Raw genomic sequence first — 144179 nt, 5'->3', positions numbered from 1 at the left:
CTGTCTTGCTTTATTCTACTGCCGTGGAGTAGATAATCGGAGGTTCGGGAGACTTCTCAGTTTTGAAAAGAACTGTCCTGCTTTTTAACTATTACCAGGGCGGATGGTATAGAAATTAGACTGGACTACTACTTTAGCTTATAGGATCGTAATTAACTGTACTGCCGCGGAGTCAGTTCTGAAATTGGTCTCAACGTTTCGACTAGCTTGCTCGGTCTCCTGACGATGACTAGAGCAAGCTAGTCGAAATTGCCACACTGAAGAAAAACAAAGTTTCTAGACTAATATAAATTTGGTTTTATAGACAATTGAGTTATGATAAAAAACAGCTATTTTATATGTCGTGTTTTGACAGTTTTAGCCTACTCTTCCGATTTCATCTAAACTTTGGCTTCGGCATGTTGTGTCTGATTTTTTTTTTTTTAAGTTCAATGTTTCCTTATCAGAATAAAAACATAAGCTCATCAAAAAATGTGTACTTATCCGAAACACTTTCTACAAGCATATTCTCAAAAATATTTTTAACCGTTGTTTTTATTTATTAATTGTGTATCACCACTAGGCAGTATCCAAACATGCACGTGATACTTGAGCTTACGGAGTACGCATTAAAAAGCAGTGTCACTTTGCACAATGAACATCCGGGCCCTCTTTCATGGCTCTGCTTACGGCTAAATTTCGCGCTTACGATTACCATTCTCCGCTTGCACTGCAAGCACCGAATTTTATGCACAGGATTTCATGTATTAAACGTGGAGCACGCACACACACAAGCCGAAATTCCCCGCTAACCTTTGAAATACGCTTGAACTTAGTGCACAATTCGCTGCTTCCACAAGCACCGATTATTTGACAAGCGGTAATAAAGCAATGCGTCACTTTACAACTTGATGACCAAAGTTCTTTAAACACAAGACTAGCTACAAATAATTTCAGTGTTTACAATAAGAAAAATATAACCTATTTAATACTAGCTCAGTGGAGATTCAGAAAATCAACATGCAGAATTTATTTTCAGGTTACAGTTACAATTGATAGCATTTAGAGCACATCATTCCATTGAACAATGTAAACAATATTATTATTATTAATTATTGAAATTATCAAACAAAGGCAATATGCATCTTGTATCTCAGTGCAGTCGCTGTTTCATTTTTGCCAACGTGTTTGTAAAACTCGTGACAAACACACTTGACCCTAAAACATTCGATGCTACTAAAGAAATAAAGAAATAAGAATTACAGACCCATCTCAAAAGATATTGCGAAGTATGCATTGTAACGCCCCTTATCATAGAAACAAACCACAAGCATTTGGTTAAAGGAACACGTTGGTTAAAGGAACGAGTTGGTCTTTAAAGACAAATATTTTATAAAATACATATTGTTGGAAAGATGTCTTAAAAGTAGAATACAATGATCTACACAAGTTTGCCTCGAAATTGCGTGGTTTTCCTTTACTCTGCGAAATAACACGGTCGGCCATTTATGGGAGTCACAACTTTGACTCCCATAAATGGCCGAGCGTGTAAGTGTGGGGATAATTATATTCTACTTTTACAACATCTTTTCACCCATATGCATTTTATAAAAAAAAACGGTTACAACCACTTTTCAAAGACCAACTCGGCCGATCTAAGGCAACGTGTTCCTTTAACGTACTCTTCATTTATGGCTTTTGGCAAGTTTCGAGCTTTAAAGGAACGTTATAGAATTGGTAAGAAACAAAAATCGTCAAGATCAGAGATTTACATAAAACCTACACGGTCTAATGATGATGATGATGATAGTTGAAAATATCCATTGAAATTTTCTGTCTGAAATGTCATATTTAATGAGCATAATCTAACTTCGCGTTTAGAGTTTATCGCTCAGTGAGCGTTTTATTCCTTTTAATTTTGGCATTGATGCAATGCAAAATTTGTAATCGGTTTTACACTATTCTCTCGTGACCCAGATGGCCGATCAATCTCAAACTTCTACAGGTTTGTCAGTTTATGTATATGGTGGATTACATAAAGTGCTTACATTGCCATCAACTGTTTTGTCAGCAAAAAACAGTTCTGTAATGTTCCTTTAAGATGGACAATAGACCGATTGCGCTCTGTCTGTCACGTGACCTATAGTTGGTATTAGATGTAAACAAACACGGCGTACTGCATGTAAATGTGCGTTAGGATGACATGATTACTGTAACAATTGTGTGTTCAATAAACCCTAAATTCTCGAAATCACTGGAGAGTATTTAGGAGTTTGTAACATGAGACCTTACCCGTGGCTGAACAAGGTCATTAATGGGTTGAACCAACAGTCCAACAACTAGGAAATTCCACGAGAATGTTCACAAGATGTAGTCTGTATGTGCACGGCGCAAAGTCCACGGCGCATAAGCTTACTCAAACCTCAGTAACGTTCGTAGTCTAACAATACTCTCAAAATAATCATTTTTATGTAGTAGAAAACTCAGTGAAATATCAAACAGCAAAATATGATTTAAATCAATATCACAACATTCAACTTTTGAACAAGGGCTTCGTTTTCAGTTAAAATGGTTATTTATGTCTTTATTGTGTAGATTTAACTTTCTATAACCACTATAGATCACATTTTGAACATTGATATAGCGCAATCGGTCTATTCCACATACTAAAGCGGCGCGGCAATGTAAATGGGGAGAAAACGTTTAAAGACACTGGACACTATAAGTTATTACTAAAAATAGTTGTTAGCACAAAAACTTACTTGGTAACGAACTGTTGGTATAGTATAACAAAATGTGAGAAACGGTTCCATCTGAAGTAAATTTCGTTTTTCAGCAATCACTGTGTGTTTTCGTCATCGTCAAAACTTTGTATTTGTTGTCGACATGAAATTGTCCCTTTGTACACAGACAGACAAGAGTGATGTTTTTTTTTATCAATATTCCTAAAACTAACCATTGTGAATTTTAATATCAATGGCCCCCTTTTTGATCTTTAAACAAGAAGTATACTATTCTATACACAAAGAAGACCTACCTACAAGATTTACTACAAAAACTGACCAGCCTTCGTATTGCGGGGTTGCTCATGCTCAACCTTCAAAAATCCACCACTACCGGATTGCCATATTCAAGGGCTTTCCTCGGTGTTGCTCAGAAACGATTTCAACAACCTCAACATGGGCGTTTTGTGCACAGAGCTGTCGGAGAGAAAAACAAAATGTACAACGGGTAATTTCAATCCCAGTATCATGCTCAATCTTCAACATTTTACCACCACATGATTGCCATGTTCAAGGGCTTACCTCTCGTACAAAACTTAATGCTCTGACGATTTTTAAGGCGGGGCCAGATGCGACGGCGCGAGCAGGCACCCATTAGAAATTGACGTACACTGTGCGGATATACAACGTATACAAAGACACGGCGCAGTCAGGATTCCAACCAACAATAAGGGGGTCATTCAAAAAATAGGCCCGGACAATTAAAAGCTTTCAGCAATGCTCTGGAATAACTCTGGAACAAAAAATGCTAGGGAGATGCAGTTTGTACCTTAGTCATCCTGGCATGTTCCTGCGTCCATTTATTAAAGGTTTAGGGCGACTTGCACACTTCTTGATAGAAAAAAGCTCAAGTAGGCGGGGTTGCTCAGAAACGATTTCAACAACCTCCACTATGGGAGTTTTGTGCACAGAGCTGTCGGAGAGAAAAACAAAATGTACAACGGGTAATTTCGATCCCAGCATCATGCTCAATCTCCAAAATTTTACCACCACAGGATTGCCCTGTTCAAGGGCTTTCCTCTTGTACAAAACTTAATGCTCTGACGATTTTTAAGGCGGGGCCAGATGCGACGGCGCGAGCAGGCACCCATTAGAAATTGACGTAAGGGGGGTCATTCAAAAAATAGGCCCGGACAATTAAAAACTTTCAGCAATGCTCTGGAATAACTCTGGAACTAAAAATGCTTGGGAAATGCAGCTTGTACCTTAGTCATCATGGTATGTACCTGCGTCCATTTTTTAAAGGTTTAGGGCGACTTGCACACTTCTTGATAGAAAAAAGCTCAAGTAAGCGGGACTCAGAAACGATTTCAACAACCTCCACTATGGGAGTTTTGTGCACAGAGCTATCGGAGAGAAAAACAAAGTGTACAACGGGTAATTTCGATCCCAGTATCATGCAAAATCTTCGGCGCGAGCAGGCACCCATTAGAAATTGACGTACACAGTGCTTGTATTCAACGTATACAAAGACACGGCGCAGTCAGGATTCCAACCAACAGTAAGGGGGGTCATTCAAAAAACAGGCCCGGACAATTAAAAACTTTCAGCAAAGCTCTGGAATAACTCTGGAACAAAAAATGCTAGGGAGATGCAGTTTGTACCTTAGTCATACTGGCATGTCCCTGCATCCATTTTTTTAAAGGTTTAGGTCGACTTGCACACTTCTTGATAGCAAAAAGCTAGTTAGTGTTACTCGACATATGCATAAAAATAACAAACCTGTGAAAATTTGAGCTCAATCGGTCGTCGTATTTGCGAGATAATCATGAAAGAAAATAACACTCTTGTCACACGAAGTTGTGTGCCTTCTGATGCTTGATTTCGAGACCTCAAATTCTAAACTTGAGGTCTTGAAATCAAATTAGTGGAAAATTACTTCTTTCTCAAAAACCATGTCACTTCAGAGGGGGCTGTTTTTCACAATGTTTTATACCATCCATCTCTCCCCATTACTTGTAATCAAGAAAGGTTTTATGATGACAAATATTTTGAGTAGTTACCAATAGTGTCCAGTGCCTTTAAAGCACACCGTGCAGGAAATACCTTATTTTCATCATAATAATTATGTGTTTCTGTTAATATAATGGGGCAATAAAAGGTTTCAAAATAATATGACAAACAGGCTCCTTGTATTTTACCGTCATGGGAAACGTGCACCGTACGCGCTGCGCACAACTCGCAGCCAATGGTTATTGGCCCAATTTCATAAGGCCTGTTTTAAAACCGATGATAACTCATCTACCGTATAGTGCGAAAAACTCCTACTTTAAAATAGCGGGTCACATAAGAGAGTAAAACAAAATCTCGAAAAGAATATTATTAATCTCCCCAGGGATAGCCAATTCCAATTAAATAAAACAATGACATTCAGACCTTACAATGCATCAAATCCCAAATTATTCTTTGTATTTAGTGTCGCAAGCCGTTTGTAATGTCATTGTTCGTTTTGTCTGTCTTGTCCTTGTTTCTTCTTCTCCGTTTGTTTGTTTGTCTGTAAGACTGTTGTCTACAAGATTCGGCTTACTCCAATAGCCTCATGCGAGTCGCTCTCTCTTGCACATTATTTATTTAGTAATTATTTGCTTTCAGTATAACTGTTTTTGTTGATGCGCTTTCGATAGTGTTACAATTCGTGGGCACGTTTGGGCGTGTTCAGTTAACCAAAACCTTCACGGGCGGTCACTGAAAGCAAAACTGCAAAATAATGGCCACTTTTCGGCCGCCTAAGTAAAATTTGACTTTCTGGGATCTTAAATGGGAAAATGAGAAGGCGACTTCTCGGCCGCCAGAGTAACATCTGCTTTAAGTGGGCAGAAAAGTGGGCTTTTCTACTATTCCGGTAGCAGAAAAGCAAATGGCAACTTTTTTCCTCCATAGTAAAATATGCTATTCAGGTGGCATAAAAGCAAAGAAATAGAAATGCACTTTTCACGAAACCTTAAACACAGTGTACACTATTGGTAATTGTCAAAGACCAGTCTTCTCACTTGGTGTATCTCAACATAATATGCACAAAATAACAAACCTGTGAAAATTTGAGCTCGATCGGTCGTCGGAGTTGCGAGATAACTATGAAAGAAAAAACACCCTTGTCACACGAAGTTGTGTGCTTTCAGGTGCTTGATTTCGGGACCTCAAGTTCTAAACTTGAGGTCTCGAAATCAAATTTGTGGAAAATTACTTATTTTTCGAAAACTACTCCATTTCAGAGGGAGCCGTTTCTCACAATGTTTTATACTATAGCAACCTCTCCCCATTTACTTGATACCAAGTAAGGTTTTGTGCTAAGAATTATTAAGAATAATACCAATTTTATTGTCCACTGCCCCTTTAATCCACTTTCTGTATTTATTTTATCAAGAGGTGGCCGAAAAGAACGGAAATTTAAAAACAAAACAAACGAAACCACGGGGTGAAAAGTGTTTTGTATTTTTGTCCTTTGTTTTGTTACGTAAAATACCGTTGTTCTGTATGTAGCTTAGATTTGGTCTCTAGTTTGTGATCGTGGTTTTCATTGCCTGAAATAGCGCCCTCTATTGAAGTATGATGCTGCCCATGAAATACTGTTTGGACGAACAAAATTTATCGGGTGCTCCCCACGGAGGTGTGCGAGCAAGGACCAAACGAAACCATGGAGCAAACCATGGAGGAAATATTATAGACCAAGCTGCTCAAAACAACCGTTTATCCCTTGAAATTTAAACACGACAAAATTATACTTTTATGCAACAGTGGTCAATTTTTCACTAGAAAACTTTGATTCGTACAATCATATACAGCATGTTTTTCACGATTATTTAGAGGAGACAAAAGGGGAAAACACAAATTTGTTGCTTTAAAATGCTGTTTCGAGAGCAATTTCAGACCGTAATGACAATTTTAAGCTGTAAATTTGGAGAAGAAAAAAAAATAACCCCAACTCATTTAGAACTCTTTCGCTGTTGAATTTTAGAGGCATCCGGCGCTCCATAATTAATTATATCCGTTCGTACATAATATCATGCCCAAAAATTGGGAACGATCGTGATTGTACGATCGTGATTGTGTTCTGTGCAGCCGGCCGCAGCCACACATCGATTGTCCATTGTTAATCTCTGTTCTTGTTTTCGTCCCCGCCTATTGCAACAACGTTGAGTGGAGTGGACTGCGAGAACGAGGTTGACTTATTGTCAACAAAGTGACGGTTGCCTTAGCGACGGATAAGATCCATCATGGCGATGCCTGCTGGTGTGAAACTTGATGACGGAAAAGGTGGATTTTTTACGAATTGCTTCCCTGCAAGGAACGGTTTCAGGCAGTCTGAGGATGGTAAATGATTATTTATTATTTAGAAAGAAATAAAGGAGTATTTTGGGGAGTATTTCCACAAGATGAATGGGTTTGCCGTTTGTCTTATTAACTGTCAAAATCAGTTTTCGAAACAAATCGGGAACAACATTCCAACACTACACAGGCATGACAGGACAAGCTGCCAGACATGCCAGACTGCTGAAAAACATTTATTTAAAATGATAAACCATGGATAAACACAGGGCAATTGGGTGTTGGGTTCCTAGATAGGAGCTGTTTTAACTTAAAACAGCTCCTTTCTAGGAACTTAAAATTTAAGTTATTCCAGGAAGATCAATCAAGCAACCACTCCGGCCTGCCTGCGGTCCAGCGTGAATTTCAAGCCATAGGCCTAAGTGGCGAAGGCCCCCTAAGTGATGTATAAATTATTAATAATATAAATACAAGTATTTTAGTTTACATTTAGTTGAGGGTTGACTTGACGTTCAAATGTTCTTTTAAAGTGCAGTTGAGTAAGTTGCAGCGCGGAGTCAATGCACTCTGCAATAACTGGTGTCAGGTGTCAGAAGAAGAAGTGGTAGAGTTGAATGTTGAACAACTCGTCCGTTGGACAACTCCACTGTCATTTTCCAAGACGGTTTGGGACAACTCAACAGATGGCCAACATGTCCAATACACAAGTTGAACGGTCGACCTCCAATCTGACGGGTCGCACTAAATACCGACAACTCACGACAACTCTCGACAACAATTTTTAAATGCACTTTAACAGAGCATTTGAACATAAGTCAACCGTTGAATATATGCACAAGAGTCATATACACCCAAATGAAACTGTTGAAAAAATTGAATTTTTAATTGTAAAAAAAAGTGTTTTTTACCCGAATTTAGTAACGAACGGTAATATCCGCCATGTTGTCTTTCGACGCACTTGGACGATTCTATTATACCGCAGGGGTGACACAATATGCAAGATGATTATTTACCATTTTTAAAAATGTATTTCATGGAGTTTAAAACAATAGTATATTTTATATTTAAGTTTCCCCTTTTAACTTTGAATTCCAGAGTGGCGGCTTAGTTACTAACAAGAAAGAACAAATCAGCAGCTATAACCAAAACGAAAAAATAAAACTCAGACCTCAGAAATTACCTCGCCCCCTGCGGTGTAATAGAATCGTCCAAGTACGTTGAAAGACAACATGGCGAATATTTCTGTTCGTTACTAAATTCGGGGTAAAAAACACCTTTTTAAAAGTAAAAAATACAATTTTTTCAACAGTTTGAAAGTGATTTAGATGCACATGACTCTTGTGCACATGTTTAACGGTTGAATTGCGTTCAAATGTTCTGTTAAAGTGCATTTAAAAAATTTTGTCGTGAGGGGTCGTGAGTTGTCGGTATTTAGTGCGACCGAATCTGTCTAGCAATCAGTGACATGTGTACACAAATTCCCTGTATAAATCCATTTCTAGAGTTAAAAAACTTTCTATCTACCATCATTATCTTTAAACCGTGTAAGTTTGTAAATGTGTGGAGGCTTGTGTTTAGTGGATAGTGTCGTAAAAAAAGTTGTTTTCATCACCAAATAGGGAAAGTTATCAACAGCTAATTTATTGATCTTACAGCTGGAGCCTGGCTGGTGGCCCAAAAGGCAGAGCAGCGTCGCCACTTTAAGGCTGTCCTGTGTGCGAAACCCAAGACCTATGCACAGATTAAACATGAGCGTAAAGAAAAGGAAAAAGAAGAAAGGAGAAAGAAAAATCCGCCATCGACACTGGACGATTTCAGAGCCGACAACTCTACTTCAGGAATGCTGGACGGCTTCTTCCTGGTAAGATGTCGACTGTCGTTGATTGTTAAAAAACTAAACACAACAAGGGCAATTAAAGTTATAAATTAATCACCAACTAAATTTCATTTTACACTTATTTTTTATTTGGGTCTGAACCATAGAGGTATTTATAAGAGGTAGAGGGCGCACTGGTGATGCTGCTTGCACAAACACGACAGAACCGCAAGGAAAGACATGCGCGCCATTCTGTACGTGCGTTGTATATAAAACACACAGTGGAGATTGTGTTTATTGAACGCTACGCGATGCTGTTTTGTCAACTTACAAAATGGCCGCACAAACACACGCTGTGCGATGCTGTTTTGTCAACTAAGATAATGGCCGTACAAACACAGGCTGTGCGATGCTGTTTTTGTCAACCTAGAAAATGGCCGCATGCGCGCGAACGGGCGCGTATATAGGCCAGTGCGCCCTCTAGTTCTTATATATAACTCAATGGTTTGAACATAGTAAAAATTACTAGAGCAGGATTTGAACCCAATGACCTCTTGTTACAAGAGGTCTTCTAAATCATTATCTTAGATTCCTGTATACTGTTATCATTCGTTTTCTCTTTGGAAACGAATGTGCTCTATTAGAGAGATTTTGTTTTTGATGTCGGATATGGTTCTGCAACGGTTACGATGACATTTGGCGTCATCTGCGCAAGCGTCGGCTTTGAGGATGGTCGTCCCTCAATCTACGACAGTACTTGGGATAAATCTGCGTTGTGTCGAAAACTACTAACCGTGCAGAACCATCCATCTTTGAAAATGAAAAAACTCTCTACAAACAGATGTGTGCGGTATAAATATGATTATTATTTTTTTTTTTCACACTTTTGGCTGCCTACAGATAAAGCACTGTTGTGTCGACGACCCCACCGATGTGTGCTCGATTAACATCACCGACAAAGAGCTCACGGATGTGAAGGAGGAAGACTTCCAGCTGTTCGATAATGTTGCGTACATCAACGCTGGGGAAAACCTTTTACCATTTGGTAAGTTTCTCTTAAAAACTTCTAAGTTACACAGCCTGGTTAATAATTCCAGCGAATGCAAAACAAATTTGTGTTGTTTAGTTTTTTTTAAGCCAACACTTTGCAAATATTCTTTAAAATTGAATCTGTTTTGTTTTCCCTTTCTTTTTCAGAGGCATTTACCAATTTTCCAATAGTTCGAGAGTTGGAGATGCCATTAAATGCACTACGAGGAATAAGAGTGGAGTTTGACGATTTTCCTTGTTTAGAAGTGAGTAAATTTCTTGTGGCTTATTCCATACTATTGTCTAGTTCCAGAGAATTTTGTCAGAGAAAAGGTGGGTCTGTCCACTCTAATAACTCAGGCCTGTTTGCTTCGTTTTTCATCGAAGTTGCAAGAGAACAATGAAGAAAAAAAAACCCTTGTTGCACAAATTTTTGTGCTTTCAGATATTACAAAAAAGGCCTGAGTGATAAAATACATTTTTCTTCAAAAGTATATTACTTCAAAGCGAGCCATTGTTCACAATGTTTATACTATCAACAGCTCTTCAATCGCAAGTAAGCTTTTATGCTAAAAATTATTTTGAGTAATTAACAATAGTGTCCAGTGCCTTTAAGCAGCTCTATGAGTCTGGTCCCTGGTGAATCTCATCTTGTTGGAAATTATCTCACTTTCTTGACTTTGATAATTTAAAATTTTGTTTGTTGATTTGTTTCTTTCAGGTTCTTGATCTTTCCTACAACAACCTTTCCAAAGATGATATTTTAACGCTGGGTATCCTCCCGAAACTGAAAGTGCTCTTCCTCACCGGTAACCAGCTGCGATCCCTCCCACCCGAACTAGCCAAGCCTATCAAGACTACACTGCTGTAAGAACTTTCATAAATCAATCACAAACTCACAACTGTCCCTAGAACTTTTAATAATAATAATAATAATGTTGAACATTTCTAGTGCGTCATGTCTGTAAATGATGACAACCAGAAAATTGAAGGCTATTGTTTCCCAAATAGATATGTTTTGAGATAATTTTTGAATTTGGAACAAGTATCTGCTTTTCTGAGTTGAAGTGGGACGCTGTTCTAAAGAGATGGCCTGGCATGGGAAAAACAGCGATCACCCCAGGAGTGCAGGCAACGTGCATACGCCAAGCCGGGAATTTCACCAAGACCACAGTATGGTCTCTATTGCTCTGGTATTTGCCTTGTTGCCCCTTAAAAATTTCCTTGGGCTTTATGATTTCCAGATGGAAGTGCCTTTTACAAAACAAAAATGGTCTTGCCCTCTCGAAGATGAAGTTCCAGTCTTGAGTTGCCTTAAAATGACAAATCATTGCATACTTACAGGCTGGCAATTTCAATATTTACACTATGAAACTGTATTTACACATGGGCATATCCACAAATTTACTTCATTAAAGACAATAGCAAGAAAGAACAATAGGAAAAAGTTAATGGCTGCCGTTAAAAGTATGAAGAAAATGTTGTAGAAAAGAGTTTGAACATCTAGACCAGACCTCATCTCCTCAAAGAACTTCTGTAATTGGTATTATGGATGTGTGTCATTCATTAAAATGGACTTAGCCTTCATTAAAATTAATATCTACATACAGGATCATCAAACCAACCAGGACTTGGTGCAACAGCTGAGGGTTAACATGACCAGTAATTTGTTCATCTCAGTCGAATTACTGTTGATGTCAGCCCCTCAGCTGGGCACCCCACACACCAGGAACGCTTGGAGATAGAGGCCAAATTATCTCAGTTGCTTCCGTATCGATTACACAGTTTAAGCTACTAAACAACGTTTAAGTGACATAGCGACGTAAAATCGTGTGTCAGGTTTGTAGGGAACTACCGTCAAAGTTTCCTATGCTAGCTGTAAATCGTCTATTAAATTTTTGCAGCAACTGTGTTTTCTGCCAGTGTTTCCAACGAAAGTTTCATCGCCCGCTTCCAAAGCCTGGAGCTTCTGTCCGTAGATGACAACCGCAGGATCAATCTTGCCACCTTCGCCAGCCTGGCAGGCCTGAAAGACTCAAACGTCTTAACATAGACAAGAATCTTCCTATGCTGTAGTGTAATCTAATTTGTGTATCACATGTTTGTTATCCTGCCAGTGATTCCAAAGAAACTTCCGTTGCCCGCTTCCCAAGCCTGGAGCTTCTGTCCCTAGATGACAACCACCTGACCGATCTTGCCACCTTCGCCAGCCTGGCAGGCCTGAAGAGACTCAAACGTCTCAACCTGGAGAAGAACGAGATCCACTGCGTACCTCACCTCAGGGCCCTAAGCGGGAAACACATCGCTGTGGAGAGTGAAATTCCGTCCAGAACCTCTACGCCAGGACGCCGGTCAAGGAGGAAAGAATCCAAGAGTCGCAGTAGTAGCAGGAGTGGGATGGCATCACCTGGGGTGACGCCAGTTGAGCCTGACGGTAAGAAACACTCAATTAAATTGATTAATTTGGTTTGTTCGGAGGGAGGGGTTAGCCATTGATGTCTTTGATGTATCCCCAATTTTGAGCTTTGACTTTTTGATTTAAAATCACCAGAGTAATTAAAATGTTAAGTTTTGTAAGCTTTAGTATGACAATTTCAATTTTTTTTTATACTTTTTTCCCGATTACACACATGTCAGAAAATGAATTTTTTCTTACACTCACGTCAGATTATCTTGCAGAAAAATAGTGAATGGCGTAACGAGAGTGCTGAAAAGGGGCTTGTTTATAGAAATGCAAAAAGCTGTACAGTTGAAACTTGCCAGAAGTTCCCCTCCCCTCGATGATAATAGCTAACACTCCTTCATGATTTAACTGAATTAGTGTCATGCCTTCACTTGTCTTAAGATGGTAGCAACACACCTGATGCCTTACAGCAATATCTGACGGAGATCAAGGAGGAATCCGGAGAGGGTAGCTTGAACGATGACACCCCCTCACAAGATCTCCCGCCTCCATTTCCTGAGTTGGAACACCTCAGCCTAGCCTTCAATAGGGTATGTAAGAGTTACGTTTAATAAGCTGAGTGGTTTAGAGCTTCAAGTTCAGGGCCCAATTTCATAGTGTGCTTAGCAGCCAATTTTGTGTGATTTCCATTTCATAGCACTGCTAACTGTAAGCACACGAAAAGGCATACTAACCTTCAGGTGCTTACTGGATGAAAATAAATGACGTCACAATGCAAATCCATGGTAACACAGGCAATATGGCGGCCCAATTTTTCTGCTTAACAGTGAAAATACGCTTGCAGCCCTATGAAATTGGGCCCTAAGTCATCAGAGGATGGGTTCGAATCCCGGTCATGACACTTGTGTTTTTGAGCAAGATACTTTACTATAACTGCTTCTCTTTACCCAGGGGTATAATTAGGTACCTGCGAGGGTAGATGTTGATATTTTGTATTAAAAAGCCTTTAGGAGTGCTAAGGTAGGCCAGGTTGTATACTTCTCAGGGAGCTGAGAAAGATTGACAGAATGTTATTGGCCCAATTACCATGGGGCCATTTCACAAAGAGTTAAGTTAGGACTAGTCCTAGGAGATATTAAAAAAAGCTAGTCCTAACTCAAGATAAGACTAGTCTTAAGAATCCACCCCAGGGCACAAATGTAAAGCTCATTGAGACAATTATTGTAAGATGCCCTCTATAAGAACATGTTATTTTTATTATTTATTCGGAGATTGGGTTTTACTTTGAATTCAGATCGAAGACGAGGAATCCCTCTTAGCGGTCGCCGCCTGGCCGATGCTGAAGGAGCTGATCATTCATGACAATCCCCTGACCACCAACAGCAGCGGAGACCCACCCTTACTCAAGAGGTACCTCAGAGACAGGCTTGGCATCAATATGATCAGAAAGAAACCTGACAAGCAGCCCAAGCCTGTTATACAGGTCCCTACGAAACCACACAGGAAGGTAAGTTCCATTTCATTTCATCTATCCTCAGAAAAAGCGAACTAAATCACTATAATTTTAAGTTTGAAAATGTGGGAGGAAAACCCAAGAGTTATTCAAGGACCCAAGCAGTCAGGCACGGACTGAAAACCGTATCCATAGTGCCCGTGGTGGGATTCGAACCGAGGTCTCAGAGATGAAAGGCAAGGCAAGAAACCACTAGTAGGGTAAGCCGAAAGTAATGGGGGTTAATTTAATAATTCAGGTTGTTGTTAACTAGCTGTGAGCTGTGCATAATTTCTCACTTATTTGTTTTCTTTTCAGGTTGCTGAAGTTGTACCCCCAATCCCAAAGAAGCCACTTCAGTTAATGCTCGAGTCAGCACCAGCTGCAAGAGCAGCCCTCCCACCCTCGACCATGCAACCGACCCCTCCGCGCACCATTGGTACGTCCCAACATCCTGTCTCTGAACCACTCCCACCAATCCCAGGGACCCCAGTGGACAGACCAAAGACAGATCCACTTCATAATAGGAGGCGACATGAGGAGGGGCCAGAGGAGGAGAAGATGTCAAGGACAAAATCTTGGACGGAAGAGAACTTCAAGAGGCCCACTCCGCCTGGTGATCTGAAGGAAGCAGCTCAACAAGCCGATGAGCCAGTCTTCCTTACACAGGTAAGAGGTGCATGTGATAGTCTGTTCCCCTGTCTTCATCCACAAGGATGAAGACAGGCACTGATCTTACAGGCCCAACGATTTCATTGGATAAAATGATTTTATTGGATAAACGTGCTGTGGCGTAAAAGCTTTCCATACTGGTACTCATCATCATCATCATCATCATCATTATGTCGAGTGCCATCGAGTCGAGCGCCAAAGCTCGACCAATGATGTCTGATATTGGTGTCATTTGTCAGCTTGCATTTTCAATCGTCACTTCATGCAGCATTTGAATATTGTGAGGTCAATGATACATCTGGCAGCGTCCGGCCAAGTCGGTATCTGGCTTTATTCACGAGCCTCGAAGTGTGACTTCAGATGATCACCAGGCTACATACATATATGTGTCTACCTTTGATGCATGCTGGCCCAAAGGTACTTGCCCCTCAATCACAAGGAGGGTACTATTTTGGGAAAGACTTTTTTTAGCAAAACTATGAACTGATTTTTCTTCCAGGTGGACGATCAAACTGAAGAGCCAATAGGTACCGACCAAGTTCCGCCCTCCTCAGACGACGCCCCTGCTAAACAAAAACAGACTAAGAAAGAACGGCGGAAGAAGGAGCGGGTAGACAGTGCTGCATACTCCATCTCTGTACCAGATAAGTTCAAAGGTTACGAGATTTTCTACGATGCTCCGGACGATCCGGATTTTGAACCAGTTGTTACAGGTAAAGTTAACTCTTTCATGCACCATTTATTTTAGTGATTTTTTGATCATATCGACCTTTCTTTTGTTGATAAACAAACCGCCTTGGTTTGCATGGAAGGCCGAGCATAAAACATTGTGAGAAACGGCTCCTTCTGAAGAAATATAGTTTTCGAGAAAGAAGTTATTTTCTTCTAAATTATTTGAATTTGATTTTGAGACCTCATAATAAGTCTAGCATCTGAAAGCACAAAACTTTGTGTGATTCTTTCCATTATTATCTCGCAACCTCGACAAGCAATTGAGTTCAATGTTTCACGGGGTTGTTACTTTATGCATGTTGAGATACACCAAGTGAGAAGACTGGTCTTTGACAATTAGGGCCTACCAAAGGTGTCCAGTGTCTTTAACTCATCATTTCAGCATACGTTTTTTAATTAAAGATGAGTGGCCTCGGGGGCTGTGGTCCAGTGTAAATTTCAAGACTTGCCAAACTTCAAAAATAATTTTTTTTTAACTGATGAATTGTTTTCACTAATTATTTGTACTAATGATTGTCTTTATGCAGATATCCAAGGGAACCTGCGCTCACTGCGGCTCGCTTTGAAGCAATCTACGCTGTATCAGAACGCGGTTGATCTAGAACGACCTCAGAAACCATTTGAACCGTATCAGAGAGTAAGTCTGAAGATTATTACCACCCCAAACCAAACTTCAGAAAAAAGAAAAAAAAAGTTTATTCATTTTGTTAATAGCCAAAGACCAGATTTATATATTCTGAAGGAATGAAACCAAAATTATTCAATATGGGATATGAGGCATTGAATGGGAGTGAGTTTTGAAAGCTCAAAAGGACTGCGCAACCTAATTTTCATTCCCTTTACAAAAGTGAGCACCGCTCACCCAATAATTAATCATTTTCAGATTATTTGGTGTCATGTGAAAGTTGAGTCCATAAGCTATCCATACACCTAAACCTTTTTCCCCAGAATTATATACTTTTTATTCGGCAGCCATTTCAAAAAGTGTATATTTTGTTTTGAGACACGTGGCATATATTAGTAGGCGTGGAATATACACGATGGCCATGGACGTCGATGCCCTCGAAAAAATACCATTTTCACGTCCAAAACTGCCGTGCCCTTTCTCCCCGTTGGCCATTGGCCATCCTTGCTCCATAACCAAAGTGGCCTTGCCCTTAAAAATATGTAAATTCAGGCCTGTATTAGGCTTGCGGTATGTGTGCATCTACGGCTGTGTAGATTATGTTCTTTTGAGGGAAAGTTTTACATGAAAGTGTTATTTTAATTGTTTTACGCAGAGCACACTTCAACCCAGACCACCGCATAAAAACAAGGCAGAGAAGCTGGAAGACATCTTGGAGACGATGAAGAAAAGATTGGTCATCGATGAGATCAACTTGGGCAAGATCTTAGAAGACAAGACGAAACTCAAGAAGGAGTACCCGGAGGTTGTCAAACTACTCCAGGAGGTAGGTTTATCTTTCTCAGTTTTCTTCAGAAGACGATCAGAGCATACTGACCGATATCGAGTTGAAACCAACGTTTTTTTTCCAGAACCACCCCCAACTCTTTAGAGATGGTCATTACATAATAATAATAACAAATGCTTATATAGCGCATTTCACAACCACCGTATCAATGCGCTTTACATTAGTGCCTTGGTCATAGGGCCAATAACATCCCTTTTTAATGTTTCTAAGGTCCCTATACAGCCCTGAGCTGCCTAAGGCGCTTGTGCCTTTTTCATACACAATATCAACCTCTACCCTTGCCCATTTACCCCTGGGTGAAGAGAAGCTATTATAGTAAAGTACCTTGCTCAAGGACACAAGTGTCACGACCGGGATTCAAACCCACACTCCGGTGACTGCACCAGAACTTGAATTCGATGCTCTCAACCACTCAGCCAGGACACTCTACACTGTGTTACTGCAAACCTTTCCATATCGTATTTCCACCTTGCAAAGTTTCAAATCTTACTTAGATCTATCTTGTCATCGATGTGTCTCACTTTTCACACTTTAGAGACCATAGCAGCCACAAGCGACCAAATTGTTTGATATTCCCATTCACTTAAAGAGAGGTCAAACTACTATCTTATGTCAAGATGTTCCAAGTTGCTAACATAGTCTCCCACTTTCTAAACACAAAACCGTTCTCTGTTTAAAGCCATTATACACTTTCGGTAAACAGTAATGTCCAAGTCCCACACTTCGTGTATCACAGCTTCTATATAAAATAACAAACCTGTGAAAATTTAGGCTCAATCGGTCATCGGAGTCAGGAGAAAATAACGGGAAAACCCACTCTTGTTTCTGAGCATTTCGCCGTGTCATGACATGTGTTTAAAAAAAATCTGTAATTCTCGCTAGCGAGAATTTAAATTGTTTTACTGTTTTCTCAAAAAGTAAAGCATTTCATGGACTAATATTTCAAGAGAAGTCTTTCACCATTACCTTCTGTAAACCCTGTAAATTATTTGTAAATCTGTGAATTTTTTTTTTTTTCTGTACTGAAAGTGTATAATGGCTTTAAATTATCTTTGTTAATTTTTACTATTAAAGACTAGAACTTAACAATAATAGCACTGCTGGGCATTTCGTGATATATAAACACATTTTTTTTTAAATGTTTAAACCCTGGTGTTTTTTCATTAGATAAATTAAGCTAACAAAATTATTATTATTTTTTTTTTGGTGTCTTTAGATTCAGACCAAGTACAGCACCGTCCGCGCCACCTCGATGCACAGCAAAGAAAGCCAACAAGAAGCTGTCTCAGAAACCTTAAAGGCCATGCAAAGCATCAGCGACAGATTCAAGGAACAGGAGTCGACACATGGGGGCGCCAGATCTAAGTCTAGCAGAGGGACGACAAGAGTCAAATCTGCGTCCGTCATTAAGTCTTGAGATGGATGAGATCAGTGTAGCAAAAGACCATTTCATAAAGCTGTCAAGGCACTGGACACTATTGGTAATTACTCAAAATAATTGTTTGCATATAAAAACTAACTTGGTATTGAGCAATGGAGAGCTGTTGATAGTAGGCCTTTATAAAACGTTGTGAGAAACGGCTCCCACTGAAGTAAAATAGTTTTTGAAAAAGAAAAAAAAAATTCCACTAAAATATTTGAATTTGATTTTGAGACCTCATCAGAATTAGATGTTGATGAGGTCCCTAAATCAAGTATCTGAAAGCACACACATTCGTGTGACGGGTTTTTTTTTCTTCAAATTTTCACAGGTTTGTTATTTTGTGCATATGTTGAGATACACCAAGTAGGAAGACTGGTCTTTGACAATTACAAATAGTCTCCGTGTCTTTAAGCCCCCTTTATTACTTTTATTCTGAGCAAAGAGATTTGCCAAGGTTCAATGTTTCTTATGCTTAGTATTTTTTGTCAAATAGGCCCCACTCATTACTTGTACAGATGTAAATAATAAATTTGGAAATTTAACTGTTTTCTAAACCCTGAAAATATGAATCTGTAATTAACTTTATCAATTTATATAATTTATATATTTACAATAAATTTGAAATATATTTCAAAGAAAGAATTTGTTTTGCTGTTTTGATTTTCTGTAAAATGGTGATGCAGTATTAAGTGACGCATTGCCTTTGGTTTGAGCGTTTGGATCCTGCAGGCATTTGGTCATGAAATTAGTATGGTTGGAAAGATGTTTGAAAAGATGTTTGAAAAGAATTATAATGATCCACACAAATAACTTGAAAAACTGTGTTGTTTTCCTTTCATTTTATTTAGTGACACAATCTGCCATTTTGTAGAACCAAATTTGTGATAAAAAAATAATTACGGGCCATGTTAGTCATGTAAGTTCACAAAGTAAAAACGAAAACCACACAATTTGGAGGAATTACATGTATTCAATGAGTGAATCATTGGATCATAAATGGATAACAAATTGTGGCCCAAATCGGATAAAAATGCTACCAACTAATCAGTAGCCTCCAATTTACCTCTTAATTAACTGATAGGGCTGTTTGTGGACCTTGCTAATTATTTTAATTTGAGGCTTTCCCCTTACCGCCCTTGTAATTTTACCGCCCTTGCCAAGCTAGGCTAACAAATTTAATCAAAGTGCTGGACTTGCCCCTTGTGATTTTTTTCAATTTTTTCCCCACTTTTTGTGCCCAAATTGAATCAAAATGCTAGACGTACCCCTTGTGATCTTTTTCATTTTTTGACCAAATTGAATAAAGATGTTGGACTTACCCAATTTTTCCCCACATTTTGGGCCAAAATTGAATCAAAATGCTAGACGTACCCCTCGGGATCTTTTTCATTTTTGACCGGTTGAATCAAAATGCTGGACTTACCCCTTGTGATTTTTTACATTTTTTTGTGCAAAATGAGTAAAATTACTGGACTAACCCCCTTGTGAATTTTTTTTTATTTTGGGCACAAATTGAATAAAAATGCTGGACTTAACCCTTTTGAATTTTTCTTTGCCCCAATTGAATGGAAATTCTGGACTTACCCCTTGTGATTTTTTATGCCCAAACTTAATACAAATTGCCAGACTAAGCCCTTGTGATTTTTTTGCCCAAATTGAATACAAATGTTGGACTTACCCCTTGTGATTTTTTTTTTTGCCAAACTGAATACAAATGCTGGACTTGTCCCTTTTGATTTTTTTTTTTGGCCATACTGAATAAAAATGCTGGACTTACCTCTTTTGATTTTGCCAAATTGAATTAAAATGCTGGACTCACCCCTTGTGATCGTCTCCTTTTTGTGCCAAAATTGTATCAAAATGCTGGTACCCCCTTGTGATTTTTTTGGCCCCCCCAAAAAAAGGATGCTGGACTTGTGATTTTGTTTTCTATTTTGGCCCTGAATTTAATAAAAATCTATATTTTTTCAATAATTGTGTGGCCCAATAAGGGTAAAAATTCTGGACTCGCCTCTTCATTCCCCCCTCCTTCCCCCTTCGACCATTCTTCTAGAAAAAAAAAACACAAAATTAATAAAACACTTCCACCAACATATGAAGTATAAAGAATTTTGTTTTATTCATACGTACTTTACAACTGGAACTTAAACAAGAACACAATAAAACCTGGGTAAATGTATTTATAATTAAATAATCATAGAAGTCAACAGAACAAAAAAGAAAGAAAATACACTTAAAATTAAATAAAAAGGAAAAAAAAAGGAAAAGAAATTACGCTTTGGGATTCCATTGTCCCACTGTCTCTCGATTTTTACAAGAAAGCCTCAAATCTACAGATAAAATTTACAAAGTAGCTATTTCTTTAACTCCCATTTATTATTATATCCCAAATACCTACTATATAAACACTTACAAAAAACAAACCACTAACTTGGATTAGTAATAAATTTACACAAAATTTTTCCCGATAATAATTATGTATACCCTTGAATTTCAAATCTCTGACTTGCTTTTACTCACTTCGCGACGACGGTTATAAATCAATTGGTTACAAAAATTCAACAAGCCTAAAGAATAATAACTTTGTTCACCCAATCGTACGACTATCCACACATGGTCTCTAAAATAATCTCATAATAATTAATGGGAAAACAACTTGTATACCAGCAAGTCAATGATAAAGAACACAGCATGCTGCATGTTTTACATCATTATAGTACAGCAACAAAAGAAATACTGTAAATTGCCAAACTGGAACAGCAATTCTACATCAAATGTGTCAAATTAGGTACCCCTAAATTTTTCACAAATTGTAACACATTTACTAACTAGGTATACAGGGGGGAAAGAAAGCGAGGGGTTTGGGGGTTGTTATAAAGCCCGGTTCATACTTTCCTGCAAATGCGAATAGGAAGCAAATTTTGAAATCACATAGCTGTCTTAGCACTGATTGTTTCGCTAGTCTTGTTTCGCTAGTCTTGTGAAGTCAAGACAGTAATTGTTAAGCGCGGTGTGTAGTTACAGCGCGGTGTAGCTACGGGGACGATACACACACCCTCGATCCCAGTATGTGTGTGTGAGTCAGTCAGTAGCTGCCTCGCGCTACATACGACTGTTGCATGTGTAACATCGCACTGTGACTGTTGCATGAACGGCAGACAAAAAGGCAGCGCCTAACGACTTGTCATCAAGTCTAATGTTTCGCAGGAGTTGAACACAGCTCAACTGTTGCTAATTACTTGTTGCTAATTTGTTCATCAAAATTTTATTTTATTCGCCTTCGCAAGAAGGATGAACAGGGGTTCACAAAGAGTTAAGACTAGTGTTATCTCGACTTAAACCGAGTTACTTGTCCTTACTTAGGACAACCCAAATGTTTTTAATATCTCCTAGGACTAGTCCTAAGTTAGGACTAGTCCTAACTCTTTGTGAAAACGTCCCCTGGGCTTTTAGGCTCGGGTGACAGTCCTAGCCCTCTATAATTGGTTAAATTGAACACCAAAAACAAACAGATTTTTTTCTTTCTAAAAAGCTAACAGCATCCTCTTTCACAGCTGCTCTGAAGTCAGTCAGTGTCACATGACCACATTGAAGGCCATGTGTCCACCTGATGTGTCACATGACCGAAGTCATGTGACCTGCCCTCGGGCAAAATAAGAAAAGCTGCCCTTGGTTTCAAACACTTGTCCTCTTTATAAACCAAAAAAAAATAGAAATAACAAACAAAAATAAAAGTACAATCACAAAACAAATTATTACACAATTTATGGTAAAATCATAGGGGAAAATCAAGAAAAAAAATCACCTTTTAAGAAAAGTAACCAAATAAAAGCAAACAAAAGCTTTTCCTAAAATTCACTTAATACATTGTATTGCTACCAAAAGAAACTTATTAACATTTACACACATAAAACTACATGTAGTATTTTTCTAACAAAACCCAAACTATTTTATGACATAATGTTGGACGCCTACTCTCAAATACAAATATTCCTTACATACATGTACAGCCGACTCATGTTAGGCCAAGTTCCCCGGGAGTGAAAATGACCTCTTTTCAACATTGGAACAGTTTTGTTAGAGGAGAGCAAAAGAAAGGACACCAAAGCATAACAAGCAGTACCTCTGTATAACATGCTCTTTGCAGAGTTATTGACTTTAGTCATGTGACTTCGACTGGCATAGCACTTGCAGGCCCGATACTTCACGGAGGCAGTGAAGGCGATTGCCTCCATGCCCCCTGGTCATTGCCTTGGTGCCCTTGAAATGTAGAAATTTACAATTTTCTCATAGGGTGCCCTTTACCAAGGAGAAAATGCCTTGGTACCCTTTTCATTTTGAAAACAACAAAGCATACAGGCCTGCACTTGAGTCGCAATTTGGTTGACTCATTTTGACTTGACTTGTAACTTCCAGCATTGACTTGTGACTTGACTTCTTCTTGCATAAAGTGACTACAGGCCTAATGTGGAGTTGCTACCAACTCTGGCTCCTTGGGTTGACTGTATATGGCATACAAGCTATGTCTACAGTAGTTTAAGCTATATTCCGACAGTGAACAGGACAAGGTTATTACAACAAGAAAGAAAGAAACATAATAACTTGGGACAAATAAAAGACTGCCCTCATCTGTTGTAGTCTTACCTAGAGTTGTACTAGTACTGTGTCCTCTTTCCAACCACTTTGCTCAAATACACTGTAGATGTGGATTTTTGCATCAGGGATGAAGAATATTCAATTTGGTTTCACCCTTACACTGATCTGTGTTAGCACTGTGGACGACGGTACTTTTCCCCCCGAGTTGTGTGGACAAAAATCACAGGCATATTACTCAAGTAGGATTTGAACCCACAACCTTTGCAATTCTAGAGCAGTGTCTTACCAACAAGATTGCCCGGTAACTAGATGTAATTTGCTCTACTTCTTATCTTCATAGTCATCAGTCAGGACTTATTTACTTCCGCAAACAAGTTTGAGTTTTAGTTGAAATTTTAGACAACGGCTCCAAGATATTTTTAAGAGGATTAAGTTTTTTTTTTTCATCAGGTTGACTCGGTGGATTACCTCAGGAACAAAGGATGCCCAGGGGGTCGTTATCAACAGAGCTTTGTTAGATAATGAGCTATGAGCGGCTTGGTAGAGGACAGGAAAGCACCTAAAATTAGGCTCTTACTTATTACAATCCTAGAAAATCAACAAATCTACTTTTAAAATGAAATACAGCATGTGACAAATTAAAGAAACAATACATTGCAAAAAAAGGAACGCTACTTTGACCAAAATGGTTATTACTACGATAGCTATCAACACTCTACATAATGTTGTCCTTATACCGAAAAATAACCTCCATAAATGTCTACGTGATAAACTCATCCACAACGTCAGTGCAAATTGACAGAGCAGCAAGGCGGGAAAATAGCAAATTCATCTGCAACCCAAAAGAGAAAATTTAGCAGTGAACCAACCACAAGCAATGCAAATAACATAGGGTTTTAGTTGGTAACCTGACTTTGCAGGGCCAGATTCAGATCTGTCATCGGCCAATTTGCGTGCCTAAGGCACCTCCATGAAATTACCTCCCAACAACCTCCTTTACACGTTACCAAGGTAACTGATATGTATATTGGGTTTTAGTCAAGCACATGTTCACTAAGAAACATGTGTATAGACCAATAGATACGTACTTACTCCTATAAAAAAAGTGCATACAATAATACAAAACACTTTCCATAGCTTAACCTCCTCTCTCCACCCCTCAAAACGCACCCCCCCCCCCCCCCCCCATCCTTAAATAAATAATTTTAAAAACCTCAGACCGGCGAAAAACTCAAAAGGAGAATTCTGCGCCTAAAAATTAAAAGTAATCCAGAAAACGTTAAATGTAAATTATGCAAAACAGAAGAACCCTTTTTACATCTCATTTCTGAAACGAATATTATCTGGAAATCTCAACAACAAAATACGTTTCCCCACAATCAAGGTTATAAAAGAAAAGTCACTTTGACTGGGTTTCCAGCAGTTTCCTCGATAAATAGAAATACTCCGTCACAAACTAAGCAGGTCCAGAAAAACAAACAACTCGACCATTAGTTTATAGATAATCATTTTACAAATTAACAAAATAGTTTTTTTCTAAAAAAAAAACCAATATATTAGTGTATACAAACATTTACAAGTGCGCTCGTACTACAACTAGAGATACAGTAAGCACACATAATGAACTGGTACAAGTTAATGGTGAGTCTACGCCATTGAGAAAAAGAATGAAAAAGAAAAACCATTTACATCTGGACCCAATTGTCAAACTATAAACTATTATTGACAAAATAGGGGACCGTGAACATAGGGCTATATATAGCTCAGTTAGTAGTGAGCCGGCATGTTAAGCCGAAGGTTGTTGGTTCGAGTCCCGCTCTAGTCAATTTTTCTTTGTTCAACCTCAAATCAAACTATATAAATATAATGGATCAGTTCACATCATTATGAGATTTTGTGATTGTTCCTCAAGAAGATGATTCAAATTTGACATAAAGGTGAGCGGGGAAAAAACATTATACATCACACAATTTTAAAGACAGTGGACAGTATTGGTAACTGTCAAAGAGCAGTCTTCTTACATGGTGTATCTCAACATGCATAAAAACACAAACCTGTGAAAATTTGAGCTCAATTGGTCGTCGAAGTTGCGAGATAATAATGAAAGAAAGAAAAAACGCCCTTGTCACACGAAGTTGTGTGCTTTCAGATGCTTGATTTCGTGACCTCAAATTCTAAATCTGAGGTCTCGAAATCAAATTTGCGGAAAATTACTACGTCACTTCAGAGGGAGCCGTTTCTCACAATGTTTTATACTACCAACCTCTCCCCATTACTAGTAATCAAGAAAGGTTTAATGCTAATAATTATTTTGAGTAATTGCCAATAGTGTCCACTGCCTTTAAAAAGTGAGGACAATTTGCATTGCATCTGATGTCTCTGCTACTAAGATCTGTTCTTGGTTCCTCCTGCATTCCATTCCTTGTGTGAAGACGACACCAGGGCCCAATTTCATAAAGCTGCTTAATAAAGCACAAACAGAAAACTAAGCCTAATAAAATTACGCTTACCAGAACAGGGTTTACCACTAGCCAAGTAAAACTTGTGACTGGTATCCTGCTCGTTTCTGCTTAGCAGAAATTGCTTAGCAGAAAATTGTTAAGCAAAACATTCTGCTTGAAAAAAAAAACAGCTCTGGAATTGGGCCCAGCATTGTAATGACGTATCTCTGTCTCATAACCAATGTATTGTAAAGTCCAGGAATATCATATTTTGCAGGCTACAAAACAAAAAAGGATCAAATAATTAACCCTCTCCTTAAAGGAAACCGCCCTTTCTTGCCTTAACCCGCTTGCACTCGTAACTACATAAAACTCGACACTTCAATGATGTTTTACCCAATTTTTTTTTTCGGATATCAAACTATTATAAACCACAAACAATGATTTTTTTTCAGCCTTATCAATTTCTGAAGATTTTTTCCCCGACATTTTGGAAAAACAAACCTACCCCTTACACTGTGTTGAAGGGAGTTGACAATCATTTTGTTTTGGTAGAGAAACCTAATTCCCTTCCTGTAGTTTGGAACAGACCCACCATGTAGACCTTTATCACAGTGTGGCCATCTTGATTTTACTCCATTCCAACAACCAAACTGAGGCTCGACGAAATAATAGTCTGGTGCCATGCTTGCGCAATGACTGTTTGCATTCTTTACTGATATGGAAACAGGGAACCTGACCAAGATGGTGACAGCGTGATAAAAGTCTATTGACAACCAACCAGTGAAAACAAAATTTTAAACTCAGAGGTCGAATTAAAACAATTTCTGTTTTCACCATGTGCGTAACTGAACTCTTAAAACTTCTTAACTTTACAAATGGTTTCCTTTCTTAGGGTCTTGTCATATGAGGCAACTTTTACAGGCAACTTGGAGGCAATCGACTGCAGTGCATACTACGGGAACACTTTGATAGCACAGGAGTCACTTTACGATCATGATCTTTAACATTCCGCTACAAAATGTTTGCACATTGAAATGTGAATGCCCTCCCCCCCTGCATGGAGATTGCCTGGAACTGGTTGCCTGTAAGTTGCCTCATGTGACATGGCCCTTGAGGGTTAAACCGACAAAATAAACTGAATCCTGTTTTTCCGACCTCCAAAACAAAAATCCTGCGTGTAGTTCCAGGTGATCTCCATAATCTCTACCGGAAAGTGTTCACTTGGACAGAATCCATTCGGGACGATGTGCCAGCCCTTCTAGATTCCAGGAGCTGGTGTGGCAGGAGAAGCGCCCCCACCCCCCCCCCCCATATGGCAAACTGTGTACAAACTTCTTCTGATAGCGCCCTCTTTTAAATCCTCCTCTTCTAGCCCATGTTAATTTCCTGTATGATGGGGGACAGACTCTCTGGCAGACCGAGTTCCCTGGGACACCAACCTTCCAAGATTCCAGGAGTCGGTTTTAAGTTCAGGCTTCTTGAGAAGGCAACAGTTGTTCTCCATCCCGACTTTAGGATATGCTTTACACATCTACTGAGGTGATAACAAAACTTCTTTACTTTTCAAGTGGATGCTGTCGGTTCACTGTCAACTCCTGTTGTGGTTCTCTGCATGATCTGGCCTCTGTTTGATCTCATTATGCCAATCAAACACACACATCCCGACCTCAGGATACGCTTCTACTTCTAACGAGGTGATGAAAAACTTCTTTACTTTACAAGTGGATGCTTTTGGTTCACTGTCAATTCCTTTTGAGGTTCTCTGCATGAGGTCGCCCTCTGTTGGTCTCATTATGCCAATCATACACACACCAACAAGTGGTTCACACCATTAGAGATCAGAAGCAATGGGCCAAGATTTTTCCTGAGAAACCTCTGCTGTAGTAAACGTTCGCAGGAACCTTTTCATGGACGTTGGTTCACTGTCAATTTCTTGGGGTTCTACGCATAATGTCGCCCTCTGTTGGTCTCATCATGCCAATCAGACACACGCTATTGAATTTTCCTTGAGATACCTCCACTGTAGTAACGTTGGCAGGAACCCTTCACTGACATTTCCTCCTCCAAAAAAATTTAAAAAATCCAGAGCACACGAATGATGCATTTGTTTTTTATCTATGACACTGTCACAGTCAATTAGGCCCTCCAATAGTCCAGACGTATGGAGGACCAAGTGTGTCAAAACACTCACTTCATATATATATATAAATATATACATTATTAGTTTTTCTTGATTGTCTAGACTGCTGTTATGTATGGAGAGCCAAGTCTCTCAAACAGTCAGATGGCACCCGTTTGCTGGGCGCTGATTTTGCAGTACTCTTTTATTTGGCGTTAGCGGTCGTTGACGATGACGACAAGGAGCTACTGCAGAGTAAAAAATAGCACAGAAATGTTGTAAATAATAATAATTTTGCAAGTCGCCAGACACACAAGGCCTGAATGCCACTTTTTTTTTTTTCCAGCCTGGCCCGTTGCCACCTACTCCTGGGGCTGAAACAGTGAACTACTCTGATGCTTAAGCAAAATTTTGGGCTATAGTTAGCAGAAATGCTTACCGATAAGCAATTTGTTTAATGTTTTTTTTTATGCAAGTCACCAGACACAAAAGGCCCGATTTTTTTTTCCAGAGGCCGTTGCCACCTACTCCTGTAGGACTGAAACAGGGTTACCCCTTTCACAGTCCATATGGATGTAGGCTTGGGTATCATCAATTCGAAGCCTGGCTGTTGCAGCAGAAAGCACTACCTCTCCAATTTTACGTAGCAAGTGTCACGACCGGGATTTGAACCCACACCCTGCTGATCAAACACCTTGAATTCGGTGCTCTTAACCGCTCGGCCATGACCATGATGACACGCCACAAAGCAACGCTATGAAACTGGCCTCTGTTCTTAAAAAAAAAACACCAATAACACAGACACTTACTCTCGTACTCTTGTGACGACCTTTTGGACTAGCCGGTCGCAGATTCCTGGGTACGACTCCTCTGATAAGTCAAACGCTATTTTCAACTGGTCTATCGCCGTCGACGCCCCGGGGGCTTCCGTCCCTTGGTATTTTGTTTTGAGCTGCAAAAATAAATCACAGTAAAAGAAATGTAAACACAATGGTCATTGGTAAACTTTTAAGCTGGATTTATACTGCGAATGCGAATGCGAATGGGATTCGAATTTAGACGACACAAATTCACCACGAATAATTCGCAACAGTTGAACTCCTGCAAAATATTCACTGCAAAAACAGACCAGTGACCTCAAAATTGCTTCCCTTGAGCGATCGCAGGAAGTATGAACCAGGCTTCTCTCTTTCAGTGTCAAGGTCGTATTTGTACGATCTAATTTATGTATTCCGAAAGTCTTTTTTATGTGCTCAAAAAGTGTCATCAATCACACATGTACGACTCGTAGTATGTTATCATGTTATCATAGAGCTATTCAGCACATGCTCAGTCTGGTGTCTGGACTCCACTTACTTTTGTTAGTAAAGGCACCAGCAGGGAATTGAGGGATTCCGACTTGGGTTGTCGCTGGACGGGTACTTCGCGTTCTTCAACGCTCATTTCGTTCGGATGATTGCTGACGTGTTGAGAAACGTTGGGTACGTTTGGATTCCCCCGAACGGTATCGAACCTCCATCCAGAGTCTGTGTCGTTATCGCCGCCTAACCTCTCATCACCACTGAAAATAAATAGAGATGTTTAGTAAATGATTTTTATTTATTTATTGAAAGAGTATTAACTTAAAAGGAATTATAAAGAATTGTTGAAGACACTGGACACTATTGTGTATGGCACAATGGTGCCAGGGTCTGCTCATCTGGAGGTTGCTATGCAAAAGCTTGCCTCGAACCCTTTGACATAGCAACTGTCTTTATAGTCTGAGGAATTCAGTAAGCAGTAACTTGTGCTAAGCACGTCATTGTACTAGATTTTATTCAAATCGGACTCGCAAATGGCTTATTTATTATTTAAAGAAGCTTGTAAAAGAAAAAAAAAAAACTTACTGATCTGAATCCGAGTCAGAATCCGACTCATTCCCTTCAGCCTTCCACCTCTTGTACTTGTCGATAAGTTCCGTCAAGTGAGACGTCTTCTTTGCATTCTTCAGGAATTTATGCTTGAGCAATTCTTTGGCTGTGGGTCTCTGAAATAGGGAAATAAATACATCACATGTTATTGTTGTCAAACAAAATAATCTTTTAAAAAAACCATCACAGGGGTTTGTTTTTCCTGGCTGTAACCATTGGCCATATTAACCGTAAATATTATTGGCCACGCCCACGAAACGCACCCTAAGTCGCAAAAACTGAGACAATTTATTTTTTACACATTGTTTTACTCATTTCATTTCTTGAAAACTACAGCACCAGTGACCTCATGAAGTAATATTTTAAGGGAAGCTTTCTACTATCTTTATCTTGTAAGTTTAATGTAAATCTGTGGACATTGTATTTTGTTTTACAAAAAGTACCCAGAACCTTTAACAGCAGTGTTTACCAACCAAAAATTCCTTAAAATTTATTATTATTGAAAATCGTGCCCAACTCGGTTTATGCTTAGCAAAACAAATTTGCTCAGTATTTTCTGACACAGCTTCATGGCATTGGGCCCCGGGGTCGATTTCACAAAGCATTCAAATGTATCATAGAGAAATTGTAAGTATCACTATAGTGATTTGTATTGTGGCATCTTACTTCACTTAGCAACTACAATACACCGATCCATTAGGCTACGCCCACGGCGCAAGAACACGTGAGCCTCTCCAATGCCATTCTGCACAACTTTGCTGCGCGCGCCAAGCAACCGCGCACACATGTCGGACTTTATAGTGTCGGACTTTTGGTTGTGCAATGGGTTGTGATTGGTTAAAACGAAATGGGGCGGAGCTTAATGGATCGGTCTACTGATTTGCAGTTATGCTCAATCTTAGCTCTTTCTGAAACCAGCCCCAGGGCGTCCAGTCAAAGAGAACTGTTTTGTCCGGTCAGGTTTGTCTGCACTTACAAAGGCAGGATCTTTGTTGAGACAGGCATCTACAAAATCCTTGAAGGCTTTGCTGTAGTTCCCCTCCAGTGTAGGCGGATTGTTCTTAGGGATGAGGAACAGCACCCTCATTGGGTGAAGATCAGAGTGTGGAGGCTCCCCCTTGGCCAGCTCGATCGCTGTGATGCCGAGCGACCATATATCAGCCTGCAAGTAGAAAAAAGAAAAGTCTTGTTTAAAAACACATGCCCTGCAAGCCAGTCCGTTTCTTGACATTCGACACATGTAGAACAGCGTTATTGTTTTTTTTCACAAAACACCACGCACACACACACACACATACGTTTACGGTGCAGACCGAGGACTTCATTCAGTCCCCTGACTGCGATTGGATAAAGACCTTGCCTCAACCCTGTATTGCACTTGATTGTTCTCTAGCACTTCCCTAATCTTAACCAATCAAATTAACTCCTAATTTGTCGGATGTATCCGACGTCTTCATCAAACTTCTTAACAATCACCCGCCTGGGTGCTTGCCAACTTTCTGACTACATGTCCTTGCACGGTCATACTTGCACGGTCGACTACATGTACACTAAAGTAAATGTCATACCCATTGTTTGTCATGACTGGATGACAATGCCAATAAAAAAGTGTTATTGTGTTATCGCTGAGTTATTCACCGACTTAATCCCAGGGCTGACAGACGAGATTGGGTACGGCTTGGGATCGGAAGGGCGTGTTCCGAAATCCAAAGAGGAATCCTTGACAGTATTCACCATGTCATGAGTCCAGACGGGCTTTATACAAAATGTAGCAAGAATATTTCTATCAAGTAGACCCTACTAAATTGGCTAAAGATTTTTCCATTGGTGTACTTTGGGTAATTACTCAAAAACATTGTTCTAAAGCATAAAACCTTACTTGGTTACGAGTAATGGGGAGAGGTCGGTAGTATAAAACATTGTGAGAAACGGCTCCCTCTGAAGTAGAGTAGGTTTCGAGAAAGAAGTAACTTTCCACGAATTTGTATTTCGAGACCTCAGATTTGAAAGCACACAACTCCGTGTGAAAAAGGGTGTTTTTCTTTCGATGACCGATGCGATTGAGTTCAAATTTTTGCAGGTTTGACTGGTCTTTGACAATTACCAAGTGTGTCCAGTGTCTTTAAAGGGAAAGAATCTTTTTTTTTTTTTTAACCATTCGATTGTTATTACTCCTGTACAAATGTAGATTTATACAATAAAAGTAACCTGTGAAAATTTTAAAGGTGGTTGGGATTTTGAGATATTGCACAAAAATCAGGAGTGATTACGCAGGAACAATAATCCGTAATTGGAATACACAATCTGAGTGACGTTACTGTCAGGAACGATCCTCACTTTCTGAAACTAAATCTACTGTATTTTTCCATAATGGCATAAAACTTAGTATCGAAAGCTGCTTTCCAAGGAAGTTTTTATTGGAATTAATTTTAAGAGTGATAACCAAATGCATACGAACTACAGTATACTTCAGTGTAGTGCATAATGTCTATTGGAGGAAAACAAAATATCACCTTGGGTGAGAAATATATGATGCTCTCGCATGTACCACAAACAATTTGTTTTATTCCCCTGGCCTCATCATTATACAACAGCTGCTTGATTGGGGGAAATGTCAGGGGAACCTCTTCTTCTCTCTGCAGACTGAGTATCTGTTTTTCGTCAGATATATTTAGTACATTGCCAATACTAACAAGCTTATTGAATTAAGACAAGAAAGTGCAATTGCTTGGTTGATAGGGATGAGTGTGGGGCGTGGGGTTTTATCTGGAAGTGCATTCTTCACTTTCCAGGAACAAATGACGAGGACGCCACAAGTAGAGGAGGGAAAAGGTTGTTGCCCAACATGCATTGTACATGTTCATGGGATTGTAAAATACATCAGGCCTGATACGTCCACGGAGGCAACAAAGGTGATTGCCTCCATGCCCCCTGATCTTGCCGAGTGCCCTTGAAATGACGAGGACGCCACAAGTAGAGGAGGGAAAAGGTTGTTGCCCAACATGCATTGTACATGTTCATGGGATCGTATAATACATCAGGCCTGATACTTCACTAAGGCAACGAAGGTGATTGCCTCCATGCCCCCTGGTTTTTTGCCTTGGTGCCCTTGAAATGATGAGGATGCCACAAGCAGGGAAGGGAAAAGGTCGTTGCCCAACATGTATTGTACATGTTCATGAGATTGTATAACACATCAGGTCTGATACTTCACTAAGGCAACGAAGGTGATTGCCTCCATGCCCCCTGGTCATTGTATTGGTGCCCTTGAAATGCTACAGTAGAAATTTACAATTTCCTCATACATTAGGGTGCCCTTTACCAAGGAGAAAATGCCTTGGTGCCCCTTGCCCTTTCAATTGTACGCATGATGTAGTGTATCGATCAAAGTGGGCCCATATCTCATTAAGGCTAATGAAATTGAGCTCATTGTAACTTGACACAGAGGACAGGGGTTGCAAAAAATCTTACGAAAAAAATTCTGTACAAGCAATCAACGTGTGAACAAGCTGGCCATTATTCCTCAGGAGCAACCCTGAGGAAGGGAGTAGTGTGAAAAGGGCAACGGCATGCCATGTACATGTATGTACAGTCTTGTTCCTCACCTTAGCATCATAGGCAGACTGTTTTATCACCTCGGGTGCCATCCAAAATGGCGTTCCTACAAACGTATTCCTCTTCATTTGTGTGTCCGTTAATTGCCCCGCGACACCAAAATCTGCTAGCTTCACGTCACCGCTCTCCGACAGTAATACATTCGCAGCTGGTGGTGAGAGAAGAGAAGAAGAAACAAAATAGCCATTAACAATTTTTTATTTTTTTTAAGGCAGTGGACACCATTGGTAATTACTGAAAGTAATTATTAGCATAAAAACCTTACTTTGTAACGAGTAATGGGGAGAGGTTGATAGTACATAAAACATTGTGAGAAACAGCTTTCTTTGAAGTGACGTAGTTTTCAAGAAAGAAGTTTTTTTCCGCGAATTAGATTGTGAGACCTCAGATTTAGGTGTTTTTTTCTTTTATTAATATCTCGTAACTTCGACGACCGATTGAGCTCAAATTTTCACAGGTTTGTTATTTTAGATACACCAACTGTGAAGACTAGTCTTTGACAATAACCAATAGTGTCCAGTGTCTTTAAAGAGGAAAATGGTATTTCATTTTTTGTGTGAAAAATAATAATAAACTCTGTCTATGGTATAACAAGATTGTGATGAGATACAAAACTAAACAATTTTGGACCGAATAAATATTTTGTTGAGATGAACAAGGGAAATTTGACTAGAGAGGGACTTGAACCCGGGACCTCCAGATTCACATGTTGGCACTCTACTCCTTAATAACTCTGGACACTATTGGTAATTGTCAAAGACCAGTAATCTCACTTGGTGTATCTCAACATATGCATGAAATAACAAACCTGTGAAAATTTGAGCTCAATTCGTCGTCGAAGTTGCGAGATAACTATGAGAGAAAAAACACCCTTGTCACACGAAGTTGTGTGCTTTCAGATGCTTGATTTCGAGACCTCAAGTTTTAAATCTGAGGTCTCAAAATCAAATTTGTGGAAAATGACTTCTTTCTTGAAAACTACGTCACTTCAGAGGGAGCTGTTTCTCACAATGTTTTACACTGCCAACCTCTCCCCATTACTCGTAATAAAGAAAGGTTTTAAGATAATAATTATTTTGAGTAATAACCAATAATGTACACTGCCCTTAAGTTTATGGTCTCCCTATTTTGTCAGTATCTTTGTTAGGTGAAATCCCTGTTCATTATTCCAGCTGTGAATGTGAATGCGCATGCGATACATACTTTGTGTCACCAATTCGCAATAAAAAATAATAAGAAACAGTAGGTATGTGCTCAACTCCTCTGAGACATTCACAAGCCATGTGACGTCAAAATTCGCTTCACAATAGCAGGAAGTATGAACCAAGCTTAAGTCAACATTCCAGTGAGACGGTGGTCTTGCAAACCACTGTACATTCATGCCTCCAACTGCACAGTCCCCCCGTGTATTCCTTTTGATAATAATCCCAATGATCAAGGGTGTGGCCCGAGTTGCTTCATCCCTTGGAGCCCCTAAATGTTCTGATAAGCCCAGGGCTTGATTCCCCTAGTCACCAAGCCTGACACAGAAAAAAAACCTAGTCATAAACGCCGCAGGCTATTCGCATTCGTCTCTAAGGTAAGGTATCCAGGCAAGGCTAGTCAGAATGAGCAACATGACTGTTCGTTTACTGGATGTGGCACGGCCGATCTGTCCAGTCATGGTCCAGTGCACCAAGCTCTGATTGCTTAATCATCAGAGTGTAGGTTCGAATCCCGGTCATGACACTCAACACTCAATGTTCTTGGGCAAGGCACTTAACCATAAGTTGCTTCTCTTAAGGTACCCAGGCAAGGCTAGTCAGAATGAGGAATATGAATGTTCGTTTACAACATGTGATGTGGCACGGCCGATCTGTCCAGTCATGGTCCAGTGCACCAAGCTCTGATTGCTTAATCATCAGAGTGTAGGTTCGAATCCCGGTCATGACACTCAACACTCAATGTTCTTGGGCAAGGCACAAAAATGCATGTGCGCAGCAATATATGTAAAAACCAGAAAGGTGGCACACAAACACTCAAGGTCAGTTTACGCAGACTCATTAAATGTAGGAGTACAAAAGATCAATCCAACTACAGACATGGACTCGAGACAAGTTACTTTAAAATCATTTAGCCATTTACATATGCTGTTTTATTTATATTTCTGTTACTTTTCTGTGACAGCGCACAATTGACTGAGAGCGATAGAATGTTATTCCTGGTATTAAAACAAAATATAATAATAATAATATGGAAAGGTTTGCGGTAACAGTGTTATGACTATCTCTAAAATGAGTTGCGGTGGTTCTGAAAAAGAACCGTTGGTTTCAACTCAACGTTTTGCTCTGATCGTCTTCTTGAGAAAGCAACTCGGCATTTAACATGCATTAAAAATTTAGTATTTTGAAAAAATTCTGTACAAATTTCTCTTGTGTAATTTAGGTATTTCATATGGATAAACAGCTTGAACATCTTATTTATCTAACAAGTCTGTTAAGACAAGGGGAAGTGAGATCACTCCCCTAATTGTCCGCTAATTTCTTAGTTACATTCGGTAAGTCGCTGATGATGGATATGCTGGAAATCTGTATCTCTTCCGCGAAAAAGTATGGCTTCATCATAGTGTTGACATACTTGTAACTTTTTGTGTGTTTTTTTTGTTTATGTTTTAGCTAGTCAATTCAATAGACCTTCATCATGGTGTGTTAATCTTGATTTTACTCCATTCCAACTGATTGTAACCAAACTGAGGCTGGACAAAAAAATAGTCTGGTACCATCCGCAATGAATGTTAGCATTGGAAACAGGGAACATGACCAAGATGGTGACAGCATGATAAAGGTCTATACACCAGCATCGTCAAAGACTAGCAGGGCACTCATACAGAAACATAAAAAGAACCTGTCCTACAGGTGCAGCTTATCACCAGGGGCCTTTCACAAATTTCGGCCTGGGCTCAAGCTCAGGATAGATTCGAGCCAATGCTGGGGTTTGTTTTTGATGTCTCTCGTCGGGGAAAGTAATAATAATAATAACTTTTTGTGTGTTTTTTTTGTTTATGTTTTAGCTAGTCAATTCAATAGACCTTCATCATGGTGTGTTAATCTTGATTTTACTCCATTCCAACTGATTGTAACCAAACTGAGGCTGGACAAAAAAATAGTCTGGTACCATCCGCAATGAATGTTAGCATTGGAAACAGGGAACATGACCAAGATGGTGACAGCATGATAAAGGTCTATACACCAGCATCGTCAAAGACTAGCAGGGCACTCATACAGAAACATAAAAAGAACCTGTCCTACAGGTGCAGCTTATCACCAGGGGCCTTTCACAAATTTCGGCCTGGGCTCAAGCTCAGGATAGATTCGAGCCAATGCTGGGGTTTGTTTTTGATGTCTCTCGTCGGGGAAAGTAATAATAATAATAACTTTTTGTGTGTTTTTTTTGTTTATGTTTTAGCTAGTCAATTCAATAGACCTTCATCATGGTGTGTTAATCTTGATTTTACTCCATTCCAACTGATTGTAACCAAACTGAGGCTGGACAAAAAAATAGTCTGGTACCATCCGCAATGAATGTTAGCATTGGAAACAGAAAACATGACCAAGATGGTGACAGCATGATAAAGGTCTATACACCAGCGTCGTCCAAGACTAGCAGGGCACTCATACAGAAACATAAAAAGAACCTGTCCTACAGGTGCAGCTTATCACCAGGGGCCTTTCACAAATTTCGGCCTGGGGTCAAGCTCAGGATAGCTTCGAGCCAATGCTGGGGTTTGTTTTTGATGTCTCTCGTCGGGGAAAGTAATAATAATAATAACACACACTCTGCTAAAAAATGCATGTTAAATGCCGAGCTGTGTTTTCACTGTGCGCACCGCGCATAGCCCAAGCCAGAAGCCCAAGCTAGAAGCCCAAGCCAAAGATTGAACCCAAGCCCAGGTTGGAAGACAAAACATGGAAGAAGAAATAGGGGAAGACAAAAGCTGAGCTGTTGACCCAATTCACCTAACGTCATCATCAGAATAATCTGGATGGGCCACATTGGTGGACAATGTCACTGTGGGTTATTTAGTGAAGTGCGCATTTTAGGCGACGCAGCCTTTACACGTAAACCTATCGACCACCAAAATGGTGAGCATGGCACAGTCGCTATGTGTAACCTGTGTGCAAGGGCAGGTCAATACAGTACATGTACTTGCCAGGGACATTGATGTGCTTCAAACTGATCTTCCCAATGAGAGATAGACAAGAATGGGCAAATCTCAACAAGATTCCGACCTCGGTCGACGAGAGAAAGCGAGAGAGCAAATCAAGTGTGAAAAGGTCGACCAAATTTTCCCTGAGAACTTGGTGTGAAGGGGGATTAAAGCCATTTGACACTTTCTGAACAGAACAAAAATGTTCACAGATTTACAAATAACTTACAGGGTTTACAGAAGGTAATTGGTGAAAGACTTCCCATTTAAATATTATTCCATGAAATGCTTTACTTTTTGAGAAAACATTGAGAAAACAATTATCAATTCTTGATATCGAGAATAACGTATTTATTTTTAACATGTCAAACGTGCGGAATATAGGGTGGGTTTTCCCGGTTATTTTCTCCCGACTCCGATGACCTAATGAGCCTAAATTTTCACAGCTTTGTTGCTTGTATAATATAAGTTGTGATACACGAAGTGTGGGCCTTTGGACAACTGTTTACCGATGTTGTACGATTGCTTTAAAGAGTAGAGTTGAAGTAATTACTCTACCAACGCATTCAAGGGTACTTTAATACCATGTCTGTTTTCCTCATGTTAACTGTAATTCTTATTAACCGATGCAGCACTCTGATGAAAATCCTTTGCCCTTCCTAGAATGTTTGCCCGTTAATTGACTAATACAGGGAATGTATATGTAATGGGATGAAATTGCAGCCCCCCTTTTTTTGTTACCCCTAGTTTACCTATGTCCTGCTCGGACTAGGGCGAGTCTAGGGGTGGGTGGTTGCCTGGTGGTGTGTGATGAGTGGGTGATTGGTAGCAGGCTTTGCAACCAATCACGGCTATTGAGGAAGGGATGTCTCAGGGGTCAGTGCCCAAACCCAAGGAAGTGGTTTGACACTTGGCCACTGGACACCGACAGAGGACGGATAGTGTTAGAATTAACCCTCCAAGTTCCTTCAATAATTACACTTTGCCTCTGTCGGACATCTACGTTGGATTGCGCCAGCCCAGCTTTATCACCACAATAATTGTATATATTCATCCCCTGTCCTGCTCTAGGTGAGTTTGATTTTACTTTTATCTTTCTTGTGAGCCTAGCTAGGTTTAAAAGTTAAAGTAAAGATCGGCGTGTCGCGTAACATTTAATTTGAACAGTCACTGCATACTTTCAATTGTGTAAGGATAGTGTTTTAGATTTTGATGACTGAAGTTCTAGAAAAGAAGTTCCTTTTTACATGCTCTTATTTTGAATTGATAATTGTTGACTTGTTGTTTTCCATGCTCTTTTGACTTTTGATGCTTACAAAATGTGAATTGTCATATTACATTTTGTCTCAGTATTATTAAGCTTTTAACTTGATTTATTTAATGTTGGTTTAGTTTCTGCATTATTCAGTACTTATTTGTTTCATGGTTCAATTTCATTGTCTACTTTGCCCAAGACCAGATACTTTTATTAGCGTCTGTTTTATTGAGTGGTTGATTTGTTTGATTCCACCTGTGGATTATTAGAACAACTTATTTCTAATAGTACTTTTTGATATGAGTTTGGCAAGAGACAAAGACTAGTTTTGTATTTGAAGTTTCTTTGATTTAGTTTTATGCATCTTTCTTTCTTGTATTTACTGAAACTATACTTTTCAGCCAGTGATTACTTTTATCATAGTTTTGCTCTATGGTTTCATACATATATCTTTGCTTTTTAACTTCTTGTTTGGTTTTTAATGTTTTGCATTTACGTTTATTCAGACTTCTTTAAAGTTTATCATTGTATATAATACATTGCAGTCAAAACCAATTCCCACGGTTTTTCATTGTTTATTGTAAACATCCTGATTTCATGGCACCAAGGAGTCATTGTTCCATGAAATGTCTTAAATACCACAAACTATGCAAGGGGTGTAGTTTCCTTAATTGGTTTAAATACCCTGTCCATCATTTTGCCTCAGGCATGCACTGGTCTGGGGAATAGTGTGACCTTTTAGCACCCATACTGCACTGGCTAGTGTAACAGTCTCACACAGCTGTTATTGTTTCACACTTAATTTACTTTCAAGATTAGTGATTTCTGTTAAAGGATTATAAGGTTTATTATTAGGTATTTAATTTTAGTGTAGTTTATATTTTTGAATGGCATAGTATTAATTTTAAACTTGGCCACTGGACACCGACAGAGGACGGATAGTGTTAGAATTAACCCTCCAAGTTCCTTCAATAATTACACTTTGCCTCTGTCGGACATCTACGTTGGATTGCGCCAGCCCAGCTTTATCACCACAATAATTGTATATATTCATCCCCTGTCCTGCTCTAGGCCGAATCCAAATCAAGAGAGCCAGCAGGACAGCGTGTCATCAACTGTAGCCTATTTATCTTCACTGCATTTTCGTCATACCCACTTGTACCAGAACAGTAATCCTGTCCCCTGATCAAGGACAAGGAACTGGTTCTGAAGTCTTCAAGTTTGTCATCATAATCTTCACAGCCCCAATATCTTCAACTTTGCTGGAAGAACTTTTTCATTGTCACACCATCTTCAATTCAAGTATCTTCAATTCAAGTTATCGTCAGCGTCCGTACAAGTCCAACACCAACAGATAGGCCATTCATTTATTTTTGTTTTATATTTCCATTGTATAAAGTTTCATTGTTATTTTCGTTGCATTTTAATTGTCGAGACCCGCCGGGTTCGTTTTCGCCTCTTTTGTATTTGAGAGTTTCTTCAATCTTTTATGAGTACCTTCAGTTTAGAGAAAAGTAAGGATGCATGCATTACTGCAATGTTAGGCATTATTACTGCAAAATAGAGCGATTTTTTTTTTAAATTTTATTTCTTAGTCATTTTTTTCCCTAGGCATTTTACTTGCGCGAATGGACATGCGTAGCGATTGTTTAAACTTATGTCGGGACGACATTCAGAAAGCAGGCGCGCGTGTAATGGGATGAAATTGCAGCCCCCCTTTTTTTGTTACCCCTAGTTTACCTATGTCCTGCTCGGACTAGGGCGAGTCTAGGGGTGGGTGGTTGCCTGGTGGTGTGTGATGAGTGGGTGATTGGTAGCAGGCTTTGCAACCAATCACGGCTATTGAGGAAGGGATGTCTCAGGGGTCAGTGCCCAAACCCAAGGAAGTGGTTTGACACTTGGCCACTGGACACCGACAGAGGACGGATAGTGTTAGAATTAACCCTCCAAGTTCCTTCAATAATTACACTTTGCCTCTGTCGGACATCTACGTTGGATTGCGCCAGCCCAGCTTTATCACCACAATAATTGTATATATTCATCCCCTGTCCTGCTCTAGGTGAGTTTGATTTTACTTTTATCTTTCTTGTGAGCCTAGCTAGGTTTAAAAGTTAAAGTAAAGATCGGCGTGTCGCGTAACATTTAATTTGAACAGTCACTGCATACTTTCAATTGTGTAAGGATAGTGTTTTAGATTTTGATGACTGAAGTTCTAGAAAAGAAGTTCCTTTTTACATGCTCTTATTTTGAATTGATAATTGTTGACTTGTTGTTTTCCATGCTCTTTTGACTTTTGATGCTTACAAAATGTGAATTGTCATATTACATTTTGTCTCAGTATTATTAAGCTTTTAACTTGATTTATTTAATGTTGGTTTAGTTTCTGCATTATTCAGTACTTATTTGTTTCATGGTTCAATTTCATTGTCTACTTTGCCCAAGACCAGATACTTTTATTAGCGTCTGTTTTATTGAGTGGTTGATTTGTTTGATTCCACCTGTGGATTATTAGAACAACTTATTTCTAATAGTACTTTTTGATATGAGTTTGGCAAGAGACAAAGACTAGTTTTGTATTTGAAGTTTCTTTGATTTAGTTTTATGCATCTTTCTTTCTTGTATTTACTGAAACTATACTTTTCAGCCAGTGATTACTTTTATCATAGTTTTGCTCTATGGTTTCATACATATATCTTTGCTTTTTAACTTCTTGTTTGGTTTTTAATGTTTTGCATTTACGTTTATTTAGACTTCTTTAAAGTTTATCATTGTATATAATACATTGCAGTCAAAACCAATTCCCACGGTTTTTCATTGTTTATTGTAAACATCCTGATTTCATGGCACCAAGGAGTCATTGTTCCATGAAATGTCTTAAATACCACAAACTATGCAAGGGGTGTAGTTTCCTTAATTGGTTTAAATACCCTGTCCATCATTTTGCCTCAGGCATGCACTGGTCTGGGGAATAGTGTGACCTTTTAGCACCCATACTGCACTGGCTAGTGTAACAGTCTCACACAGCTGTTATTGTTTCACACTTAATTTACTTTCAAGATTAGTGATTTCTGTTAAAGGATTATAAGGTTTATTATTAGGTATTTAATTTTAGTGTAGTTTATATTTTTGAATGGCATAGTATTAATTTTAAACTTGGCCACTGGACACCGACAGAGGACGGATAGTGTTAGAATTAACCCTCCAAGTTCCTTCAATAATTACACTTTGCCTCTGTCGGACATCTACGTTGGATTGCGCCAGCCCAGCTTTATCACCACAATAATTGTATATATTCATCCCCTGTCCTGCTCTAGGCCGAATCCAAATCAAGAGAGCCAGCAGGACAGCGTGTCATCAACTGTAGCCTATTTATCTTCACTGCATTTTCGTCATACCCACTTGTACCAGAACAGTAATCCTGTCCCCTGATCAAGGACAAGGAACTGGTTCTGAAGTCTTCAAGTTTGTCATCATAATCTTCACAGCCCCAATATCTTCAACTTTGCTGGAAGAACTTTTTCATTGTCACACCATCTTCAATTCAAGTATCTTCAATTCAAGTTATCGTCAGCGTCCGTACAAGTCCAACACCAACAGATAGGCCATTCATTTATTTTTGTTTTATATTTCCATTGTATAAAGTTTCATTGTTATTTTCGTTGCATTTTAATTGTCGAGACCCGCCGGGTTCGTTTTCGCCTCTTTTGTATTTGAGATTTTATTATTATCTCACTTGCACTGTATAAATACAGCGTTTTAAATTCGCCTCTCCCTTTATAGTAGTCGGGATTTGAATAAAACTTTCTTCATATTTTACAACACCACTAAAACAGCGTGTCCCTTGTAAAATTTATTATGTTTCAGCACAGAGTGCGCTAGCCGCACTCAAACCTGTTACATATACCTCTGGTAATTACTCAAAAAAACTTAACCATAAAAACTTTCTTGCTAAGAAGTGCTGCAGCTGTTGTTAATGTAATACCATTTTGAGAAACGATCCGCTTCAAAGGAGGGAGAGGAGCTTTCAAAACATTTCAATCTGAGTAAAAGTTTCTGCGAGAAATGTTTCTCAGATTGTGTTTTCCATTTACGAATTATTCTTCCCGCATATAGACATAACCTTTAGATTACCAGCAATATCTCAAATCTTGCTACCACCTCTTGAAATGAATTGTTCAGAGGTTAGTTTTATTGTATAGGATTAAAACAATGAAATGGTTCAAAAACCAACCTTTGGTTTTTGGAAAAGTTTGATTGTTTTAATCCTATTGTATGTAAATGAAGATGTAATGTACAATAAAATTTCATTTGAAAAGGTTTTCTTTTTTTAGGATATTGCAAAAATCTGGAGCGTAATTTGGTTGGTAATCCTGTTTTTTATCCAGGTCTTTTTTTATTTGTGCTTAGCTGAGCAGCTCTATGAAATTAGGCTCAGGGGACATGGAGGCAATCGCCTTCATTGCCTCCTTGAAGTATTGTGACCTGCATTACCTTTAATATCTCTATGTAGCGTTCTCTCAGTGTGTAGATAGTGGAGCCCATACAGGATCTCTCTTAGAATAGTGGCAATGAACACCTCCTCCATCCTGCCCGGCTTGAGGAGATCCAGCGCCGACCCCCCTCCCAGATACTCCATGATGATCCATAGCTTGCTACCCTGTGGTAAAGAAACAGCAGAAAACACATGCATGGTTAGCCTTCTGGTATTGAAACAGCAATATATGTTTTAGCTGCTACCCTGTGATAAAGAAAAAGCAGGAAACACATGCAGTGCTTAGGACTCTGGCATTGGAACAGCTCTATATCCTAGTATAAAATGTTTTAGCTTGCTACCCCATGGTAAAGTAACAGCAGAAACACCTGCATGGTTAGCCCTCTGGCATTGGAACAGCAATAGTTAAAAATGTTTTAGCTGCTACCCTGTGGTAACGAAACAGCAGAAAACACAAACAGTGGTTGGTTCTCTGGTATTGGAACATCAATATCATAATTATAAAATCAAGCTTGCTACCCTGTGGTGACGAAACAGCCGAAACATGTTAACCCTCTGGCATTGGAACAGCAATCTCATAATATTATAAAATATTGTAAGAGGTCACAGGAAGTACATCACACTTGAAATGAAAGAGGGCAGGACCCCTTAAATGTACAATACAAAGGATTAGTCACAAACACAAGATCAATAGTTAAAGTCAGAATTTGGGTTGGAGTTTGACCTTCATAACACTTTACCACGCAATTTCATTTTGATATTAATTATGGAGTTATGCGTACGCAGTGGACACGATTAATGAACTTTTAATGTCAACACAGACAGTTGATACACATGTAATGCACGTGCAGTAACAAGATAATGATAGTAGAAAGAAGCATACCTTAAAATAATAGTTGCTGAGGTGCTGTAGTTTTTGATAACTTAGTAAAACAATGTCATGAAATATACGTGTTTACATGCTAAAATAATTTTTCGTCTCATGATCACCGAGACCAAATTTTTTTTTCATGACATTGTGTTACTCATTTCTCAAAAACTACAGCACCTCAGCAAGTAGTATTTTCAGAGAAGCTTTCTACTATCATTATCTTCAAACTGTAAAGTTTAGCGTAAATCTGTAGACATTGTGTTGTTTGTCCTACAAAAAGTACACATGTAGTAGAGACCCTTTTGTACAACCTTTGAGGAGGGCAGGGTCATTCTCAGTTTGAAAGATCACTTCCACTTAGCAAACAATTTACAAAGTCTTTGAGAAACTTATGGAGGGGTCATTAAGACCAAGACCAGGTTAGCAGAGGCCATGGCCTTTGCAGGGTTTGCCTTTCACTTGTTCAGCGATTGGGCAGCTCGTCATTTCACTAGTCCATCTCCTCTTTCACTAGTCCCTAATGTATGCAATACATGTATGCAATACCCCATAGGAATGTTTTTCCCGACACTGAACTAGCCAGCAGGACCACTTGGAGTGCATTCTGACTTGGTCCTCAAGTGCTTTCAGTGGCATTTGGCCTATGGACCACTGTTAACGGAAAGGTGTACACGTTTGGTAATTGTCAAAGAAATGCATAAAACAAGCCTGTGAAAATTTGGGCTCAATCGGTCATCAAAGTTACAAGAAAATGATGAAAGAAAAAACACTCTTGTTTGACGAATTTGTGTGCTTTCAGATAGGAATATAAGACTTCTAGCTAGAAGTCTTTTGTTATTTTAGTGAGAAATTACCTCTTTCTCAAAAACGATATACCTTCAGAAGGAGTCGTTTCCCACAATGTTTTATACTATCAACAGCTCTCCAATGCTCGTTACCAGGTAAGTTTTTAAGTGAATATTTATTTTGAGTAGTTACCAAACGTGTACCTTCCCTTTAAGGGAGAATGCTGCTTAGTGTCCATATTATGGTTTTACCCCCCCCCTAGTCACCAGGTAAATGCAACTTTTTATACATTGTAATGTATTGTACACATGTACATGTACATAGGCACAGTGCTACTACACAACTTCCCCAAATGAGTAATTCAACTCTGTCAGTCTTTAACAAGTTTACAAACAATTCCCACATGTTTACATCCACATGGTTCGTCTGATTCATGAGCTTTGATTTCAGATTTCAATGCAGGACCAGACAGTCCCCTCGTAACCCATGGGGGAATATCACAACAGCCCTAGCTCTGTGGGATACAGGTTCATTTCAGGTCAATGTTAGTTGGCATGATCAGCATGCAGTCAGCAGCCAGGTTTAAAGGCACTGGACACCTTTGGTAATTGTCGATGACCAGTCTTCTCACTTGGTGTATCTCAACATAATTGTGCACAAAATAACAAACCTGTGAAAATTTGAACTCAATAGGTCGTAGAAATTGCCAAAACACCCTTGTCGCTCAATTCAAATATTTTAGTGATAAATTGAAGCCTCTTTCTCAAAAAACTACGCTACATCAGAAGCCTTAAATTCTGTGTTACATCGATCAACAGCTCCCCGTTGCTCATTACCAAGTAAGTTTTTATGCTAACATTCATTTTGAGTAATTTACCAATAGTGTCCAGTGCCTTTCAATGACTACAGGTTAAAGGGAAAAAGAGGCACACTATCAGCGCACAGCCTACTGACAATAGCTTCCTTTTACTTGCTACATAATGCATGGCTGTTGAAATCGTATGCATACTAATGAGTTATGATGTTCATTTAAAAAAATCATTTAAAATACAAGTTTGTGTAAAATAATTAAGTACAGATGAATATCAATGATGATTCAAATTTACATTCCGATTCATAAAATGAATATTTTATTGAAACGAGACATTTATTAACTAAAATGAAGACTTCAAGAATTCCATTTTGAGCAGTGTACATGTATGTCATTTGGTTGTTGTTCTTGTTGTTTTTGGTTTGTTTGGGTTTTGGGGGGGGTGGGGAGGATGGGCATGATAGGGGTAGGGAAGAATATCAAACTAAATCCATCAACCTGTGAAAACAATTCATGAATCTGCAGGCACGCTTAAAGGGAAGCTACACTAATTGGTACCTGTCAAAGACCAGTGTTCTCACTTGGTGTATCTCAAGGCATAAAATAACAAGCCTGTGAAAATTTGAGCTCAATTGGTCATCAGAGTTGGGAAAAAATGATGAAAGAAAAAACACCCTTGTTGGACGAATTTGTGTGCTTTCAGATAGGAATAAAAGACTTCTCTAAAGCTTGAAGTCTTTTATTATTTTAGTGAGAAATTACATGTACATCTATTTCAAAATCTATGCTACTTCAGAGGGAGCCGTTTCGTACAATGTTTTATGCAATCAACAGCTCTCCAATGCTTGTTACCAAGTAAGTTTTTAAGTTAATGTTTGTTTTGAGTAATTACCAAATGTGTACCTTCCCTTTAATACATGTATGTGGTGTGCTAGCAAGTTTCATCAAAGCACAAGACTTGTCAGCTCTTTTCAAAACGATAAGTCAAGTTCAAGTCTAACTGTAAACAGTAGAACAAACTAATATGTCCTTATATGCTCAAATTGTTAGCCACAAAACTACAAGCTGAATAACATGGGTAAGAAAAAGCTCAAGATAATTTCCAAGTGTACTTTTTTGTAATAAGTGACTTGCTGTGTTTGGTAGTTGAGAACCAACCAACATAACTGAGGACAGCACCAACCCATGCTGGGGGAATACCTAACCCCTGCTGGGTGACTCTGCCAGCCAAATGGCTATATTAAAAAACTGACTCATTCAATTTAAAACAACACATGGGAATGCCCTTAATTTATTTGATCGTAAGCCAGCCAGACCAGCAATCTTCATTTACTCAATCTGCTGCAATTTTTGGTCGTGCATAGCCTATGTACATATAAGCCCCCCCCCAAAAAAAAAAAAAAAAAAACAATAAAAAAAACAGTTAATTGTTCCCTCCCTCATCCTCTTTTGAACTTAAAAATCTTTGAAGAACTTGTTTAAATAAAGTAAGTGGTGTATTTAAACTGAAGAATAGGTGGCCAGTTTGAATTAAAATGCCTATGTAAGATATCAAAATTAAAATTAAAAAGGCCAGGGTCATTCTCCTCTTTTGGGAAAAACCCACAGATTAACTGTGCTTTTTTTTTGTGGGGGGGGGGGGTCCAAAATGTGTGTGGAGATTTCCTTTTTTACACTGAGACTGGCATCTACCAGTATTTTACATTCAAAACAATTTGTACACTATAGTGTTGAGCATCAAGCTTGGTGGAGGACACAGGGCCCTTTTCGAACCTACATGGCGTAGGCTCGGGCTCCAGTTCTGACTTGGGCTCTCTTCATCAATTTTGGAGCTGTGTGCAATTTAACACAGAAGCCAGTAGGGACCTATTCTAAGCCTACGCTTCGGCTACAATTCCAACTTGGGCTACATGTACGTGATAAATTGTTGAACAGTATGCAAGGTGTTTCAACGTCAACAAAACCTTGAGCCTTGATGTGGAAAAAATTAAGGGATCTTAGAACTTTGTTATAATTTTACGTGTACATTAATGCTACCGTACACTTCCAATAATGAACTAACATTCGGGGGAATATCTATAATTTGAAAATTATCAAACTCCTCTAAATATAACAACAGCGACTTTCCTAAAAACCCAAAGTCACCACAACAGCCTCAACCATAATAAACACAGGTCGGCCACCATAAAATACAAACGCATTGTTGTTAATGGGAGGCAACGTTCAACATATGCCGATACGTATTATTCTACTCTGCATACTTCTAAAGGTCAACTTTGGAAAGCCTTCATAAAAATCACTCAACCTTCGCTGTACAAAATGTATTGTGTGGAAACTTGGCACTGGGTGCACAATACACCTACACTATGAATTGTCAAGATTACAACAAAGCGTTTCCTTTCCCCCGGAAAAAAAAAAAAATAACAAAGCAGTGGGTGGATTGTTATATCTTCATATGGAGCACAATAGGGTTCCCGATTGTGTAAAGTATTCTAATAAATTTAATTGAAGAGGCCGAATCGAGAGCATGTATGATGTAACTCCCAGTTACAGTGCATATTGTGCACAGAGACCAAGGGTGGATTCCACAAAGAGTTAAGACTTGTCTTTATCTATAGTTAGGACGAGTTACCCGTCCTAACTTAGGACTAGTCCTAAGATGTACAAAAGTTGTACTAGTCCTTACTCTTTGTAAAATCGCCCCCCCCCCCGCCCCCCAGGATTACATGTACATGTAGGTCTAGAATTACATGCAGACCATGGCCTCCAATGCCCCTGATCTTGGCCTTGGTGCCCCTTCATAAGCTTCCCATTGGCTTCCCTATGGAAGTTCCCCCTTGCAAAATGACAAATGACCTTGACCTTGAAGATGAAAATCCAGGTTTGCGGGATGGAAATATGGAGTCATAATAATGTGTGACGTAGAGTTTCATAAAAACTAGAATACATGTTGATGAAAAGCTGGTTAATAAACCTGTGTAGAGAAATGACTTGGCAGATTCGTGTGGTGTGGGCCGTATCGATGAATAAATATGAGTTTTGAGATTTGTGTGATAAGGGCGAGTGAGGAGCGGTGTGTTGCTTATCTTTATTGATACAGGGAAATGGGTTGACATTTGGATTGTTAATACAAACATTTCATTTCCATTAACTGTACAATGCTGAATAGCTGAATGAACCCATTTAATTATTTATTTAAAATGGGTTGTCAAGATGAGATAACTAAATTATCACATGGTTATCCCACCATGGTTATCCCCTATAATTTAACAACTTACATTACAACAAACAGTATCAAACCACAATGTTCCTGTGCTCAAACTCAACCTCATCGCCCGTAACCCCAATCCAGCAACATACGTGTACATGTATCCAAACGTTTCCATAAACCTAGAAATCCACGTGCTCAACCCTCCCCCACCCCCACCTAAAACACTACCCATCCCACCCACATACTGTACAATAAACATGAACTCTATGTCCCCTACCTCTAAATGTATGTAGGTGTACCCACCCACACAACCAGGGGTTCCCCACCTCCCTTCCTTAACCCTGGGGATCCATGCTCGAACTCCCCCAACCCAACCCTATTGTAGGCGTACACATACATTGTACACTGAATACACATCCCATCCACATACCCCAGGGCATGCAGGGGTTCCCCACCTCCCTTCCTTAACCCTGGGGATCCATGCTCGAACTCCCCCAACCCAACATAGCACAACTCAGCTCTACTCGTGTATATATGTATGTCACACCCACATTCATGAACTACATGTACTGTAGTACCCCAGGAATCACCCACCTATACATCAGTACACGTACTTTCCATATACCTGGGGACCAATGCTCAATCTTCCCCCACCCACCCAAAGCAGCCAGTGCAATCGAGGGTTATTATTAGTGGCTCAGGATATGTAGGTTGACATTGCCACATCATGGCTAGTCTGGATTCAAACATTGTAGATCAAACATAGTCTGTGAGCTGTCTCCAAGCATCAATTATCGGTGCAACCTGTCAGCCAAACAGGGCCACCATCTTACACCCTGAACTTGTGCCTTGACATTAAAGGAAAAGTAGGGCGTTGGCCATAGAGTAACTTTCCACTAAATTTCTCAAGACGGTAGGGCATTCTGGACCTAAAATATGTAAGTTTGTCTAAAGTACTCTGAACTGAAATGACGTCCTCGGAATGCTTATTATTTTATTTTTCAGTTTAGGTTTGGTTAAAAAAACAAATTGCTTTATTTTATGATTTTGGGAAAAGAATATCAGTATTGACATAACCTGTATAATTAAAATCACCACGCAAGGAAACCAGCCTTGCCCTCTCAACAAGGATTTTGTTTAAATTAATTTTTAACTTGTTCACGATAATTTGCATTATTTCCAAAACCATTGAACCCAATCAAGAAATGCAATCATACCAGTTATTTCATACCAAGTTCAGACACACCCCTATTTTGTTTCATTTAGGGAAATGAAACGCAACCCTATACACCTTGGCTCAAATAACGACAATTACAGTACATAGTACGTTTCATTTCTGATTGCCCCCACAAAAAAGGGCCTGTACATGTATCTTCGTTTATGAAATGGCAAAGGCACCAAGGCATTTTCTCCTTGCTAAAGGGCACCCTAGGAAATTGTAAATTTCTACTGGAGCGTTTTAGGGGCGCCAAGGCAGTGAGGGGGCACATGGAGGCAATCGCCTCTGTTGCCTCTGTGAAGTATCGAGCCTGAAAAGGTGTTGTAAAATGTAAGTTGTGGTTAAAGCCATTACACACTTTCGGAACAGAAAAAAAAAAAACTCAAAGATTTACAAATAACTTACAGGGTTTACAGAAGGTAATGGTAAAAGACTTCTCTTGAAATTATTATTCCATGAAATGCTTTACTTTTTGAGAAAACATTAAAACAATTATCAATTCTCGACTACGAGAATTACGGATTTATAGTAAACACATGTCATGACACGGCGAAACGTGCAAAAACAAGGTAATGTTTTTCTCAGATGACCGATTAAGCCTGAATTTTCACAGGTTTGTTATTTTATATATAAGTTGTGATACACCAAGTGTAGGCCTTTGGACAATACTGTTTACCGAAAGTGTCCAATGGCTTTAATGGAAGAATTCCTTAGTAAGGTGACTAAGCTACAAAGATGTTGAAATCAAAGGAAACAATCAAAGTGAAAGAAAAGATTTTATACTGCGACAGTGACACAAAATGAAAACAAAACTGTCATAACCATTTATTCCAGCTGATGACTTGATCAGAGCATTGAACTCAGGATTCAACGGAGAGGCGTGAGAAAGTTGACTTTGTAACCAACTTGTTTTATTATTTTTGGAACAAACAAGGTATGCGTGTCAAGGAAGTTACGCATGTAAATTATGCAAATTGTAGTTAACACATGTTTTTAAAATACACATGTGGTAGTTTCACTTTCCTTGAATGAAACTGATATCAGTGTAAAGAGGTGGGTCCAATTCACTGGTACAGTATTATCATTTAAAACAAATTAAAATTTAGGGGCCGTTAAGAATAGTCATGGTTAAAGCCATTATACACTTTCGGTACAGGGAAAAAAATTAAAGTTCACAGATTTACAAATAACTTACAGGGTTTACAGAAGGTAATGGTGAAAGACTTATCTTGAAATACTATTCCATGAAATGCTTTACTTTTTGAGAAAACGTTAAAACAATATCAATTCTCGATAGCGAGAATTACGGATTTATTTTAAACACATGTCATGACACGGTGAAACGTGGGGAAACAAGGGTGGGTTTCCCGTTATTTTCTCCAGACTTCGATGACCGATTGAGCCTAAATTTTCACAGGTTTGTTATTTTATAAATAAGTTAAAGTACACGAAGTGTGGGCCTTGGACATTACTGTTTACCAAAAGTGTCCAATGGCTTTAAAAATATTATTTTTTCCCTCTGGAAATCGTGGATGGGTGGGTCAAAAGAAATAATAACTGACAATCCAAATTAAATTTTTACTTGAAAAGAAACTAATTTGTAAAAGAAGAAGAAAAAATACCCAGCTGGCCAAGATCGTCAATTTCATTTATGATTAAGCTACAAAGTTGTTTATTAAGCCAGGAAAAGCCGTCGGTTGGAGACCATTGATTTTGATCTAAATTTATGTATCTGGTTCGTTTGATGCATTACTTTGTTCTTCAGTACAGAAAATAATATGAAGCCATTCAATGTTTGAAAAACTAAATTTGGGGTGGATACATTGTGTAGGTGGGCCAACAATTTGTACCACTGACTATTCTGAATCTGGCCCCTAACTCTTATTTTAAGTTCCGGTACAGCCATCTAGTTTTTCTCATAGAAGCTGTGGCATCTCCTAGTTGGTTGCTCGGAGATCTTGTTCATCAGAACCATAGAAAGATTGGTTTCTTTTCATTGAAACGTCTGCAGAATAAGGGCGAGTCACAGCTCCACAGATGTATCTTTAAGTTCATCACTTGAAGGTGCTTCATCATCGGCCCCAAAGAGACGAGACTTTAGCAGGATTACCTCTCCAACCACAAGACGTCTCCCTCCCTGATGCTATCCCCATCACCTGCTTCTCAAAGTGACTTCTTATTAGGGGTTAACGGATCTAGGCGTGGCCCTCATATATCTTGTGAGAGGACGGCTCCGGGTGCTGGACTGACATCAAGAACCAAGAGAGATCATGACCTCCCTGCAGGAGTCCAAAAGGTTGAGAACAAGGCCTAGTGTTTTCAGTGCAGCGGTTCACTGACCTGCTGATCGTGTACAGTCGGCTCTTGTTATTAAAGAACACTGTTAAGGAGAGTCTCTGCTTACAGACCTTTATCACAGTGTAGCCATCTTGATACTCCATTCCAACTCATTGTAACCAAACTGAAGCTGGACAAAATTATAGTCTGGTGCCATGTTTGCCTAATGAATGTTATCATTCATTACTGTTAGTTATGGAAACAGGGAACATGACCAAGATGGTGACAGGGAGATAAAGGTATATAAAAGCATACTATGAAGTTCTGAATCTTATTTCTGCTTATGTGTTTCTTTGTTTTGCTGTCTTTTTAAACAGTTATAAAGAGGTAATTTGGCCAGTCCCAGCGACCTTGTGAAAAGGAGGGTTGAGTGTACATCCAATCAAACTCAATCAGCTACAGTCAAAGCTGCAGTGTTGAGGAAAAACCCTGTTTTGTGTAAAGCTATCAATTTGTACAATGTTCAAAAACATTGTATCTCCTACAATTGACAATAGCATCACGTATCTTACATTGTACAACATATACAGTAGTACTCAATACAATGACCCGGAGTAGGCAGCTCTGATAGGGGAGAACGCTGACAGTAACAATGTACAACATGCGTGTACATAGTTCTCTGTGAAATCTGATCCTGAACTACACGAACACAGTTCATTACATTGTAAACACTGTTCACTACATTGTAATGTACTTTATACATGAAGTGTACAATGGGATACTTTGGAGCGCTACATGTAGGTGGCAGCAGACTTACCAGGTACATAGACCTTATCGCAAATAACAATGCGCAAGCGCAGACTGTTGAATGAGGTGCATTGTGGGATATATATGGATTAAATTTGGAAACCAGCTAGACCACAATGCACCTAATTCCAAGCTTTACGCGCACGCCCCGGTATTTGCGAAAAGGTCTATGTCCATTGTTTACGTAGTTCTGAGCATGCGCAGATAACCAAGAGCAATGGTTTTTACCTGGTGAGTATGCTGCCACGTAGCGTCCCCCCCCCCAAAAAAAAAAAAAAAAACATTGTAGGACTCTGTGGATTAGCTGAGATGTATACTACTTTAATAGAGACTCCAGAATGATAAATCAACTTCAATAAGTCATATCTGTATTGCGCACATCACTTCTAAGTCCCTAATGCACAATCTCCTAATATCAACAAGATGCAAATGTACAATGTATAAGGCCGTGTCCGAAACGGCGACTTCGGCTACAGCTACGGCTAGATCGCGCGCGTCTGCTATTCTTCAACACTGGTAGACGCGCTGATCTAGACGTAGCTGTAGCCGAAGTCGTCGTTTCGGACACGGCCTAACTACCCAATCACCACACCCTGCATTGTAACATCCTGGCAACTCCCACCAGGAAATGGCCTCAGTCCTCATTTAATAAAACCAAGGTGTGCTTGTTGCGTGCCCACTGCCCCACTCCTCAAAACGCACCCGAGGACACAATGGAAGAGGCTTGGGAAGAGTATTGGGGCTTGCACTATCAGTGCCAAACAAGGCAGGGCCAGCCAAGCCCCCCCCCCAAAAAAAAAAACATGTTTAGTGTCTTGCCTTTCTGAAAATAGAAAGGAGGAGTGCCTTTTCTTTTCTTTTTCAAAATGTTTTCTTTTCCAAAAATGGCCGCTCAATACATTAGAGACAACCAGCTGGGCAATTTTTCAGGGTTTTTTCCTTTTTCGACTGAGACCAATAAAATGTATACTTCTTTTTAATTTAAAAAAAGAAAAAAGAAAAAAAGAAAAAAAGGAGGCAGCCTCTAAAAAGGAAACGGGCGGGGTCGCTAAACATGTTTTTATTTTTATCGGGCCTATAAAATTAAAAGGGGCTTGACACTAGCCAGCCCCCACAATGTATAATGGCCATCTGATGGCATCTTAAAGATGCGCCGCGTTGATGAGTTGTTGAGGCGTATGGTTAATCCGCTCTCTAAGATCCACCCTTACCCATGGGACGGTGATTAAAAGCACTCCGGGAAGTGCTTGGTTAGCGACGACCGCGGAGGAATGGTCCTAGACCTATGATCAGTGACCGCGAGGGGAGCTCCTGGGGCTTTGTCTCCGCGATGCACAATCCCGTTTTCTCATGTGGGCCGTTTCCTACATTATTGTCGGCAGCGAAAATTTAATGCATGAATAGAATTGGGATGTTGATAATGTTTTGGAGTGGGTAACATGGGAGTTTAAAAAGATTAGCAACTGAAAACATTGGTTGAGGTTTTGTAGGATGTTAAATTACCGGCACTAACGTTTAATGCTGTTGATTTTTTAACATGGTGACAAAGTTGACATAGACAACACTTTCAAAATGTATGAGTAATAATTTTTTTATGAACAGACATGCCTTATTAAGTACCCGTAGGCGACAAAGTCATTTATCAAAGACCAGTGGCAGCACTGTATGACCCGACATACATTCGTTAAACAACCAACCCGTGAAAAGATAACTAAGTCCCAAGAAAATTTAAATAGAAAAACAGTTTTGGACAAGCAAGATCAGAAGTACATGTATTACTCATTTCTCCCAAAAACTATTTACATGTAAGCATTTCAGGCGAAAAAAAATTTCAATGGACGTTTTCCACCATGGACCCTCTAACATTGTAAGTTATGTTTACATTTTCAACCTAAAACACTGTTAAATGCATACCCTTTTATGCAAATAGACTGGTCCCCTCCCCTGTTTATCTTAAAATGGCCTCAACATCAGACTTCAACAGTTTCCTTGAGTAAGTTGTGACAGGCCTCTAATTGCATTGTAACTCACGGCACCCATAGCATTTTCGTTAACTTGCGCTTTTGCGTTGGTACTCTTTTCAGAGTCCCAATAAAAATTCACTTTTTTCCTACTTGTGCCCCTTTCTTGGAGAACAATTGCTATGCCCTTCGAGAGCCAAGTGCAAGGCCTGTTATATTATACTGCACACGAACATCATTAGGGCCTGAACATCTCTTGCATGACCATGTGCTGTGGCATATTACACGTACATGTACATGTAGGCAAGGAGGAAGAAAAATACTGATGTAATAACAATAATAATAAAACAGTATTTATAGGTAGGCCAATATGCAGTGCACCGATAACGGTAACTATTATACTATACGGTAACTATTGTACGCGAAGTTATTTTCTTGAAAGATGTGTGCACGCAATTTGTGTCTAACCATCAAAAAGTCCGTATTGAATATGACGTCACCACTCAAGTCAAATACCTGCGTGTGCGTGATCGTGTGCCATACAAATAAACCGGGAATGCTACAATGTACATGCTGCGAGCTTCGATGATGTACCCGTTTAGACGCGCATACGGTCTGCCCTACAGTATGGCCTCTTTCATAGCAACGACGGGGTTATTCAATACGGTCTATTGGTCAAAAGGACTGTCCGACCATCGATTACTGTGAAGCCTGATGATGAAGGAAGATCCAATCCAAAGGCATGCAATACAGTCGTACACTGTGCTGGATAAGAAATGTGCCAATATAACCTTTTAAAATAAAAATGACATTGAGGAGATACAAAATACTTGTTACAAGGCTGCATTGATTGTGTGATAACAATTGATGCTGCATTTATTGTCAAGTAATTTATACCGAGTGACACCTGTCACCTTGATAATAAAACATCTCTTGTCCAGTACATTGGACATATATATGTACATTGTACAACTGTGTTCTGTTTACTGTACCTGTGTACAAGATCAGGAAGGAGTAAAATCTGAATATATCTAAATACAGTAGAGTTTGATACGTTGTCTATTTTAGGCCTAATTAATGGTGTAACAATTTAACTTGTGTACAACATGTAGAAGTGTATCGTACCCAACTGGAGAAAAAAAAACTGCCTGCTGAAGCTGCCAACATTTGGCAGCATTTGCAACATCTGCCAACATTTGCCAATATTTTACATCTCGTTGCTATGCAAGATTAAGCATCTTGCAACCAGAGAAAATTTGTACGAACAATCAGGGAGATATGAATAGATTTAGACTTGCACTAAAGTTCAACATACAAAAACAAAGGGGGGAAAGTTTCCAATCAGGACATGATAAGATTGGTTTATTCTCAGGTTTATTTTCTGCAGCATCACAGAGAATTGGCAGCTCTAGCTTGTGCTTACAACAATTGACAATTTACCGCACCCATTTTCAGATTGAAAAGTGTTTTGGGTGGGGTTTTTTAAGAATTGGAAAAGCAATTTTCTGCCTGCCAATCGAGCAGTTTGTCTTTTAAACACAACCAGCCTGTTTCCATTCCCATAGCACCAACCAACTAGGTCAAAATAAATGGAGTTGACAATCACTTGGGAGGGGTGGGGGCTGTTGAGCTACCAGAACATGGGAAGATTGGTTTATTTTGAGGGAACTTTCTGCAGCATCATATAGAGTTGGAAGCTCTAGCCTGCCAAAAGAGAACTGACAAATTATCGCACCTGTAATTCAGATTGAAAAGTGTTTTGGGGTGGGGCATTTAAAAGGCAATTTTCTTTACCAATCCATCAGATTGGTCTTTAAACACAACCAGCCTGTTTCCATTCCCATAGCACCAACAAACTAGGTCAAAATAAACTGAGTTGACAATCACTGGGGAGGGGGTTTGTTAATGCGATCAGGTAGTGACGATGCACAATTAAAGAAAGAGAAAAAACCTGCAGCGTCAGAACGCCAGGCTGCAGACACAAAGCAGGTGCCTGTTTCTCTCAAGAGCCACCTGTAGACAATCAATTAGGCCAGCATGTCAGCAGAAAATGCTGTTTAGCAAACTTCTGGTGAGCCATCATTCCATTAAGTTTACACTGTTGCGACTGGTGTCCCACTTGTTCTTTACTTAGCAAAGAAATTTGTCAATCTGCATTTTCTGCCTAATTTAAGCATACAGGCTTTATGAAGTTTGAATTAGACTAGTAAGCAGAAAAATACTACTTAGCAAAAATTGTTGAAATGAGTGGGGTTGCTACAGTGTTAACGCTATGGAAAGTCGATTGGTAACATGTTTTTGCTAAGCAAGATTTGTCTGTGCTTACCGGTAGTCAGTTTCTGTGCTGAAAGGGCTTATGATATTGGGCCATGCAGACAATTGCATTTAGGCGGGTAAAGCAGAATAGCTAAAGACAGGTACATGTTCACCTCCAAGTTTGCTCACACTTTACTATCCCTACTTGTGTATGGGTCCAATTGAATAAAACTGCTTACGGATACAGTGTAAGCAAACCTTTCTGCTTACTTCATGTATTAACTTATATAAAATATGTATACAACTACAGCAAAAGTGTTATGATTGGCCAGAGGTGGTCAGCTGACAAAGTCAGCTAGGGCCAATCATAATGGAAAGCTTAACATGTACATGAAGGACATTGCATTCTTGTCAAATGAAAATTGTTTTTTCCAATGAAATCACGGGGCCTGTAAGACCAGTGCTCAATGTCTTTCCGATAAAGACCGGGGACCAGTCTGATGGTCTGACACCCAGTAAGCAGCACCAATAACAACTGTCATCATTGTCAGAAACTGATTTAGTGGTCAACCAGTAATAATTAAGTTACCCATCTGTATTGAATTTTACTTATCTAAATCACATATCTCAAGGGACACCCATTCCAATACTAACAACTTAATTAAGGAAGGACAACCTACAATGTACATGTAGTTGACCTTATTATAAATACCCTGCTGTGAATTACTTGGACCATTGCTATCTCCACCTGGGACACTAAAGTGGATTCAGGTTCCATAATTCCAGCCTGAGTTTGATGATTAACAAAGAACTTGGCCCATCAACATAAAATTGTTAAAGGAGGAGAGGGGGAGGGTAACACTGGAACAGACCAGCCGTCAATTCACCAAACTCTTCCTAACTTAGGATTAATCTTAGGACTTAGGACGGGTTCAGTTCAATATCCAAATACGTAGGACGCATTGAACCCATCCTAAGTTAGGACGGGTTACTCGTCCTAACTCGAGTTAGGATTAATCCTAGTGTTCATGAAATCGGCCGCTGCATCCTCACTTCAGTGACCTATGTACGTAAATGTACATGTACAATGTACATCAGGATTCTTCTCATTTTTTTGACACAAAACTGTGGGGCATTCTGGACCCAAACAGGCATGTATGCTTCGTTTTTGAAAGAGCAAGGGCACTAAGGCATTTCCGCTGCCTCCGTGTTCTTGTTAGACCTGTTATTCCGAGAGCTACATGTAGCTTGACCCATCAAAACAAAGCCATTATGGGGGACTGGGGTGGAAGACCAGCATCCGCACTTCATGTGACCTACGACTGTCCCAAGTTTTTTTTTTTTTTAAACTGTTGGGCATTCAGGACCCAAATTTGATTATGTTTAGCCTAAAGTACGCTAAAATGAAAACAAAGTATTCAAGACGATTTCTATTTGGTGTTTTATCCTGGTTATAAAAGACCTACAATGTACTGTGCAATCTTGAACAATTTTTATTTTCTTCAAAAAAATTATATTTATTTTGTGTTTATTTTCTACTACATGTTACTGGTTATTGTTATTATCTTAGAATTGTGCAAAATTTGTGAGCATTGATGGTGAGCACACAATGATGAGCTCACCATTCAAACTTATAAAAATCCTAATTGGGTACACGTGTAGCCATGTTGTAGCCATGCAAACTTTTGATTTAGGCGCCATAGGGCCTACAATTTGTTTATATGATTGACTGATTAATTTATTGTTTTCTGTTTTATAAAACTCTTAAGGCCTAACATGAAAATTTGTATAACATTCAGTGAATTATGAACACGATATCTCAAAAAGTAGAGGAGTCATGTAAATTATGTTTACTTTCCCCATGATCAATTTTGTATTGAAATGAAGTCTCAAAGCCATGAATCATTGACAATAAACAACATGTACTCCGGAAGGCATTACACATTTGTTATGTCGTTACTACACAATTGACAATAACCAGGGTAATACATAAGCCGTTAAGGTCATGTATCCAAAGTACAAGGTTCAATATTCCAAACACACCCAATCTAATCTAACCTCACGCTCACTGTAGTAGTGTATAACCAGTACATTGTTTGCCCTACATGTTTCTTAGTCAGCCCACGGACCCAAATCAATCAGAGAACGATTTTGTCCAGCATATTTGCATAGCAAAATATTTAGACTGAAAAGTTCTGTGCACACTGAAAGCTAATATTTTAAGTAGCAAATGATGATGTTTGAGGAGCAACTGATACATTTTGTCTAACATTTCCTCTACTTTACAAGGAAAATCATTCCCTGTCTATAGTCTGGCCAGTATAATGACGACTGTAAATATACATGTTTCTCAATCGGGCCACCGACTCAAATCAATAGTCTGGCCAACTGTGACCTGTAAAATGACGACATGTGCTCTGTGTTTCTCAGTCAGGCCACGGACCCAAATCAATAGTCTGGCCAACTGTGACCTGTATAATGACGACGTATGCCCTACCATGTTTCTCAGTCAGGCCACGGACCCTATTAGTATGTAGTCTTGCTCAGGAATGAACGTGCCTACTGTCAGGCCCCACCCAGAAGTATAAAATAGATCCCTAATCAGGTCAAGGTACTTTTTGATTAACAATACAAAATCTCCAAATATGATGAAATGGTTTATGATCCAGCGAGATGAAATTACAGTCAGCAGGCAATCAGGAAGCCCCCAATGGGCAGCCCTGGGGTCGATTTCATCTAAAGATGAGTTGTCAGTATTGCCAAAGTTATTTGTGCTGTGACATCACACTTTGCTAAGCAATGGGTAGACTGGTCCCTAAGACAGGTATTGGCTTTATGTGTATACGTGTATATTGTACACACTAATGTAAGATTTAACTGTGAATCTCCAGGACCATGAAGCCATGTGAAATGAATGGGAGGTCAAAGGTGATTATGAATATGGGCTTTAATAAAGAGATCTTTAATGACATAATTCACAAGCCTCTAAGTGTGACGTCAGATTGTCATGCTAAGCAAAAGTAGCCTTTTGGTAACACTGGGTAGCAGCAGATTTTGGAGTTTCTGTAACCGTTTTTTTCCGCGTCTTCCTTAAAGGGGGTGGCGAGGGGTAAGGGGGCAGCATATGTTCCTTACCTTGAGATATGAACCATGGTACTTTGTGATAAACGACGATTCACACTGACTGAGGACTGTTATCTCTTGCTGTATGTCCTCGATCTCGTCCTCGGCCTCTTCCAGGTCGATGATCTTGATGGCGACGATGCGCTTCGTCCGGTTGTCGATCCCCTTGAAGACCTCACCGAAAGAGCCCTTGCCGATGCGGTCAAGCTTGGCAAACAGTTGCTCCGGATCTGCCTTCATGTTCTGCAAGAAGACATAAAGTAAGATTGGTTTAATATTTGGTTTTACCAGGTCCGTACGCTTCGTTTTTGAAAGGCAAGGGCACCAAGGCATTTTTTCCTAAAGGGCACCCTATGATGAGTGACATTGTATCGAAGTTGGTAACTTTACTCTGTTGGAAGCATAATTTTGTTGTGCTTTTAGCTACATGTACCTTCTAAAGCAGCTCTGTATGAAAAGAGCTGCTGATGCGGCAGAAGTAGCTAAACATAATATATTGTGCTCACCCTTCTACCATGCACCAATTGAGACAGGTACCCTGCATATTTTTGCTTAGCAGAAAATTGCTTGGCAAATTATTGCCGACTGTTTTTTTTTTATTGCAGCCCTCATCATACATAGAGTGTAGTCAGCCACAACATAAAAACAAGTTCACTTTCACTTTAAATAATTACAAGCTTAAATGCATCAATTGGATACAATATTAAAAGTACATTTTCCCTTGAAATACAACCAGACATCAGGTTGACTGCATGTCCACAAGGTTGTGGGACACATTCAGCTGTTCATTAGTCAGTAATCTCTAACTACACAGCCTTTACTCCCAACTCATCAATCACACAGTTAGGGGTGTGTGTCCCCCCCCCCCCCCCTTCCCAAGAGTACACCATCTCCACGCAAAATGTCCCCCAACAAAACTGTAACCCCCTCATAACAGTGTTACATTTAACAGGCTCATTGATCGATGGATTTGCTACCAATATTTGGCTTGCAGCTCCTTGAGTGCGCCATGAGTGCACCACCTGACTCCCTCAACTGGTTATGAGATGTAGACACTGGTAACCACAACTGGCAAGGTCTCTTCCTATCGGCTTGGGAAGGGGGTAGACTATATCAAAAGTTGGTCAACTGAAAACAGCATATGGGTCCCCTGGGGGTTCCCACTTAGAGGCGTGACCCTGGGGTGACCTTTGAGGGGCTAGGACCCTGGTTTTTTTACCTTTTTGTGGTTTAGTAGCACGGGTAGCCTTGGGAGAGAGCCATTGTGGATCCATCATTGATTTTTTAAATATGTAATGTAATAAGCAGGCTCTGTTAAGGTTTTACAGGCATGGTCCTTAAGACTTGCTGTTAATTTAAAAAACACATCCCAAAATTTGTACATTATGTACAACGTCTGCACTGGGCCTCGAAATAACCCATGGCACTTGGAATTGCAACTGTTCCAATACAAATTTACATTTTCCTTTATGGCACGCTCCTTACCAGAGGAAAATTGCTGTGCCCCTGATACAAATGCGCACACAATCCCTTGAACAAAACATCAACCTTTTTTCACTGCTTTTTCCTGAACAAGGCTTGACCAACAAATCTGATGAAACTTTCACACAGTGGATGTACAATGTTACACTGTACGATGCATTTATTGAGACAAGACAATGGGATATAATTTTCCTCAATTCCTAGAAATATTACAACTTTCAAACTCAGAGATGACCCCTGACTAACCCGTACAAGAAATGTTCATTTTCAGCCGGCCCAAAAGACAACAGACACGGATTCATCACAAGACATAATAAGAAGACAAAACTGTGGTTGTGCAGTCAGTAGACTTCCTTTTCAGACAGAACTTGTCCTTCCTCCCAATCCTCCAGTCATCTCAATAATAAATCCATGACTGGTACCACTCCGATTAAACCCTCGAGGGACTGGGGGGAATTAAGGCAAGTCTAACCGCTGTTTCACTCAGACCTGTCCACAGACCATACAAAGTTTAGCCCCTTTGTAAAAAAAAAAAAAAAAAGAGAGAGAAATGTTTCCCTTAGACAAGGGCGGTCTAGGTGGGGTCTGGGGAAGGGTAGGGGAAAAATTGGGCAGAGTTTCCGGCTCACTTTGCCAGTAGAATGGGCGATTAGGCTCGTTTCCTCCAATTGGGCTGATAAGAGTTTGTCAAGCGAGGGCAGGCTTGATGTGATTATAGTTTGGTGCTCAAAATTGGTCTCGTTTATAACTAAATCAGGGCGTGTGTTGTTAGTAGTTGGTGAGGTCTTGGCTTTAACCGATACGAGGCCAAACAGATTGTTTGAAAAATTGAGTTAATCCATTGATTAACCCGTAAAGTGAAAATAATTGTAATTGGCAACTTTTATACTGAGGTCTCTAAATCAAATTCGTGGAAAATTACTTCTTTCCTCGAAAACTACATTACTTCAGAGGGAGCCGTTTCTCACAATGTTTTAAACTATCCACAGCTCTCCATTGCTTGTTACCAAGTAAGGTTACATGTATGCTAATTATTACTATGAGTAATTATGAACAGTGTCCACTGACTTTCAATACAAAGGATGATAAAAACATTAACAATGTACAGTAAGCTGTCTGCACACTTGATGCAAATTTGATATGATCAGTTTCAGAACTGAAAATTCATTTTCGAGTAGGCAAGGCCAATTTCCATTTTGCAAAGGACACTTTGCTTGGAAAACAAGATCTTGAAGTCTATGGGGAACTTTCAAATGGGCATCAAGGCCATGACCAGGGGCAACGCAGCCTCCATATAATTACAGGCCCTGATTTCATAGCTATTTAAGCACAAACTATTGCTTTAAAACAATTTTCTGCTAAGCAGAAATGGGCAGGATACCAGTTACAAATTGTACTAATGACATGTAAGTTTGGCTGGTAACCTTATTCTGGTAAGCATAATTTTGTTATAGCCTACATGTAGCTACTCTAATTTCTTTTAACAGCTCTATGATATTGGGCCCTGCCCCATTTTTTCCTCTTCTAATCTTGGATATTGCCCAAACCGTCTGCCCCTCCTGCCACCTGTAGCGGTTTTGTCCGCACTTGCACTTCCTCTTCCAAGTACAAGACGCTGTACATTAAGGAACCGTCACTAATTGAGGGTTCTGGTTTCAATGAAGTAATGACTAAGTGTTAACATATGACTGATTAACAGTCAATACCATCCAAGTCACGTTTAGAGAACAATACGCCTCAAACATGTGTGCGTATCATGTACGTCAGCAGGATCTGGGCCCAACTAAGCAGAAAATACTGCTTGACAATATTTCTTTGAAACTTTTTCTATTAAGTAATCCTTTTCTGTGCTTAGCAAGTTTGTGCGCTTACAGGTTTTAAGAAATTGGGCCTTTATTGAAGAGGAGGGGAGTCAAGAATGGAAAGAGGGTCAGGCGTTAGGAAGGGGTCCGGGGGAAGGGGAAGGGCACTGGGGAAGGGGGACTAGGGACAGGGGGGGCTAGGGACAGGGGGCTGAGGTGAGGAAGGAGGACTGGGGACAGGGGCTGTGGAAGGGGGCTGAGGAAGGGGACTGAGGGGTTGGGCAAGCTGGGAAGCTCAGGTCAAGGTAAAGGGAGAAACAGGAACAGTGATCGGAAAAAGAACTAACTCAACTATTACAACACAACTGTTTCATGGCATGCTGTGTCACCATTGAAAAATTCAAGTACATAATTTAAACAAAAGAAGTCAAAAGCTAAAGAAATTTAACTGCCTTAAATCATTTGAGGTACACAGAGGTGGCTTAAATGTACAGTAAAGGTACAATGATAAAACGTGTGCAGGAACTTTTGATAACCTTCATGTTCTAGGTACATGAAAATAATGCAGTCCAAGACCACAAAGACAAGGCACTGGTCAAGTTGTTGGTTGCTAACTAACTGTACTGTACATATAATGTCAGTCACATACAATGTACAAAAAGTACCTATTAAACAAATTACAGACATGATGAACAATTACAATTTATGTACTAACTTTATGAAGAACTGTTCAGTATCAGAGACAATATATTGAAAATTACCGTAAACAAAACAATTGTGTCCTTAGCAGAATCAATCATGCAAACAACAAGTACCTGATAGCTGTCCACACCTTCATCCAGCGGTTGCCCCTTCCCCGGGCTATCACAGATCCTCTCAAGCCCTCTAAGAAGGCTGTTCCACGAGTCAAGATGGCTACGAATCCCCTCTATGAAAGAGCTACGTAAACCTGGCCCTCCGACAACTATCTTCTGCCACATTTCCATGATGGCAAAGGGGGGTTCAGATCTCGCAGATACTTTCCACGGATCTAGTTCTTGGTTTAAACAAGACAGATGTTCTCAAGACAACGTTTTATGACTCCAAGTCCAAGTGGTGGGAAGGGTGATTATAGTGCTCAGAGCTGATCACGATTGCGCAGAATACTTCAGTTCGATCGAAGATGTAGTCGTCAGCCTCAACGACAAACAGACAGACAGGGCGTAATGTTCGTCACATTAATTTTTCTTACAAGAACACATCTAAAGAAGATGTCTCTTCTCATCTTAATCTACTCGCCAAGTAATTTTCCAGATCAATAGTCTCCGCGGTTCACTGCCCCTGGCAACAAGAGTTCCTCCGGATCATATTTAACGAGGAATGTGCTGCTGAAAAAAATTAACTGGCGCCGAAGATCTTACCATTTTTCCAGTGGTTGGTAAATCAGCTAATGAAAAGATACTAGGAATTGTGGCTTTAAAAAAAATTATTTGTCTTCTCTTTTGCTAAGGTGTTTTGTGTTTGTTGCTAGCTCACCCTGATCGTCACAAAGGTTTCGTGTTTACCGATGACTTAAGGCAAAAAAGAGCAAAACGTGAACACTTAAAAACTCTGTACCCAAACACAAATTGCTGCGACGATGCCAAATGGAAACTTGTCCTAGTCATCACCTCGCTGACAATGCCAAGACTGTAAGTGTCAATGATGAGCTAACACAAAAGTAAGTCACTCTCTCTCTCTCTCTGAAGTCAGCCTCAAGAGCTCGGCAGAATTATGACGATGGTCTCCGTTCCTCTCCCAAGGAGGGGGGCAACAGGAAGCACTGAATAATGAAATCCTTTTGACCAGGGCCTACTGGCTTAAGAGGAAGCAGTGACTCGCACATGGGCGGTGTTTTTTTTTTTTTCCCGCTGAAAAAAATAAAGCTGTCCCTGGGCTGCGCCGACTTGTGACGCGCTTTGCACAGGGCAACCGCTGCGGTTGGTGGACATGGGACATACACACTGGGGAGAGTTGGCAGTTAAAGAGCAGCAGCGGGGACAATGATGATTAGGGCGATGGCAATAGGTAAGCTTCCTTTATCGCCCGTAGTTGGAGTGACAGGCTGGGGTAATGATGTGGACAGTGACAGGGGACAGCAACTGTTGGTGTTTGTATTTATATCTTGGTATTTGTGTAGGCCTACACTGTATATAAACCATTATTGTGCCAGGAACATGTGCATCAGGGGATTGTACAGTTAGCATTTCAAAACTGAGTTCAAAAGAAGTAGAGTTCAAACTTAAGGCTAAATACAGAGAATGAGAGTAACTTGCTCTGTCAGTGTGGATTTCATTTGAAAAATTGAGTTATGTACTCCTAAAATCCATGTACTCCTAAAGTGAAAATACTTAAGTACCAAGCACAAGGCAGTGGACACTATTGGTAATTACTCAAAAACATTATTAGCACTAAACCTTTCTTGGTAACGAGTAATGGGGATAGGTTGATAGTATAAAACATTGTGAGAAACTGCTCCCTCTAAAGTAATGTAGTTTTCGAGAAAGAAGTAATTTGATTTCGAGACCTCAGATTTAGAATTTGAGGTCTCAAAATCAAGCATCTGAAAGAACACAATTCCGTGTGACAAGGGTGTTTTTCTTTCATTATTATCTTGCAACGTCGATGACCGATTTAGCTCATATCTTCACAGGTTTGTTATTTTATGCATATGTTGAGAAACAGCAAGTGAGAAGACTGGTCTTTGACAATTACCAATAGTGTCTAATGTGTTGAGTTATAATGTAAGCTACAGAAACTAAGTAATTTTTTTTCTGTAAGTGTGGATTTCGTTGACAATCACCATTGTCCCCGCTGTTGCTCTTTAACCGCACGACATGACAAGTGGTATGAAACGAGACCAAGTGAACGTTCTGTACCCATGCACAGGCCTATAAATATTGCATTGTAGAGACATTGGAGGCCATGCCCTCTGTTGCCCTGATCTTGGCCTTGATGCCCCTTCAAAAGTATTCCATGAGTGGTTTTTACAGTGGAATTCCCCTTTGCAGTATGAGACTGGTATCGACCTCTTAAGGATAGAATCCTAGGCTTGTATGTATTGGCCTACTTAAGAACTGCACATCAGCACATTTCTGTATAGCGCCTAAAGGGCACAAAAGCTATGTAGGACATTACAAGAGCCGTCTTACTGTACTGAACAAAATTATGCAGACATGTTGTTGCATACTATGGAGATAAATTTTACTACTGTTCTAATGGGTTTCAACTAAAATTTTGCAGACCACTTAAAACGCAAATACTAAACAAGGTCTTCTAATTACTGTGCATGTACATGTGTGTAACATTCTAAGATGCATAATTAATTACACACAACATACATTTTTACACACAGTGTACACATACACGTATGTACTTGGCACCAGTGGCAATTGTACTGGACGATATGACTTGACTGCGGAACTACAACACAATGTATGGCTACACATTGCACCTTTCAACTAAATTAAATTATCTATCTTAGAACCATAATTTGCATTTCACAGCAAACGGTTTATAATGCTTTCCAAAGACCAACTCGACCAATCCAAGGCAACATGTTCCTTTAACCCTACGCAAGCATAATAAGTCTACACTTTCATGACTGATGCCCACACAGTATCAGTGTACTTCAGTTTCTGTACATGAAGTGGTCCTTACACATTAAACATGAATGTACGTTGTATAGCTGTGAATAATTAACACTTTGTACACCCTTAAAGGCAATGGAAACTATTGGTAATTGTCAAAGACTAGCCTTCACAGTTGGTGTTTCTCAACATATGAATAAAATAACAAACCTGTGAAAATTTGAGCTCAATCGGTCATCGAAGTTGCGAGAAAATAATGAAAGAAAAAACACCCTTGTCACACGAAGTTGTGTGCGTTTAGATGGTTGATTTCGAGACCTCGAAGTTCTAAATCTGAGGTCTCAAAACCAAATTCGTGGAAAATTACTTCTTTCTCGAAAACTATGGCACTTCAGAGGGAGCCGTTTCTCACAAAGTTTTATACCATCAACCTCTTCCCATTACTCGTCACCAAGAAAGGTTTTATGCTAATAATTATTTTGAGTAATTACCAATAGTGTCCACTGCCTTTAAAACAAGATCCATCCCTTGGCAAACACTCAACCAGTGATAGCATAAACGGAACTAATGCGTTTGTATGGTATCAGTTTGTAATAAGGAAGTTGTAAGGCTCTGAAATAATCCAATAAGAACTTTAGACCGCATACCAGAGCTATAGTGCGTATGTTTGGGCGTCAACAAAATGTGTGTTTGGGCGTCAACAAAATAAAGACCTACTTTATCTTCATAAATTTTGACCTCAGGGGGTAAGGGGGACACTGTGGTTGCGAGTTTTAAATTTATGTAAAATCACATCATTACAAAATGTTTTGTATACATACATACAGGGCCTACTACGAATAAAATATTCACTATTTTGAGCACTGATGCTAGTAAACTCTGATAAGTTCAGAGTAGTCATTTTTGATGTGATGCCCTTTTGACCATTTTTAGTATGGAAAATGCGCAGTATAACTATATTACTAGATTTGTTTAGGTTTTGGGGTTACTCCGACTGAATGTTAAAATTACTGGACTCTTGCTCACGGACCGAGGACACCAAAACCAACTTGATTAATAAATTTTGATCACAGCAATTTATACAAAGAACAAGCAAACAAATCTCTCAACAAACCTCAGGCCTCAAATTTCCCGATTTTTAGGGCAAGGCCACTTTGGCCTTGAATTTGTCAAATTTTGAAAGGGCACCAAGGCCATGGGGTAGGGCACCAAGGCCAACTTAAAATTTCAAAAAGGGCATCAAGGCCATAAAAAATAAAGATCATGAAACAATTTCTGTTCAGGTCCATGAAGGCTATTTTAATGAACCATTTCATTACTTTTGCTTTCCTTTAACAAAAAAACATCAAGTATTTTTAAATGTATTTAATTTTATTGATTAATGGGAAGTAAAAGTATGCATCCATTTTTTGTTGCGATGGCCAGACGTAAACAATGAACTGTCACTTAACTGTGTGCAGCGGAGATTTTGTTGCGACGGCCGGACGTAAACAATAAGCTGTCACTTGACTGTGTGCAGAGCGGAGATTTATTCAACGGACATACATGTACATGTACCATACATGTACATGTACCTTTCATGTACATGTACATGATGCGTGGTTTACGTAACATGGCCCACGTGCACAAACATGTACGACTACCAGTGAACAAGCACAATACCAGTGGAATAGGCGGACGCCCAACCTCGAATGGAACCGAAATTGTGATTAGCTGGTACCCATCATGGACAACCTTGCGTGGGTACGCGTGTTGCAAGATGAGTACCAGTGCGATTGTTCTCAAATGGTCGTTGCAAGTACATCCGGCCCGTGTATAAACTTCGAGTACACAATGTCTATCGTTCGTTCTGCATCGTGCACACACACATGCACTGCATGGATATGCTGCCGTCCGTTTAAATTCCGTGTGATGAGCATTCAACCGACCGCGCTCTGTGTGCGTGTATTAATATAGAATGTACATGTAAGTGTTTGATTTTATGTGCACGCAGACGGATGGTGGTGTATCAAAACATAAATTTGATCTCAAAAAGGGCACGGCGGCCATCGGAGAAAAAGGGCACGGCCGCGAAAATGTCCGATTTTCTCGGGGCACCACGGCCAGTAAGCAGGGCACCGGCGGCCATGGCCGTCGTGGCCGCCGGGAAATTTGAGGCCTGAAACCTGAAACTTTTGTCAATGTTTTAGTAAAATGCCACTACTGAATCTGATGAAACTTTCACAGGTTGGTTGTGTGACCCCTTTCCGAAAACCTGAGTCGCTGATGGAAATTGACTTTTCCATAAATCAGCGATGTCAAATTTATCCTAAATGACAATGTACTTACCAAGCTGCCATATACTGTTGGACCTGGTAGGATATGCAATATCAGCTTCTTCTTTTTAAAGAGTCGCATAATTAAATTCCCGTCTGAATGTTTCCGCTGTCAAATGTTTTTACTTGAGAGGAAAAAAACTGTCGCTTCCTTTGGAGAAGACCATCATGAATAACATTTTCGACTGACACAAGAGTCGGTGGTTGTCTCTGTAAATTCCCTCCAGCCAAACAAAAATAACTGGTGTGGTAGATGTGAGCTTAACAAGTGTTGAATAGTTCACTGGATTTAATTTAAAATTCACGGACGAGTCAGATTATCAAAATTGTCAGAGAGACATTCTTAGAATGTACTTGTAATGCAAACAAGAATGCTGGGTTGCTTTTACAGTCACTGTAGTCAGTGTACATCTTGTTTACACTCCACAAAAACCACAACAATTTTGAGGATTTTTAGCTGCATTTATTTTTACAGAGGAGGTTGGACCAAAAACACAGTCCTCAAAATTAATATTTTCCAAACATTTCTTTTAAAGTCACACAAAAACAAAAACAAAATTTCTTTAAACAAAATTATCAACGCTGTAGAGTAGCTACATGTAGCTCCAGCTGTTCATCAAAAATTATTCCAGAACCAAAGGTGTGTAGACCGGACTGCTAAGAACATTTCAGTCTTTCTGTGAAATTTCCGAAAGATGCTCTGACACACCCGCAAAAGATGAACAACGTTTAAACGAGAATAGCTTGTTCCATCAGAAGCCATTGCTTAGCAACACACACACAGCGCGACCTTGACGAGAGCAGGCAAACCAGCCAACACCCAAACACGGATGTTTTCAAAAGGCCGACATGGTGTACCAAAGTTCATCACGTACAATGGAGGTCAACAAATGAGTTTATAATTAGTGCACTGGTAGTCATACTAGAGGCATCATCTACTATAAGCAGCCCACTATATATGTACTTATGTAGGCAATCACAATTGAATAAACTGTTGAAAGCTGTAGAAATCCATCGGATGATCGTTTTAACTTCTTGGGTTATTTTTTAATCATTTTGGCAACCAATTTTTTAAAATTAGCAGAAGACAAGATACTATAATGAAGAAAACAAATTACAATTATTTTGAAACAAAAAAACAGTACAGGGATAAGATTGGACAGATGTGAAAATTCCTAATATAGGGATACTTCTAGACCCAGGACCTTAAAGGATTTGGGTACTTTTTCAACATGTCCATAGATTTACATTAAACTTACAGGGTTTGAAGATAATGATAGTGGAAAGCTTCCCTTAAAATATTACTTTACTGAGGTGCTGTAGTTTTTGAGAAATGAGTAGTACAATGTCATGAAAATACGTTTGTAAATGATTAAAATAAATTTCATGACATTGTTTTACTCATTTCTCAAAAACTACAGCACCTCAGCACGTAATATTTTAAGGGAAGTTTTCTACTATCATTATCTTCAAGCTGTGTAAGTTTAATGTAAATCTGTGGACATTGTGTTTTTAGTCAGAATACAAAAGTTACATAGACCCTTTAACAGATGCTACATTTCAGGCGGTTTAAATGTGCAACACCTGCACCAGAAATACAAAACTGTACATGTCAGGTTTGGACACATTGGGTACTATTTCTTTTTTTTTTTTTCTGGATTGCAAGCTACTGAAATAAAAGGAGGTTTTGGGATAATACTGAGGAGAAAAAAACATGACAAATCACACAACTGACAGTCATTATCATTGTTGTTTAGTTTTTAATTGAATTTCAGTGAATGCAACTTCCACAGCTAGAACGTTTTACCAAAAATATCTAAAGAATTTTTCAGAACTGTGAGACCAGGATTCAAACGAGAGATTACGTATGCTGGATAAATAAAGCTTGACTAATCATGTGTTGACATTTCCTTGAAAACCTCCTAACAAATATACCAGTAGAGGTATAAAGTCCATTAATCAGGACAATACCACTCATAACAGGAACTTACGTACAACCTCAATTTGATTAAAATGAGGGGTGTTTGGATTTCTTTCGCCCACTTTGGTCAAGTTGTTGTTTCTGAATGAAAGATTTAAATATTTTTAAGTTACATAACCGATACTCGGTATAACGTATGGAAATGCACTGTAGATGTAGGTGCACATGTACCTAGTACACTGTACATGCTCATGTACTAGAATTAATGTTAACAAACTTGCACATTTGGACAGTGACACATAATTCACAATTTCAATAAATTATAAATAACGATTCCAGCCATTTCACAAGCTTTCAAATCAATAGAGTAACTTTGTACCCGAATATTCCCAGCAGCCTGGCCCCTAAAAGCCAAACAGGTGCATTTACTTTATCTGCAAACGATATCTACAATGTACACATTAAAAGGGTGTATGAAAGTCAACATGTATGAACGTTCTACCCATGTAAAATGTACATACATGTAGGTACACCTCTCACTGCACTCTATTACAAACAACAGGTACACACCTAGCCCGGGTGACTCATCTAACCCACACCCCGCCCAGAGTTATACCCTGGACCCAATGGGCTCAATTCAGAAGAGGAAATCACATTGGCGATTTGCTTTCAACGAACCCCCAATTGTTACCCACCTGTATACTTAATATGATACTAATAATGTAGTAATACTGGTAGACAAAATCTAATGTCTGGCTGGTTCAATAAAACTATGGACGTCTGTCAAATTTAAACAGTAATATTGCATGCCAGGGTTCAGCACTGGTTACATTGACTGTCACATGGCACATTAGTAATGGTTGAATGTTAAAGGTATAATGGGCATCTACATGTACGTCATTGGTTTGTTGGGAGAGAAAAATCACACCGTTTAAATGTAGTTTCCACAAAACTCACCATCCGAACAACGTGTGAAGTTCTGGGTGATCACAATAGATGATCAAGTACATGTATTAGTGGGGAAAATAAGAAACAAGACCTATTTTTGTGTAAATTGTTCGAGGATGCAGTGGAATACAGGCCTTTATGTTTTCGTTTTTGAAAGGGCAAGGGCACCAAGGCATTTTCTCCTTGCAAAAGGGCACCCACAATATGTACATCATTGGTTTGTTGGGACAGAAAACTCCTACTGTTTAATTTTACAAAACTCACCATCCGACCATGGAGGAATAAATTAATCCATGATCTGACCAAACAGGTGATTGGGTGATCAAGTTTTAGTGTGAAAAAATAAGATAAAAATTACTTTTTGTCGGAGGCCTTATCCATAATCCTTCATGGATGCAATTGCCCCCCCCCCCCCAATGCCCCTTGCATTTTCCTAAGAAATGTGTACTTAGAAATGGACACGACACGTCCCTCATACAGACATGTATTAGAGGTGCACTTTACCAGTGTTTATGGCGGAAAAACTGCCTTGCCCTTACACATAATAAAGTACAAATGTAACAGGGCTACGGCAGGTTTGTGTTTTAACTTATTGTGGTTGCTGCAATCAAAACAAGTCATGTCTTCACATGCAAATATCACAAAATACAACGTTTCGGTGAATGATCTGTGAGCACTGGTATGGAATTAAATGTCTAAAAGCAACAAGACCTGCAGTGGGTTTATTTCCACAGTGTCCTTGAGAATCAGTGGTATTGTAAGCTTCCCTCCCCCCCCCACCCAATTTGTATGAACTATTATTTATGACTTGTAACAGACTCCAGAAAGGGAAAGGCCAGTTGTGCACCCATTGTTCACCCAAGTAAAGTGCTATACAAAAGTACTTGTAGGTGAAGTACAAGGTCAGAATAGGTTTTAATTTACAGTTGAGCCAAGCCTCAAAATAAACTTTCAATGCACTTAGACAGTGCATGTAGGTCCTACACAAACTTGTAGGTCCTACCATAGAGCAATAAACTAGTTTATTGCTCCATGGTCCTACACAAACTCTTAGGCCTACATGTTTATGTGTGTAGGCAGCTGTGTGTAGGCCTTCTAAATGTAGAGTACTTGGTACGTAGGGTACAGCGTACATGATGTATATGTACGCCAATTGTTATCATTATCAATAGAGTTTTACTTGCATTTGAAATTCTGAAGTACAGATAACAGAGTTTAGGAAATGCACTATGTTTATAGTGTCTTTATCAGTTATAACTCATTTCACTTTAAAACAAGGAGGAAGTGTGATTATAAATGTATATTTGACTTGCAGCTTAAACTTGACATGGAAATCGCATAAAACAGTTTATTGTTTTTTTATGTTATATGGATGAGCACTGCCAGCAACTATCACAAAATTAAAGGTACACTGCTAAATGATAGTTAAGGTCAAAAAGCATCACTGTGTGAAAGATTACTGGCTTTACAAAGTTAATATTAAGAAACATTTTTTTGCTGTGAAATTTCTCTCTGAAATAAAGCCAATTTTTTTTAAATGCAATCGGTTGATTTTGGTTTGGTACTACAGAAATAAAGGACAATGACGATAAGTAAATATGCATAAATTGTTTTCAGTCTCTTGACGACTCACACAAGGAGTTGAGCCCAAATTATTAGTACAATGTAAGACCCCTTCGTAATTTATATAAATTAAGAAAATGTTAAACAATTATGTGCAGGCTGAACCAACAGCAATTACATATTCAAACAATACACCTGGAAAACTAGTGGCCGAAGCGACGATCATATGCATAAATTATTTTCAGTCTCTTGACGACTCACACAATAATTGAGCCCCAATTATTGGTACAATGTAAGACCCCTTCGTAATTCATTATACATGTAGAATAAGAAAATGTTAAACAATTATGTGCAGGCTGAACCAACAGCAATTACATGTACTTCAAACAATACACCTGGAAAACTAGTGGCCGAAGCTTTAAACCCAAGTGTCATGCCGGTGGTATGGCAGGAGATCCCCCCCCCTCCCCCCAAGAGATTGTATCCCCTCAAGATTGTATCCCCCATACAGCGAATTATGTAAAAATGTCTTCCTCTTTTGAAACGACACTGTTACTTGGCCCATGAAGGAAGGCCTTTAGCCCGTGTTAATTAACCAAATGGTGGGAACATACCCCACCCAGTCACTGAGTCCAACCAGGGAGGTAGACCTCCATGGTCCAACTGACTGCGCTTAGGGTTTCCAAAATGCACCCCTTCTTCATATCTCAAAACAAGCACAAGTGTGTACGCATAATTTTGTTCCAAGATGAATAAAAAACCGGTATCAATCATGACGATTTCTTGTCAATTACCTGTGATGAAACGGTAGAAGCCGGACGTCCCATGGCGGAATGTTTTGACGGCTTCCCCATGGCCTCTCTCCCAACACCGAAAAGCGTTGACAAAAAATACTCCGATGACTGACTTCGCTTATTGTTTTCATGTATTTTCCATTATTGATAACACCTGGAGCATCCCCGCACAGCACACACTCACTCTACTATGTCATGTACAGGTATCTAGTCGTTCACAAATGGCTGCTACAACAAACCTGTGTGTACATGTAATGTACGTACGTGGATGTCAAATTTAATTGGAACACACTCCCTACATTATGTGCATCTCCGCTAGGGTAGGATCCCTCAAGTTAAGTGATTGCTGGCATTGTTGACTGGATCCGAAGAGCGGGTGGTTAAACCTTCCTCTATGGTTAAACAACTGATTGTCAAATCCACCTTAAATAAAAGTCCAACAAACCTGTCATAATCCAAAGAATGCTATTCCAACGATTGCAAACCACAGTATTTCTACACTCAGTTGTGTATAAATATAATCACAGGGTCACAGTGGTACACAAATGAACTATACTCTTCAAATAGCATGCATAGGCCACCACATGGATGTGACGACTAAATACGTGGTCTCACTGCATCACTGGTGGTAGAAAAAACCCAACACAACGCTTCCGAGAGTCACACCACTGCAAAAAAGTACAGTGTATAATACCTTGTACTAATACAGGCCCAGTGCATCACTGATAAGGCATGCACTGTGTTGAGAGTGTACAATACACCCCACTCGGTCCGGTTATACAGTTATACTTGCATGACAATAAAATTGGTTGGATAAGTACAATGCAATCCTCAGGGTCAGCAAACTGTCAGTGCATATTATACCCTCCCATAATACAATTCAGGCTACCATTGTGCAAGGTTTGCACTGTTAGCACTGGGAAATTCTACAAATATTACTGGGGGTGGATTACTTTTCAGTTTGTTGTTATTGTTAAAACACAACAGTGCACAGAGCTTTTACTAAAAGGCACTTGACACTTTTTTGGGGCATTTATTCAAACTAACTTACTCGGTAATGAGCAATGGAGAGCAGTTGATTGTGAGAAACATTGTGAGAAACTGCTCCCTCTGAAGTAAAGTAGTTTTTAGGGTAGGGGTCAATTTTCACTCATTGTTTAGGGTTCAGGCCTGAAGCCTTTTTAGGAATCTGAAAGCAAACATGTTGTGCAACATAAGTGTTTCAAAAACCTAACCTACATTGTATACCTAGTTTTCAATATGTTTGAGGATGGGTGATTAACTTTACGTACCAAATGAGCATAGTTTGGTGAGTTGAGTTCATATGAAAAGGGGTTCTGCTCTTTTTGTTAAAATGGCTGTGACAAAAAGCTGCAGTTGCGTAAAAAATTGTATAAATTTGTGTGAGAGGTGACTTCAAGTAAAAATGGGATAAATTTAAGTACAAAATGTACTTTAATATAGAGGGGCCTAAAACAAATGTTTAGGCCCTGTCAATCAAAAATTGAACAAAGATTGACAAAATACAGGGCTAGATGTCAGTTGGTAGAGCGCCGACACGTTCAACCTGAGGTCATGGTTTGAATCTCACTCTAGTAAATTTGTTGTTAAACCCCCCAAATCAATCATAAATTGATTACATGCAAATCCTGACTGAAGTCGACAGGCACTACCCAGGCAGAGAAACCTCAGCACCAGCACTTTATTACTGTCCCCTGTGTAGACTAGGCCCCTGTCTTTATCTACAAGGATAAAGACATCTTTATCCGCAAGGATAAAGACAGGTCCCTGCCGCTAGATCCAGTGATTCCATTGGATACAATGATATCATTTGACACGTGCAGTGACATAGATGCCCAAATAGTCACTGCTCTCAAGTCCGCAATGGAATTTGACTGCGTATCTATGTGAAATGACCGAGGTCAGAGGTCAAACTACACGCCAGTTTTGCAATTTTTTTAGGCCGGTCTCTGGTGTTATTCACGAGCCTCGAAGAATGACGTCCAGGCTATCGGCATAATCCCCTGTGTTGCAATGTACCAGTACTGTCTGTGTCCTCTCCGATCTGTGCCACAAGAGGGGGCTATTTAGTGTCCATGACAGGTGATTTTAGGAGTGCGCTACTGTCGTCAGAATATACTAACCCGGTACTAATTACGTCAATGACTGAGTACACAATAAATGTTTACACTCCATGTACATGAGGTCATCAATATACGTTGTGATTTCATATGCAGTATGTTTGTCATCATGCTAAAAATGTCATTATCAATTATTGGGGAACTATTTGTCCAGCAACTGTGCATTATTATATCAAACAATTTAGACTGAACTTACATTATTTTGTTCACACTAAATGTTAAACAAATTAGTAAAAAAAAATTATTTAGTAGCAATTTGATAAATCTTGTGCTCAATTTGCTCTGTAGCAATTTTTGCAAAGCAGAAACTTGTTTGTAAATCAAAGTTGTCTGTTTTTCCAGATATTGTAGGGAACCTAGTTTGATGTTTTTTTAGGGGGGTTTTATAAGTACTGTCACCACGGTCAAACGATTAGACAGGACTTACAATCACAAACAAGGTTGTGTGGTTTGAATCATACCATGCTACATGTTTCTACATTGTATAATGTTTTCTGCTGATATCAAGACGACTAGAATAAGTATTCTCGTCTAGTGACTGAGTCAAAATTTCTTGATTTGTTTTAATTCATAAGAATGAAAGAGATCGACTGTTATCCTTTGTTGGACATGTTGGAGTTTGCCGATTTCCATTGACGGGAAAATCATCAAAACATTAGAAGCGGGCACCAAGGCAATTATCCAGGGATTGCTGGCAATTGCCTCTGTTATGTACACAAAAACTTTAATCAGGCATGAAACTCCACATATTACACTCTAACCAATGCTCATAAACAGCAAATTACTGAGCTCTAAAAACATTAGAGGGAATTTCCCTTGAAGAACTATTAAAAGTAAACAATTGGTTGTTTTTTTACATAATACACAGGCCCTAACCATGGAGGCCTTTTCCAAGTTTTGTATAGACGATGTGACCTCTGACGTCACACGAAAACCATAACATGATTCCCGCGTTTACCGCCGGGCAAAACCTTTGTGTTTTGGCAGCCAGCTAGAAAGTGTACGCAATCTTACTATGACTATGCAACTCAGTGCCTGGCGAAACATGACATATACACATGTATAGTGTTTTGTCAACAGAGGGCGGTTTGAATGTAAGCATACATGTAGGTCACATCATCTATAGTGATCTCCTGGATATGAGGGTCGTTTCTGGGGTGGGGAGATTTTAGAATTCCAATTAAAATTTTATCAGACAGAAAAAAAGAGTTACTATTAAATCTCTCCAGCTGAAACATTGCATCGCATTGACGCTGCACAATACATATTTTGACAATGGGTTTAGGGAGTCAATGTCCTTCACAACAAAAATTGGTTTCCATGTTATTTACAAATTTGAAAATAAGCTTGACCCTGGAGGGCGCTGTTCGTGATGTCAATCGAGGCGCGATGAATCGCATGCAGTGCCAACACAAGATTATAGTGACGCTTGGCGCAAGCTAAAAATATGCCCTAAAAGTTTATACAAGCCCTGATTTGTTTCACGTTAAACAAATGCTCCTTTAGGTTTGTTACATCTTTCATGTACCTTCTTTGACTTCCCATTAACTGGAAACATTGTTGGGATGGCGTCATGTTTTAGAAAAGAACTTTTCTCTTCATTCCGGATTCTCGAAGCACGACGGCTCAAAGTGTTTGCTGCACAGCGCTGGAAAATACGTCGGACCAGACCATTTTGCAAACTGACCCTATCTTTAGTTGTTTTGCTGCATCCAGCAGCAATACACCTGGTCGACATTGCCGGAAAAATGCAAGAAAAAAACTTTTTTGAAAGTGTACAAACTCACGACTAGGACTTGAATGTCCTTGCACCTACGTGTGTTCGATTTTCGATCAAGGCAAACTCTTCCTCGATTGACGTCACAAAAGGGGTAGGCGATTGACATCACAAAAGGGGTAGGCGGAGTCAACCCCACACAACTTTTTTCTTTTCTTTTTTTACATAATTATCGTTAAAAACAATTACTCAAAAAAATATTTTTTTGTTCAGAAACATATAGCCTACTCTAATGTTCGAAGAAGAAAATTATATTTCCAGGTGACTTAAACATTTAATAGTTTTCAAATTCTGTTTTTTTTTTCAAATTGTTGTCGTGAGCACTGTACACAAGGGATCTAACGTAATGACATGCACATCTTACAGTACAGTATACAAGAGTTTTGATTATCTTCAAATTGTTGACAACTTACATGTATGGCCCCCTTGGCATAAACCTGTCAAACCCTGATCAAGTTATCCTTTTGGTTACCCAGTGGGTACCAGTGCTGTACTTAGACGGCTTCCCCAAGGCCTACTGTACCCAGTGGGTACCAGTGCCACTTAGAAAGCTTCCTCGAGCACTGGCCGTTTCTCCCCATGTGAATCAATTCCAAATCTCTGAGCTGTGAATGACCTACTTAGGGTTCCTTGGATGGAAACAACTGATGTACATGTACTTGCCTCCTGGATTTCTTTTTCAAATGCATCAACAACACAGTTTTAAAAGGTGGAACCTATGTAATTGTCTAATTAAGATTTCTTTCATTGAAATTTTCCTATTTCAAAAAGGGTTTGAAAAAAAACATGTTTCCCGAGAACTGGAGAACCTACATTGTGACTCCCTGACTTTAAAAGTTAATTCTCATCACCATAGTTGTTTCCAATCATGTTTATTAATGCTACAGTGTTTACAGTTACCTATTGTACAGCCGAACACAACACTACTCATTAATTACTTAAGAAAAGACAAACATGACAAAGAAGTTCTAAAGTTCTACTTCTAGACACGACCATGACACAAATTAGTTATAACATAGAAAATTTTTACTAATAATAGTAGTTGCTAAAATGTAACCCTCCTGAGTCCTGCCAACACGTTATCGCAGTTATAATAATACTAGCCTACAACAAGTAGGGCCTACAACTCGTTTGTTTGTTTTGCAGTTTTGGGGTTGGCAGGTTTATTTAGAAAAAACCGTCACGGTCAAGCCATAGACCTTATATGCACATGACGTCATTTCAGTACGGCGCCCCTGCCTTGAGGTCAAAAGGAGGTTGTTCATTGGCCAATCTATGTGAGTTCCGATTGTTTCGTCACCGTTTGACCTCAAAGATGGCGGCTGGATGATGTCAATGCATAAGTTCTATAAATTATTCAATAGGCTAAAGATAAGTTAATAATCGTTTTAGAATGTTTATTAATATTATTTTTAAGTAATTACAATGTCATCACTGACAGACTGATGACTGAATGACTCGTCATGATCATGATGGGTCAAGCAGGATCAGGCAGGGAGGGGCAGAGGGGGGGGGCAGGATTACAAAATAATTGATCAATTTCTTACCCGCTGACCAATCCCACCAACACTTGAAGAATTCATCTTCATTCTTTCTCCATTCTGGTTTCCCCTCTGCATATTTTGTGCTACCTGACGTCTCTCTTCATTGTCTGCAGTTGACGAATCTTTAGATTAAACCCCAGCTCCGGTTTCCTCGAATTCTTCCCGAATTAGATTAAACACAAGCCTGCAAAGTCCAATGTCCAACTCCACACAAAAAATGGCTTTCTCACGCAGTTGAGTATAACAAAATGTTTCACGCACGACACTACCGGCCGGCTGTCAGTGTCAACTTAATTTTGCAGAGAAAACATTCGCAATAACTGTACAACTCCCGTTTTCAAGTCAACCAAGTGATGCCGTAAAGATTACTTAACATGTACGACTGGTGTTTACTGGCGTTTTGAAGCTATAACTTGAAGTATTCCGCTGTAACTCATAGAGAATTGCAACAATTTTTTGCCACTCGGTGTTGCTCTTCCGCGTTCGGCAGTTGCCCGGTCGCCATGCTTGAAAACACGTAGTAACCTCGTACCCACAATGGTCGCATTGTCAGTAATTGTATTACGAAAGAGAAACCGGTATCGTTCCCAGGGGCACTTTTACTGTGTATTCGTATGGTACGTGGTGTGCAGTGGTCGTTATTATAGCGGGCATTGATCCACTTGTTTACTTTAAAAAAATAAAGTTGTGGCCTTTCCTAACATAAGAGTAGCTCAAAACATGGAGGTAGAAACAGTTCAAAAGTAAACGCCATCGTTCAACAACTTTCTAACTGTTGATAAACCAATAAATTGCCCCCTGCACAAAAAATATAAGTGAAAATTTTAGCCGAATCTAGGAAAAATTACCATTTTACCGACCAACTCGTATACGCATCCTCCGTTGTGTATAAGGCCACGGTGTGCCGTTTTTTATGTGAGTAAATAAGTGCATTAAAAATTGTCTTCCCCGAAAACTATTGTTTAGCTTCGAGTCCGTTTCTGAAATGTCAAAGCTATATGATGAACAATTTAAGATAACGGACCGGACATTTTCGCTGTAAAATGAATTCAAGCTTCGTAAGTTTTTGAAATGTCTAAGCTTATCATTTGAAGTTGTTTTCTTAAGTTTATTTGAAAATTAAATTAGTGGATCGGACATTTTTTGACGTAAATTTCCAAATACAAAAATCTCGTCCAGTTTTTGAATCGTCGAAGCTCATTGCTTATCTTTTGAATTAAATGTAACACACCGGAACATAATTATGAAAAAGATGAATATTTGCCCAGAACTAAACTAAATTAACTGCTGGTTAAAAGACTAGCTTGACGAAAGGCTTATCATCAATAATCATTATTTCGTCACACAAATACGGGGATGTCATTGGATAAAAACGTGCAGTGCGCATGCGCGAGTTGAGCAGCGCCATTTTATGCGTGGGAAAGGACCTCCGCTTGTTACCATGTTGTTACGCAGTTCTAAATTCATCAGAAAAGGTAAATCTATTTTGTTGTATTATTTCCTCCTGGCGAAATGCATTTCTGTAAATCCCGCTGTACTTTGTGAACGGTATACTTTGGTTATTCGCACGTAAAATATATATAAGCAACCCAAGTTCTTCAAACTCCGTGCTCAAAAACTGTCATGACACTTCACGTGCGTGCCACCAGTGACCATGGTGCCAGTGGTCCACTACAGGAGGACCTGCTTACACTTTTTACAGGCGCATGTTATTCAGTAAAGAGCCACGACTCTAGTGGGAGCTAATATGAAAATATTTTATGACCTCGCTACCAAACTGACCTTTTTTATTAATATTATTATTTTTGTTTACACCAGCTGCAGAGGATGTATTTTTAGTCGATTCGGCTAGGTTCAAAAAGTGTACAAAAGGGGTTTAAACCGAAATCATCCTTCATGATTAATAATTTTAAAATTAAAGACATCAGGAAAGAAATAACGGGATTTAAAAACAAAAGTATTTGTAAAAAACAAATGTATCCCACCTACAAACACATGTACATGGAAGAACCCATTTTGTCAAGTGCAGATTTTATCTTATTGTGGTTGATATACTGCCTCTTTTGTTCATAACAGAAAACTTTAAAAATCACAAATGGCCCGCTTAAAGTCTTATATAAATAAGGGAATACGAGGGTAGAGACGAGTTCTTAAATGGCTGTTAACAGTTTCCGAATCCGTTCGTGCGCAGATAGTTTTGGTGCAAGATGTTCTTGTTTTCCTTTCACACACAGTGCAGCCAACTCACTGACAGTGCCCGCATCGCCCGTAACAAGAAACGTCTTGCACCAAGACTAGCGTGCAGTATCCAAAAACAATCGGTTATAAACAGAGCTCTAGCTGGTTATTATCAACCGTTTAACCACCCCCATGTGACGCGCTCTCCACCAATAGGGAATAGCGAAACTGTCAGAGGTATTTTAGAAAAGGTATTTGTAAATATCCTTGTCTGAACAAATGTTCTTTATTCGGTCTCTGGCTTTATGCTGAGATGACATTTTATCCATAAACCAATTAAATTTAACTAAATTCACTAATGGAAGTTTTTATATTTTATTTGCAGATGTACCAAGATGCTTACAAGATATTTTCATGTGCTTCTTGTGTTTGGTGGGAAATCAAGCATTATAGTTGTGTCAAGGTCGGATCTGCACTCAAGCTTGCAAGAAGAAGATTGGAATCAGGTCAGTGTAGAACACATCCAGACATGGATCCAATTGTATCAATAAACATTAATTCTGTTAATCTATGCAAAGGTACTCTTTAGTCAACAATCAAAAGTGCCAACTGTTGCTTCGGTAAAAATCAGTAATGATTGTTGTAAAAATACCATTCCAATGTAAACACAATCAGGGTTAAAATTCTGTTAATGGTTCTGCAGAAGTCAAGCAGCATCAACTTGTAAGTTCACTCAAGATCAATGGCCTATATTAATTGTTTACGTATAATCCACATGATGTTTTTCGAATGGACCATTTAATACTACAGATAACGTAGTATTAAAAATCATTGAGGTCTTTAAGTGTGTGTAAGAAAGATCATTATGAAGCCTACTGAAACTTATATCATAGAACTAGTCCCTTCATCGGAAGCTTGATGAAGATACGCAGAATGAAACGATCAATGACTTGTTGAAGAGTGAGGGTTGTGCATTCTGTCATTTTGGGATTAGCTTGTAGGTGTTGTCTGGTGATAAGGCATGCTTCTTTCTTGGGTATATTGGTGGACAGACAGACTTTGTCAAAACTCTCAAGAATGTTGAATTGACCGAGGTGAATGTCATTTATGATGTTGATGCACTGGCTTAAGGTGGTGGTGTGGTGCTGTATGAGGCCAAGTAGTAGGTGGAGTATCTTGGTGAGATGTCTGGTCTAGTTGTAGGTTGTTGAAACCCTGGATGCCACGATTGGACAGAGGGGAACAATGGGCTTGTGTATCTTGGGTTGAACTAAGAAATGAGGGCAGGAAGATGCAGAGGTCTTTTGATGGCAGTACATAAATGTGATGATGGTTTAAGACAGATGGAGAGACCAGAGTTTGTTGGTGATCCTGCATTCAATGGCCAGTATGGGGTTTCTCGGTAGGCGTCTGTGTCAGTTGACAGAATTTTAGTCACCTTGTGGTCATACTCAGAGGTGCATATGACCGCAGTGGTATTGTCCCTTGTCGGCTGACATGAAGTGGATGGATTGGTCTTGAGGTAGGGCTAAATTGGAGGCATTCTTTAGCTTACTTTGGCTGGTTCTTGGTAGCTTAGGGTTCTTGAGGATTGATTGGATCTGGAAATGGACTTAGGGTTATGGTTATAGGGTTAGGTTTGAGTTAAAGTTAGGGTTAGGGTTTGTGGTTCTGGTTGTCTGTGGTCAAAACATCTAACTTGACCTTAAGGAGACTGCGATTCTGTCGACCATCATTTACAAACGTTTACTAAGAAATCCAATCCCGGCCATCGAACACAAGATCAGCAACTAGCCCGATTTCTCCATCAGTCTCAAGCCATTAGCGCACCCATGTCCTGCCATCACAAGACCTCAGCATCTCCCTGCCCTCTTTTCTGTGGTCAACCCAAGATACACAAGCCCGATGTTCCCCTCCGTCCAATTGTGGCATCCAGGGTTTCAACAACCTACAACCAGGCCAGACATCTCACCAAGATCCCCCACCTACTACTCGGCCTCACACAGCACCACATCACCAATTGAAGCCAGTGCATCAACATCATAAACGAAATTCACCTCGGTCAATTTGATATTCTTGTCAGTTTTGACAAAGTGTCTCTCTTCACCAACATACCCAGGAAAGAAGCATGCTTTATTGCCAAACAACACATTATAAGCTAATCCCACAATGACAGACCGCACAACCCTCACTCTTCAATAAGTCATCGATCTTCTCATTACCTGCATATCTTCATCAAGCTTGCGACGAAAGGACTAGTTTTATGATATACAAGTTTCAGTAGGCTTCATAATGGTCTTCCTTGCACACACTTACAGACCTCAATGATTTTGGATACTATTTTATCTGTAGTCATTGCATTGTTCATTCTAAAAACATCATGAGTTATTTGTAACAAAAAAAAAAGCATTCATCTTGAGTTGACTTTTCACAGGACTCAGGAAAGTGCTAGCTGAGTACTAGCTGAGTAGGCTATACAGTGTTAACACACTTAGTGTAAGGGTAACAAAAATTATCATTCTTTATCCCGGATTCAAATTTAACTAAAGTAGGAATGATAGTTTTACACCAATCATTACTGATTTTTACTGGAGCAACAGTTGTCACTGTGCTCAGAACTATACAGTCCATGTTGCAATTTGTATGGGTCTCATTAAAATGCTTAACTTGCATATTTTAGAGCTCCTGGTAAAATGGGGTTATTGATCAAGAGTGGTCTTTGAATTTGCTTGGCAAAAAGAAACTTTCATTTCAAAGTAAAAACAAATCAAAATTGTAATGTATTTTTCATTCTCTGATCTTTTGATAATTAGAAATATGAAATTGCTACGCATGACCTTATAGTTCTGATTTTCTGAGCAGCAGCTAACTGAGAAAGTGAGAAAGTGTGTTATGGATCGAATGTACGGGCCAAAGGCAAAGTACATTTTGTAGTTAAATGAATCTACACTTCAGAGTCTATTTTCTGACTTAAACTATTTCCACAAAAGCCATTGTATATAAAATAAATTAAATGATTTTGATATCTCAATAATATGTGTAGATTCCTAAGATTACCCCTGCACGCATATTGTAAGCAATATTGTAAGTGCCGAAAAGTCCCCGGCCCCAAAAATTGTATGTTTGGTGAAAACCCAATTAGAAGTTGAGCAAGTTTGGAAATTACTGGTTGGTAGGCTAGTCACTGTTTAATCTTTGAAATTTTACATGACCAGTGAGGTAGGGATCTGAAACAATTCAAATCCATTTTCAATTCTGTCTAAAACGGTTAATAAATGAGTATTTATTAAATTAACAAAATTGTCTCTTTGTGAAAACTGCACAAACCATGTCGGTTTTTTGGTGTTTGTGGAAAACGCAAAAGCTGGATCCGCCACAATTTTTCATGTTTTTGGCTCTTTATGAAATTGCTGATAGTCAAATGCTAAACTATCTTCATCATTTATTTGGTGTCTGATCTTCTAAGAGAACAATAAGCTGACCAAGCAAAGCCTTAACTTTTACAGATTGTACACTATTTGTTTAGTGTGATGAACTGGTTAAAGGCCTAATTATTAAGATGTTTGCTTGTGAGACAGTAGTCACTCAAACTGTACATTCTGTTTAAATTGGTCACTGTGTAAATTTCCTGAGATAAATATATCTAGAGTTTTAATGAAAGGTGTTTAAACGATTTGTATACATTACAGTGCAGGCCTGGAATTTAATCTCTGAAAGGGCAAGGTAATTTTCATTCTGCAAAGGGCACTTCCATTGGAAAATCTTTAAGTCAATTGGAAACTTTTGAAGGGGCATAAATGCAAAGACCAGGGGCAATGGAGGACATGGCCTCGGTGGTCTGCGTTTAATTCCAGGCCTGACATTGTAAGATTCTTTAAAGGCACTGGACACTGTTGGTAATTACTCAAAACAGTTGTTAGCATGAAAACTTACTTGGTAATGAGCAATGGATAGCTGTTGATACATGTAGTATAAAACATTGTGAGAAATGGCTCCCTCTAAAGTAACATTGTTTTTGAGGGAAAAGGGGAATTTCACCAAAAGTGTCCACTGTCCAGTGCCTTTAAGTTTATCGTGTAATTTTGTGTACTTTATAAAACGATGTTCACATATTTTTCAAAACTTTGATCTTGCTGTGCATCTCTATTGGTGTTCGCTATTTTTAAACTAAAATTTAAGTTTTACTTTTAATTGTTTATGTTTTATTTTATCATTTATATTGTGTTGCAAAAAACAAATCACATTTAAGTTTGGTATTAATTGGGCAAACTCCTTTTTAAGTCTGGGCGATAAGTGCGACTAGTGTCGAAGTCACGACTATTGATTGCTTAGTCGAGTTGCGACTACAGCTGTTCAACTTCTCGGTTAATTGTGCCGCCATGAACACTTCATATAGTCTTCCTGCATGATGAACCAATTGTGTCGTTCACAACTATTCACGACCACCGAAACGTCAGTGAGACCTTTAAGCCTTTCAGCACCAATTTTACCATATTTGCCGCAATGTATCTTGGGAATTAAAAATTACCCTCGACTAGTGTCAAATTCGCACTTTTTTAGGTGCAACTAGTTTAGTAGTAAATTTCAGTAGTCGCCCAGGCTTACTCATGTTGTTGATAACATAATACTGTGTTAATGTTTTAAAGTTTATTTTCTATATATACATGATCAGTTATGCTTTTAGATACAATTAAAGGCACTGGACACTATTGGCTATTACTAAAAATAATTGTTGGCACAAAAACTTACTTGGTTATATGAGCAATGGAGAGCTATTGAAAGTATAAAACATTGTAAAAAGTGGATCCCTTTGAAGAAACATTGTTTTTAAGAAAGAGGTAATTTTTAATGAAATTATAAAAGGCTTCAACTTGTGCATTTGTATTGTGCATCTGAAAGCACACAAAGTTGTTCAACATGGGTGTTTTTTCTTTTATTATTGTCTTGCAACTTAGTTAAACAATTGAGTCAAATTTCACAGGTTTGTTATTTTTTGCATACATGTTGGGATACACCAAGTGAGAATACTGTTCTTCAACAATTACCAAAGGTTCCCAGTGCATTTAAAAGCCCTCTAGAAATTGTATTTCTTATGAGTAGGAAAGGATATCACACAAATATGTCTGTTTGAAATTTTGGTTCTCAGTCGCACTTGAGCCATCACGCACAAACAAATAAATTAATCTGTTGTTATGATTAATAAAGTAAATAGTGTCTGACATATAGGCCTATTTAACAAATAATCTGCTGTCAGACTTTAAAAAAAGAAATAGGGTAGACATGTATACATTTTTCAATATTTGCTAGTGATTTCTATACCTTGATGTATCGTAGTTGTAATGAGGGACAGAAAGGCTTGGGGAACCATCGTGATTCGAGGACATCACTCGACTTAAGCAGTAAGCAATTCAACTTTTATGCTGTTAGGACTATTGTAAATAAACCTTTTATCTATCTATCATTCCATCTATCTATCTATCTATCTTTGAACCTGTTGATTAATGGAGCGTAACAGCCAGCCGCAGCGCTTTTCTCGTTACAGATAATAATTGTATGTTTAAACTATAATTTTGGCTTTAAAGCCAGATTTTAACCGGAAGTAAAGGTGAAATGGGTCACACTCTGCGTAGCGTTTGTTCAAAGCCCATCCACTGATGTATAGATTGTAGTTTTTTTAAATTTTAAACCTTTATTTAATGTATTTTGATACATAATGTAGGATTTACAATTGTAAATTGTAGGGTCAATGAACACAAATATATGGGCCAAACAGTAAAAATGAAAGACAACACATGCAAAAGATGAAGTATCAGCCAGGATTAAGGCAGGATGGAGCTCCTTTGGTACAGAGGAATACTTGGTGATAAGAACATACCTACATGTATATTAGCACTTAAGAGAAAATAAATTGATCAGTGTGTGCTACGAACAATATAACTTATGGAGCAGAGACATTACATGGACAACAACAAAACTGATAGAACATAAACTCTGCATAGCACAAAGAGCAATGGAGAGAAAAATTCTACATTATATTAGAGACAGGATTAAATGCAGAGAAATACAAAAGAAAACTAGAGTAAGAGAATATCATTAGGACAACAAAACAAGCTAAATGGAGATGGGTTGGACACAGTGCCCGAAGAAGTATGATGGACACCAAGAATAGTGGATTGGCAACTAAAAAGGACCGGGAAAATGGAAAAAGAGGTAGACAGAGAACAAGATGGAGAGATGACATCAGGGTTTATGCAGGAACAACATGGACCAGAACTGCAAGAAACAGAAAGGAATAGCGTCTACATGAGGAGGGACATACATCACCGGATGAACACAGCCTTAATGATGATGATGAATACATAGTGACACCACTATGAGTTAACTGAAGAGTTTTCATCTCTGAATATCAAACTAAATGTAAAGTTTCAAGTTTATATGAGAGTTGTCTCCTGGCTGGATGTGTGTTTTGGAATGTGTCAGTGCTGTGCTGAGCTTCTGCTGAAAGAGTTGGTGACCGGAAGTCGTTGATTTTTGAAGAATTCGATGCTGTATGGCTTGATCTTGATCTTGTGTTGATCGATTGCTTTCCTGAATCTGCACTGGTGCCAGAACTGGACAGGGGCGATAAGCTTGGCTTGCTTCCAGTTGATAAGATCATCTTTTTCTTGTAACATCGGATGATTGATGATTTGTCCATATGTCCTAGGCCTGTCGTGTGCTTGATGTTCCTTGATTCTTGTAGGATGTAGCAGCCAACTTAAGTTAGTGATGGAGGATCTTGGTGAGACGCCATCTGGCTGTGTTTTAGGTTGGTAGCCTAAACCATTGGACAACACTTGGTTGTGGAAGGGAACATCAAGATTGTGTATCTTGGGTTGAGTGAGGAAACGGGGGCAGTGGGATTCAGAGAGCTTGAGAATGCAGAGGGCTAAGGATGCTAAAAAATTGGTTTGAAACAAATGGAGAGACCGGAGCTGCTATGTGGTCTTGCATTCAATATCTGGGATGGGGTTTCTTGTAGGTGTCTGTCCCTAACACACCTCTAACCCTTATAACCCTAACCCTCACCAACCCTCATCCTAACCCTAACACTAGTTCTACCCGGGAGTTCTATAACCCAAAACCCTTACGCAACCCTATAATCCCGCACTCATGTCCAACACTTACAGACACCAACCGACTATAGGCCTACAACCGACCCTTAACCGTCACCAACTGACAACCAACACCAACTGACACTTACAGATACCTACCAAGAAACCCCATTCCAGATATTGAATGCAAGATCACATACCAGTTCCGGTCTCACAAGCCCTAGATGTAGCCTACTACGCGCAGCGCCATGTGGCAGCTTTCGCTATTGCTTTTCTTAAAATGTGTCGGTTTTCTCTGTTTTCGTACTATACTAGTTGTCTACGTGTCTACTTCTGACGATGTTCCTGATCAGTTTTCTAGAGCACCATGAGCTTTTGACCAGCAGCTACCAATTCAAAGAACCCTTTGGTTATTTTTGGTTTTACCCAAAGCATACACAATTGATCTTTGTGTAGAGCAGTTCTCTAGGACGCTTGTCCTTTTGTCTTGACACCTGTCATTCCATTGGGGTATGTGGATCTTCCTTTTCCGAGTCAACCTGGCCCAGTGCCTAACAACCTTGATGAACAACCATTCCTTATTCGAAAGAACCAGTCCATCCACAGACATCAACACATCTTATTCAATATGCAACCATCTTTTTGTATGCGCCGAGTCGCATCAAGTCTATCGGGCCGTAGTAGCTGGAGAGGCATGGCTGGAGCCTGCTCAGTGATCTTTGTCCAGATGTTTCAACACATCATGCAGGAGGGACATGTAGTTCCTCAGCGCGAAGCCAATGCCTTTATGATGAGTGGGCTCGTAGAGGATTGGGCAAGCAACAAGCTTAAAATGGCACACAGCAAACTTGAGGCGGCATTCACAGATATTTTCTGTTACTAGCCTTTGGCCAGCTAGCAAACACAGGTTGCAGTTTCTCGTGGTCCTGCCAGGAGGTTTAGGGCCGTAAGCAGCATCCAGGTGTAGCAATAACCATCCAGAGACTTCTCCATCTAGGTGGTGAGGGTCCAGGTCTCAGCCCCAGATCTTTTTCACTGGACTTTCTTAATAACTCTCGTTATTTATAGACACTTAGCCTATACATGTAGTCAGATCCGATATCAATCATATTTTCACAAGCTAACATTAAGTTTTAGGTAAATGTAATTAGCTTAAATTAATTAATTAATTAACTATTCAAGGTACCCTGATTTTCAAGATAACAAACAAATCTGACCCCATGGCTGGTTTGTTTGATGCTGTCACAACAGTAAATAAACATTTATTGTTTCAAATAATTATATATGGAGAACCATAATTTCTACTAATTAGCATACAAGGTAATTTCATTTCAAAGTAATTGATGTATATATACATGTATTTTAGAAATTTTGTTGGAATTGTGACCCCATGTGACCTTAACTTCTGTTCAAAACCGGAAGTTAAAACCTCATAATTCAAAAGTTAATATCACATGAACCAAAATATGTTTACGCATGAAACTAAGTTCATCTGATAATGTGGATGACCTAGCATTTTTGGGGGGATGATGATGTCATCAATGACGTCACAACATTAAAGCAACGCAAGCGCATCACCGTATGCTAAATGAGAACTATCATCGCCTTTACAAGATGCAAGTCGCATATGGAATAACACAGAAAGTGCCATATAAAAAATTATTGAAAACATGTAGTGTAGGTCCACTGCACTCCTTTTCCACTTCCTTTTCTACTTCCGTTTCTCTCTTTTCAAGGAACACCTTACCAGTTTAGTTTTAGCTTTTGTTTAGTGTACAAGTAGGTAGGATTGTGAGGCGCCTGAACCCCCGGAATGGTCGCCACTTCATTGATGTCAGTGGGAGTAGATAGGCCTAACACACAGATCTCCTGCTGGCGGGAAAGGCGTATCCCCACTCTGCGGTATGGGTATACTGGCCTGGTATTCTACTGTCCTGCTCCTCAACCCTCTTGGGTTATATATTTTTTTAATCCAGACTATTCCATTGTTCATATTAAATACATAATTTTTTGTAAGTTAAGATAAAGGTTAGTGAATTTTAACATATAAATTTGCAATGAGGCACAGAGTGTTCACAATAGCCAGTTAATTAGAAATTACTGGAACTACACGTTTCTGGAAAGTAAACAAATTCTTGTCAAAATTGAGTCATTTAAATACGGTAAAATAAAAGAGTTATACTGGTTTTGTTGTAATATGCTACTTGGAAGAAAATATTTTAGAAGGTTCATTAAAATCGCTGTTATATTGTCATCATGTTTCTTCCCAGTTAAATTCTCGTCAATATGGATTTCTGAAAGTTCAGGAGAATGGATGAGAAAGTGTAGTTTCATAATGTACGAGCCAAAGAATTACATTTAAGATTCTATTCTCTGATTTAAACTTTTTCCCTAGTAATTCTTTCTGCTATTGTTTTTGTGCTTTATAAATTTCTCTTTATTATTATGTAACAGTTTCAATGAATTGGATTTCTCAATAATTAGTGTAGATTCATAAGATTACTCTGGCATAATATATTCATAGTCTGTGCTAGACTACGTACTAAGAGAACAAGATATGGATCAAGGGAGGAGGTCATCAGGAAAGCTCTCAGTTGCGGAGTCGTCGCACATTCAATTATCGTCTCGATCAACTCAGGAGAACTTGCTTCGTCTTCATCAAAAGACAGCCATCATCTCGTATTTTTGAAACTGGTGGTGTCAGTGTTGTAGCCAGAACAATTTTAGCGGTGAGCTCTAAATCAGTTGTTAAGTCCACTATAATGGCAAGCGGTTCAACAAAATTATTGAAGTTTAGCTACAATAGATATGGGGCCATCATTTCTGAAGTGCAACCTGGGGGAAATCTGTGCTGGGCAGCACAGTGAAATTTGCTCAAAGTACTGGATGAAATTCGTCAGGGCAAGCCCGCTTGACACCTCCCACCGTGGCTCAACACTAACTGGTGTTATTTTTACTGTTGTTATTCCAAAGTGGCTCCATCTTGTTATTGATTAGTTTGTTTAATATTGCTTTTCACGGCCTTATGATTTGTTAAGCTTTTTGTTTGTGAATCTGTTGCTACAGTTTACTCTGTTTAACATTGACTGTAATTTTGTTTTTAAAATCAAGGGAGGTGCACAGATAAAAAAAAATTAGGCAAAAAAAAAGAACATGTTCAACCATGTTTTGCTCAAATGTTACAATGGCGCCCCCTGTTGAACATCACACCAAATGAAAGCTAAACACTCGAATCGAATGAAAAATCAAATGAGGGCGGTACATTTGGGGGCTGTAGTTTTTAAGTTATGACTGTTTATAAAAGTCTAATTTTACATGTTTTTGGTGGTCGCTAGCGACCGCCTTGTGCACCAAAGGGTTAAAATATTAAGAAACATTTCAGGCCGGATACTTCACGGAGGCAACAAAGTCAACTGTCTCCATGCCCCCTGATGCCCCCTGATGCCCTTCAAATGCTTAAGTATAAATGTACAATTTCCCCATAGGTTGCCCTTTACCGAGAAAAAAAATGCCTTGGCGCCCCTGCCCTTTCAAAAACAAAGCATACAGGCCTGAAATGTTCATATCCTGCCACAACTTTTTCATTCCTTTAGTATCTAGTTTAATTTAATTTTATCTAATATTTCTTTCAGTTAAAATTATTGAAAAAGTGGTTGCAGGCGGGATATGGAAATCTTTTGATAGATTATAGTGTACAGTGTAAGATCAGTTCCTTAATTTTATCAAATTGTGTGTACTTTGTCAAACATTTGTGGAGTAACTCATAACTGGTGTGTTAATTTACTCTGTTTTCTATTATTGATTTTATATTTATCAGCTTTTGTAACTTTTCTGGTCAGGTTTTGAAATAATTCAAGTACTGTGTTATTAATGTGGTTGTTACTTTTGATGCCAGGTTTTCTTCAGAAAGTTTTTTTTTACAACTGATTCTGTTTTTTTTGTCTAGTATCTTTGTAAATAATGTAGCCCTTTCAAATTGTAAAGTGCATTCTGGAATCTGTGATTCAGAATGAGCTATATGCCGTTTTATTATTACCATAAGTATTATGTTATAAATGTAGATTTAAAGTTAACAACGTACAAAATACATTTCAAGGGATTTTCATTGCTGTATTGATTACACGTTGGCCCAACATTGTACCGACACTGGGTCAGCATCCTGCCACTTTTAGTCAAAAGTTAGATGTGCAGACGTCGGTGGTGTTGAGCCAAGGTTCCCAATGAAAAACAATTTCAGCGCAATGTCACTAATGCCAACGGTTGCCCAACCAAAAATGTGTATGATTTACAACGTTGGGACGACATACAATGTATACATGTTAGCTGGATATGTGGCACATTATCCATTGGACCAACACTGAAAGAAAGTGTATACTCCGGACGGTCCTTGCCCTCCTTTTTGGCACCTAAGACCTAAATTTAGTCTCATCCTCTACTTGGGTTATTCTGAAAGCCTCCATGGGTATACTTGGTTGGGCTGCTTTGCCCTTGACCAACAACTTTTTCTCTTGTGTATGTTTTCTCTCAAGTGTCTCTGCAGACGTTTTTTTTTTTCGTCCGTTCTACCAGTTGTCCTTGCCACAGTGCTTGCAAGGTCTTCTTGACAACCAGTGTTACATCATACTCGGAAATTACTTTGAGCAAACATGCCATCTGCTCCTCTTAAGGCGCTGTGGTCATGTTCTGACTTTGCTCCTCGGCCATTGATGTACTGACGTTTGAAATACTTCAAATACTCTACAACAGCCAGCAACTCTCTGTGGGTTACACAGTTATTTCTCTCTGGCTTGCTAAGCTTGTGGCTAGCATAAGCCAAAATTCTCTCTTCACCTTCCTGAACTTGACTGAACATTGCCGCAATGCCATCTCTAGCATCCGTATCTAGGATGAAGTCTCTCTCCCGCATGTGGTACAAGAAGATCAGGGATGTAAGTCTACCCTTGCGGTCGACAAATGCACTATGGCATAACTTATACTCTACTCATCAAACACTCTTGTCTTCTATGTCAGGGCATGCAAAAGGCTAGCTGTCTTTTCAAAACCCTGTATGGACTTGTTGTTATAGGGCACAAGGCCAAGAATCCTTCAAACTTTTTGGGGCAGGCCAATCTCTGGTTTGTTGACTGCCTTACATGTGTGTACACATAAACGCCTAGTCTCATCTTTGTTGTTTACAAGTACCACATTGTCGGCCCACGAACTATCCGAGGGTTCTATCGCTCATCTCAGTTTCTCTATGCCAACGACCTGTCTTTGTATCTCTCCATGGGCACAGTCATAGTGCCTTCTTGGCCTCTCTTTTACAGGCCTTGCATCTCCAGTGGTTATTATGTGATGTTTCATAACATCCATCCTATACCCATATCTTGATCACCACTGGAGAAAACGTAGTGGAACTCGATACCAAACACCCCTGACTGGACAATGGTACTCGTTTTCTACATTGTCTGTACTTCTGGTAAATGAGTCTAGTAGCCTAAATCAAAGGCAAACCCTGCTTCGGATCACTAGACTTGCTACCTCATTTATAATTGCCTCAGGTTCCATGGTGGACATTAATCCCATGGATACCCCTTATGAGCCACTCTTTGCTCTTTGCCTAGGTTAGATACATGCAATGGAATTATCTCGTTCCCTGCTCTAAAAATGACCTGGCGAATACTACTCTCTTCCTATATCTAACACTCTAGCCTACTCTCTGATGATATCTGTCTGTCCTCAGTAGGTTTCCATACTGAGCCACTCTGTCCTAGTGCTTGTTTTGCTCGCTCTGTGAACAATCCAATCAACAAGACTCTTCGTGTCTTCCTTTATTGAATAAAACCTTTGTTTCATTCCTGTATCACACTCTGATGATATCTGTCTGTCCCAGTAGCTCTCTCTACTGAGCCACTCTGTCCTGTGCTTGTTTTGTTAACTCTGTAAACAATCCAAGCAGCAACACTTTCTTTCTCTATTTCTCTTAGAATAGAGGAGATCCAATCATCATTAAGGACATTCGCCTCAGTCAATCGAACATTGTTGTGTGTTTTGATGTTGTCTCTCTCTTCACCAACATACCCATGAAAGAAGCATGCCTCATCGCCAAACAACGCCTACAAGCTGATCCCACCATGACAGACAACACAAGCCTCACTCTTCAAGAAGTCAACAATTTACAGAAATTACAAACTCTTTGGTTGAGCTGTCAACCACACAAATGTCTCGCTCTTTGGTTGCACTGCCAACCACAGAAATGTCTTGCTCTTTGGTTGCGCCGTCAACCACAGAAATGTCTCGCTCTTTGGTTGAGCCGTCAACCACAGAAATGTCTCGCTCTTTGGTTGCACCGTCAACCACAGAAATGTCTCGCTCTTTGGTTGAGCCGTCAACCACAAATATAACTCACTCTCTGGTTGCACCTTCAACCACAGAAATGTCTCGCTCTTTGGTTGAGCTATCAACCAAAGAAATGTCTCGCTCTTTGGTTGCGGCATCAACCAAAGAAATGTCTCACTCTTTGGTTGAGCCAACAACCACAAATAAAACTCGCTCTTTGGTTGAGCAGTCAGCCACAGAAATGTCTCGCTCTTTGGTTGAGCAGTCAGCCACAGAAATGTCTCGCTCTTTGGTTAAGCTGCCAACCGCAGAAATAAATCACTCTTTGGCCGAGCCTTCAACCACAGATATATCTCGCTCTTTTGTTGAACCGTCAACCACAGAAATGTCTTACACTTTGATTAACTGCCAACTACAGATATGTCTCGCTCTTTGGTTGAGCTGTCAACCACAGACATGTCTTTCTCTTTGGTTGCACCGTCAACTACAGAAATGTCTCGCTCTTGGGTTGCGCCATCAACCACAGAAATAACTCGCTCTTTGGTTGCACTGTCAACCACAAATATGTCTCGCTCTTTGGTTGAGCCTTCAACCACAGAAATGTCTGGTCTTTGGTTGCGCTGTCAACCACAGAATTGTCTCACTCTTTGGTTGCACTGTCAACCACAGAAATGTCTCCCTCTTTGGTTGCGCCGTCAACCACAGAAATGTCTTGCTCTTTGGTTGCACCGTCAACCACAGAAATGTCTCGCTCTTGGGTTGCGCCATCAACCACAGAAATAACTCGCTCTTTGGTTGCACTGTCAACCACAAATATGTCTCGCTCTTTGGTTGAGCCTTCAACCACAGAAATGTCTGGTCTTTGGTTGCGCTGTCAACCACAGAATTGTCTCACTCTTTGGTTGTGCCGTCAACCACAGAAATGTCTCACTCTTTGGTTGAGCTGTCAACCAGAGAAATGTCTCGCTCTTTGGTTGAGCCGTCAACCACAGAAATGTCTCACTCTTTGGTTGAGCTGCCAACCGCAAAAATTAAACGCTCTTTGGTTGAGGCATCAACCACTGAAATGTCTCACTCTTTGGTTGCACCGTCAATCACATAAATGTCTCACTCTTTGGTTGCACCGTCAACCACAAATGTGCTGCTCTTTGGTTGCGACATTAACCTACAGAAATGTCTCACTCTTTAGTTGCACCGTCAACCACAGAAATGTATCACTCTTTGGTTGCACCATCAATCACAGAAATGTCTCACTCTTTGGTTGAGCCGTCAACCACAGCTATGTCTCACTCTTTGGTTGCACTGTCATTCACAGAAATGTCTCGCTATTTGGTTGTGCCGTCAACCAAAGAAGATTCTCACTCCTTGGTTGCGCCAACAACAACAAATGTGTCTCGCTCTTTGGTTGAGCAGTCAGCCACAGAACTGCTCGCTTTTTGGTAGCCCAGCTCACCACAGATATGTCTCACTCTTTGGTTACAGATATGTCTCACTCTTTGGTTAAGCTGCCAACCGCAGAAATAAATTGCTCTTTGGTTGAGCCGTAAACCACAGATATGTCTCGATCTTTGGTTGAGCCGTCAACCACAGAAATGTCTTGCTCTTTGGCTGCGCCGTCAACCACAGAAATGTCTTGCTCTTTGGCTGCGCCGTCAACCACAGAAATGTCTTGCTCTTTGGCTGCGCCGTCAACCACAAAAATGTCTTGCTCTTTGGTTGAGCCGTCAACCACAGAAATGTCTCGCTCTTTGGTTGAGCCGTCAACCACAAATATAACTCACTCTCTGGTTGCACCTTCAACCACAGAAATGTCTCGCTCTTTGGTTGAGCTATCAACCAAAGAAATGTCTCGCTCTTTGGTTGCGGCATCAACCAAAGAAATGTCTCACTCTTTGGTTGAGCCAACAACCACAAATAAAACTCGCTCTCCGGTTGCACAGTCAACCACAGAAATGTCTCGCTCTTTGGTTGAGCAGTCAGCCACAGAAATGTCTCGCTCTTTGGTTAAGCTGCCAACCGCAGAAATAAATCACTCTTTGGCCGAGCCTTCAACCACAGATATATCTCGCTCTTTTGTTGAACCGTCAACCACAGAAATGTCTTACACTTTGATTAACTGCCAACTACAGATATGTCTCGCTCTTTGGTTGAGCTGTCAACCACAGACATGTCTTTCTCTTTGGTTGCACCGTCAACTACAGAAATGTCTCGCTCTTGGGTTGCGCCATCAACCACAGAAATAACTCGCTCTTTGGTTGCACTGTCAACCACAAATATGTCTCGCTCTTTGGTTGAGCCTTCAACCACAGAAATGTCTGGTCTTTGGTTGCGCTGTCAACCACAGAATTGTCTCACTCTTTGGTTGCACTGTCAACCACAGAAATGTCTCCCTCTTTGGTTGCGCCGTCAACCACAGAAATGTCTTGCTCTTTGGTTGCACCGTCAACCACAGAAATGTCTCGCTCTTGGGTTGCGCCATCAACCACAGAAATAACTCGCTCTTTGGTTGCACTGTCAACCACAAATATGTCTCGCTCTTTGGTTGAGCCTTCAACCACAGAAATGTCTGGTCTTTGGTTGCGCTGTCAACCACAGAATTGTCTCACTCTTTGGTTGTGCCGTCAACCACAGAAATGTCTCACTCTTTGGTTGAGCTGTCAACCAGAGAAATGTCTCGCTCTTTGGTTGAGCTGCCAACCGCAAAAGTTAAACGCTCTTTGGTTGACTCGACAACCACTGAAATGTCTCACTCTTTGGTTGCACTGTCAACCACAGAAATGTCTCACTCTTTGGTTGTGCCGTCAACCACAGAAATGTCTCACTCTTTGGTTGAGCTGCCAACCGCAAAAATTAAACGCTCTTTGGTTGAGGCATCAACCACTGAAATGTCTCACTCTTTGGTTGCACCGTCAATCACATAAATGTCTCACTCTTTGGTTGCACCGTCAACCACAAATGTGCTGCTCTTTGGTTGCGACATTAACCTACAGAAATGTCTCACTCTTTAGTTGCACCGTCAACCACAGAAATGTATCACTCTTTGGTTGCACCATCAATCACAGAAATGTCTCACTCTTTGGTTGAGCCGTCAACCACAGCTATGTCTCACTCTTTGGTTGCACTGTCATTCACAGAAATGTCTCGCTATTTGGTTGTGCCGTCAACCAAAGAAGATTCTCACTCCTTGGTTGCGCCAACAACAACAAATGTGTCTCGCTCTTTGGTTGAGCAGTCAGCCACAGAACTGCTCGCTTTTTGGTAGCCCAGCTCACCACAGATATGTCTCACTCTTTGGTTAAGCTGCCAACCGCAGAAATAAATTGCTCTTTGGTTGAGCCGTAAACCACAGATATGTCTCGCTCTTTGGTTGAGCCGTCAACCACAGATATGTCTCGCTCTTTGGTTGAGCCGTCAACCACAGATATTTCTGGCTATTTGGTTGCAGCTGCAGAAACAAATCGCTCTTTGGTTGAGTCGTCAGCCACAGATACAACCACAAAAATGTCTCGCTCTTTGGTTGAGCAGTCAGCCACAGAATGTCTTCCTCTTGGGTTGAGCTGTCAACCACAGAATATTCCAACTCTTTTGTTGCACTGTCAATTACAGAAATTTCGTTTAGTTTGGTTGCACAATCAACCGCAGAAATTTCTTTCCATTGTCAACCACATAATTTCTATACTTTTGGTTCCACTGTCAACCACAGAAACTTCTTTATCTTTGGGTGATCCGTCAACCACAAAATTATTTATCTCTTTGGTTGCGTTGTCAACCACAGAAATGTCTCACCTTTTGGTTGTGCTGTCAACCGCATAAAATTATATCTCTTTGGTTTGTTCTGTCAATCACATTAATTTCTATCTCTTCCTCTAGCTGAAAGCGTCAGAGTACCCGGAGGTTTTGCCCAAGTCGATGATATGGCACGTTCTACACAATTTTCAAATCTCATGCAACATTCAGGGGTTTTGGGATTTTATGCATAAAAAAGGCGTTTGGCACGACATAGTTCTTTTGGGGCTTGATCATATATTGTTTCTGTTTAATTTTTGCTGTACCGGGTAATTAAGTTTTATTGTTTGTTTATGTTAGTTTAACATTGTTGGGGACAACAATGGGTTTGAGTTGTGGATTTAAGTAGTTAAAGCCATTTTAAATTCAAGCCATATCTTTTCTTTGGCACTGTAGTACTGTAACTTACTGTAACTTACAGTGTAAGGTTGTTTCTAGTTTTAAAACATTGTCTTTTTATACTTGGTTAAGTTTTCACTGGGTTTTCTTTGTATAAGTTGTGGATTTTAAAGAGATTTATTGTAAGGTTTAAGTAATCTGCTTTGAAGGCACTGGACACTATTGGTAATTACTCAAAACAATTGTTAGCATAAAAAACTAACTTTGAAACGAGCAATAGCATAAAACATTGTGAGAAACGGTTTCCGCTAATAAAAAGTAACTTAGTTTTAAAGAGAACAGAGGTAATTTCTCACTCAAATATCAAAAGACTTCAGCCCAAGTCTCTTATTGTGCATCTGAATGCACACAAATTTGTGCAACAAGGGCGTTTTTCTCTCATTCTGTCTTGCAACTTTGATGATCAATTGAGCCCAAATGTTCACAGGTTTGTTATTTTTATGCATTTGTTGAGATATACAAAGTGAGAATACTGGTCTTTGCCATTAACCAAACGTGTTCAGTGCCTTTAACCTTGTAAGTTCCATCTGCCAGATTTGCAAATATACTCCAGAATAAACTAAAGTAGCACTCAGTAAAGCTTAACTTTCAAGTCCCTATAAAAATAAAACAAGTTTTTGACCAACTGCATCAATGCCACAAGGCTACTGATTGCAGCGTTTGCCTTTTGGGGAATAAAATTGCATATAAACTGTATGGTAACAGACTGCACTGCAATCATGAAGGAATCTATGGTTTCACAGTGCCTCCCAAATGGTTTTCTTTGTTGATTGTGGTAATTTTAATTGTAACTTTAATTGTTCATTTTTTAAGGCACTGGGCACTATTGATAATTGTTAGCATAAATACTTAATCCGTAACGAGCAATGGAGAGCTGTTGATAGTATAAAACTTTGTTAGATCCGGCTCCCTATGAAGTAACATATACTTTTTGAGAAAGAGGTAATTTGTGAAATCTCACGCAAATAATAACAGTCTTCAGCTGAAGGCTTTTTATTATTAATTTGAAAGCACACAAAGTAATTCAACAGGGGGGGGGGTTTCATTTTCATTATTTTCTTGCAAGTTCGATGACCAATCTAGCCCAAATTTCACAGGTTTGTTATTTTATGTTGGGATGCACCAAGTGAGAATACTGGTCTTGGACTTTGACCAAAACGTGTCCAGTGCCTTTAAAGTAATTTAAATGCTATTTCCTTTATTCATTTTAATATGTGTATATTACTTTGATAGTGCATTTTCTAGTTTTTGTCAACGCATTTAAACAAAACTATATTTGAACTTGCGCTTTATCAATTATTTAGTTAGTATTGTTATTAATAAGGTGTTTCAATCATGTTTTGTACTGTTTATTTTACTTATCAAGTGTTAAATCTCAAGGGAAACTGACTGGGTATAATTTTACTGGAGCGGGAATGCCCGCTCCGTCATTTTTTCGTTGCTCATTCCCGAATTCTTTCTTTTACTTGTAGAAATTGTTCAGAATAGGACACTCTGAGATGTGCGAGGGGATGAACAGGGAGGCAGCCCGGCAAGGCCTCCCCTGTTATGGCTGCTGAAAGAGACTCAAGTCCACAAAGTACCATTTCAAAAGTGAAATCTTTGCCATCGTCCTGAAATACACACAAGGCAAGTACAGTTGCAGTCAGTTTTGTTGTTATTCTATCTTTAAACATGAATTGGCTTAACCGCAGCAGTACTGCTTTATTAAAAAGTGTTACTGAACTATTGAGGTTTGTGTTAAGAGTTAAAACAGTATTCATTTTTGTGATTTTGTTGTTGCGTGTGTTTAAGTTGCCAAGTTTATGCGCCTGCCTAAGTGCACTGCTTTATGGCATTTGCCAATCAAGAGCGAGTATAATATGAAGGTATGCATGCATGTTAAGAGCATATTTCAAGGAATAGGTCAATGGTGGCCTTCATAGTGCAAATGTTTCTTTCCCTTTATGACTTGCCTGATTATAACCCCAGTGGTGCATTTTGCAGTTGTAACCCAAAACGTTTTGGTTGAATTAGCCATTGGTTAATCTAATGCCAAAGACCAGAAAAGTTATTGGTTACAGCAGCAAAACGCACCCCTGGACGTGTGACTTTAAAATATCCTATTTGCATATTTAAATTAGTCCTGTGATTGATCCATTCTGTCAAAAGATCAAGTCATGAACTACTGCATGGCCCCTCTCTTTGTTATTGGATCTTGTGGTATGTCTAATGCATACAGTTTAGGGTGATCATAAAAATTAAAAGCATGATTCATTTGAAATGTATTGCATCGAAATAAACCCATTTGTACACCAGCGTAATTATCACATAAATGTTTGTAACGAGCCTATGGAGAGGCTGCCACCATGGTTTATCACTATATTCAGCTCAATGAGAGGACAAGTCCAAGTGGTAGATTATCAATCTTGGCTTTTGGCCGCGGTTTGATACACAGTGAACACATAACCATATTTTCACAAAACAGAAGTAAGTTCAGCATGTTTCCATAATAAAGTTGAAGGGTTGGAATGTCTTGATTAGCTATACTGAGGTGAGGTAACCCATAATTCTCTCTATACTGTTAATTTGTTTTCTTTGATTCTTTGTTACTGTTGCAGTACTTTGATAATGGCTAATGATAATGGTAATGGCTCCCGAATTCACGACAAGCTGGCAATAGATTGCCTCCACATTAGAAGAGACTGAAAGAGAACAGGCGAGGGTGTGTGACTCCAGGTATGCACCCCCACTACACTACAACTTGAGGATGAGGCGGCCACGGAGGCAAGTCTATGTCAGAGTCTCGACACTGCACTCAAGAAACTCAATGCGTGCATTCACCCAACGGGCGTACGAAACAAGATGTCATGATGCTAATCGCCGCAAAAACAGTGGTTCTTCTTTTTACATCAAGATTTTCGCAACATCCACTCCCAGTCATTTCCATCACAATTGGTGGTTTGCATTGAAGCCCCTCATACCCAAGAAATCTCGGTGACGGCAGTCATGGATGAACATCTAACACTGAAGGCCCGCGCAACACCCTATGCTGCTCTACAAAGACTGCCATTGGTTGTTACAAAAAACTTAGAGAACAATGATCCACACAAATATACCTGGAAATCGTTTGGTTTACCTTTTATACCCTCTTGAACTGACACGAACTGCCATTTTGTTGAAGCAAAATTTTGACTCCACAAAATGTAGACCATTTTTAGTTCACAAAGTAAAAGGGAAACCACACAGTTTTGAGGCACATTAGTGTAAATAATTAAACACTACTTTTTAAAAGGTATTTTTGTTGAACCAGGTTCATGTCATGACAAGCGCTTCCACAGCCCAAATAGCCAAATCTAAAAGGTGTCTCTTTAAGAAGGTTTATGAAATCATTGATTGTCATTAAAATTGTTGAAATTTGAGATGTTATGAATTTTCAACAGCAAAGTTTTATAACGAGTACATGTACAAGCCTGACTTCTTATTAAAGGACACGTTGCCTTGGATCGGACAAGTTTGTTTTTTATAAACGTTTGAAACCGTTTGTTATAAAATGCAAATGGTTAGATAGATAATTGAAAAGTAGAATATAAAGTTGCACTCAAACATAAAATGGCCGACCATATTAGTTTGCGACATAAAAGGAAAACTGTGCAATTTCGAGTGATACTTGTGTGGATCATTATATTCTACTTTTAGAATATCTTTCTACCATGCATTTCATAACTTCGGCCCTTTCAAACGTTTATCAAAGACCAATGCAAGGCAACGTGTTCCTTTAAGATAAGATAAGAACTTTATTATCCCACACTGGGGAAATGTTGAATTACCTCACATGCTTAAAGGATTTGAGTACTTTTTCAAAATATCCATAGATTTACATTAAACTTACAGGGTTTGAAGATAATGATAGTTGAAAGCTTCCCTTACTTACTGAGGTGCTGTAGTTTTTGAGAAATGGGTAAAAAAATGTCATAAAAATACGTTTGTACATGATTAAAATAGTTTTCGTCTCATGAGACGAAAACTATTTTCATTACATTGTTTTACTCATTTCCCCAAAACTACCTCACCTCAGCACGTATGATTTTCAGGAAAGCTTTCTACTATCATTATCTTCAAACTGTGTAAGTTTAGTGTAAATCTGTGGACATTGTTATTTTTGTCCTACACAAGTTACATAGACCCTTTAAAGGGACATGTTGCCATTCGATTGGGCACTTATGCCTTCATAAGGTGCTTGCTATATGAAATATTATAGTTGGAAAGATGTTTCAAAATCAAATAAAACCTTGTAATAATACACCTGAAATTTGTATGGTCCTTTTACCCTCAAAACAACCTGCCATTTTGTTGAAGCAAATTTTTGACCCCACAAAATTGCGTACTACTTTACTTCCATGCAGTTTTGATGCATATTAGTTAAAACCATTATGCACTATTTTTAAAACATGTTTCCACCAGTTTCATGTCATTAACAAACACTTTAAAAGCAATGTGTTTTATAAAGGTTTTAATTAATATTTTATTGGTCTTTTGTTCAATTCAGTTTTGATTGAAATTGTAACAATTTGAGGTAATGAATTTTACAACAACCAATTTTGGGAGTCTGAACCTGACTTCCTAATTGATAGAGACGAATGATGAATTGTTTGAGATATTTTCCTTTTGTCAAAAGCAATTTGATTTTGCATGTAGGCTTTGTTGCTCAAAATGTGTTTGAACCAAATGACCAAAATAATTTCTTAGACAATTTCTTTAGATTCCAATGTCTTTTTATGATTCTTGTATTTAATTTACTTGTTTTTGTCTACTTGTTGTATTTTAAGTGATTCTGTGTAATAAAATAAACAAACAATATCAATCAATGAATTATTGTGTGTTAACACTAACATTATTATTTTATTTTATTATTACTTTATTACTTTATTTAGCCGCCTTCTGTCAATAATTGTCAAGCTTCTGGTGGTGGGGGGGGGGGGGGGGGGGGTGGAATTGGATGTGCCCAAATTCTATGTATAGTACACCTACCATCGTGAACATGGGCTTCAACCACCACACAATGTCCACACAAATCGACATCAATATTATTAGGAAAAAAAACGATATGAAGTCTAGAGTAAGTAGTCAATTAGTTTTTATATAAAATTGTCCAATTTAATTGGCTGGAAAGTCCAAGTCACTGCTGTTTCTTATCATATGGCAAAAACTGTCCTTGACTTTTATTGAAAGTTGTTTGCACTTCGCAGTTCATTGACATTATTTTTGTAAGTGAAAAGGCACTTTTCTTTAAAAATCTGTATAAAAAAATACTAAGACCCCATGGGCCGGGTCAAAGTTGCAATGGGTGTGGTCCTTGAGGACCCTCCTATATATACATTTACCTATACATTTTTTTAAGTAGTAGTCTGCAGCTGACCCCGCTGGGCCAATTTCATAAAGACTGTAAAGCCCAGGAAACTTGCTTAGCATAGACAATAGCTTAACAGAAAATGATAACCAGACTAAAGTCCTTTAAGTTTACATTGTAATGTGACTGGTGCCCCACCCATTTTTTGCTTAGCAAAGAAATTTGCTCAGAAGTATTTTGCTTACAGGTAAATTGGACGCTCTATCTAGCACTGCACAAAATTGATATCAGCAAAGATTGTAGTAATATAAATGCTACGAAATCATAGCACTTTCGGCAGCAAGATGGATATCCACTGGCAGGAGATTTTGTCTAATTACAATTTAGTGTGAAACATAAACAACCTTTAGTATCAGTAGCCCACGTGACAATTAAGGGGTAAATTGTGATGGTTTAATCAAAAAATTGTTTATCTGTCCCATCTCTCCCGCCCCACCCTCCACAGCCAGCCCCTGCATGCTTTAAAAATCATCATCAGTGGGGTGTCTATTAAATAATATGGCGGTTTCTTCCTCCATGCTTAAAAAAAAGCACTCTGCAAAACTAGGTAGGGCGCCCTCAACTGTTGATCGAGTGTCCAAAATGGCTGAATACAATAATTCGTTCGCCCTGTCACTTTTGTTTGTTGTCAGTTAATTAGTGTCAGCTTCTTTGTTTAGTGTAGCTGTTTGGCATGCCATGGAGCAGAGTGAAAGACGGAGACTCTGGGTTGGGAACATCGACGAAAAGATATCTGAGTAAGTAAAAGAAACCATGGTCCACTTGTTCATTGTTGGTTCTGCTAATGTGCCAAACCTACTGCAGCAGCTCCCCAATCATTGAACCATGGAGGAATAAATTAGACCAAGTCTCTGTTCTGTTCTGTTATTTATTCATTTGTTGCATACTTTTACAGACTCTTTCGGAAAAGTTTCCGTATGGCGCCACCACTTTTTCATTCGATATGAAATAATATAGTATCTAATTTACCTCAATGAGATATCCCTTTTTTGTAAAAATTTGTGAAAAAATGGTGGCGCCATACGTACGATGATACGGAAAGTTATCCACTCTTTCGTTCTTTCATGTGTCTTTTTTTATTTACCGACTCTAACTCTGCTACCCCCATGCTCTGGAATGTTTTCTATGAATATTAATTCATGAATTTATTGTGGGCACACGTCCGCACAATGCCACAAAGTTTGACACACCAGGAGTTACAAAAAGATAAAATTTATGATAGGACTAGCACTAGGAGTAGGACTCAGGAGTCGCTTATTTTCGCAACTACGATTAATCATTCTATCATCAAGTCATTGTCGTTTTTCGACATTGTGTTGATTATATTGATATATGATACTTTGTCAAAACCGTAGACACATACAACTTAACTTGGATTGCCTTCTTTGGTAACATTTTTTTCAGAGGTTGGTTGGATGGATGGTAATGTTGATTGAAAATTACAATATCGAAATGAGTGATGGAAAGAATTCTGTATCCTGCCACCACTTTTTCACTCATTTTTACCCTTTGAGTAATTAGATACTAATTTATTTCATAACGTATGAAAAAGTGGTGGCAGGATACAGACATTTTTCAAAAATAATTAACTCTTCCAATAATCAAATTATAGTATAATTTTGGTTATCGTCTAATTTATTGATTTTCCAACAGATACAGCTTGTTGAAGCTCTTGAGACGTCACGGTGAAATCGCACAATTTGACTTCCTTTTTCACAAGACGGGACCAAGTGAGGGCAAACCAAGAGGTTACTGTTTTGTCAGCTTTAAGACTCGGGAGGTAATGACACTGTTCTTGTTTAACCCTAGTTGCAATAACGTAACCCTCCTGCCGACGGCGTAGCCGGAGGGTTACGAGTCATTCTCATTCGATGCAGGGCAAAATATTTTAGTCAACAGATTTGCTCATTTTTTACCACTTTCAAAAATCATGACACAAATTCTGTGAACACGAACTTAATCCTCAATGTCTAATGAATAACATTCTAAAACTTGAGAAAATATTTTGAAAAAAAGGACAAAAACCAGATCCCGGGAGCGAAACAGTCACAAATTTTCCAGGTTCTATTTTTGAACCTGTCGCTGGTTACCAAGCGCTGAACCCAAGTGCTGAACCAAACCGCAGGTACCAGCCAACTGAATTGACGACCTGCCGACCGAGCCGCAGCCGAGTTTGACTAAACCATTCTGTAAAAGGGGTGCTGCAGTGCGGCAGTGAGTGAACAGCGGGCATAGTAAACGGACAGTGCACACGCACTGCCGCGCTGCCTTATAACACCCCTTTTACAGAATGGTTTAGTCCAACAGCAATGAACATCGGGAAGTCACAAAATGGTGAAACGACAGGTTCAAAATAGAACCTGGGAAATTTGTGACTGTTTCGCTCCGGGATCTGGTAAGTTGTTGTACTTTTTTTTCAAAATACTTTCTCAATGGTGTTTTGAATGCTATTCATTAGATATTGAGGATTAAGGTGGTGTTCATAGAATTTGTGTCATGATTTTTGAAAGGGGTAAAAATTGAGCAAATCTGTTGACTAGCTGTCGAAATTGTACGTGTTTGACCATTTCGCCCTGCATCGATTGAGAATGACTCGTTACGTTATCGCAACTAGTTTAACCCTAGCCCTCCAAAATCCTCTTTTAGGAAATCGGGTCATTCCATACAGATCACCTCTCAGAGTTGGCTGATATTCATTTCTAATATCAATTTATGTGTACAATGAAACTATCCCACAAAAGAAACTTCAATCAAGTCATCTCAAAATTAAACCCCTTATTAAAGTGAGGGTGGTAAAAAATGGAATTTACACAGTGAATATTTTATGTGTTGTAATGCTTAAACTTAAATGCGCCTTTAAAAAAGATACAAGGCTGTTAATTGATACCAAGGGTGACTGTCACCCAAATAAGAAAAACTGGCCTTGAAACAAGGGTCATTCCCTTTTCTCTCTACATAGGCTGCTAAAAACACTAATTTAATCTTCTGAATAAAACTTATTTCCATTTTCAGACTTCACTAATACTCATAGTTGATAATTTGAAAAGCTTGATATTGCTTTGTGTTTTACATTAGGCACTCAAAGTCAAAGAGGCACTCCAAAATGGGACAACTAAGATTTATTGTGGCAATGGCAGCAAGTGAATTGGTTCCAAAGTAACCATTACTTTGTCTTTGTTCTTTGGCAAAACAAAACATTCACTTGATGTTAACCTAGGGTCCAATTTCATAAAGTTGTTAAGCAGAAAATACTGCTTGACAAAATTAATTTATTTGCTAAGCAAAAGTTGCGAGGGACACCAGAAAAAAACAATCAAAATTTAATGTTACCTTGGCTGGTAATTTGATTCTGCTAAGCAATACTATTCTGTGCTTAGCAAGTTTTTGTGCTTACAGGCTTTATGAAAATTAAGCCCATGTATCTTGACTGAGTTGTTTTCATCATTTGCATTTGTAGGAGGCTGAACATGCCATTCATGCTTTAGATGGTAAGCTGGCACTGAGCAAGAAACTCGCTGTGAAATGGGCCCACTCTCAGACATCAAGCTATAAGGTAAATACTGTGGTCCAATAATGTGCAAATTAAAGGCAGTGGACACTATTGGTAATTACTCAAAATAATTATCAGCATAAAACCTTACTTAGTAATGAGTAATGGGCAGAGGTTGATAGTATAAAACATTGTGAAAAGTGGCTCCATCTGAAGTGATGTAGTTTTTGAAGAGAAAGTAATTTTCCACGAATTTGATTTCGAGTCCTAAGAATTGAATTAGAGTTTGAGGTCTCGAAATCAAGCATCTGAAAGCACACAACTTTGTGTGACAAGGGTGTTTTTTCTTTCATTAGTTATCTTGAAACTTCCGACCAATTGAGCTCAAATTCCCACAGGTTTGTTATTTTATGCATATGTTGGGATACACCAAGTGAGAGGACTGGTCTTTGACAATTACCAATAGTGTCCAGTGTCTTTGAGACTTGCTCAGAATGAAAGATAATTTTAAAGGCACTGTACACGTTTGGCAAACACTCAATATTAGCATAAAAACTTACTTGGTAAAAGGCAACAGAGAGCTGTTGATGGTATAAAACATTGTGAGAAACAAACTCCTCTGAAGTAATTTAGTTTTTGAGAAAGAGGTAATTGCTCACTAAAATATATGAATCTGGAAAAAACTTTAGAACATGTCTGAATTTGTTTTCAGATCTGACCTGAGGCCTTTCTCAGGCATCTTAAAGCAAAAGAACTTGTGCAACAATGGTGTATTTTTCTGTACGTCTGTATGTTGCATTGTTATGTTTCAGTTTCAGGATATGTTCATGCGCTCATAGTCTTGGTGCAAGTATTCTCATTTTCCTTTCATACACAGCGCGAGCAACTCACTGACATCGCCCGTAACGATAAACGCCTTTCACCAAGACTGGCGCGTAGTATCTGGAAACAACCGGTTATAAACAGAGCTTTTAACACCCCCAAGTGATGCGCTCTCCACCAATAAGAATAGCGAAATGTCTTGGGTATTTATAATGACACAAGTGTCAAGTCCGGGACTCGAACCTACACTCTGCTGATCAGAATCACCAAATCTTAAGTCCGGTGTGCCTGTCCCCTAAGCAACGATATGTCAAGTATGTTTCCTGAAATTACATGAATCTCCGAGAATGAATGAGTTATTGTTAAAAATTGCTCTGTCTTTTTTGTACCAGACACAAGAACAGCAGATCGAGGAAGACAAGAATACTCTTGCCCCGGACAAGCTCCCAAGTAGCTTTGGTGGCCACCAGGCTGCAGTGGCAGGCACAAGCACAAAGAAACACGCGTGCAAAAATAGGTAAACTTACAAAGTGAACTGTATAATATAAGTAAAACTGTTTGTATGCTTAATGCGTGTTGCATAGGTCATGTATTTTCTCTGTATGTTTACGGAATTGTCTTCTTCTTTTTTTGCCCCCCAAAAAAGAAGGAAAATCCTTTTTTTTTAATCCCCCCGCCCCCAAAAAGAAAAAAATAGCCCTATAGGATAGCGCCTAAGATTGCAGAGAAGGGCTTTTACCAAAAATAAGTGTAACATCATGCTCGCAAGTTTTGGAGCGCGCATGCTTTTTCGCTTTGCGCTTAGAGTTCTTTTATTTCCAACGCCCTATCCCTTTAGATGGGGCTGTTGTTACTGTTATCTTGCGGGTAAAGATACTGGACACTATTGGTAATTGTCAAAGACCAGTCTACTCACTTGGTTTATCTCAACATATGCGTAAAATAACAAGCCTGTGAAAATTTGAGCTCAATTGGTCATCGAAGTTGCGAGATAATAATGAAAGAAAAATACCCTTGTCACACGAAGTCGTGTGCTTTCAGATGTTCGATTTCGAGGCCTCAAATTCTAAATCTGAGGTCTCGCAATCAAATTAATGGAAATTTACTTCTTTCTCGAAAACTATGTTACTTCAGAGGGAGCCGATTCTCACAATGTTTTATACTATCAACAGCTCCCCGTTACTGTTACCAAGTAAGGTTTTATGCTAATAATTATTTGGAGTAATTACCAATAGCTGTTTGAAATTGGACACTACACTGTTTTTTTTTTACAGCAACGATGCTAAGATCCGAGCTATCGAGAGTAAACTAAGACAGATGGAGCGTGCCAGCAATGACTTCAATATCGTACCAACGTACTCAGCTGCAAGCCAGCAGCAACCCAAAGGGAAAACTGATGCCAAACGGTCCAAACCATACGACAAGAGGTGACACTCGTTCAGATGCACAATAAAAACCCGTGTTTTAAGAGGGGTTCCGAGGTCAAATTCAGTTCTGTGAAGATAAAGATAATATTTGATAGATGATAATTTGGCATCGGGGTAAGGAATATTATTTGATTTTACCCTTACACTGATGATTGTTGGGACTGTATCTTTGGTAGTTTCTCAAGTTCTGTGAAAAAAAATTCGCAGGATTATACTTGTGTGGCATTCAAACCCATAAGTAGGCTACCCAAGACCTTTGCCAATCTAGAACAGATGTCTTACCAACTAGACCAGCGAGGTTTCCCGATAGCTAGAGGCAATCTTGAAACATTTTCCCCACTTTCACAAGGACAAGGACTCTATTGATGGGAAAATGAGTGCATCACAAAACTGAGTTCGATCTTGGCGCCCCATCTTTAATAAGGTAATAAAAGGGTAGTTCTTAAACGGCCGTTTACAACCGGCAGGGTCGTTGCCGTGTGCCTTTATCGCACATTAACGGACCTGCAAGGGTTTAAACGGCATTTTAAGAACGAGTCACTACTCTTTCATTCCCATTCATAAATGCCTTTTTGGTTAAAAGGCGTAATAAAGTAAGAAACTCTGTAAAATTTATCCATTTTCCGACAGGCTTGAGCTCTGTACGTCCGTGTGTTGCATTGTTATGACTGAGACAACAGTTTTCGGATCCGCTCGTGCGCGTAGTCTTGGTGCCAGACGTTTCTCGTTTTCCTTTCACACACAGCGCGAGAAACTCACCGACAGCGCCCCCATCGCCCGTAACTAGAAACGTCTTGCACCAAGACTAGCCTGCAGTATCCGAAAACAACCGGTTATTAACCGAGCTCCAGCTGGTCATTATCAGCCGTTTAAACACCCCCACGTGACGCGCTCTCCGCCAATGGGAATAGTAAAACTGTCTGAGGTATTTATGAATGTTTCATAAGAGTCCCTGATGATCAGTTATTTGTGATATGTCAGAAGAAGTGCAATATGTACATAAGTGTAATTACTTAACCAGTTAGAAAATAGAATTAGCTGTTTGCAAATAACTTACCAACCCGTGACATTGTTTTACTAATTTCTCAAAACTACAGCAAGTAACATTTTAAGGTTTATATTCTACTATCATGAATTTGAAACGGTGTAAGTTTTCTGTAAAACTGTGGACATTGTGCTTTGTGTTAAATAAAGTACCCCAATACTTTAAAGGTGCTAAACACGAATTATGAGATTTTTAAATTAATCTTAAATTTTTGTATGTTTCCATAAATGCTTTTCTTAAGGAAGTACTTTTGAATTCACTTGGTGTGCATTGTCAAATGTTTCATTCAAGTGAAAGGGGCTGTATCGTCAATATAAACTCTCACCCAGTTAATGCTACACATGCCCTCTTTCAAGACATTGGACACTATTGGTAACTGTCAAAGACCAGTCTTCTCACTTGCTGTATCTCAACATGCACAAAATAACAAACCTGTGAAAATTCGAGCTCAATTGGTCGTCGAAGTTGCGAGATAAATAATGGAAGAACAAACACCCGTGTCACATGAAGTTGTGTGCGTTCAGATGCTTCATTTCGATACCTCAAATTCTAAATCTGAGGTCTCGAAATCAAATATAGTGGAAAGTTAATTCTTCCTCGAAAACTATGTTACTTCAGAGGGAGCCGTTTCTCACAATGTTTTGTACTATCAACCTCTCCCCATAACTCGTTACCAAGTAAGGTTTTATGATAACAATTATTTTGAGTAGTGACCAATAGTAAAGGGTTTAACTAAATAAATTGGTGATCAAATTTATTATTTTTTTCAAGTCCATCCTCATATCAATGCAGACAAACAGAAAATGTTTCAGTTTTCTGAAAAACTTTGATAGCTTCGAGCTGTGTGATACTTCACCCCAATGCCTTTCCGACAAAACTCTGCTGTCATATGCCATACCAAAACCAAACACAGTTTAGCCTCCCAAGTTGAAAAATTTAACAATCAAGTATCACAAGGGAAACTGACTGGGTAACTATTAAATGATTTGGGGTCGAACAAAAAGAAATTGACTAGAGTGAGATTTGAACCCATGACCTCTGGATTGACATGCCGTCACTTTACCAACTGAGCTATCTAGCCCTCTGTTGGCAGTCTCCCTGTTTTGTCAATATCTTTGTTCGGGGTGCCAGTTGCAAACAAACTGTTACAAACTGCTTTGTTAACCAGGGATTCACACCCAAATTTAAAGCCATTATACACTTTCGGTAAACAGTATTGTCCAAGTCCCACACTTTGTGTATCACAACTTATATATAAAATAACAAACCTGTGAAAATTTAGGCTCAATCGGTCATCAGAGTCGGGAGAAAGTAACGGGAAAACCCACTCTTGTTTCCGCACGTTTCGCCGTGTCATGACATGTGTTTAAAATAAATCCCTAGTTCTCGCTATCGGGAATTGATATTGTTTTAACGTTTTCTCAAAAAGTAAAGCATTTCATGGATCACCTTATAAAAGGATGCGACTTCTTATTGTAAAAAAACCCAAATCACAACAAAGAGATTGACAAAATAGGGAGACGGCCAACATCGATCTGGCTCAGTTGGTAGAGCACTGGCACACTCATACAGAGGTCATTGGTCCAAATCCAGGGGTCGATTTCACAGAGAGTTAGGACTAGTCTTATCTCGAGTTAGGAAGAGTTACTCGTCCTAACTTAAGACTACCCATACATTTTGTATAAATCTCCTAGGACTAGTCCTAAGTTAAGACTAGTCCTAACTCTTTGTGAAATCGACCCCTGCTCTAGTAAATTTGTCTTTGTTCTACCCAGAAATATAAGTAGTATTAAAATAGCACACATTTTTTTGATATATATTTGCAAAAACTCTGCTGACTGACGAGAAAATAACTAGAGTAGCATAGCTTTTTGTATCATTGGAGATCATTTATTGGTCTGTTTGACTGCAAGTTTATTAATTTTTACAAATAAACCGTTCAATTTTACTCCCTTTTTGCAAGAAGTGAGATGAAATGTTAAAATGAATTTTAATAATGTGTATTCACCCCCCCCCCCTCTCCAATGAAAAACAAATAAATCCATTAAAAAAAATGTGCTTTAATTTAAACGTTAATTGTGGCAGAAGTGCATCTTTTATTTAGTTTATGTTTTAATTGTCGATTCCGTTTCTTAAAGCAGTTCTCGACCGTGGCCCAATTTCATGGCTCTGCTTACCGCCAAATTCTACGCTTAAGATCACTTTTCTCTGCTTACATTGTGCAACCGCCGAATTTTTGCACTAGCGATTTTAATTGTCATGCCTTCTTTAAAGCAATTCTCAACCTTGGCCCAATTTCATGGCTCTGCTTACCGCCGAATTCTGCACTTAAGGTCACCCTTCTCCGCTTACGTTGTACAAGCGCCAAATTTTTGCGCTAGCTGTGTAAGCGTAGAATGCCTAGTAACCTGGGCCCAATTTCATGGCTCTGCTTACCGTAAGCTCAGAATCGGTGCTTTACAGAAGCAGGGAATTCCGTGCTGTTTATATTTCACAGGTTAGCGGGGAATTTTGGCTTCTGTGCATGCGTACTCCACATTATAGGCATTCTAAGCTTACAAGGCTAGCGCAGAAATTGGGCACTCAGGTAAGCGGCAAATGGTGATCGTAACCACAGAATTCGGCGGAGCTGGTGGGCCCATCAATTACCACGCGGCCGACTAGGCCTATACAGACACTTGCTAGTTCCCGCACACTATAATTGATATAAATCGAAAATAAATGCATGCAGGGCAAAATTTCACCTGTAAGCACAAAAACCTTGCTAAGCACACAGAACAGTCTTGCATAGCAGGGACAGGTCATCAGCCAAAATTACATAATAATATAATTACATGTATTGGGCCCCACTGCTCGCAACACAAAACTTGTGCACAAATGAATACTGAATGCCAAACTAGTAACTAGTAACTATTACCTGGTTGGCATTCGAATATCGAACCTCAACAAACGACCAACCAACTTTCATACCATTTTTTTCAACGCGATGTAAAAGAGCAGGCAGCAGTGATAAACAACGATTGACTCTATCTAAATGCATTGTAAGTCCTTTATTTTTCGACATTATTTAGAATGGTAAATGTACGTATACACATGTACACCGGACCGGTCAAATTTTGCTTATGCTCGAGTTGCAATAAGAAGGGCATGATGGCCTCTTATCGCACGGCAGGTTGGCCATGTTTTGCTAGTGTGGGTGAAAAAAATACCATGAACAAAACCACACCCCACGAAAACGTACGGCTATCCACACATGCCAGCTGCGCGCGTACACATCACACAATATCATGTGCAGCGCGCTCTATTTTTTTCAGCCACGCGAAGCACGCCTTAAAACTAAGGACGATGTCTAGATTTACAGTTACCATTTGTGATGACCATGTAATTTAGATTATTCACATACATGTAATCTACTTAAAATGCTGGCAAATATCCGGATGAGGGGGGGGGGGTGAAAATGTAATTTATAATTTATAAATATAATAAGGGGAATCCCCTAAATTGTTTATCTAGAATAGAAGTAGAACCAGAGGCCTACAAAAGTACAAGGTTTTCCTTACTCTTAGCATGGAGGTTGCGATAATCGTAACCCTCCATCCTCCCGACGGTCGGAGAGGATGGAGGGTTACGATTATCGCAACTACCTTACTCTATGCTCATGGTTAGGGTGCTACGCTAAACGCATAACACCAAGGCCCGTAGTTTTTACCTTAAGTAAATTCTAAAAAAAATAGTTAATGGCCTGACGTTTCGACCCTAGCACTAGCAGAGTCTTTCTCGAAGAAGTAAATTCTCATACATGTATCACTTGACTTGACAATTCTGGTAGTTTTGTGTTTGTGTGTGACGTGTATGAACAGTGACTTTCGTTGATCATGGAGATGGTCTGATAAAATGTTTTCTTTGAATTCTGTGTAGTAAAGGAATGAATGAAGAATTTGTTTATGGGCCTTGTTAAGTTGTATTGTACCCATGCAGTTAATACAAAAATGAGATATGAGTGTTTGTCAAAATTAAAGTCACTGGACACTATATTGGTAATTACTATAAAACAAAAATCAGCATAAAAACTTTCTTGATTTCCAACGAGTTATTAGGTAAAAAACATTGTGAGAAATGATTCCCTTGGAAGTAAAGTAGTTTTCGAGAAAGAAGTAATTTTCCACAAATTTGTTTTTGAGACCTCAGTTTTAGATTTTGAGGTCTCAAATTCAAGCATAGTGTGTGACAAGGGTGTTTTTTCTTCCATTATTATTTTGCAACTTCGATGACCAATTCAGCTCAAATTTCCCAGGTTTGTTATTTTATGCATGTAGAGATACACTGTATCTAGTCTTTGACAGTTACCAGTAGTGGCCAGTGTCTTTTGAGACGGTTAGTTCAAATGTAATTTTTTGTATTTTGCGAATTCTGTTCAGTAGGCCTACTAGAATGAAGAAAACAAATGTAGGCCCTTCCCATCATACAAATGAGATCAATCTTAGAGTGTTTGTGAAAAATTAGGACAGTTCAATTTTTAATGTTTGTAATTGTCAAAGACCACTCTTCTCACTTGGTGTATCTCAACAGTGCACAAAATAATAAACCTAAAAAAATTTGAACTCAATTGGCATCAAAGTTGCGAGATAATAATGGAAGAAAAAACACCCTTGTTACCTCCATGGTTACACCAAGTTGTGTGCTTTCAGATGCTTGGTTTCAACAACAGGTCTCGAAATCAAATTTATGGAAAATTACTTCTTTCTTGAAAACTACGATACTTCAGAGGGAGCCTTTTCTCACAATGCTTTATAGGTACTATCAACAGCTCTCCATTGCATGTTAACAAGTAAGGTTTTATGGCAACACTTATTTTGAGTAATTACCAATAGTGTCTAGTGCCATTAACAGAGACCATTAAGTACAACACTACTGTGACTCACCAACAAACTCTGTGGCAAAACTGAAAGGTAAACAACCGTGGTTTTGAAGACAGGAAAAAATAGTGTAATTAACTGTCAGCTTTGTTTTTCTAGATCTCTGCTTGTGAACAAGGTACAGTGTAGGCCTATGGTTTGGAAGGAAATGTGCTCTTAAGTACTGCATATATACATGTATGACTTAGACTAAAAGCCACATATCCCTACTACGTGCATGAATGTTTACTAATATTATTAGCCAAATGCAGACTTGCAACATATTGTACATTTGAAAATTGCCTACATTTTTAGTTTACCTACTGTAATTTTTACTTATAAAGACAACTACAAAATACAATGTATGGTCTTGCTTAGATTGAATTCTGAGTACTATTAGATTGATGAAGAATACTTGATACACATTTATAGGTCCATTTCATGAATGACCTTCTTTTGACCTCAAGCCAAGGCCAAGGCTGCACTACTCAAATAATGTCATTCCATTACGGTCTATACACAAAGTTAACACTTTAATTACCAAATAAGGCCTAATTGCTATAGACTACCGTACCATCGTCTATTCAAATTTGAGGATGCAGACATAGTTTTCCCTAGGCTAAACATCTGTCGTCACACTTTGATGCTCTGAATAACGCCAGACTGGATGCTGCCAGATGTATCTGTGACATTGCATTCATTTCATGCAGAGATTCGCAGTCAATTAACATGTGCACCTTTACTGCTGGAGCTTGGGTGGCACGGTTGGCTTGTGTGTAAAGTGCTCGCCTCTCACCAAGGTGACCCCGGTTCGATTCCCGGCTGGCGCCATATGTGAGTTGAGTTGTGTGTTGGTTATCTGCTGTGCCAAGAGGGTTTTCCAGACCATTCGGTTTTCCTCCCTCGGGAAAAATCAAACACTTTCGATCTTGGCTGTGCTCCATGGTCATAATGTGGCTGGCAGCCAAAGGCGCCCTTGAAGCCTGCGTTCGAGCACGTTGTAGCCGCGTCCTTCGCAATTCAGCTCTTAGCTGCGAGTAAGGATGATTAGCCCCCCAAATTATTATATTGTTTCATTAGAGTTTCATCTTATTGCAATCTCTGGAAGGAATTACAAGGATGCAGCAACTCGGGAAGGACGTAGGATCAAGACCAAGAAGACACTGAAGGAAAGAGTTGCTATTCCCATCTCATTCTTAGTGACAATCTCCTGGAGCGATGAAGATGCGGTTTATCACGAGTCTCTGGATCTGTGGCATCCTCATCATGTTACTCTGTGAGACAGATCTTTGTCTTGAGTGTAAGTTTTTCGTTTGTTTTTTTCCCAACATTTTTCGGAAGGAACATTTTTCTTAATTCTGAAAAGAACTTCTTGATTTAATACAAAACTACCTAAAGGCAGTGGACACTATTAGTAAATACTCAAAATAATTATTATCATAAAACCTTAATAACTGGTAACGAGTAATGGGGAGAAGTTGGTAGTATAAAACATTGTGAGAAACGGCTCCCTCTGAAGTGACGTAGTTTTCGAGAAAGAAGTAATTTTGCACGAATTTGATTTCAAGACCTCACATTTAGAATTTGAGGTCACGAAATCAAGCATCTGAAAGCACACAACTCCGTGTGACTAGGGTGTTTTTTTCTTTCATTATTATCTCGCAACTTCGACGACCAATTGAGTTCAAATTTTCACAGGTTTGTTATTTTATGCATAAAATGTTGAGATAAACCAAGTGATAAGACTGGTCTTTGACAATTACCAATAGTGTCCACTGTCTTTAACAGGCACTCAGGACACTTTTGGTTCTGTGAGTAATGGAGAGCTGTTGATAACAGTTTTTAAGAAAGAGGTAATTATAGGCCTACTCACTGAAATGTTGGAATGAGAAAGATTTGACGCCTGAAGCCTTTCTCAGGCGTCTGAAGCTTGCACACAAATTTTTGCAACAAGGGCGTTTTTTCTTTCAATATTTTCTTGCAACTTCAAAGACCAAATAAGCAAAAAGTTCCATAGTTTTGCCCATTTGATGCATGTTGGGATACACCAAGTGAGAAAACTGATCTTTGACGATCACCAAATTTGTCCTGTACCTTTAAAGGTAGGGTTAACTTGTGGTCATTACTCCACAATGTAATGACCATAGAGCACTGGATAACTGTTGATATTATAAAACATTGCTGGATAGACTGTATTTGAAGTACGTAATGTAATTTTAGATTAAATTGTATATTTTCACCAAGAAAAGGCTTTATAAGAGGCATCTGAAAGCACACAGTTCTCTGCAACAAGGGTGTTACTTCTTTCATTATTTCATGATCGATTGAGTTCAAATGTTTTCATTCTCTCTCCTTCTGTACTTTCACAGGTTCTGTGCAACTAGAACCACAGTTTCTGCAACCGACAGTCGCTCGTTTGGAACTTTTCCCTGGAAACAGCACACAATTGATATGTGAAGTCCAACGGAATCTTAGTTCCTGCAATCTTGGTCCAGGGGTTAGTCTTATCTCACTTTATAACAGACCTGGAATTTCATTTTTGAAAGGGCAAGGCCATTTTCATTTTGCGAAGGGCACTTCCATTGGAAAATCTTAAAGTCAACGTGAAGGGCACCAAGACCAGGGGTAAATTGTAATTCCAGGTCTGTTATTGCTGTAGTCATTGTAGTGACAGATTTACAGAAACATTATAGTGGCATAGTATTGTATCCACCTCATCTCAAAATGGCGTATGGATTTTGGATGTCTTGTCTAAACACCTCCAAAAAGAAACAGGTTAAATTCATCTTTTTCTCAACTCTGGCTGATTTGTTATTGATTTTTTTTGCTTTCTTTTTACTGAAGGTAGAGCCAAGGTACAGCTTGCAGATATGGTGGTGTAACTCAACCGACAAAAGCTGCTATGACTCACCCCTACCAGAGCCACTACCCCCTAGTCCCCCCTTTCTAAAAATGGACCAGAGCAAACTGAAGAACGCTTCCTCCTTGATGTCTACCCTAAGGCTGGACAACATGGCAGAGAGCCACTTGGGTCGGTACTACTGCGTGGCGCACAGTGAGGGTCAATATACGACAGCGACTCCTGGATATGCGGAAGTGTTCATAGACATTCAAGGTACTAATAAAAACTTTTTCTGAGATTTTATTTTAATTTGTTCATTTAACGTGTCTGGTTGTGAAGTAAGCCTGGGCGTCTGGTGCAACTATAGTGTCAAAATCGTGACTATTGATTGCTTAGTTCAACCATGACTCACTTTGGAAAAATAGAATGTGCCAATAATCATCTCCGAAGTCATAATGTGTAAACAACTTGAAGCAGTCAGTATTTGTCCCAAGTAGAGGTATTTTGCTATACTTGAAATATTCTCCCTCTGTTTTATCGGGCAATTAAAAACCATACACACTGTATTATTTGTTCATAGATAAGTCGCCTGTACGCATTACCAACTATACCAAAACGCCGATGGATCTGACCAACGGTTCACCACTGGCACTCAGTTGCTCAAGTGTGGGATACCCTACGCCGAAAGTCACATGGGAGAAGAACAGCAAACCAATCCCCGGCCACGAAAATAGCACGTACTTGGTGAAGAACGTCACGTCGGATGACGCTGGGATCTATGTCTGCATCGCCCAGAATGACTTTTATAAAGTCAGGTCTGGAGAGATGACGGTGAAAGTGAAAAAGAGCTACCATGGAAGTGAGTGTAGAAACCTGTAGCTGAGACTTATAAAAGCACTGGATGGACATCTTTGGTATTTGTCAAAGACCAGCATTTTCACTTAGTAAAATGAATATATCCATGAAAATTTTGATTCAATTGGTCATTGAAGTTGCACAAGCACAATGGAAGAAAAAACACCCTTGTTGCACAATTGTGTGCTTTCAGATGCCTGGCTTTAGGCTTGAAGTCTATAAATATACGAGTGAGAAATTACTCGCTCAAAAACTACGTTACTTCAGAGGGAGCTGTTTCTCACATTGTTTTATACTATGAACAGCTCTCCACTGCTTGTTACCAGTTTTTAGCCTAACAATTAAATTAGTAGTTACCAGAAGTGTCCATGCCTTTAAGCATGTAGAGAAAGGCCCATGAAGACAGGAATTGTTGTTCTACATGTTCTATTCACAGTTCTATATTTGTCACAGTAAATCAAATCTGGAAAAAAGGATATTGCCATGGCAATGTTTGATATATAATTATTTGTGTATAGATTTATTCTAAATATTATTTCCTCTCGTATTTGTGACATATTTTTATTTTTTTTATTTGTTCATCTAGAGGACATTGCAGTGACAGTGGTCCTTATTTGTGCAGCAGCAACTTGTGTTGTCTGTCTTCTGGTCATCACCTGGCGATTTAAAAGTAAGTGCCTCCCCTTTGCAGAACTATAATTGTGCTCTACTGGTTTGTGTTGGCTTGTGCGTAAAGGCTTGCCTCTCACCAAGGTGACCCCGGTTAGATACCCGGCCAGGGCCATATGTGAGTTGAGTTGTGCGTTGGTTCTCTGCTGTGCCACGAGGGTTTTCCCAGACCTATCTGGTTAATCCTGTATGGAAGTAGACAATTTTATTTTTTTTTTTTACCAACGTGATTGTCCGGTAGCTTGTGGTGGTTCGAATCCTATATTTTATGGAAGGAGAAAACAATTCTATTCTTATTTTTTTTTTTTTTGCAGAGCTGTGGCGGAATGGTCAATGCTGCCCAACGCATAACATCTCCATAATTGGGAATAACAGCACTGCAATCCAAGCGAACACTGTCAACGTGGTTCATCATCAAGCCCCAAGTCCACATCGAACTTGTAAGTTCCAAGCATAGAACTATATATATTGACTAGAGCGCTAACACCTCGTTATGCACGCACTAAGGTTTTGAAGCCGTGGGCGCATCCATGTTTATGTACAAATCAATAAAAAAGCTTGAAATTTTGTACGGCAATTGTACGGCTATTTGCATGATAGTGCGTTTGTTCTTTTCTATGTGTCATCGAACCAAAAAATGCAGCAAATGTGAACGCACAATCTGCTGATGAGCGTACAAAACTGCGAGCGTTATGTGCGTCATGTTTAACAGGTGCACATATTTTTTGTAGTACGTTATTCTAGTCGAACTTAAGGTTTTCGTAGCGCGGACGTGCGAGAATGGGCAGTCGCGTACGAAAGCACACATGCCGAATTATAAACAATTGCGGCAATGTGTGTTCTCTTAAAATTAAAATCGTTCCGTAGTCACGCAACACATCAAACATGTCTGCGCTCAGGGTGTCTTCAAAAAGCGGAGCAAGTTAGCGCTCTAGTCAATATACATAGCTCTATGGTTCCAAGTCTAATGAACCAAACGAGTGATTCACAATCATGACAATAGGGAGGTTTTAGCTGCTCGTTATGCGAGCAAAAACGTGATTTCCAGAAAATTGTGTTGTTTCAAGATGAGGTCGCCACTTTGGGCTTATTTCATGCTCGCCGTGACGCATCCTTAAAACATGAGATTTTTACAACAAAATTTTCTCATGTTCATGTTTATGATTTTGCTCACGTAACGTGCAGCTAAACCTTCCTAATACTGTGCACTACCAAATCAACCTCGTTTCCAGGCGTTTACCTGTATATTTCACAAGGGGAAAAGAGATACATAGTGAAAAGGGTTTTGAACCCACGACCCTTGCACTGCTTGCACTACTCTAGAATGGCAAGGGTCGTGGGTTCGAATCCCACCCAAGTAATATTCCTGTGAAAATTTTTCATAGGACTCAAGGAAAGTACCGAGTATAGTTAGTACCAAGCACATATAGAGTGCTTACACACATCGGTGTATGGGTCAAAAACCAACATTTAAAGGGAAGGTACACTATTGGTAATTGTCAAAGACCTGTGTTATAACTTGGTGTATCTCAACAAGTGCATAAAATAACAAACCTGTGAAAGTTTGAGCTCAATTGGTCATCGGAGTTACGAGAAAATGATGAAATAAAATACACCCCTGTTGGACGAATTTGTGTGCTTTCAGATAGGAATAAAAGACTTCTAGCTAGAAGTCTTTTATTATTTTAGTGAGAAATTATCTCTATTTCAAAATCTATGCTACTTCAGAGGGAGTCGTTTCCTACAATGTTTAATACTATAAACAGCTCTCCAAAGGTTGTTACCAAGTCAGTTTTTAAGTTAATATTTGTTTTGGGTAATTACCAAACGTGTACCTTCCCTTTGATAAAGGTAAACATGGTAGTGGTGCATTCTAACAATCCATTATTTACATGAATTTCTTCTGTTATGGCAGTCGAAAATATCAAAATTAACATATTGACTCAATTTTAATTTGTATTTTAAGTGGCATCTTTTGTTTCTTCAATTCCATCTTCCTTACCTTCCAACCTCCCTTAACAAAAAACCCAAAACCTAAACCTAAAATCTTTTGTTTTTTGCCTTTTTTAATTCCATGTGCGTAACCTTCACCCCCAACCTAAACAAATTAAATATTTACAAAACAAACTAAAATTCAATTTGTTTCTGGCCTTCTCCATATCCATCGGCAATCTTCCAACCCCCCCCCCCCAAAAAAAAAAAAAAAAAAAAAATCAACAACCTGAAACTAAAATCCAAAATGGATTTTCAATACCACTTTCAATCATTAACATGCATGGTTACTACATGTATTTTTTGTATTTTATATTCTTTCCTACCGTTTCTTTGTTTCATCAACATTCTATACCAAATCTCCAAACTTCCTCGTCCTTCTTTTCGTCCTAACATCCATCAAATCCCCTTCATCTGTAAAACTACATATCAACTCATTCTCTGCATATCGCTTTATTTATTTCCCGTCGTCTCAACCCACCTCACTCCTGGCACCTCAACTAAAACAAAACTAAAACACCACAGCTATGCATCAGGAGCGACGGTCATTTCTACATTTGCATGACGTATTCGTTCACAACCACAGCTCCGACGTCCACTTTGCTGAGCTGATCCGCTCCAACCTACAAGAGCGAGAGAGCCATCTAAACATCGGGTTGTGGTCGGAGGTGGAGCGACCCGATCGCTCGTCCAGCCGCAACAAACTCCTGCGACTTCGCCTCCTGAACTGCTCTCGTATCGTGATCATCACCTCGGAGAACTACCTGAAACACACCTACCACAGCTTCACAAGCGCCATGGCCAAGAGTCGAGTCAGCTCCGAGTCCATCCGAAGAAAAATGATCATCATCCGAGTTCTAGAGGAGGACAAGATACCAAGGAGTCTCTGTCAAGATATATTGGCGTCTCTCGATTATAACGTGGAAACGGATAGTTGCTACTTCTGGCCGAAGTTCATGAAAGTTACCATACCGGAACAAAGTGAAATACTCTACTGGGCATGAACATCAGTTAGAGGTCGTTCGCTGCAACAGACGTTTTGGGTACAGTGCCTACCCTTCAATCATTGTAGTTCTGTGAATTAGTAAAGTCATTGATGCTATGAAGTTGCATCGCCTGCTTTTTTTTTGCTGGCAGGCTTCGTGCCTAAAGCCATACTCAGATTCATTTTTTTTTCCAATGCTCTTCATCCAGTAACATTGTGTGGTCTTTATTTTTTGGAGTAGGCCTACATGTAATTACAAAGGTATATCCTGACTTTCACGTTCAGCTCAAATGGAACTGAGGTCATACATGTACTCATGAGTTTGTTCGTTTGTCTTTTTTTTTTTCTTTCTAATATGCATGTCATTCGCAATATTTTATAACAGTTTCAAGTCAGTACATCATTGATATAAGGAGTTATGGCCGTTCACGTTTTCCAATGGTTTCTAAGCTCGTTCAAAAAGATTCTGGTGACATAATAATAAGTTGAAGTCTTTTGTATAATAAATGCAATTAAAGACAATTATCCTCACTTTATATCACAACATATGCATAAAATAAACGTGTAAATTTGGACTCATAAAATTGGTCAATGAATAGCAAGAAAATAATGAAAGGAAAAACACCCTTGTTGCACATAAAATTGTGTGCATTTCCTCAGATGCCTGAGCAAAGGCTTCATGTCTGAAGCTTTTATCAGACTTTTTAGGGAACAGGCATGTGAGTAACTATCCATGAAAAAAAAGAGGAAAAGAGAAAACCGGGTAAGAAAAAAAAGAGGAAACCAAAATTTTGTCCTATACTTTTGTACGCAGAAAGTAAAGTAAAAAAGAGGAAAATCAAAACCAAAACAGAGGAAATTAGCTGAAAAGAGGAAGTCTCACATGCCTGCGGGGGAAAAACAATTTTTTGGGGGGAACAACAATGTTTTATAATATCAACAACTCTACAGTGCTCTGTAACAAGTAATTTTTAAAGGTCATCAGTTTTGGGAATACTTAAAGGCAGTGGACACTTTTGGTAATTACTCAAAATAATTATTAGCATAAAAACTTACTTGGTATCAAGTAATGGGGAGAGGTTGATAGTATAAAATATTGTGAGAAACGACTCCCTCTGAAGTGGAGTACTTTTCAAGAAAGAAGTAACTTGCCACGAATTTGATTTCAAGACCTCAGAATTAGACTTTGAGGTCTCGAAATCAAGCATCAGAAAGCATACAACTTCGTGTGACAAGGGTGTTTTTTTCTTTCATTATTATCTCGCAACTTTGACGACCTATTGATCTCAAATTTTCACAGGCTTGTTATTTTATGCATATAATGTTGAGATACACCAAGTGAGAACAGTGGTCTTTGACAATTACCAAAAGTGTCCAGTGTCTTTCAAAGTACACCCTGCCTTTTAATTGAAATATTCATTTTTTAAGTTATTGTGATTTGTAAAAACTGTGAGTAATTATTGTATATACTTGTATCTGCTTTTAGGTGCTTGGTAAAGGAAGGGTCATAGCTTGGTTTCTGTCAATGAAAGTTTCTGCTCAATACCACGTCTACTTTTTCCGAAAACTGACGAACAAAACCTGTCACAGCATTTTAATTATTACAGGAATGTGATAGGCTGTTCGACAAAAAAAACACCAGAACTATGGACGCAAAGCCTAAAAAATTGAGAGCTCAAAGCCTACTTACGTTTATCATTGGTTTAAATAGCTCACTGTGACGATTTTTATTGTTTTTATCTTCATGTTTTAATGAATTTAATTCAGCCAAGTTTAGTGAGGCCACAACGGGTAACCAAATCTATGGCCGTAGCATTTGGAACAAACAGACTTTAGCTGACATATTTAAACACTGATTTCTTGTCACTTAAGACAAAATAATTGTGCAGGATGCTTGCTACCATTACCGTATTTTATAACGAGCAGACCTTCGGATAAGAGTTGAAAAAAAAAAAATTATATACTGAGGACATTACCAAGGTATAACCCTGCCTTTAAGATTGTGATCCTAATATTTAATTGTGCTTGTTGAGTAAATTATATAAGGCAACACTATATAGGCATGTCTTATGAATGGTTTTATAATGATTGATATGTAAACAAGAATATTTTATGAATAATTGTGCATTGATAGTGATAAATTTAACCTTTTTTAAAGTTGCCAAAAAAATTGTAAGGGGCAAAAAGGTTTTTTTTCATCTGATACTCTGGTTACGTTTTGTAAACACGAAACACAATGTCCATAGATTTACATTAAACTTACAGGGTTTGAAGATAATGATAGTAGAAAGCGTACCTTAAAATATCACTTGCAGCGGTGCTGTAGTTTTTGAGAAATGAGTAAAACAATATGTTTTTACATGCTAAAACAATTTTGGTCTCATGATCACTGAAAATTATTTTCACGACATTGTTTTACTCATTTCTCAAAAACTCCCCACCTCAGCAAGTAACATTTTCAGGGAAGCTTTCTACTATCATTATCTTCAAACTGTGTAAGTTTAATGTAAATCTGTGGACATTGTGTTTGTCGTCCTACAAAAAGTACCCAGACCCTTTAAAAAAGTTTTAATTTCTTTTGAAAGATTTCAAGGAGTGCCAAGGTGGAGGGACAAGGTGCACAAGGCAATTTTCTACTGCTACCATAGACCTTTTGTGCAAATGCCCATTGCGCAAGTGCTAACTGTTGAATGCGGTGCATGCTGGTGTAGCTAGCAATAAAACTTGATCACTAGACCACCATGGGCCTTATTCCACGTTTAACACACGTAACAAGTATTTGCAATGTCTTTGAAGTTATCAAAGTTTTGCGTCTCAACAATTTGGGGTTTAATTAGGTTACAACTACTCAGTGTTTCTTGCCAAAATTTTTTAGAAATTGTAGCGTTTGATGATGGAGGTATGGTGCTGTTAGGTCGTGTCCAAATTGGCGGCTACAGCTAGATTTCTGCTTCATCATGTGTTGAGGTATAGGACATCCTTAGCAACAGCCAAAGCCGTAGCTGCCAATTTGGATACGGCCGTAACCAGGGCCCCAATTTCTTAAAGCCTGTAAACACAAGCATGAAATTTCCTCCTTAATAAAAAACAGGATTACCAACCAAACTTTTAGCAACAGCCAAAGCCGTAGCTGCCAATTTGGATACGGCCGTAACCAGGGCCCCAATTTCTTAAAGCCTATAAACACAAGCATGAAATTTCCTCCTTAATAAAAAACAGGATTACCAACCAAACTTCCATGTGATTTTCAGGATAAGCAAACAACAGCTGAATGCCAGTAACAAGCAATTTATGCAAAAATTTGATTGGTAATCTTTGTTTTTATCCAGGAAGAAATTTCATACTAAGCAAATTTTTGTGCTTACAGGCTATATGAAATTCGGCCCAGAGTATGGTGTAATTTGGGCTGGTAACTGGCTTCTGCTAAGCAATACTAAGCTTGGGGCACCTCAATCTCACCAACAGGGACAAGGTTTTGTGGATCCTATAGGCTGTGCAAGTGTCACACGTATCGAAACAGAGAACACATTGATTTCTGAAATCAAATCTTCCTTTTACCAATAAAATTTTATCTGAAAGTATCTGAAAGTATCGGAACAAAAAAAATGCTCATTACATTTTTTAATAAAATGAGTTTTAGCTTTTAGCAAAATCATAACTCTGGGACAAGGATGCTTATTAGACCTAAATTTTTTAGAAACCCCTTTTGTAATCAAATCCACATCTGAATAATGAGCCATTTAACAAAATTAACACGCGACACCTCAACAACCATAGATCGCAATGGTCCTGGATGTCAGAATATGCGCGAGACTTGCAGTCTATTGCATTAGTACAGTTTTATCCTATTGCTTTCAAAAGGGAACCAGCCACAGGTATAAGGGTAGGGCTAAATAAATAAGACAACGGCATACTAAAACAACCAAATAAAAACAGTCTGACAAACATGGCATTGTTTTGATTTTTTACTTTTGTCCTTGCATTTATTTATTAACAACCATAATGTCCTTTACTCTAGGCTTGTCCTTATGTTGGCAAACATCTTCAGACGCGAGATGGGTACATCAACTGAAAGTAATAAAGTGAAACAAAAGGAGAAACGTTATTCACCAAGAAAAATATACGCAAAGTGTCTTGCTTCCTAGTATACTCAGCAGGGCTTGAAATAAACAATGGAACTCGGGCCCAAGGTCAGTGACTTTAACACCAATCCAATAAACTCACAACCACACAAAGTCCTGTTTGTCGCAGGAGATAGGTCTTCAATAGGCCTTATAAAATAAAATCTGATCCAGTCAAAATTTTGGGTTGCATACCTCTGCAATTTTGCAGAGTTAAGATCCAAAATTAAAGCCCTGCTTGGCTACCTTGTAAACACGAGCACCCCTATACCACACTTCGGACAAGCAGTTAGCTTGAAACCAGTTTCTTTCTGGACCGTTAATGGTGACGATCAAACTGGCCACCTATTTTTCTTGCTAACCTTTGAATTACGCTTAAGATTTAAAAAAATTGATGTAGTAAGCACGAAAATTTGCTCACCATTTAAGCAACTTTATAAAATTGGTCCCTGGGACAGCTATAGCAGTTGTTTCGGTAAAATTTGATTATCGACGGATTTTTTTAAACATGTTGGCCCTGCTGTTGGATTTTTATTTATTTAGCGTCACACATGCTGCACTTACCACTCTGATTCTCTTGCCCATAGCCTGAGGGGGAAGGTTGGCCTTGAACTTGGCCCTGACGGCACCACTCTTCCCATGGGGTCGGGCGACCTTGCCCCAGATGATTCGTGTCTTGGTGGCCTTTGTGTAGCCAGCTGGCCTCTTCTTGCTGTGAAGATGAATAATTCAAGCTGAGGTTAATAAGACATAAAGTGAAAGACCACTCGCACTTAGATGACCTCTCATGAGAAATATAATTCCTGCAGCCGGTTTCACGAAACGCAATATTGGATTAATCTTATCTTGAGTTACGACGAGTAACTCGTATTCGGGAGAAGTGACAGTTCTGAGATTAGCCGGTTTTGTCTTGATGTTTCCAACAGTATGCCTAGCTCGTTGGACGAGTAACTCGTAACTTAGGATGGGTTCAATACGTCCAAACGCAGATGGATGCAGAACTTAACTCGTCCCAATTTTTAAGATAAATCCTAAGTTAGGAAGAGCTTGGTTAAATCGACAGCAGGCCTTGAACTTTGATTTTTAGAAAGAGCACAGCAATTGTGGGGAAAGATGTAACTGTGTATTGGAACCTTGCAGAGGGCACCACGGCAATCGCTGTGGGTGCCATTGAGTTTTTTCAATAAGTGGTTGTTTCCGCAAGTTTACAAGTGCAGTTGTTCTTATGATCCACACCATGCAAAGCCTCGAACCCCACTTGCTGATTTTTGTTGACGACAGTTTGATTTTAAAAACCATCTTGTGAAAAAGGTCATGTCATTACTACATTAAGTAGGATTTAAAACTTTGCATGGTGGAACATCTCTTTTTGATTAGTGTTGATTCTGAAGAAGAAAAAACATGGTTAACGACTCAACGTTCGATCAGTATGCTCTTTTCAGAAACAACACTACTCAAAAAAGAGATGTTCACATGGTGTTACCACAAACCCTGTCTTAGTGATTACTGCACTTTCGCTAAATAATTTCATTTCCCTAACAAACGGTACCCTGACTCACTTCTTCGCCTTGTAGACGTAGGCGCACCATTTGCCCAGGTACCAGTCCGCATCTTTGCGGTTCTCCACGCCCTCGATTCTCAGCAGGGCAGTGTTCTCATGTTGGTTGCGGAGACCACGCTTGTAGCCTGTGAACACCGCTCTCACGTATAGTCTACAAACAAAACAATCAAGGGATGAAGTCAATCTTAATACTTGGCGAAACTGTATTTTTAAAAGGCAAAAACTTATGTGGTCATGATTGGGCCTGGAATTACAAGCAGGCCACTGCCTCCCGAGCTCCTGGTCTTGGTGCCCCTTCAAAAATGTCCCCTTGACTTAAAGGCAGTGGACTCTATTGGTAATTACTCAAAATAATTATTAGCATACAACCTTACTTGGTAATGAGTAATGGGGAGAGGTTGATAGTATGAAACATTGAGAGAAACGGCTCCCTCTGAAGTGACGTAGTTTACAAGAAAGATGTAACTTTCCATGAATTTGATATTGAGACCTCAAGTTTAGAATTTGAGGTCTCGAAATCAAGCACCTGAAAGCACACAACATCGTGTGGCAATGGTGTTTTATCTTTCATTATTATCTTGCAACTTTCACGTCCAATTCAGCTCAAATTTTCACAGGTTTGTTAGTTTATATGCATATGTTGAGATACACCAAGTGAGAAGACTAGTCTTTGACAATTACCAATAGTGTCCAATGTCTTTAAACATTTTCCAAAGAGGAAATCCAGCATGATTTGAGGAACAATTGATTTGGGAATCCTGAATAAGTTAACTGAAACAGATAACACTATTTGACACATTTTACTGGCGGGCAAGACAAATTGTTGATTTAAAAAGAATTGTAATTATGATTTATTAAAAGGTCAAACTGTAACTTCAGTTGCAAAATTGTAGAAACCGTGATTAGGATGAAGCTTCTCATGTGATTCCCTTCTCTAATTTGCAGAATCACACTTTAATTGAAGCTTTGGTTAAGTTTTAAGCTGATCATTTACAACTTAATCAACAGTTGCAAATAAATATTAACTGTGTCTTTTTAGGGCATGCTGGTATTGTTCTCCTTTGTTTTAACAAGGCATTGTTACTTATTATTTACCTGGTTGTTGCAACCATGTTGACAGCCTCTAGTCCCTGAATAAAACAAACAAAATAAAGTGTTTACAGTAACACATCACTTAAAAGGTTGAGGTTTAGTTGAGGCATGAGGTGATGCTTTTCACTACTTCAAGTTCAAGTAATTGACTTCACAGAAACAGGGTTGACAAGAGAAGAGTTTATCTTTTAAAATTAATGTATTCGTAGGACGGCTAGGCTTGTGAATGTGAGATCCAATTGAGTGATTGCCCAATACTACCACAAAAAAATTCTCATGAGAACATTGCAAAATGCAAGTTCAAAATGTTACACTTTTCAAGCTTCTTAAATAAAAGTTAAAATCTTATCTTCTTTCTTAATCTTACTGTATTCATCCTTGAATTAATTAAAAATAAAAGGGGTCTGCTAAAAGTAAAACTGCCTGGCTACCGTCGCCCCACAGGTCCATTTTGTAATTTTTTTTGACCAAAATGGTGGTTGCCTGGGTTTGCATTTGGATAACTTTCCGTATGGCGCCACCACTTTTTTACTCATTTTTACAAAAAGGGATATATCAATCGGGTAAATTAGATACTATATTAGTTCATATCGGATGAAAAAGTGGTGGCGCCATACGGAAACTTTTCCTTGCATTTTGCTTCAGGGTAAACGTTGATTGCTAGCAATTGGCACTGCTGTTTTATTTCACATATCAATTCTGATTCAGCATGTTCAGCTGTTCAGTTGCGAAACTGATGCGCGAACTGTCCTGTAGTGTAGGGCATGCAGGGCAGAAAATGCAACACATTGCACAGACATGACAATCACATTGGCAGGCATATGAATTGACCACAGGGTTTCTCTCTCTAATTAAAATACTTGAAATTGAAGTGAAGCAGGGTAAAAAAAATAGAGACCGAATAAATTGGAAATTGAAATTGGTGACTTTTTCATGTTTTCAAAATTGTTCGGGTGATCTGATGGATGCAAAATGGAAGAACCTTTTTTCAAAAAACTTTGTCGTTTGTAGCTTTTAAGACCAGCTTTTAACTACAACATAACAATACAAATTTTCCATCGGTCTACAGAAATATTGTTAAAATGTCAACATCCACTAACTCGTCACACATGACTGTGTGTGTGTCTCGTCAGTGTTTAGACCGAGTCGTATACACACGATTATCCAGACGATTTACATCACACTAATCTCCGGTATTTCGAAGCCATCATTGATTAAACGTTCTTCAACCATTTAGGTAAACTACCCATTAATAAATTACATATGAAATTTTTATTTAAAATATCCTGTAAATCTAATAATTTCCCTCTACAAAATATAATTTAGTCGCACCTTCGTTGGACTTCAATGGCCGAAATTGGAAAGGTTGTTTGCTGGATTTGCTGTAATTGTTTTCTCCAATAATGACAACTACTATTTTCTGAAGTACTTTTTAAAATAATGTGTTTATAACCAAAATTATTATTTTATTCTTTGAAATAATTATTTTTTGTTACATTCGAATATTGTCTTATATTTAAGTTTTTAACAATTTTATATAAATGTTATTAAAAATAATGTAAGTTATACTTTGCGAAAGAGCCTTTGGCAGAACTTGCAGTGAAACTTTGGAAACCACATTGTAAACAGTTTCGTGTGTGTGAAACACATTACATGGAGTGATCAACGGTTAACCACATAATTAATAGTACACTGGTCATTCATCATTGGTGCATTAATATTCTTCATTAAAAAATGTAGAATTTGTTTCGGGTTTTCCTCAGGGAATTTGTGCATTTATTTGAATTGCTCCAGCAGACTATATTCAACAAGAATGTGTGTTTTTACTGTCTAGTTTGTTTCTAAAATTGAATATTCGGTAAGTTATTTTTACCTTTTTTTCCTTTTGTTGTTTTTCTGTTTTTTAATTTTCTGTTTTTTTACTTTTTAAATTACCCAAAATTTACAGGTCATTCAACAATTGTATGGCTCCACTTACCTCGTAGTGCAGAAATTTGGTGCTTTCCATGCCACAGTATTCAGTAAGCAGAACTGGAGAATGTTCAGAAAATAAGTGCAGAAAGTGCAGAACTATCAGCAATTGCTGCTTGCGGAAGCAGGGAATTCTGTGCGTTCGGGACGTCGAGCATATTTCAACGGATTAGCAGGGAATTTTGGCTTGTGTGCGTGCATACTCCACGTTCATAATAATACTTAGTTCATACTAGTAGTTAAATTTATTTTGTTAACACTTAAATCATTTACAATTGCAAAAGTAGCACATAACACTTAACTCTACAGGAGAAAAAAAACTTACACAGCTAGCGCAGAAAATCAGTGCTTGCAAGTAAGCGGAAAATGGTGATCGCAAGCACAGAATTTGGCCGGTTTTGGCGGTAAGCAGAGCCATGAAATTAGGCCCGCCAGTGGTGTCACAGAATGAAGTGATTGTCCCAAGTTGCACTTCGTAGCCGGAGCCTTTCGTCCAAAGAAGGGACGTTGCCAAGAGTTACATGCAATGATTAATGTAGCTGAATAAAACAACCAAAAATGAAAGTGACAATGATCACAATAAAGAAAGACAATTAACAAGTAATTCATCCCAGTTATAGTGTTTTGTTTTAATCACCTCAATGATGCAATATCTTAATCCCCTGGGGCTTAACTTTAGTGGAAAGGCTTGGCTGTTGACGTGTCATTTCATATCGCCTGGAGATTTTATAACGCATTTAACCTTTAGGATGGATCTTTCTTCAGATAATAATTAAGTAGGCTCCTAAGTTATCATAATATAAAAACGGTGACTGCTCTATATTCCGACACCCCCATTTTCCAAATGGAAAGTACACAAGGGTTTTGGAACAAGGGTGTCAAAACATAGGGATGTCTGAAAGTCTTGAGAATTTTCAGCATTAACGATAACCCTGTCTCTTGTTCTCCTATTTGCCTTTATTTCATCTCTAGTATCGGGGAAGTGATTTCGCTACCATCATGTCTGAGTTAATGGAGCTGGATTCGCTGTACATCACCACGGTGTTGGAAGACACCGTGGACCAGCTAGCTGTCCTGGGGAAGATAATGCCACAAACTTACGAAGGAAGAGCAGATGCTAATGAGGTATGTACACGTAAGCTAACGGCTACTACTGGAGTCAATTTTGTTCCAATTTTGTTTTAAGTAGTTTTTTTGTTGTAAAATGCAGAGAAGGTACCCCTGATCCAACCTGAAAGCCCAATGGTTCTAGTACGAAGTACGTTAATCCGGAGGTCGTTGGTTCTAATCCCGCTCTAGGCAATCCCTCTGTGGCTGTGCTTCCCACGATGTATCGTAACTTGGGTGTGATCCTTGGATAGACGGCAGTTAAAAGCAACAAGTTTGACTGGTACTCCCGAACAAAGATATTCACAAAATAGGGAGACAGCCAACATATGACTAGATGGGTCAGTTGTTGTAGCCGTTATGTCATTAGTGCAACCCCCCAAAATGTTGGTTTTTATATTGAATTTTTAAGCTGATTGATTATTTACCCAGTCAGTTTCCCTTGTGGTTTTTTTATTCAAATATTTCAGCTTTAACAAAAAAACATGAATGCATGTTGTCGAATTGAGCCAAGTGGTCAAGAATGTAGCAGTATGCCATAGCAGACTGACTCGAGTCTAGTGTTTACTTCCCATAATGCATTGTATCACCTTATAACATGGCCGCCCGCATGTAACAGTCAATTCTCATTATCTGGAATAAAGCTTGACTTATAATCATAACATACGAAGTTGTATCATCTTAATCACCATTGTTTCGCAACATTTTAAGAAATTTTTTCTCTAAATTTGTTCCATGTTAAATTAGCTCAGTGAAGCAGTTGGACTCTAAATCAACAGACACTTAATACAAACTCAGTAGTTCATACTATATCCGTTTGTTATCCAAAGCTGTTTGTTTATTCAAGTACTGAAACAAAACTTAGAAGAGAGGATGGAGCAGTATGCCATAAGCAGACTGACTCAAGTCTAGTGTTTACTTCCCATAATGCATTGTATCACCTTATAACATGGCCGCCCGCATGTAACAGTCAATTCTCATTATCTGGAATAAAGCTTGACTTATAATCATAACATACGAAGTTGTATCATCTTAATCACCATTGTTTCGCAACATTTTAAGAAATTTTTTCTCTAAATTTGTTCCATGTTAAATTAGCTCAGTGAAGCAGTTGGACTCTAAATCAACAGACACTTAATACAAACTCAGTAGTTCATACTATATCCGTTTGTTATCCAAAGCTGTTTGTTTATTCAAGTACTGAAACAAAACTTAGAAGAGAGGATGGAGCAGTATGCCATAAGCAGACTGACTCAAGTCTAGTGTTTACTTCCCATAATGCATTGTATCACCTTATAACATGGCCGCCCGCATGTAACAGTCAATTCTCATTATCTGGAATAAAGCTTGACTTATAATCATAACATACGAAGTTGTATCATCTTACAAAGAACACCAAACTCACTCTCTGGTGTTTCTGATCAGCAGAACATGGGTTTGAGACCCGGTCTTGACAATTGGGTTTTTTTTTTTTTAAGCAAAACCTCTTAACCTGTTTGCTTTGTCTTTCGTTAGGACAAAAGGTCCCTTGTGCTGTGTATAACCCAGTTACACGTTATGTAACAGTTATTTATGCTACCCCTTCGGTTTGCCCCTGTGTTCCTGTTATTGGCTGCTAAATTTTCTGAAGCACCTTGTAAACCCTATTACATAAAGCGGTCTCACAATTCAAATGATTCAAAAACCTTAAATCTTAAATTTTACCTGATTTATTTCTTTGGGCAGATTGTTGGAGATGAGATCGGCAAGATTATCGACAGCCAAAAGCAGCTAGAATCCAAGTATGAGGGGCTGATCTCAAAAAGGACAGAGTTGAGAGCTGGGGGCCGGAGGGGGGACGCAAACCGACTAAAAGAGACTGATCACGAGATCGGGACTGTGGTCGGAGGGATAAGACACGCAGCGCAGACATTTACAAAGAGTTTGAAACAGAGTCCCTTGACGTCAGACAACCTGGGGAAGTTGCAGTATGACAGGTGAGGTATTCTACAACAGCACCGACCAATCATAGAGAAAGGACCACAGAAGGAGTTAGATTGAAAAACCCACAGACCATCACCTCAAGCTTGTCCCTTAGAAAATGCATTGTGATCACCAGTTGCTCTTCCATGGGCTGTTTGCCTTCGTATATAATTATCGTTACCGCCGATTTGCTGGCCATGGTAACCGGCAGTCTGGGTGATAACAATTTTGCTGCTGTTAAACCATGAGTAACCATGGATTTAAATGTATCATAAAAACAATTTTCCATGGATTTCTACATTCAGAAAGAAGTTGTTTTAAACCGGCAGGATTTTTAGTAATCAATGAACCATCTCTGATCGATGGTCAGCTGTGACCAACAGAGAAATTCGTTCCTATATTTGACAATTGTTCTTTTCAGAACTTGTTTAGAAAGTGGAGCATACATGTACTTAAAATAACTATAAGTATTGCATACAAAAAGCAACCATGGCTGTTAAATCACTGGTGCTGGCGGCGGTGATCATTGTCATTTGATGCTGGGATGTTCTAACTCCTTCCATGGTCCTTTCTCTATGGACAAATATGTTACCTCACTTTTAAAATGTGTCCATTGAGATTCTTAGGCCTGGAATCACACAGATGCCAAAGAGCCCCCTGGTCTTGGCCTTGGTGCCCCTTCAAAAGTGGCCCAATAGACTTACATGAAAGTGCCCTTTGCAAAATGAAAATGGCCTTGCCATCTCAAAGACCTCTCAAGACCAAGACTAGGGGCAAAAGAAGCCACGACGTCCGTGGCCTCCAGAAAATGTTAGGCCTGTGTTTTTATTATTAGATCCCTCTTTTGTAAAGTGTTTGTTTGTATTTTTTATCTGTATCATCTGGATGGTTTGATGTGACCTCTGACGTCACACGAAAACCATAACATGATTTGCGCTTCCGCCGGGCAAAGCCTTTGTGTTTTGGCAGCCAGTTAGAAAGTGTATATGCAATCTTACCATGACTACGTGTCTTTTTGCCCGGCGAAACATGACGTATACAGTGTGTTTTCAACCGAGGGCGGTTTGAATGTAAACATAGGTCACATCGTCTATACTTCATGAATGAATTCTCCCATTTGCTTGCAGGCAATTTCTTCAAGATGTCTTGTCAGAAGCCATGGATGAGATCACCAGCGAGAAGACGTTCATGAGTCTCATTCACTCAGTGACTGCCGAGCAGGATCAGAAAGCTGAACTACAGAACACAATTCTCAAGTAAGTCTCCTTTTTTTTTTTTTTATGCAAGTCGCCAGACACACAAGGCTTGAAGGCCACTTCAAGAGGTGGGCTACAATCTATTTTTTCCAGGGGCCGTTGCCACCCACTCCTAGGGCTGAAACAGGGTTACCCCCTTTGCAATCCATCCGGATGTACATGTAGGCTTGGGTGTCATCTATCAGAAGCCTGGCTGGTAGTGCCGAAAGTACTACCTCCCCAACTTTACAAAGTAATCATGGTTAAGTGTCTTGCTCACGACTGGGACTTGAACCCACTCTAGATTTTCAAAATCTCATACAGGGCTGTAATCAAACACCAGAGCTTGAATCCAGTGCTCCTAACCGCTCATAATGCTACTTTGAACATTGCACCAAAATATCAATCTAGAATTTCAAAATCTCATACAGGGCTGTAAATTAACACTGGACCACAGTGGTTTTAAGATTGAAGCAGGAAACTCATGGTCTTGAGCAGGCCTCAAAGTTCCCGCCAGCCACAACGGCCATATGTGGTCGATTTTTTTTGTTTTTGGACCAAAACTCACGAAATTCTAGAAATTAGTTTATAGATGAGAGAGTGAGTAAAATTTGTTTCTTTGCATGGTAAAGAAATGCTACATGTATCCAACCTGAAGTATGTGGAGATACCACAAAACTCTCCATTTATTAAAGGCACTGGACACATTTGGTATCTCGACATATGCATAAAATAACAAACTTGTGAAAATTTGATCTCAATTGGTCGTCGAAGTTGCGAGAGATGAGTAGGAAAAAAAACACCCTTGCGCAAAAGTTGTGTGCTTTCAGATACCTTGAATTCGGGACCTCAGCTGAGGTCTCAAATTCAATTCAAATATTTGAGTGAGAAATTGCTTCTTTCTAAAAAAAACTATGTTACATCAGAGGGAGCCGTTTCTTACAATGTTTTATACTATCAACAGCTCTCCATTGCTTGTTCAAGTAAGTTTTTATGCTAGCAATTGTTTTTAAGAAATGAGTATGAGTGCATATGTTGAAGGCACTGGACACTATCGGTAGTTATCGAGAGCTGTTGATAGTATAAAACATTGTAAGAAACAGCTGTTGAGATACACCAAAGGGGAAGACTGGTCTTTGGCAATTACCAATAGTGTCCAGTGAATCAGTTAATCCAATGAAATGTTTTTTTTATTGAATCCAGAGAGGAAGAGGGGCGCAAGAGGATCAAGAGCCTTCAGCGTCAAATCCAGAATGTCAAGGTGGAGCTCGAAGAAGAGATCCAACAGAGGAACGAGATGATTGCTCACTTGAAAGACCAGCTCCAAGAGATGAAAGCCAAGACCAGCATGGAGGGCAAGTACGTCCAGAAGGATGCTGAGGTTGCCGTCAGTCAGGTCCAGAAGAGATGTACGCTGAGCGAGAAGCAACTCAGGGATGAGATTGAGGTGAACTTGATTCTTCGGTCACACATTCAACTTGCTGGAGCCCCTGGTCCCTCGATTAATGCTGGCTCTAATTGAGTTGTTTGCGCTGACAGTAACAGGCTTTGCAATCATACCCTGGGAAACGTATGGCTAGTCCTAAGTTAGAACGAGTAACTCGTCCTACATTGTAACTTGAGATAAGACTAGTCTTAACTCTTTGTGAAATCCACCCCTGTAATCTTTCTCAGCTCCCTTAGGAGTATACAGCCCTGGACATCCATGGTGCTCCAAAGGCTTTTTCATACATAATATCAACCTTTACCCTTGCAGGTACTTATTTATACCCCTGGGTGAATAAAAGCAATTTTATTCAAGCATTCTTGCTCAATGACACAAGTGTCATGACTGGGATTTTAATCCACAAGCTTTTGTACGAAATATGTAATTTTGCATTTATTGACATCTCCTCTGGAAACTCAAAAGAGCAAAACATTTCATGACATTTTTAAATTTTTTCGTCTTGTGATTAACAGCTCATCAAGAAGAAAATTGACGAGGAGATTCGTGTGAATCAGGAAATAGAGCAATACCTCAAGGCACACCAAGCAGTAAGTACAAGATTGATCAGATGATCTTCCTATCAAGAGAATGAGGCAAACTCCCACTATGGGAAATTAAAAAAACAGGCTGGCATGCAACAGTCAATCTGTTTCAAACAAACATTGGTTTAATGTATATGATTATGAATTGCACAAATCTCTTGAATTGTGATTAAGTAACTAGTCGACAACACTAATTCTTACAGCGGTTAGCTTGGTAGGATTTGGACCCACAACCTTGTGATTGAAGTCAAGCAGTCTAACCCCTGGACCACGGTGACCAGATTAAAGTTATAAATTTGCTTGAGACTTATAAATCAATTTGTAACTTGTTTGATAAGTCGTATACAACCAAGTCGTATAAGTCGTGTAAGTCGTTTATAGTCGTATTAGTTGTATTCAACCAAAATTGACTATGAAGTTGCGATTTTCAAAGTGATTCGTTATACAGAATCTTTTCATTGCCTTTTGTTTTGATACTTTCACATCTCAATTTTTTGCTTTCTGTTTTTAGGAGCTGGAAGAAAAAGTCGACTACTGGATGGAGAAGTACGACACAGACGTTGAGGAAAAGACGCACCAGCTAGAGGTGTTGAAGGCATCCAAGGCCAGTGACCTCGCCAAGCTTCAGGATCTAACCAAAAAGGTAATGCCCTTGGAAAGTGTTTTAACTTCAGCCGTGTTCCCATGGAACTATTCTTCCGCTGTTACGCGGAAAGTTACTGTGACTGGCTTTGGTGTAGTTCTACCAGGCGCTCCTACCTGGACTCATATTCTGCCACAGTTGCATAGTGTTTTACAACAGCGTGGCCACGGTAGTTTTACAGCGCAGAGTGGTTCAGTTCTCACTGGACTTTTTAGCAACCATGTTAAGTTACCATGGCTGCTGCGGCTGAAGTCTTTCGCAACCTCTCTTGGCCTGTTAGTTTTACATCACCATAGTGGTTTGCATTGTGAAATCATACTTCGCTTAGCTATTATGAGTGATACACATCTCAAGGTTAATATTAACTCTTTGTTTTAGCCCAGTGGTCTATTTCACAGAGCACTTACACTCATTTTAAGATGAGATATCTCAAAATGCAGCGTTGCGACATCACATTTTTCCTAGCAATTCAGATTGATACACAGTTTAGACCAACCTTAACTCTTTCTGAACTTTGCCTCTGGGTAATAATGCGTTTGTGTAGAGTAACGATCATTTCTGAAACTTTGCTTTATAACAACCCTTATTATTACATACTTTATGTTTGATTGGATGCTTTTTTTTCTCTTGGCAGTATACTGACTACGAGCAGGTTGTGGTGGAAGACAGAATTGAGAAAGAGAAAATCAGAAGACTTCAAGATCAGGAACTTGAGGAACTCAAATCTACCGTCAAGGTAAGACAGGGAGACACTTGGTCGATTTATCTTGGAATGCTTTGCATCCCCCATACCCCGGAAGAAAATGTTTAGCTATGCCACTTTAGGTGGTGATACAACAAATCTACCCAGAATTCAGGGATGAAAAATTTTGGACTTTTATCTGAATTCAGAAGAAAAAATATTGTCATCCTTGCCACAATTTGTTTTCTTCTTTTTTAGATGTGCCAAATCCTGCTCTTTGATCGTATTCTCTAACACAAATTCCATCATTCTAAGAAATGGTCACTATTGGTAATTGTCAAGGATCAGTCTTTTCACTTGGTGTATCTCAACATATGCATAAAATAACAAACCTGTAAAGATTTTAGCTCAATTGGTCGCCGAAGTTGCGAGATTATAATGAAAGAAAAAACACCCTTGTCCCACGAAGTTGTGTGCGTTTAAATGGTTGATTTTGAGACCTCAAATTCTAAATCTGAGGTCTCAAAATCAAATTCGTGGAAAACTACTTCTTTCTGAAAAACTACGTCACTTCAGAGGGAGCCGTTTCTCACAAAGTTTTATACTATCAACCTCTCCCCGTTACTCGTTACCAAGTAAGGTTTTATGCTAATAAATATTTTGAGTAACAACTGCCTTTAAACATACTTTAAAATTTTGCTGCTTGTTTTGGACCTTTTTTGTCAGCAATGACTCTCACCTCTGACAGTTACAGAAGTTTATGAGCAGAAAAAACGAATTCCTATCTAACAATCAACCTTGTCATTTCTTTTAATCCAGTTACAATCTTGGTGGCGTGGCATCATGGTGAGGAAGCAGATCGGACCGTACAGCAAGAAGAAGAAGAAGAAGGGCAAGAAAGGAAAGAAGGGCTCCGGCAAGAAAAAGGGAAAGGGAAAGAAGAAGAAGTAAATTCATTGTACACTTTTCAGCTTTCCAAATTATAAGTAAATACCTGTAAATATCGAAAAGAAAAGGAAGGGTGGGGTTTTAAACTGAAGTAGGGGTGCATTTTCCTCATTGTTCCAACAGTTGTTTAACTTTATATTGGTGTGCAGAAATTTCAATGTGACACAGGGACAGTTTAGTATTATTAATACGGGAAAAAATACGTTAGGTCTTTAAGGAGCTCTAATTTAAACTGGACCTCATGCCCGGTGCCAGTGGTTTTAGAGCCAGTAAAGTCAGAAGACTGGACCATCAATCTTATGTTGCTTACTTCAGTATTTTCTTTTTGAAGATGCTCCAATGTTAAATTTCACTCCGATAAATGTCCTTCAATTTTGTTAAGTATCAAAGTCTACTTACCAATAAAAGAATTGAGACTAATCTTTCTCTTCAAAACAAACAAACAAACAACAACAAAAGTTTATAATTATGTTAAAACTACGATGTCCCTTTGATTCTGGTCTTTCGCAACAAATTCTGGTTTCGTAAAAATTACAAGCTATTTTCCCACAAAATTTGAGTCCTGAGATCATTTAAACACTACCCATTTTTGGGGCCATACCAAATATTTGGAGATGGCTAGGGATAAATGCCATTCAGAGTAAATAAGACACTAGTAAATTAAACACATTGCTAACTTTGTATAAAATATGCCAGGTGGAATTCAACCGTCCATGTTTACGCATCTTCCCTTTTTTACATTCCGTCCTGGTCTTGTTAACATAATATGTCATCACCAATGTACACACTTTGTTGAGGTTTTTAAAATTGTATCAATAAAATGAAAATCTTTATGAAGGAATATTTCTAAAGGAGTTATATTTATTAATGCTTCTAAAAATGGAAAGTAATTTGTTTGTGTTACTAATTTAAAAAGTTAATGTTTGTGGGAAACAAGAAAATTACTTTTTAACTTTTGCAGGTGTTGGGGGTCTTCCTGAAAATTGGAAAAGAATTGGACAACAACTTTATAATTGATAATCAGCCACAGATTTATATTTTGTACTGCCTTATGTCATAGCTTTTTATTAATGCAAGGATATCTGTTAAACTTCTAACCGTCCAAGTTTGAGCCGTCCTGTGGAAGTTTGTTTTTACTCATAATGATAAATTGAAAATGATATTTGTATTTTTAATAATTTAAAACTTAAAGTATCCGTCCACCACAATATGAACTTGCTACATTTGAAGCAACATAATATGACTGAATTCACCATTTTTGTTAATATTGTGTGTATTTTACAGTTAATGCTTATATGTAGAGTTTGTGGAAAATATGGTGTAATTATTGTGTTTTGAAGGCAATTTGTTGTTGTTCACTCAGACACTACTTTTTTTACCAGACCTGCATTGTATGTTTGGTTATCACACAAGTGCTTGTGGACAGAAAAATAGAGGGTTCTTCTTCTTCATATACCAGTACAAGCCTCACGTGTGAGTAATATCGTACTATGAAGTGCAAAAGTAAGGTCACTATTTAAAAGGTGTAATGTTCAAAACAGGTTGGACAAGAAATGAACTTGGAACAAAAGCCCAAATTTAATTTGTTCAATTTCCACCCTTACCAAGGACAAGTCGACATTGAGTGTGTAGAGTTGTGTCCACACTTTGTGGTATTTTTGTCATGTCTCAAGTTTTTTTAATGTGCACATTCAAAATCCAAAGAGGATTGATCTTCGATGAAAATTCATAATTGTTTTCACTATGTTGAAGAAAGTGCAGATGACCATCTTAAATTATTCATAACAGAGAAAGACTTTATTTTAGAATTGGAAGGAAACACTAGAATTAATTTACCTTTTTGATTTGATTTTCCTTTGTATGTGCAACATACCCTATAATATGTAACTAAAATGAAGACAATCCTCTAATTAATAAAGAAGTGTCTGTCTCAATGTTGACTTGTCCTACAGTCCTTAAAGGAACATGTTGCCTTGGATCAGACGAGTTAGTCTATAAAAATCGTTTGTAACAATTTTTTATAAAATGCATATGGTTGGAAAGATGTTTTAAAAGTAGAATACAAATGATCCACACAAAATTGCCTCGAAATTGCGCAGTTTTCCTTATACTGTGCGAACAAACACGGTTGGCCATTTATGGGAGTCAAAAATTTGACTCCCTTAAATGGCCGACTGACCGTGTTTAATCAACGAGATAAAAGGAAAACCGTACAATTTCGAGGCATGTTTGTGTGGATCATTGTATTATACAACATCTTTCCAACCATAATATGCATTTTATAACAAACGGTTAATTACAAACGCTTTTCAAAGACCAACTCGATCGATCCAAGGCAACGTGTTCCTTTTAGTGGTAAGGGTGGAAATTGAACAAATTTAGGCTCCTGTCTTGTTCAAAGTTAATTTCTTGTCCTTCCTGTTCGCCCTGTTTTGAACCGTTTTTACACCTTTTAAATAGTGACCCTGTAGTTTATTAAATAACATTATAAATGTCTGCTATTGAGCATTCTATACAAGGGAAAATGTATAAATCCATACCATGCTTCACCTTAAAGTTGAATGAGTTGTAACCATTAGTGTGGACAGGCCCACATTGCATATCAATCAAAGCCAAACGTACAGGTTCTCTAGAAGAAGAATTTTAACTCCTTTACCCTTTTTTTTTTACCTGGCACATTAATATTTTACAGGGTTGTCATTTTTTCATACTTAGGTCTGATTCCTTACTGTTTTTCCCAC

General features: G+C 39.0%; 6 protein-coding genes and 1 long non-coding RNA gene across 11 annotated transcripts; 5 read left to right on the top strand and 2 right to left on the bottom strand.

Annotated features, from left to right (window-relative positions):
- The first annotated feature begins 6976 nt into the window (after positions 1-6976).
- On the top strand, positions 6977-18159 carry LOC117298229 (X-ray radiation resistance-associated protein 1-like). Its single transcript, XM_033781362.1, has 13 exons — positions 6977-7073; positions 8684-8889; positions 9745-9889; positions 10042-10139; positions 10595-10740; positions 11991-12307; positions 12719-12867; positions 13572-13784; positions 14088-14438; positions 14941-15154; positions 15701-15810; positions 16454-16624; positions 17862-18159. Exons 1-13 carry the CDS (start codon positions 6977-6979, stop codon positions 18060-18062), a joined length of 2418 nt encoding a protein of 805 aa, XP_033637253.1. The 3' UTR covers positions 18063-18159.
- An 8268-nt stretch (positions 18160-26427) lies between these two features.
- On the bottom strand, positions 26428-80397 carry LOC117298218 (serine/threonine-protein kinase 26-like). 3 transcript variants are annotated; one of them, XM_033781346.1, is made up of 9 exons: positions 79906-80397; positions 60020-60250; positions 42685-42850; positions 32743-32900; positions 30114-30299; positions 29114-29253; positions 28584-28788; positions 28037-28179; positions 26428-27475 (listed from the first exon to the last, which is right to left on the bottom strand). In XM_033781346.1, the coding sequence occupies exons 1-9, from the start codon at positions 79975-79977 to the stop codon at positions 27433-27435; spliced, it is 1344 nt and encodes a 447-aa protein (XP_033637237.1). In that variant the 5' UTR covers positions 79978-80397; the 3' UTR covers positions 26428-27432. The 3 variants fall into 3 exon arrangements, with proteins under 3 accessions (XP_033637237.1, XP_033637238.1, XP_033637236.1); XM_033781347.1 differs by lacking the exon at positions 79906-80397 and adding an exon at positions 74441-75189; XM_033781345.1 differs by lacking the exon at positions 79906-80397 and adding an exon at positions 64107-64529.
- A 904-nt stretch (positions 80398-81301) lies between these two features.
- On the top strand, positions 81302-101300 carry LOC117298219. Its single transcript, XR_004519954.1, has 3 exons — positions 81302-81377; positions 82466-82586; positions 101150-101300. It is a non-coding gene; the product is annotated as an uncharacterized LOC117298219 (long non-coding RNA).
- Positions 101301-105642: 4342 nt separating this feature from the next.
- On the top strand, positions 105643-111407 carry LOC117298738 (probable RNA-binding protein 18). The gene is made up of 5 exons (XM_033782058.1): positions 105643-105803; positions 106720-106846; positions 108524-108619; positions 109771-109895; positions 110653-111407. Exons 1-5 carry the CDS (start codon positions 105745-105747, stop codon positions 110807-110809), a joined length of 564 nt encoding a protein of 187 aa, XP_033637949.1. The 5' UTR covers positions 105643-105744; the 3' UTR covers positions 110810-111407.
- A 3385-nt stretch (positions 111408-114792) lies between these two features.
- On the top strand, positions 114793-124871 carry LOC117298352. 2 transcript variants are annotated; one of them, XM_033781561.1, is made up of 8 exons: positions 114793-114891; positions 117854-118045; positions 119115-119242; positions 119590-119860; positions 120168-120446; positions 121029-121112; positions 121426-121551; positions 123629-124871. In XM_033781561.1, exons 2-8 carry the CDS (start codon positions 117964-117966, stop codon positions 124105-124107), a joined length of 1449 nt encoding a protein of 482 aa, XP_033637452.1. In that variant the 5' UTR covers positions 114793-114891; positions 117854-117963; the 3' UTR covers positions 124108-124871. The 2 variants fall into 2 exon arrangements, with proteins under 2 accessions (XP_033637452.1, XP_033637453.1); XM_033781562.1 differs by having other exon boundaries at positions 114795-114891; positions 117826-118045.
- Positions 124872-128040: 3169 nt separating this feature from the next.
- Positions 128041-132269, bottom strand: LOC117298351 (60S ribosomal protein L35a-like). The gene is made up of 5 exons (XM_033781560.1): positions 132195-132269; positions 130866-130900; positions 129769-129921; positions 128774-128921; positions 128041-128156 (listed from the first exon to the last, which is right to left on the bottom strand). Exons 2-5 carry the CDS (start codon positions 130880-130882, stop codon positions 128133-128135), a joined length of 342 nt encoding a protein of 113 aa, XP_033637451.1. The 5' UTR covers positions 130883-130900; positions 132195-132269; the 3' UTR covers positions 128041-128132.
- Positions 132270-132509: 240 nt separating this feature from the next.
- LOC117298350 (dynein regulatory complex protein 9-like) lies at positions 132510-142705 on the top strand. 2 transcript variants are annotated; one of them, XM_033781559.1, is made up of 9 exons: positions 132510-132720; positions 133806-133958; positions 135666-135916; positions 137030-137158; positions 138341-138584; positions 139097-139171; positions 139677-139808; positions 140443-140544; positions 141310-142705. In XM_033781559.1, the coding sequence occupies exons 2-9, from the start codon at positions 133833-133835 to the stop codon at positions 141439-141441; spliced, it is 1191 nt and encodes a 396-aa protein (XP_033637450.1). In that variant the 5' UTR covers positions 132510-132720; positions 133806-133832; the 3' UTR covers positions 141442-142705. The 2 variants fall into 2 exon arrangements, with proteins under 2 accessions (XP_033637450.1, XP_033637449.1); XM_033781558.1 differs by lacking the exon at positions 132510-132720 and adding an exon at positions 132856-132883.
- Positions 142706-144179: the final 1474 nt, after the last annotated feature.

The sequence above is a fragment of the Asterias rubens genome, chromosome 13 (genome assembly GCF_902459465.1).
Source record: "Asterias rubens chromosome 13, eAstRub1.3, whole genome shotgun sequence".
Classification (NCBI taxonomy): Eukaryota; Metazoa; Echinodermata; class Asteroidea; order Forcipulatida; family Asteriidae; genus Asterias; species Asterias rubens.
Note: the sequence above shows the minus strand (reverse complement) of the source record. Positions and strands in the feature narration are given on the sequence as shown.

What these genes read in the sequence shown, in the direction of transcription:
- LOC117298352 (XM_033781561.1), top strand. Translation starts at nt 117,964, where the DNA reads ATGAAGATGCGGTTTATCACGAGTCTCTGGATCTGTGGCATCCTCATC. An exon ending in GACAGATCTTTGTCTTGAGT is followed by an intron (nt 118,046 to 119,114) that starts GTAAGTTTTTCG and finishes GTACTTTCACAG; the next exon opens with GTTCTGTGCAACTAGAACCA. An exon ending in GAAAAAGAGCTACCATGGAA is followed by an intron (nt 120,447 to 121,028) that starts GTGAGTGTAGAA and finishes TTGTTCATCTAG; the next exon opens with AGGACATTGCAGTGACAGTG.
- LOC117298218 (XM_033781345.1), bottom strand. Translation starts at nt 64,277, where the DNA reads ATGGAAATGTGGCAGAAGATAGTTGTCGGAGGGCCAGGTTTACGTAGC. An exon ending in TCAACAAAGATCCTGCCTTT is followed by an intron (nt 29,254 to 30,113) that starts GTAAGTGCAGAC and finishes TCCCTATTTCAG; the next exon opens with AGACCCACAGCCAAAGAATT. An exon ending in GTCGTCACAAGAGTACGAGA is followed by an intron (nt 27,476 to 28,036) that starts GTAAGTGTCTGT and finishes TTTACTCTGCAG; the next exon opens with TAGCTCCTTGTCGTCATCGT.
- LOC117298229 (XM_033781362.1), top strand. Translation starts at nt 6,977, where the DNA reads ATGGCGATGCCTGCTGGTGTGAAACTTGATGACGGAAAAGGTGGATTT. An exon ending in ACGATTTTCCTTGTTTAGAA is followed by an intron (nt 10,140 to 10,594) that starts GTGAGTAAATTT and finishes TGTTTCTTTCAG; the next exon opens with GTTCTTGATCTTTCCTACAA. An exon ending in GACGCCAGTTGAGCCTGACG is followed by an intron (nt 12,308 to 12,718) that starts GTAAGAAACACT and finishes ACTTGTCTTAAG; the next exon opens with ATGGTAGCAACACACCTGAT.
- LOC117298738 (XM_033782058.1), top strand. Translation starts at nt 105,745, where the DNA reads ATGGAGCAGAGTGAAAGACGGAGACTCTGGGTTGGGAACATCGACGAA. An exon ending in CTCAGACATCAAGCTATAAG is followed by an intron (nt 108,620 to 109,770) that starts GTAAATACTGTG and finishes TTTTTGTACCAG; the next exon opens with ACACAAGAACAGCAGATCGA. An exon ending in AAACACGCGTGCAAAAATAG is followed by an intron (nt 109,896 to 110,652) that starts GTAAACTTACAA and finishes TTTTTTTTACAG; the next exon opens with CAACGATGCTAAGATCCGAG.
- LOC117298350 (XM_033781558.1), top strand. An exon ending in AACTCAGGGATGAGATTGAG is followed by an intron (nt 138,585 to 139,096) that starts GTGAACTTGATT and finishes TGTGATTAACAG; the next exon opens with CTCATCAAGAAGAAAATTGA. An exon ending in ACCTCAAGGCACACCAAGCA is followed by an intron (nt 139,172 to 139,676) that starts GTAAGTACAAGA and finishes TTCTGTTTTTAG; the next exon opens with GAGCTGGAAGAAAAAGTCGA.
- LOC117298351 (XM_033781560.1), bottom strand. An exon ending in TACGTCTACAAGGCGAAGAA is followed by an intron (nt 128,922 to 129,768) that starts GTGAGTCAGGGT and finishes TCATCTTCACAG; the next exon opens with CAAGAAGAGGCCAGCTGGCT. An exon ending in TGGGCAAGAGAATCAGAGTG is followed by an intron (nt 128,157 to 128,773) that starts GTAAGTGCAGCA and finishes TATTACTTTCAG; the next exon opens with TTGATGTACCCATCTCGCGT.